Here is a 140863-nt window from a genome sequence, read left to right as displayed (position 1 = left end):
GCACAGAGCCTCTGGGAGGAGCAGGGTCTGGCCTCATGTCGGCATCGGGGGAGGAGGGCTGGGGAGCAGCTCAGGCAGCAGTGCCCAGGGAGGGGACCGATCTGAAAGCCACTGGCCAAGGTGTCCTTCATGCCTGCCGGTCAGAGCACTGAGCAAGCCCACCCGCTCAGCGCCCTAGCCTGCGAAAGTGACCAGTCAAGCCGGGCACACTGTTGATGAAATACCTTCTACCCACTCACCTTGGCATACAACCACCAGGCCAGGCTCAAAGGGAGTGTCCTAGATGCCCAGGGAAGCAGCCTGGCCAGCCCACCTGCTCCCTTCGCACCAACTCTTGAAAGCCCAGAAAGCAGGTGGGGACCATAGGCAGGGCACTTGCGGGTCCCAGGTTCTGCTTTCAAGGGGTGTGGGCTCTGGGTGGGCGTGTCCATCTTGGGGAGGGGCCCAGCTGGAGGAGGACTCTGGAACAGGGTCCTCTTGGGGCTCTGAGGGGGGCACTGGCCCCCATGTGGTGTGTGACAGAGAGATGCAGAGAACAAGGGGAAAGAGGACCTTGGGGAGGTGCTAGGCCAGGAGGAGGGTGGTGGCCCCTCCACCAAGATGGGGTCTTCAGAGAAATAGCTGGGGTCTGTATGCTTTTCATATTGGTTTGGGGTCTTTTGTAAGTATTTTTCAACGGTGGAATATTCCACGGTGTAGAAGATGTTTCAATACACCAACCGTTCCCTTGTCATTAGGAGTTTGGGAAGGAGAGGGATGCCGGGGCGGGCGTGCGCACGCTGGGTTCCAGGAGACCCTCTGCTTTTTGGTCGGGGTATTTGGGGTTGGTTTGTTTTTCAGATGGTGAGAGCCCGAGCAGATCTGTGGGCTCCCTGCAGGAGTCGGCGGACATGGGCAGAGCGGTCTTGCTCTTCTCTGTTTCGTATGGAAGCCGCACTCCTGGGGTCACAGCTGGGACGCTGGGGCTCTGTTTTCTTCCTGGCTGCCAAGTGTGGCACAGGCTGGGGGCCCCATGTCAGAGCCCCCCGTGCCCTGGGGAGGGAGGATGAGTGTTGGGGGCCCTGGGCTGGGGGCAGGCTCGGGCCCACAGTGCACCCTTGCCCGGGTCCATGGCTCTGAGGATGCAGGACCCCGAGGCCCTCTCTTGGAGAAGGCGTCAGTGACAGAGGGCAAAGGACAAGGCTCCGATGAAGTCCAGGCCCAGGTTCTCGGCAGACCCAGGAAGACCCTAGCTCAAAGACCCTGGACAAGGGGCCTTCCTCAGGGTATAACGACTCTGTGTTTTCTTCTGTCCCCGTGACCCCCCAAACGCTGTCTAGGCGGGCTCCTGCTTTGCGGGGTCAGATGCAAGGACGCGGAGCCCTGGCCAGAAGGAAGGCGGCGGGGCGCAGCCGTCCAGCCCACCGCCCACCCTCTGCCGTCATGTGCTCACCCGCCAGGCGGAGGCCCACAGTGCTTCTTTGTTTGGCAGCTGGCTCAGGGCACAGGCCGCGTGTTCGGGGCAGCCCTGGCCGGCCGGCGGTGCCAGCCCTGGAGGCCAGAGATGCCGGGCTGGGGAGGGAGGATGCGCCCTGCTCAGTCCTCCAGGCCCCGGGCCAGGTGCTGTCCGGAAAACACCTGGGCTGCTCTCGCTGCTTCCCAGGACCCCTGGGACCCTGGGCGGCTGTGTCTGGGGAGTGGGTAACCTCAGCAAAGACCTGGCTGTCCTTCCCCAAACTAGCAGGGCCTGCAGGGTGCCCTGGCACCACCAAGCCACCCCGCCAGGGGTGTATCTATTTTTTTAAATATTTTTTTTCAGATGTAAAAACATTCTTTTTCAATGAAATCATCATGGTAGGTAGAGGCTGTTTTTGTCATAACGCCTTTAACTGACAACATAAGAAGTTGGCAGGGAATTCCCTGGCCATCTAGTGGTTAGGACTCCGTGTTTTCACTGCCGAGGGGGTGGATTCAATTCCTGGTTGGGGAGCTAAGACCCCATAAGCCGCGCGGCCGAAAAAGAAAAACAAACAAGTCGGCAAGTCTATTTTCATCTCATTTAAAAAAAAAAAAAAATTTGGTTCATGGAGGCCGCCAATGCTAACTCCACAGCACTGGCCAGGCCTGGTTGGGGTCTCAGGAAAGGCCTGAGTCTCCAGAGCTGGCACTGGGGCAGAGGTGGAGGTCTCCTCGGGCCCTGGGTTTTCTCCCCTCTGGACCGGGGAGAGCGCTGACTGTTAGGGTTCCTCAATGACGACTGAAGTGCTGAGCAAGGCCGGGTGTGGGTGAAGTGTGTGCCCAGCGGGCACAGTGCCCGCTCGGCTCCCGTCCCACCCTGGTCGGTCTCCAACCTGTGTGGGGCAGGTCTGGGTGCCGGGTCAGAGCCAGGGCCTGGATGTCCAGCCAACCCGGCTCTCGGGAACACCCTGGGAGGGGAGACCCCTCCTCACTTCTTCCCTTAGAGGTCAAGGGCAGTGCTGGTGAGCTACCCACATTGTCCCCCTTCCCACTCGCCTGGCTGTCCTCTTTAAGTAGAGCATTCAAGGGGAGGGGAGATGCATCATACTTGAGAAACTTGTCCTGGATCTGAGAAAAAGAGCTGTCCCTGGTCCAGTGGGCACCGACTGTCCCCTGCCTGCCTGCTGGGGATGAATCTGCAGGGCCTTAATAGGACCAAACCCACTGCCTGAGACCTTATCAGGCCTGGAGTGGGTCCCCACCAGATCAGGCCTTCTGGAGGGAGGGTCCAGAGCGCAGGGCTCTCCATAAAAGACCTCGCAAGAAAATGGCTTTTCATTCACTGAAATGTTTAGGAAAGAAATGCAGGGGGACGTCTGTTTTGGTTCCACTTTTCGAATGACATAGTAACATGTCAAACTTAATTTAAGATGCAGCACCCTCAGAGGTTTATTGGATTGAATTTTCATCCGGCTTTTTAAAAAATGCAAAAGAACGCCTTTCTACCTGGGCCTGCCTCTCCCAAAGAGTTTAACTCATTTCAGTTCTGTGGATGACCAGATGGGACTGGTGGCTGAGACAGACTTTCCCAGACCAGTAGAGAAAGGCCCCAGCCCCGACGGTCCCTCCCTACACCCCCAACACCATAGCGACCCCCCTAATCAAGGTGAGGTAAGTGGACAGATGCTTCTGGGTTTGGGAAATCCATCCCCTGACCAGTCCAGACTTGTCTGTGGGCCTGGGGGAGGAGCAGGGATACTGTGGGACCGAGGGAGCAGGCACGCCTTCACTGGATGCCATGAGCCCTCCCTCTGCTGGGCCCGGCCCTGAAGAAGTCACAGCCTGGGAGGAAGGCCGGAGGGCAAATGAACGGAAGCAGCCCCTGTGTGCAGGTCGCTGGGAGAGGGTGTGGGCAGAGAAGACCTCAGAGCAGAAAAATATGCCCAGGTGTGCCATCTGTCCAGGCCAGGCTGGAGGGTCCCTCATCCCTCCCTGACCCAGCAAGGGTCCAGCTGCCAGGGATGAGCTTCTGCAGAGCGGGATTCCCTAGGTCCTCCCTGGAGTATGGCCATGGAGAAGCTGCGGGCCAGGGGAAGGGGGTGAGGCCAGCAGGTTGGAAGTGGGAACGGGGGGCCCAGGCCACCTCTCAGAGCCAGTGTTGTCATCTGTGCCGTGGAGACCCCTGGAAGGAGTCCCTGGGGCCTGTGCTGGGAGGGCAGGGGCCAGTAGCACAGGCCCCAGGGCGGTCCCTGCTTGGTCCCCGGCCCAGAGGTGAGATGAGCATGCTTGTTTCTGGACCTTGTTGCTGTAGGTTCCCCGGGCTTCCCCTGTTCACTCCCCACAGCCATTGTCTAGACAAAGCCAGAATGCCCTCAGGGCCTGGGGATGGAGCATCTCGTGTCCTCAGGGCCTGGGTGGAAGGTGAGGGTCTGAGCCCACCCCCTGGACTCTCAGGCAGGGCCACCGAGGCCCGGAGAGATCGAACACTCATCCCCAAAGCTGCAAAGTGCCCGTAGGCTGGCACTGCCATGTGGCATTTCAAATGAAAGGAACATAATCTTTAAACAGGTCCAACCTAAAATAGAGTCTTATCTCTAAATGACAGATGCTTCACTTCTCACAGTATTTCTGTCATTTGGCTGGGGCAGATACTCTTGGTTAGTTCAAGACTATGGGGGGATGGTTTTGTGTTTGTACAGCGTAAAGGGACCACACCCCAAACACGACTGTGGGCAGCCCTGACCCCAAGCCAAGCCCGCAGGAATCACCCCTAGCCCGGGAGCAGTTATGCCAACAGCCCAGAGCCCCGAGCCTCACCAGGGCCCACCTGGCTGGGAGAGGGGCATTGGGGTCTGACTCCACCTGGGGGAGAGGGAGGGGCAGAGGACCTCAGGCTCCCCCAGAGCCTTGCCATTCAAACCGCTCTCCCCCAAACACTCCCTCTGCAGAAGATAAAACTATTTCAGTACTGATGGGGATCACACACTAGCACAGATGTCTGTGAAAGACAAAGGAGCATCAGTTCACACTTTGGGGGAGGGGTGTCTCCAAACCCATCACCCCGCCAACTGAGAGTGAATAAGACCCAAGAGGGCATCCTGCAAATCCGACCGCACAAGATCTAATTTGACCTAGAACGTTGCGTGGATTTTCCCCGTTATTCATGATAAGTGTAGTAGCTGTTGCACACCAGCTGTGCCCCACCCTCCCTGCCCCCCCAGGACAGAGCTGGAGCTCTAAGCCCCTCCTCAATCCAGCGCCTGCTGCCTGTGTGAGTGGAACAGGGTGGGGATGGTGGGGACCCGGCAGGGTGGGGTATAAGGGTAGAGGCTCGGGGCTTCCCTGGTGGCGCAGTGGTTAAGAATCCGCCTGCCAACGCAGGGGACACGAGTTCAAGCCCTGGTCCAGGAAGATCGCACATGCCGCGCCACAGCTACTGAGCCTGCGCTCTAGAGCCCGATCTCTGCAACAAGAGAAGCCACCGCAATGAGAAACCCGCGCACTGCAACGAAGAGCAGCCCCCACTCGCCGCAACTAGAGAAAGCCCATGAGCGGCAACGAAGACCCGCCGCAGCCAAAAATAAATAAATAAAAATAATAAATAAAAATTTAAAAATTGTTAAAAAAAAAAAAAGGGTAGAGGCTCTTGATAGGGCTGATACACAGGTTGTGGGGTGTCAGTGAGACAGCCATGGAGAAGCAGGGACAGGGAGACTGATGCCTGGAGCCAGCCTGGTCTAACCAGGCAGGGGCAGAGGGGGACAGGGCACCCCCTGGAGAACCTGCAGGAGGAGGGAAGCAGACAGGATACCCCCAATATCCTTGCCTGCTCCTGCCCCTGTATCCATCTACATGGTATCTCCACAGTGGAAAGAGCCCTGTGTGTCCTGGTCCCATGTGGACAGAGGAGGGGCTGCCCACTGGACCAGGGTCGCCACATCCAGAGGTCAGAGATCCCCTGCAACCCTTCCCAGAAGGGTCAGGCCTGGGAGATGCTGAGCACCAGAATCAGACCCCCCACCCTCACCTCCCTCATAGCTGTTGATGTCCCAAGGGAGATTGACTTCAGGCCAAGGGGCAAGACCAGCAGTCAGGGTGGGGTGGTGCCTTCCTGGGGAGCCAGGGGTGGTAGGATGACTTTGCAAGCAGGTTCAAAGCTGGAACGGCTGGACTTGCCTGGTGGCACATTGTTTAAGAATCTGCCTGCTAATGCAGGGGACGTGGGTTCGAGCCCTGGTCTGGGAAGATCCCACAAGGCACAGAGCAACTAAGCCCGTGCACCGCAAGTACTGAAGCCCGTGCACCCTAGAGCCCGTGAGCCACAACTACTGAAGCCCGTGTGCCTGGAGCCCGTGCTCCGCAATAAGAGAAGCCACCGCAATGGGAAGCCCGCGTAGAGCAAAGAAGAGCAGCCCTGGCTCACTGCAACTAGAGAAAGCCCGTGCGCACCGCAAAAAAAATAAATAAATAAATAAACCGGGGGGGGGGGAGACTGGAAGGGCTGGGGTGGGGGCAAGGGGCTTGGAAAGCAGGCGGATGGACTGGCGGGGGGCAAGGGGCTTGGAAAGCAGGCGGACGGACTGGCGGGGACTCACACCTGGGTTCAGGCAGCAGCCTCTGTGGGTAGCGTGGCTGCATGCGCAAAGGAAACACAGTCTGCCTTCTTTCTTTCCTCTAGTCGTTATTTACTTATCTGGAAGATGCTCTGGTGACAGAAATTTAGGGCTGCACGCAGCCCTCTCTAATGAGAGCGACAGGGAACAGAAGAGGGGTGAGGCCGTCCCTCTGGGCCAGCTGTACGAGGCTAACGGCCTTTGCATCAGTGGAGCCCTGTGCCTGCTCTATCGCATGCTTCCAGCCTTTCCCTCCATCTCTCCTCCCAGGCCCCGAGGTGCAGAGGCCTCACGGCTCAGATCCTCATTTTACAGACGGGGAGTCACACTGCTGTGGCCACATGCACACCAAGGGTGACTGAGGCGTCTCCCAGAGGCAGTCCTGCTGGGGGCCTGTAGCCTCTTCCTGTGCTCGGGGCACTGCCCACCTTCTGAAAATTACAACTGCCTGTTGTTGCCATGGTGAGCGCTTACATCATCCCATCCCCACAGTGTTGCGTGCACCACCTTGCCCCAAGACAGTTCCTTTCTGCAGGAGAGAATCTCTCCCTCCAGGGGTGTGTGTCTCCACTACCCTGGCCCTGCATGCTACCCTTTCTGGCACACCCTCCCCCTCCCCGGGCCAGTGGCCCCCCGGGACCCTGTGATGCTGGGCCTCACTCCTTTCCTATGGCACTGACTTTGTTGTGCAGGGCCGTGTTTACCCCTTGCGGCTCCTGTGCGATCAGGTCCCCTGTACCAGTATACAAGGGCATCCTCATTCTTGTTTCAGCTGAAGAGGACTGTTAATGGGAATTCCCTGGCGGTCCAGTGGTTAGGACTGGGCGCTTTCACTGCCCGGGCCCAGGTTCGATCCCTGGTCTGGGAACTAAAATCCCTCAAGCCATGCCACACACACCCCTCCACCCCAGAAAAAGAGGACTGTTACATGAGTGGACAGGTCATAATCCACGTGACCAACCCCTGGAGATGGACAGTTGGGTCATTTCCGATCTCTGGCTGCTGCAAACAGATCTGTGAAGAATAACCTTGAATGTGGGTCATTTTGTACATGTGAGGACATTTATAGGATAAATTCCTAGAAGTAGCATTGTAGGGAAATGGGGGTGTGCATCTCTAAGTTTGATAAATATTTGCCAAATGTCCGTCCTTTGTTATCAGCCATTGCGTACCTGTTATGTGCTGGGCACTGAACTCAATATATTTTTTCTGGATTATCCTCGTCTTCCAGATGAGGAAACAAAGGCTCAGAGAAATTTGGAAATTTGCTAACTCGCCCTCCAGGCTAGTGTGTGGTGGGGCCGGAAGGGTGCCCGACTGTGTGGGGTTCAGGCCCTTCCCTTCAGAAGCCCAGGAGTCCAGGGATGAGCCTTCCTCCCACCAGCCAGTCTCCTGCAACTGGCCAACCACATCGGGGCCTTGGCACTTGCTGTACCTCTGCCTGCGAGGCTGTCCACCCCAGATGCTGTCCCCTGGCCTGGCCAGCGTGGCCTGAGTGCCATCTGCACATAGGAGCCTGGTCTCATCTTTCCCAGCTTGTTGCGCAATTCAAGGTGGTCCTCTGCCTCCACTTCTTTTCTCTGGTCCTGGCACCTCCTGCTGAACTGAGAGTGCCCGAGGGCGAGGTCCCAGCCAGTGCCGGGTAACAGTCATTAAGCCTGGCTGGGGAGGTGGGGACAGGCAGGAACGCCCTGCCAAGTGCCGGAGGCCTTGCTCCGTCTGCATCACAAAGTGGCTGGGAAGGGGCTGGCTGGGGGAGCAGGCTGGGCCCCTCCTGCCACATCTGCATCACAAAAGTGGAGCCCAAAGCCGCACTGCGCCCACGCCCAGTGGCTTGGCTTTGTTGACAGCTTGCAGCCGCGCTCTGGGGCGAGCCTGGGGAATTGTTCCCCAGCCCAGGTCACCCTGAGCTCCACAGCCACCCCGGCTGACAAAAGCCACATTGCGGGACCAGCGGCAGCTGCCATCATCTGTTCCCTGAGCTGCCACCCAGGGGCCTCCAGACTCCGCGGGGCGAACACGACCCTTGCAGGGGACATGGCCCGGGTCAGACCCAGAGGCCAGGGCCGGGGGAGGGGCTGACGTTGCCTGGTGAAGTGAGGTCTCCAGGTCACCAACAGTGACACTAGACTCGAAGGAGGGAAAAACACTGCCCGGGGACACGCACCTGCTATGTGGTGGGTGCCACACCCAGGCTGGAGCATTGCATTATTTGATGCCCCACCCACAAAGCAGCATTTTTAGCTGGGGAAGCAGGCTCAGAGAGGTTCACTAGCCAGCCCAGTGTCACACAGCAGAGCCAAGGACCCAGTTCCTCAACGTATGGTCCTCTCAGCTGCCCCAAGGCTCCGGGCCCCTCCTCCTCCTTTTCTTTCCTGAACATCTGAAGCTTCTCCCTTCCTCCCTTACCCATCCTTCCTTAGGGCATACAGCTGCCTCCGCCAACCTGTGCACTCCCCTCGGAGCCCCCCGTGGGCCCCTGCCTATGTCGGGGACTCCCCAACATATGACCCTCTGCCCTTGACAAGCTCCTAGGGCCCTGCCATCAGCAGGCGGCACTTGCTTCTCGGAGGGCTCTTCTCCAGCCGGTCAGACTTCCCGGCCCCTGAGCATGCCTCGTTGGTCCTGGGCTGCCTCTGCCATCACACCCCAACACCTTCTCTTCCTTGGTGGACCTGCAAACCCGGTAGCCCACCCACCCAGCCCCCTGCACAGCCTCACCTTCCCTGGAAGCTCCTCCCAGCAGCTCCCCAGAGCTCGGCTGCCTTCTCCTGACTCAGGGCCTCCTTTCCTGGCTGTGAGCATCTGCGATCTGGTGCCCTGGGTACTTAGCCCGGAAGCCACACCTCAATACCTACAATCAGCCAGCATTTGTGGAACTAGATCCACTTTACAACTGTATTCCAGTGGGGATCACTGCAGTTACCCCGGCTTTCAGGAGGAACATTTAACCCTGTATGTGTTTCCAGCTAACCTGGAGGGCCAAGGGTCGGGCTGGCCACAGATGCAAATGCGCCCACATGCCTGGAGGAGCACATGTGGCTTTGACAGGGATGCTAGCAAGTAGGGAAATCACAGGGACAGGGCATGCCCTCAGGGAAGTAAGAGCAGGTGAGGGGCCATTACCATCCAGGGTCCTCATGGGGCAGGCAGGCAGGCCTGAAAGCTGGGTCCTTGGCTCTGCTGTGTGACACTGGGCTGGCTAGTGAACCTCTCTGAGCCTGCTTTCCCAGCTAAAAATGCTGCTTTGTGGGTGGGACATCAAATAAAGCAATGCTCCAGGCAGGCCTGGAACCGGGAAACAGCTGAGTGGAAAGGGGTTCCTTCAAAGTCATGACCTGCTCCCAGGGGACATAGCTAATCTACACAGACCCCAGGGGAGGGCTCCTCCTCCTCCTCTCTCCCTGTGATTTCCTTTTGGGACTCCCCAAAGTCCAAAACCAACCAGAGGCCCAAGGAAGGTGGAGGGTGCCTGTGATCCCCGGTGGGGCAGGTGGGGGTCCTGCTGGAGGAGCCCAGGAGTGCAGCCCCCTGTGAAGGCCTGAGCCCAGCACAGCTAATAACAAAAAGATGCGGCCATGGGCAAGATAACTCTTATCAGCTGGGGAAGTCAGGGCTGTGCCCGGGGCCTCAGGAGGAGAAATGGGGGCCAGAGAGGAGCACAGGTGGAAAAGGAGGTGTGTTGCGCGGAGGCTGCAAGGAGAGGCTGCAGGTAGGCTGGGCCTGGAGGGGAGAGGGCTGACTGGCTGGCTGGGAGTATTGGGAGGGGCCTGGTCACCCCAAGCCTCAATGTCACAGTGCAAGGGGAGCATTTAGGGCAGCCTGGCTGCTGGACCAGGAACTGAGTCCTTGCCAGGGGCTCCCACTTTACAGTGATCCTGTGTAACATCATTTATCTTAGCAGGAGAAGGTAGAGCCATGACGCATAGCTGGAGGAAGAAGGACCTCCAGGGGATCCCCCGTCCCGCCTGCGAGGAGGCTCCGTGGGGTCACTGCCACCTTGACCAAGCCCATGGCGAACTTGAAAATTCCTCCAACAAACAGGCCATCAACCCTCACCATGAAAACCCTGGAACATTTCAGAGACGGGCCAGAGGTATGGAATTAGAAACACCCCATCTTCTGCCCCTTCCCACTAGGAAAACAAACACCACACACCAGAGCACGCTCATTTGCTAGGGATCCTATGAAACCTTACAGGGCACTGTGAATTTCAATGACTTCCTGGACAGTCCCGATGTGGCAGACACCCCGAGTCAGAAAGCAGGCTCTGTAACAGGTGCTGGGTGGGTTGGGGGGGGTGAGGCGACACAGGACGTGCTCCAGAGAATTGCTTCATCAGTCTACTCAGAGACTGGCATGGCCAGCTAAGATAAAGCAGAAGTCTTTGGGGAAAGCTTCTGCTTCTTACAGAGGGTATAGGTCATGTTCTTCTGTGTTTCCCCCCAGCCCCCAATGCAGCTTCTATCTCCAGTTGCAGACCTGGAGCTGTGGCCAGTGTTTCTAGAGCAAAACGCCAACATTTAAAGATGGTTGAAGGGGTAGGGAGAAGGTGCTAGGCCCCCATGGGCACCCTGATCACTTCTCCAGCCCTGTCATCTTCTGATGGGAGATCCCTGTTTATTTAAGTGACTGTTGACTGGGTTCTGTTACTTGCAACCCAAAGCATTTCCAGCTGATCAGCCGGGCTTGGAATCCAGACGGGGCTGCAACCTAGGCCCTGGGTGTGACTTGGTGTAGCCCCTACGCCTCTCAGAGAGGGCTTCCCCTGTGCAATGGGAAAGTTATCCCCTCCTCACAGACTGCCTCAGTCAGCTCTGGCTGCTGTAACAAAATCCTGTAGGCTGGGTGACTCAGACAACAGACATGTACTTCTCAAAGTTCTGGAGGCTGGGAATCCAAGATCAAGATGCCGACAGATTCAATATCTGGTGAGAACTCTCTTCCTGGCTTGCAGACAACCAGCGTCTTGCTGTGTCCTTACAGGGTGGAGAGAAGAAGCTCTGGTGTCTCTTCCACTCCTGATAAGAGCACTAATCCCATCATGGGGCCCCTACTCGGGACCTCCTCTAAACCTAATTACCTCCCATCTCTTAATACATTGGGGGTTGGAGCTCCAACAAATGGATTGGGGGGGACACAAATATTCAACCCATACCATGGGGCCATGGTGGGGACCAGATAATAGTGCTTGGTGTCATCCTGAGTGGACAAATGTAGACTACTGATTTCTTCCAGACATAATCCCCTTCCTTCTGGAAGGCAGTTTGAGGGAGGGGATGGGTGTTCTTCTCCGTCTTTATGAGAAGGAGTGAGACGGTGACCAGGTGGGGACAAGGCTACAGATGGCTGGGGGCCTGAGGGCAGCCCTGTGGCTTGAGAAAGCCCAGGTCTACAGTCTAAAGTCTTGGTCTAAAGACCAAGCTGCTTAAAGGCAGGAAAACCCATGGTGCCTTTGTCAGGGCTCAGCTCCATCCCTTCAGGACCAGACCAGGATAGCAGGGGGACGGTGAGATATCCTGGTCCCTGGTGACTCCCTCACCACCCACCACCCAGTGTCAAGGTGGGCAGGCTGCATAGAAATACCTAAGGTGGGACGTGTTTGAGTGAGAGTGTGGCTTTCTCAGTTTGATTGATAAAGGAGATATGTGTGGCCAAAAAAAGAGCTTAAAAGCCATTGCAAAAAATTTAAACATGGTTTGCGTATTATGTAATTGTCATAAAAGGACGATGAACTTCTTAGGTGTAATTATGGCTTTGTGGCTTCTCAAGGAGCAAGTCCTCATTTTTGGAAATATTTAGGAGTAAGGTGTCATGATGTTAACGACATACTTTCAAATGATTCAGGAAAAAATAGATACAGAAAGATATATGGAAAGAGAAATAAAGGGAAGCATGGCAAAAACTCAACAACTGGTGAATCTGCATAAGGGGTGTTCAATGCATTCCTCTTTCAGGGTGAAAACTTTCAAAGTAAAGTGTTGGGGAGAAAAGCAAGAGCTGTTTGGCCCTCTGCGGTGCCCCCGAGTTTGCGGGTGTCCGGGACAGTCCAGGTGTGGTTCCATCCACACCCTGCCCTCTTGCCCCTTCTGCTACCACTGGTGGCTGTCTCCCATGGGTGGGGCATCATCCGGAGCCCTTTCTAACACCGGGGTGTTTATCCTCTGATGGAGGAGGATGCCTCCGATTTTAGGAGGAGGACGCTTCTGATTTTAGGATGCAGACGCCAGGTGGTAGAGTTGGTCCAGCTGGGTCTCCACACCAGACCCCCCCCTCCCCCTCTGCTGGCTGCATCACCCCTCTAGGAAGCCCCCTGACTCCAGCTACACGCTTCTCCCCACGCTCCCCCTGCAGCAGGGCGGATCCGAGATACTCAGCGGGGCAGCTGCTCTGCTGCCCAGGGCCCTCGGGAGGCCTGCTGTGTGAACCACCCACCAGCAGGACTGTCCCTCCGTCCATCAGGCCTCCTCCTGGGGCTCTGTTCCCTGGAGACTCAGAGGGTCAGCAGAGGGTACTGAAGCTGAGCTGCATGGAGAGGGCTGTGAGAGGAAGCCCGGGGTGCAGGAGCCAGTGTGCACAGAAGGTGGAGAGAAGCAGCCTCAGTGCCCACAGAAGGAAGGACCCAGAGGACGGCCAGGCAGCTCAGCTGTCCACATGTCCCACTGTCGCGCTTCCCCAGGCCTTATCCCTCCAGGCCTTCCCACAGGAAGCCCCGGCACACACGGCGAGCAGAAGGTGGCAAGGGTCCACCTCTCCCTGTCCCGGGGTTTCTGGGATGCCATATCTCCGTGGGCCCCCTAGGATCCCATTGGTCCAAGTGGAGTCAGAGGCGTGCCCAGCTCCGAGGGAGGCTAGGAAGACCAGAGGTTAAATTTTCTCCTGTCTCTCCTGCAAAGGCCCTGGGAGACACATCCAGGGTGCAGCAGGGCTCTGTGGGGGGGCACTCTCAGCATGTCCCTCTGGGAAGTGGCCTTGGGTACCATGTCAGGAACTCATCCTTGGACTGCTGGAGCCTCTCTCCCGCTGGGCCCAGATTCCACAGTGACCACAGTCTGAAGTGGAGACATATCTCACCTTGACACATAAAATTATAGTTTTTCTTTAAAAGAAAAGGACACCTCTTTTTCTCCGAAAGAGCTTCGGTTTCCCGGGAGGAAGGAAGAGAGATAGGCCTGTGGCTTTTCAGGCCTTCCCAATGTCCTTATGAACTGCAGTAGAATTAGACACCATCCCATTTCAGCATGGAAAGGCCTCTGGCACCCTCAATCCCTATGGCAGGTTTAATTTCCTAAAGAATGCCACAGAAATACATCCCATCCCATACACTCTTCTAGAACCTTGCTACTCGCCCATCAAGAGGTGTTCTCCCTGAAGCAGGGAACCTTGTGACTTCCCCAGTCCAGAGAGTACTGTGGAAGTAAGTACTGCCATGTGACTTCTGGGTGCCAGGTTTTAAAAATGCTGTACCCTTCCATCTCCATCTCCTGGGACACTTGCTCTTGGAAGTCAGCCCACCAGGCTGTGAGGAAGCCCAAGCAGCTTGTGGAGAGGCCCACTTGGAGAGGGTCCATGGGCCCAGCCCCACGGCCCTGGCTGAGCGCCCGCCAGGACCGACTTGCCAGCCCTGTGAGAGAACCATGTTGAGGCAGATTCTCCAGCCCCCATTAGGCCTTTAGATCAGTGGTCCCCAAACTTTTTGGCACCAGGGACTGGTTTCGTGGAAGACAATTTTTTCATGGATGGTGGGCGGCGGGGATGGTTCAGGAGGTAATGCGAGTCATGGGGAGTCGTAGGCAGAGGCAGATGAAGCTTCGCTCACTCACCTGCCACTTACTTCCTATTGTGAAGCCCGGTTCCTAACAGGCCGTGGACCTATACTGGTCTGTGGCCCGGGGGTTGGGGACCCCTGCTTTAGATGACTGTAGTCCCAGCTGATGTCAGGACTATAATCTTGTGAGAAAGACCCCAAGCCAGAATCCCCCTAGCTTAGCCACTTCCAAATCCATAGAAACTGTGAGTGATAGTAGATGTTTATTGCTATCTTGAGCCACTGAGTTGTGGGGCACTTTGTTACGCAGCAGTAGCAGAGTAAGACAGGAAACAATTAACAATGATTGTCACAATGAGTAAATAGAGAAAACTGGTCTGTAGATGGAAAAGATGACAGAAAAGAACAAAGAAGGGATTCATTTCCTGGAGGGAATGGAGATTAATAGTAATTTTTTCTTTTTAAGCTTTTGAATATTTTTCAAATTAAATAATGTTACAGTAAGGATGCTATTGAAGGGACTTCCCTGGTGGCACAGTCAAGTTCCCAATGCAGGGGGCCTGGGTTCAATCCCTGGTCAGGGAACTAGATCCCACATGCAAGCCGCAACTAAGGAGCCTGCCGGTGGCAACTAAGACCTGGGACAACCAAGTAAATAAATAAATAAAATAAATATATTTTTTTAAAAAGGATGCTTTTGAAGTCTGGAGTTTTAGGGAGTGTGTCAGAGGGGCTAGGCCTGGGACAGCCATAGTCCCAATCACCTTCCTGAAGACGAGGCTGCTGCAAAGACTCCAAATGGGTCATGTGCCAGATAGAGATGTGCCATGGAGATGGGTCCACATGACGGTCTCCACCCAGCCTCTCAGAGGAGGGTCTGAGGGTCTCGCCACTTGGGGTCTCTCCCCGAGCCATGCGGGGAGTCTCAAGTCAGTCTCTAAGTCAAACAGAATAGGTCAAGTCCCTTGAAAATCCCTCAGCTCATATGTAGAGTCCAGATCTCAGACCCAAGCCCACCATCTTGGTCTTTCCCTCCCCAGGATCAAAAGACACCCTTTTTCTTTGATCCAGACTAGGTCAGTCATTTCTTGCTTTAACCCTAAATGTAATAGCCTAGAGCAACAGCCATTGTTCTGTGGATCAGGAATTTTGATGGGGCGCAGAAGGGGTGGTTTGTTTCTGTTCCACTGATGCTTGGGCCTCAGCTGGGAGATCTGGAGGAGGCAAGACCTGAGAAACAGCTGCAAGATGCCTCTTCACCCACAGACTGGCTTCCAGATCAGGGTGGTTGGAAGTCTTACGTGGAAGCTCAGGGCTCCAAGAGGGAGCCTGTGATGGGTGCACTGCAGGACAGCCTGGGGAGGCCGCTGCCTTTTAGGACCAGAGGTCACACCACTCCCCGTGGTGGGGGGGCTCTATGGGTTGAAGCAGTCTCCAGCTGCCCAGAGTCAATGGGAGCCTTATCAAAAGTTTTGCAGCTTTTTAAAAACTGCAACAATATTGCAACAATATTTTAAACTGCCTTGTGATATTGCAACAATTTCTGACTTGAAGAGTGAGCTCCCCTTCAGCTTGGCAGCCTCGGGGGATCCCCAGGTTCCTCCCATTTGCCACTGTGTCCCAGGCACGCTGAAACTGCTGTAGGTAGAATTGTGTGCTTCACTGGGATGGTTCAGATGAGCCTGGCTCCCTCCCTCTCCCCACCCAGGAGTCTGGGCTGCCGTCTCTGAGTCAGGCCCTCCCAGCCTGGGAGTTACGACACGTGGGTGGATAAAGGTCTTTAAGGGGAGACTTCAAGGACACAGCGGAATGTGTGGACCCATTCACTGAGGACCCATTTCCTGAGGGCCTGCACGTCCGGAGGCACTGAATGGCACGGAGCACTACCCAGAGCCAGGGGCATCCTTGCCCCCTTGCAGAGGAGCCTTTGGAAGGCTTGCCTCCTGGTGACCCACCAGAGCCAATGCAAACCACTCAAAGGGCCTCCGTCAGCCGTTTCCATTGGGAACTATTTCTGGACTTTCAGGAAATGACTTCTGGTTAGAGATGGCAGCCCCTTGGCTGCTCTCAAGTTACCTGAAGTGTGATTAAAACTAATTCATTTTCAACTTCTCCTTTCCTTTTCCTTGGGGGAAAACATTTCTTTTTTTTTTTTTTCTCCCTGGAACATCAACAGCCCTGGCTGTGCAGTTCTCTGCTTTACATACGAAAGAAGTTTCATACCGAAGAACAAATCCCAAGTCAGAAAGCTCCGGTTCAAAGAGCCTCGAGTAGAAAGAACCAACTCATACTACATTTGGAAATAATTTTAAATCAACTAGTTGAACTGTAAAATCAGGTCTAATAGCTACTGACTCTCTCAATGTACCATTCTACGTAGGAAGCCCAAGCCCAGAAAACCAAGTGAATGTACGAGGATGTGATCCTGAAGGTGACCACAGACCCCCGGTGCCCAAAGTGAAGTGCCCACCTGACTGGGCATGACCCAGCCCCACTTTCTAAATCCCTTCAGCACTAACAAAAAGAATACTGCTTCCCTTGTGTCCTGTCAATCATCCTTCAGTTCTTCACTAAGTCCTACATGCAAACAGCCAAGAATTAGAGTCTTTATCCTACATGGTTCATGGCAAATCCACCCATTCCCATTAACGGGAATACTTATTAGACAGGATTCTCGTGAGAGCCCAGAATGGACTAACCTGGCTCTTATTTAATGGATCTGATAAATCCCCACATTAATTAGCTAGCTTCCCAGAGGCTGGGGATGCAGGCACCATGGTGAGGCCAAAGAACCCGGGCTCTGCTTCTTGCTAGGTATGGCCTTGGGGAATTCTCTCTGCCTGACTGAGGCTCGGTTTTCTCACCTGTAGAGTGGGAAGGAGTGGCCCCTTTCTTGTGCCTTTTCCACATGCGTCAACGTGTCAGGGGAGCTATGAAGCATTACCTGAAGGCTGGGGCTTACTGACCTTGACTGGGGCTGGGAAAGAATCTCAGAGTCAACTCAAAAGGATAAAATGCAGCATCTGGCCCAGAGCATCCACCAGGGAGGGGATTACGAGTTATCAATGGCAGACTACTAGGGGTTTATTGCTGGGGCAGAGGGGGCGGTTCACAAAAGAACAGACAATTACCATTGAGACCAGAGACCCTCCCAGATCATTGTGAAGTAGGGGGGGATCCCAGGTCACTTGTGCTCAGGAGTGGGAGCCATCTGCTCCAGCAAGCCTGGAAGGGAATATCCATCATTTTAACATGCTTTCTTCATACATTTGCTGCCGACCCTGTAAATATCTCTTAAGTCTTTCGATGGCTGGGTCTCAGAAGCATTTCTGGTTTTAATCTTTCTCCATGTAAACGTGCACCAGATGTGAAGCTGGCTTTCATCATTTGGGCCCTGATGAATTATTCTGCACTCCAGGACCACTGGGAGACAGGACGTGGAAAAGGTTTTCTGCTCCACCCTCATGTCATACAACAGAGAATGGCTTGTTCTCCTATTAGCATGGCAAGCCATCAGTGACTCCCTGGGAAGGAGGAAGGATGATGCCCAGAGCTGGCACCCCTGGCTGGCACCAGGAAGCCAGCCCCAGAGAAGAACACTAGAGCACAAAGCACAGACCTCACTCCACATGCCACCAAGGCCTCTCCTCATATGCCTTCTTCTGTTGTTTTCCTTCCATCCCCTCCACCCCTCCCACCTTTGTATTAGTGAAGGTAGGCTAAGCTGCAGTAACAGGTAGGCCCTGGATTATTATGTCTTTAACACAGTGACCGTCTGCAAGCACCCTGGGCCAGATTTCTGGGTTCCAGCCTCCTCTATTTCGTGACTCCATCATCCCCTAGGGCTTTGTTTACACAAGCATCCGGCAGGCAGAAAGGAAATGAGAAGATGCAGGAGACAGATCCACTCTCTTAAAAGCCCCCAGCCCCTCTGCTCATAGTCCGGCCCTGGGGACCTAATTACCTGGTCACACCTAACTGCACAGGTGTGTGGGAAGTATGGTTGCTCACTGCTGTGGAAAGAGGGGATGGGTTTTGTTGATGTCTTAGTCCATTTGGGCTGCTGTAACAGAATACCATAGACTGGGCAGCTTATAAACAGCAAATATTTATTTCTCACAGTTCTGGAGGCTGGAAGTCCAAGATCAAGGTACCAAGCATGTTTGATGTCTGATGAGGACCTGGTTCATAGATGGCTGTCTTCTCACTATGTCCCCACATGCAGAAGGGGTGAGGGAGTTCTGTGGGGGTCCTTTATAGGGACACGAATCCCATTCATGAGGGTCCCACCCTTATGACCTAATCACCTCACAAAGGCCCACCTCCTAATAGCATCATTGGGGGTTAGGTTTCAACATATGAATTTCGGGGGGGACACAAACATTCCATTGAAAGTAGTTGGGAGACTGGTAGTCTCTGACATGATCTTTCAATTTTAGTTTTTCCTTACATCAAAGTTCTACATGCAGATAGCTTAAAGCTGCAAGGTTAGGAAACATAGCTGTCCCTAATTTCCCTTCCCTCCTTCTCCCTCCCCAGAGACAATCCTTCTTGCCTCTTTTACCTGATCGTTTCCACAACTCAAACAGTATATGCATTTGTTTCCTTTTGCTGCATAATAAATTGCCACAAGCTTAGCTGGAAACACACATTTATGACCTGCGGTTCTGTAGGTCAGAAGTCTGGGCATGGTGCAGCTGGGTTTTCTGTCTCAGGCCAAAACCAAGGTATCGCCAGAGCCATGTTCTCCTCTGGGGCCTGAGGCTCTGTTCCAAGCTCAGGTGGCTGTGGCAGGATTCTGTTCTTTGTGGTTGTAGGACTGAGGTCCTCTGTTCCTGACAGTCTGCTGTCAGCTGGAGGCCACTCCCAGCCCCCCATGTTCCTTGCCATGAGGCCCTTCTACCTTCAAAGCCAGCAACAGAGAATCTCCTGTGCCTCAAATCCCACTCCTGCTTCCAATCTCCCTGACCTCTCTGTCTCCGGCTCTAGACCCAGATGAAAGGGCTCATGTGATTGGGTCAGGCCCACTCAGATAAGCTTCCCCATCTTAAGGTCAACTGATGTGGCACTTAATTCACATCTGCAAAAGCCCTTCACAGAAACACCTGGGTTGGTGTTGGGCTGACTGGGAGGAGGTGTGGACACCAGGGGTGGGGAGGTGGGGGGCCACGGTGGAATTCTGCCATCACACACAATCACACTGCCGCCTCCAGAGGTTTTGGTCTGGGGTGATGTTGGTTGATCTCCGAGATGTAGGTGTGGACTTGGCCCCCTTTCCTCCCGCCACCTCTGCCCACGTGGGCATCTCTGGGGGTCCTGTTCCTCCATTAGACTGGTGTTCCTTGTTTACAATGATCATTACAGAAATACTGTCTGCAACTGAACCAAGTGGTCAGTGACAATGGACTTTCTTTTGTTCTCTCTGGAGCTCTTGATTATCTTCTGTTTGCTTAGTTTTCTATCTCCTTACCATTAATCCAACCCCAAACTCTTTGCCAGTTTTCTCAATAGCCTCTCAGGTCACATCAGGTTTTGTGGAAACCATTAAGGCTTTCGGGATAGCTCAGCTCCTTGCCTTCTGCAGACGTCGTGGGTCGGCCCCTGCCTCCCTGTGGGCAGGATGGTTCATGTGAGTAGCTAAGAGCACAAGTAATGTGCGTCATTTCTGGGCCAAGCATTTAATTGCCAGACATTCCTTCTTCCCTCTGCTGTGGTGACTGCCAGTGTTCCAGAGAGGGATTTCTCTGTCCATCTGGAAGCTGGGGTGAGAATGATCATGCCACAGAGCAGAGTGCTCAGCCAACCCTCCAGGTACTAAGAAGTAAACTTATGGTATTTGAAGCCACTGTGTTTTGGAACTATTTGTTACTGAAGCATAACTTAGCTGCTCCTGACTGAAAACGGTACAGAAAATGGTAACCAGGAGTGGGGCATGGCTGCAATAGAAAGAAAGGCATGTGACATTGGCATAAAGGCTGGTCCAGTGGGCAGTGAGGACCCTGATTGTGGAGGCTGGAAGGATGGCCATCACATAGCCAGTGGTAGAACGTTGGGTACATTGTCACCTGGGGTAACTTAGAAGTTTCAGAGACTAAAGAGACTTGAGGGTGTTCCTCTACCATCAAAGACCAAGAGGCTGAAAGAAGCTGCAATTCACTTGAGACAAATACATCTTGTGAGGCCCTTGAGAGTGGCCATTGACAATGAAGCAAGCTGGAATCGAACAGATTAGGTAAGACATTAACTAGAGTTTTGAGGAACTCGTAGGGCAAAAGAAACCATGTACAAGCACTAATACAGTTTGTGGCTGGAACTTAAGATGACCCTTCATCTCTAACCTTCTACAGGCTGAAAGCAGGCTGGGGAAACTGCTCAGCCTCCAAGGTGGGCATATTCCCATTACCCCTCTCCCGCAACATGCAGCCAAGGAGGATGATGGTGGAGGAGGAATCCCGCAAGGTGGAGCAGGGCCCGTGGAACAATTGGGTGGCTGGGACTCCCAGGGAGCTGGACTGGGACTATTCACCCAATCACTCCAGGGGGAGGGGCAAAATCTACCCATCAGGGTCTCAGAATTGCTAATGGACACTGTCTGCTGGGATCTCCCCCTCCTCCTCTTTCTGAATTGGGCTGTTTGTTGTGTCATTCTGTCCCTTTCCATCACTGAATGTTGAGATTGTGTATTGGAGCTGGGAGTGGGGTGGAGCCGCCTACAGAGGTCCTCCCTCGAGCAGGATGCTACCTCCCTTGACCTCGAATCCCTGTTTTCCTTCTCATCTCCGATTTCCCTGTCTCTGGCCCCTAGGTCAGGATTTAAAAGTTTTCCCACCTGGGGAGGGGGACCGTGTATCTTGTGTGAAAGAAGGCATGAGGGTCACCTCTGAGTCCCTCTACCATGGCGACCAGCATGTTCTAGACAGAGGCTGCTCCATCAACCTGGGCGTCCCCAGGCAACTCATGATGGATGTGTAGCACGGCCAGAAAAATACCTTTGAGATGTGCAGGTGGTTTGTACTTTGGGCCCAGCTTCTCCTGATGGATATGGGGATCCTGTCTATTTCACCTCCTGAAGAAGTGTCCGTGGAGCATTTGACCTGCTCCAGCCTGGCCTGGTGGCCCTCTGCACCCCTCCCCTCCCTTCTGCATTGAATGCGTCCTTCCTGGATCACATGCCTCCCTCTTTCTCGGTTGGCTTTTTTAATTTGGTGAAGAGTTATCTCTGGTAGCATCCTACCATGAGAAAGAACCCATGGGTAAAATTTTTGAGATCTCATTCATCTCAAAGTACTTGGTTTATATTTTCACTGGGTAAAGACTGGAGAATAATTTTCCTTTAGATTCTCAAGGCTTTGCCTCTCGCCATCTGCCTCCTGACCATCTCTATGTGACCTACTTCTAACGTCAGGACACTTTGGTCCCCATCATTCTGAACGTCAACAGTGATGTGCCTTGGGGTACAACTATTTTTTCCCGTTGAATTCCCTGTGGGCCCTTTCAGTGCATGCTCCTGAGTTTTAGAGATTTTTTTTAAAGGATGAATTAAATGATGATTCCCCCCACTTCCACCCCCTGCCACCCGTGTTTCTCTGATCACTCTTTTGGGGTTCCTATTATTTGATCGATGGACTTTCTGGATGGTCCCCCTTTATTTTTTCCTCTCCTATTTCCCTTTTTTGGGGTTCCTTTTGCTTTGCTTTCATAGAGATTCCCTCAACTTTATCTTCCAATCCCTCTCTGGAGGTTTCTTTGTTTTTCATTTCCGCTACTTTAAATTTCCAAGAACACTTTTTGTTTGTTCTCTGAATGTTTCTTTATATGTGGCCTCCCTTCGTGGGTTGCCATATTTTCTCTGATGACATTACTGATGACTACGTTGCCATGTACTTCTCTCTGCATAGTCTGTTTCCTCCAAGTTGCTTTTAAAAAATCTATTGGGGGTTTAGGTTTCATGACACAGGCTTTCCTGAGATGCTGGGTCAGCTTCGGCTGCCTGTGAAACCCCGATTAGAAGCTCTGCACACGTGGGGGGTTCATAACCTGTGCCCTTCCCTCTAGGGTGGTCTGGCTGCTCCCTTGGGCAACCACAGGTGTCAGAAAGTTTAGGTGTTCCCCTCAGCCTGGTCTAATGCCCCAGGAAAGACCCTTTCAGCCTCCTGGCTGCGGGTATTCTGAAAACCCAAAAGAGGGGATGGGGCATGGTCTCAGCATCTAACATCTATGGGTTCATTTAACCCCTCTGTTCCTATTATGGCATCTCTGCCCTTTATTGTGAATGGTATCTCTCAGCCCAAGATGTGCCCTTTTACCTTCTTTAGATGACAGACATCCGGTCTTTTATCAGGATGGGAAAGGCAGCACAGATCTGGTGAGAGGATCTGGGCATCTGGGTGTTTCTTAAGCAGACTTTATGCCAGTTATTATCTTAGCCCCCATTCACACCCACATCCAGAGGTGCCTAGTGCCATCCATTGGTGAACCTTCTGGGGACTCCAGAGCTTGCTCTTGGCTTTCCTTCCTGGCTACCATTTCAAGATTCCGTTGTCTCAGGCCTGCTAAGTATTTTAGCTTCAACAACCGTGCTGCAGTTACTTCTTCCCTTGCTTGCCCCATTCTTGCCAATTTCTGCCTTAGAGCAAGCAAACTTACTGCTGTGTCAGGAGGCTCCAAAAGTCAGAGTCAACACATACCATCAATCCACCACCTCCAGCAGAAACCTCAGCCTCCTTTCCAGTCCAGCCTCTTCACTCCAGACACATCCCCATCCACTTGCACTGGGCTGATCCTCCCTACCCTGCTTTTGTTTATCCAGTTCCTTCCATCTGACACTAGATCCTCACCCACCTCATACATACAGAAGCCACTTCTGTCAAAATCCTCTTAAACAAGGAAAACACGGGTTGGTGGCTATGGTGAGATTTTCCTCTGGGGAAGAGAACTGTATGTATCTGGAAGATACTCCCATGTGGGATTGGGGTAGTCTGCTGGGCCCTGGGGCCTCCTTCCATAAACAATCATTTATTTATTTATTTATTTAATCTTGTAAAACATTTATTCATTTATTTGGTTGCACCGGGTCTTAGTTGCAGCAGGCGGGCTCCTTAGTTGCGGCATGCATGTGGGATCTAGCTCCCTGACCAGATATCGAACCTGGGCCCCCTGCACTGGAAGCATGGAGTCTTAACCACTGGACCACCAGGGAAGTCCCCATGAACAATAATTAAAGGCCTGAGAAATAAATCAAGGGGCTGAGTTTTGCCTCCAGAATGCCACGGGGGCACAGCCAAAATCCTCAGGGAGGCTGCATCCATGCGGAGGCCTGTGGGCTGTTTCGGGCTGTGGATGGGGGTGGGGTATGTGTCAGTGCAGACGACCCTTGACCCAGGCCTGCCTCCCCTCACCCAGGGCAGGTGTCTTGTCCATGGTCAAAGCCCAATGCCTAGAAGGGTGCCTACTCCTAGGTGTGTGCAGGTTGGATGTCCCGAGGGATCATGGAGAAAGTGGGGAGATGTGGTACCTTGAAGACTGGGCAGAATCCTGCTGGCTGGAGAGGGATGGGGAGGGGATGAGTGGCTCGGTAAGTCAGTGTAGGGCCAGCTCCATCCTTAATGAAGTGACTGATTGTGACATGTGGTGAGACTGCAGGAACATTCTGAATCATTATTTGGTCAGAACACAAATCTCTTAAATGTCATCAACACAATCTGACTGGGAGAAGAATGACTACTTCCTGCCAATAGGAGACCATCTTAGAGGAACCTGACCCAGCTGGCTGGTACAGAGCCCCCCCCCCCCCCCCCCCGCCCTGAATAGCATGCTGTGTGGTCTTCCCCCGGGGCACGGACTCCAAAGGGAAAGGGAACTTTAGGGTTTTAGTCACAGATACCCAGGGCGCCCAAACGTCCACACCAGTTTACAGGTCACCATGACACGCAACGCAGAATGCCTGTCTCCGTTCCTCCTTAGTGACCTGGAAAGAGATTTTTCCACCCAGGCCCCAAATTAATTCTGTGAGAATGGCTGCTATTAATTTTGTGCGCAGAATGACTTTGTCCCACCCACCCCTCTTCTCCGGTCCGCAGGGATCCAGTGCCTGGACTGCCCTCCCTCTCCAGGCTCCCCGCGGGCAGCTGACATGTTTGAACGTCCATTAAGAGCTGCAGACGCCGGCCAGTCTCCCCGGGTCAGGGGCTTGCTGCGATCGGTTCCGGCCTCTACCCTCTATGGTGATGGCCTAGGCCTGTAGCAGAACGGCGGGCCGGGGGGGGCGCCTAGAGAGAGTGAGGTCGCCGGAGAGAGCCAAGGGCAAGTGGGCGGGTCGGGGCAGGGAGCATTTCCTCCGCAAGGCCCGACAGTGGGCGGGTGGGGCGCGGTGGGCGGGGCCCTCGCAGCCGGTGGCTTTTGAAGCCTCCCCGGCGGAGGTGGGAGAGGGGCAGCCGGGAGAGGGGCAGCCGGGAGAAGTTGGCAGTGGGCCTGGGGAGGGGAGGCGGAGGAAGGGGCCCTGCGTTCCCTAAGCGGCGGCGCTGACGCCCCGGCACGTAGTTCACTCCTGCGAACACAAGACGCAATGGACACATCACCCGCGCTGCCAGGCTAACCACCAGCTTTGGGCCAGTCGGGCTCCGGATGACCCGGGACTAAGGGCAGCGCGGCGCGGCTCGATCCTCGGCCGCCAGACGGTCGGGAAGCTCCGGGTCCCTCCGGCGGGAGCGGCCCCTCCCCACACGAGACCCCCCTCCCGGCCAGGCAGGGCCGAGCGCCGGACTCAGCAGGGGAGGAGCGTGCAGCGGGCGAGCGGTCTGTCTCGCGGCGAGGCCGCCCAAGAACCCGGCTTCGGCGGGGTGCGGCGGGGTTGTTCCGCGCCGGCTGGAGCGGACACGCCTCCTCGCCGGGCACCTCACTCCCGAGAGGAAAGGGAGAAGCGGAGGCGAGTCCCGCAGGGCGAGCTCTCCGCCGCGCCCAGCACAGGCGGGGCTGGAGGGACAAAGGGGCGCCCTTCAGAGCGCTCATCTCCGCGCCGGGGTTCAAGGCTGTCACGGTACAAAAGCTTCGACAGGAAAACACCCCGCGGGGTACCCGCCGCGGAAGGGAGGGGGCGCGGCCCCGCCCCAGCCCGCCGCCTTCGGACGTCGTGCGTCAGCGTGCCCGGCTCCGGGCTCCAATTTCCGCCCCTCCTCCCGCCGCCCAAGGGGGCACGCCCATTGGCACGCGCACGCCCCGAGGCCGGGTGGGCGCCTCTCTGTATGGATTGGCCCTGCCGCGAACCCACGGACCAATGGCGCCCGCCCTTGTCCTCGGCCACGCCTCCTCCCCAGGCGTGGGCGCGTGACCGCTCCATCCCGGCGATGCGCGCTCCGGGATCCCCGCCCCCTCCGCGTGCGCAGCTCCCCGCTGCCGCCGCCGCCGCCTGTAACCTGCGCCGCCAGGATGTGGCTGGGGGCTGACGTCGGGTCCAGATGTGGCCCGGGCCCCGCCCACCCCCGGGGCCGGGCCGCCCACACCGAGCCGCGGCGCGCGCGGTGGCTGTCCCGCCTGCCACAATGCGCGGCGAGGCTGCGGCCGCGACTTGGGGCGGTCGTCCCTAACGTCGCCACTCGGCATCCTTAGGACAGGCCTCCCCTGACGCCCCGCGGGGACCCCACTCGCCCGAGCCCCCCATGCGCTCACTCTTCGGTGCCCAGCCAGGCGGGCGCCTCGCAGACGCGGAGCCGCGCGGGTGACGGCAGAGGCGGCTGCGCGCCCAGCCCAGCCCGCGGAGAGGGCGCGCCGCGCCCCCGCCCCCCGCCAGCTCTCCGGAGGCCGTGGGTGCGGATGCGCCGCTGACGACTCGCAGCGACCAGCAGTGCCGCCCGCCCGCCTGAGCCCGCAGCATGGCAGCCGCCGCCTATGTGGACCACTTCGCCGCCGAGTGCCTCGTGTCCATGTCGAGCCGCGCGGTCGTGCACGGGCCGCGGGAGGGGCCGCAGCCCGGACCCGAGGGCGCGGCCGCTGTCGCCGCCACGCTGCCCCGCGTCGAAGAGCGCCGCGACGGCAAGGACAGCGCCTCGCTCTTCGTAGTGGCGCGGATCCTGGCGGACCTTAACCAACAAGCGCCGGCACCCGCCCCCGCGGAACGCAGAGAGGGCGCCGCGGCCCGGAAGGCGAGGACCCCCTGCCGCCTGCCGCCCGCGCCACCACCCGCCCCCGAGCCCGCCTCCCCCGGCGCCGGTGGCGCGGCGGCCGCGCCCCTCAGCCCGGCGTGGAGCGAGCCCGAGCCCGAGCCCGAGGCGGGGCTGGAGCCGGAGCGAGAGCCGGGGCCCGCGGGGAGCGGCGAGCCCGGCCTCAGACAAAGGGGCCGGCGGGGTCGAAGTCGCGCCGACCTCGAGTCCCCGCAGAGAAAGCACAAGTGCCACTACGCGGGCTGCGAGAAAGTTTACGGGAAATCCTCGCACCTCAAGGCGCACCTGAGAACTCACACAGGTCAGTGGGGCGGCCCGGGGCCAGTGCGAGTTGCCCGGCCACGCCCCCGGAGCCGCCGGCGGGTAGCGAGGGGAGGTCGGGCCGGGAACGGTCGGGGCCTCGCCCCTTTCCCAGCCGCTTGGGGCTGCGGGCGACACCCCGCGCATCGCGCGAGGCGGGTCCCGGTGCTAGGAGCCGGCGCCCGCCCGGCGACCGCGCCCCCGCCGGGCACGCCCCCTCTCCAGGCGCGCTCGGGCGGGGCCGCGGGGGCGATTGTCGTCATCAGGGCTAGGGCCGGGGGCGGGGACCCCGCCCAGGCCGGGGGGCGCAAGGGCAGGTGCCGGCTAGCTGGGTGGGGGCCGCGGTTGCCGCCCGGGGAGGTGGGCGGCCCGGGAGCCGCCGGGGAGGGGTGTCCTCTCCCGGCCCCTCCCCCTCCGGCCGGGCGCGCGCTCGGGTGGGGAGGGGCCGGCCCGGGCGCGCGGCGGGCGGAGTTCACGCGGGGACAGGGCTGCCTCCAGCCACTCGGCACATTCTTCGCTCTCCTCTTCCTGTAATTTTTCCAGCGCTCTAAGGTTTAATTTGTCGAAACCAGAGCCAGCGGCGGCCGACGCGGGGAGCGGTCCCGGGTTCTCTCCCGCGGTTCTTTGTGGGAGCCCCGCCCATCCGGCCGGCGGGGGCGCGCCGGACCCGAGGGGCTCCTGGGGCCCGCTGCGCTTTCTCCCGAAAGGAGCGCCTTGTCTCCTGCCCGTGGGTCTGTGCCGCCCTCCTCCCCGCCTTGCTCTCACCTGCCGGGCCGGATGCGGGCAGGCAGCACCTGCATGGGGGCGGGCGGCCGGAGCCAGCAGCCCGGGATCCGCGGACCGCCGCCCGCCCCCGCCCCCGCCCCCGCCCCCGCCCCCAGGGCAGCATTTCCCTTCGCGCGAGTCCGGGACTTTGTCGTTGATTCTTCTGTGGTTTTTTGTTTTTTAAACACAAAAGTGGAAACAACCTTTTAATGGTTAAACAACCTTTTTTTTCCTGATTGGCTTAAAGAATTGTGTATTTCATCTGAGCTCACGCGAACTCTTCTGGACACTTAGGTCTTCCATCTTTGGGACAGTGTTTAAGCCTTTATATTATTAACTTCGTGATCAAAGGTTTAGGCTTCTCATTTGTAAAACAGCTCCCAAACTGATTACGTGACTGATTTAAAAACCGCCGTAGTCTTCAAGAACCTAGAGCTGAAAGGCTTTTTCTCCCGGTACATTTGGAACTGAGTCGGCCCAAGGTCTGCGGGTGTCAGATACCGCAGATCTCACGACCGCTTCCCCCCGAGGCAGTCCCCGCATTTCTGGTCCCACGCTGTGGCCGCTCAAACCACGTGGCAGGTGGTAGGGTCGTGGGTGAAGGCGGGCCGTTTCTAGGCTGTGTGAGTCAGAGTTCGGGCTGTCTGGACTGATGAGGGGGGTGGGGACGTTACTGCAAGAGTGGGTGTGGTCGTGGGGGAGGGGCGAAGCTAGGTTTGGAGCCAGGTGGACCCCAAGTACCCGGGCGGGGCCAGCGTTTGTGATGCGTCTGGGGTTGAGTACCCCGTTGAGGCGAGGCCGGTAGGGAACTTGATTGGAAAACCTTTCTGCAGCCTTTTTTTTTACTGTGGCCTTACACCCGGCAGCACCCGGTAGCCAGCTTCGCGAATTGCGGAGGGACTGGCCCGGGGCGGGGCTCGTCCGGACCTCAGCTGGGGAATGCCTTCCGGGTTGCCTCAACCCCCCTGGTCCAGGGTCCGTGTGCCCTGCGCAGCACAGGGCAGGATGGCTACTTGAGTCAGGGGTGCTGGGAACCCGCGCCTTCTCAGTGGGGTGGAAGCCAGCCGCTCTGGGGTGCCTGGAAGCCCAAGGCAGCCAGAAGAGGATGGATCCATACTTTGCCTGCAAAGTGCTATGTCTGTTCTTAGAGCAGGAAGCCGGCCCCAATCTCCAGGTGTGCAGAAACTCGGAGCTCTACCTCCAGAGCAGTTGCAGACCTCCAAGTCAGGAGCGCACAGGGTTCCCTTGGGGCCCTCGGAAATGCAGATTTCCAGGTCCCAGATGTTGACTGCAGTTTAAGGGGTCCCCCAGGTGAATCTGTTTATGAACCAAGAATCTACTTCTGGTCCAGGGCACCTCCATGAAGCCCATTTCCAGGCTGAGCCCAGGTGTGCAGAGCATAAGTCACTGGTGTTGGGACAGAGGTAGCCCACAGAAGGGAGAGGAGAGGCAAGTTGGCTGCAGGAGGTGACCAAGAGGCGACCCTGGGAAGACCTGAGCAGCAGACCCTGGTTTGTGGGCTCCCAGAGTGTTCTGCGGTGGGAGGGGTGGTCTCTGCAGGCAGTGGCTCAGGTTATGCCAGGCCTTTCATTAGGGACCCCCCTACCCTTATAACGATTGTATGGTGGGGAGTGAATACCAAAATGATCTTTAGCCAAGGAGGCAGTTGGCACCTTGCTCTTCCTAGCTTTGTGACCAGGGACTGGTCCCCAGGTCTCCCTGCAGCTTGGTGATGTCTCCTTTGACCACCTGGAAGGTTTGCGGGAAACGAGGGTGTGTGTACGTGAAATTCCTTTGGGAGTTCCTAGGGTCTTTTGTTGTTGTTGTTGTTGATGTGGACCATTTTTAAAGTCTTTATTGAATTTGTTAGAATATTGCTTCTGTTCTATGTTTTGGTTTTTTGGCTGCAGAGCATGTGGAATCTTAGCTCCCCAACCAGGAATGGAACCCTTACCCCCTGCATTGGAAAGTGAAGTCTTAACCTCTGGGCTGCTAGGGAAGTCCCTTAGGGGCATCTTTGACTCTGGGGGAACCTGGGCTTCCTGGCTCTGCTCTGATCTCCCACCCCCACCCCTAACCGACTGCACACAAAGAGCTGCTGCTTGTCCTGTTTAGCTCTGTGGCCGTGTGGTCCCCCAATGGTCATCCTAGGAACTCATGACTCTCTGTCACATTTAGGTAACTGTTGATGTTATAGCAAGCTCATGATAAAACAAAACAGAGACACAAACTTCTCTGCAACTTGAGCCCCTTGTTAATTTGCTTGATCGTAACTTCCTAGCCCAGACCTGGGAGGTTTGCTAAGACTCACTTTGGGGACTGCCTAGACCAGGAACAGATTTTCTTGGAGGCTGAAGGGCTTTGATTTGAAAATTCAAGGACTTAAGAGAAGGGAAGCTCTGGATCCCTCTGAGGGCAGACTCCCCGCCCGCCCCCCCTGCAGCTGGCCAGGTCGCACATATTGGAGGAGGTTCCTGCCTGTTGTCCAGGATGGGGCAGGGGGTGCTTGGTGAGCACCTAGCACAGTGGCTCCAGTCTTTCTAGGCAGACATATCACAAATAATATTCCTACCTATTTGTTCCCACAAAGGATTGTTTTCAGAATGCCTCTGTGCCCTGTTTTCCCTCCAGCGCTAGTAGCCAAAACCTCTCCTTGCACCCTGGGCTGGGCCCATCTCAGCAGCTCTGGGGGCCTGGCCAGGAAGGTGGGCACTGTGCTGGACACAGCCCCCCCCTCCTGCAGCCCCAGAGACATGTTCCTAGCCACCTGGCCCTGTGTGGGGTGGGGTGGAAAGTAGAGTAAGACTTCACTGTCTTAGCCATTTCCTGTGATAATCTGGGGCAGGATTTGTTTGAAATTTACCCTGACCCACTGCAAGAGGGATTCGATCCCCAGTGAGATTACTGGGGCAAGAATTTAGGTCCCCTCCCCCAACCCGAGCTCTGGCTTTAGAACATGGATTCCAAGCACACTGCCCGCTGGGACCCCTGGCAGGTGCTCCCCTGGGAAGCTGCATTGGAAAGGCAGCCTGTCAGAGTGGAAGGTGGCTGGCCGGGATCCCCTTCGCCCAGAACAAACCAAGCTGGCAGAGGGCCAGCACTTTGTCTAGGACACGGCCAGGCCAGCAGCTCCCGCCCCTGCTCGCCCACAGTCCCAGGCTGCCAGTGGGCCTAGTTGTGAAACTCTTCAAACAGTGCAGAAGTGTGTAGACAGAATGTGCAACCCTCCCCTCCCCCAGCTAACCACTGTTGCCCTTTACTGGTGCGTCCCTTTCCAGACCCTTGTAATGGATTTTTGTGTACACACGCAAGCACATGCATCCATGGAGTAGGTGATTTAAAAACACACATGTAGGATCCACCAAACACATTCCACCGAGGCTTTTGTCCTGTGTGTTTGCTCAGTGAGGCAGCTTCGTTCTTTTTCCTGGCTGCATAGCACTCCAGGGTGAGGCTGTGTGACCGTACTGTCACTTACCCAATCTCTTACCTGCTGGAAGCACAGCTGCGCTGCTTGTTTGTTTGCTGTTAGAAGCCGTGCAGCAGTAGACTCTGTTGTGTGTCTCGGTGTCCACCTGGCATTCGTGTGGGATTGAGACCTGGTGGTGGTAGTGATGGGGGCATAGGCGGTGTTTAAATATGTGGTAGAGCTACTATGTTGACTTAAAGGACACATTGTTTTGAAAGGAAACAGGCTGACAGATCTTGGTCTCCCCAGTGCTAAGGTTCCTGCTGTGTCTCTGGCTGACTTTTTTTTTTTTTTTTTTAAACTTCTCTCAGTTCTCCTTTTGTACACGTGAAAGCATCATATTGAGAACATTTGAAACAAACTCAACAAAACGATTGTTACCCTCGCATCCCTCCTGACCGGCTGTCCTGCCATCCTGACTCAGCTTACCCGGTGGCCCGCAGCCCCTGCCGCAGTGAGGTATGCCCCCGGGGGCCTCCTGGCACGGCCTGCACTGGGCAGGGGTTGGGGGCACCGATGTGATGCCATTTGCTCCCCCTCCCCTGGCTGAAAGCAGATTTGAGACCCTCTCTCCTGTGTGAGCATCTGATAGGACCACGCTTCACTTAGCCAGAGGCCCTGTGTGTGTGACTTCAAGCCTCTGGAACCAACAGGGTTGGGGGCCCTGCCCCTTCAGAGAAGGTGCTGCTGAGTCCACTCGTGGCGGCCCACACACTCTGAGGGCCTGTCTGCTCTGACAGGCTGAACCCTGAATCCCGGTGGTTGTTTGATTCCTAGACGTGGCATATCAAAAGGGCAAGGGTGAGATATGTTGCTGGTGCCTAAAAGCAAGGGAGGAAGCAAACCAAAGGGTTATTCACATGCACGCATGTGTGTTTGAATATATAACTTGAGAAACCCCACAGCACTAGAGCAGACCCAGGGCATCTGCAGAGGCTGGGAGGTCCTCCCTGCCATCCCCGGGGCCTGCGCTCTGTGACACCTGACCTTCCCAACAGAGATCTGGAGCTCTCGGGGCACTGTTAAGGTGTGTCTGGTTTGTGCCCTAAGAAGGCAGTGAAAATAGTTTTTAAAATAAAAACTTGTAGAATGACGCACTCAGCGCTCACACGGTGTCCTGCACATCCATGCGGCTTGCCAGGGGCTGGGCCTTCCATTTGCAGTACTTTCCAGTATGCTGTTTCATCTTCACAAGGACCCTATGGAACAGGCACTGTAATTATTACTAGTTTTTAGATAAGGACACTCAGGCTCAGACGGGTTAAGAAATATGCTGGAGGTTGCACAGCAGATGAGGGTGGAGCCTCCCCGCTTCGGGGTGTGGGTATGCCCGTGTGCCCATCTCCACCGGGTTCCAGGGGACGGCGGATGAGCAGGGCCTCAGGGTGTTAGAATCCCAAGTGCCCCTCGCACACCATTTCCCCCACAAATTCTCATTGTTTCTGAAACGTTAAGGGATTGTACAATGAGCATTCAAATACTCTTCTCCTCGAGTCATTAGTTAATATTCTGTTACACTTTAAAAAAATCCTTTCTTCTTCTCTCTTTCCTACCTTCTTTTTCTAAATAGTATGTTTTCTCCTTCCCTTGCTTCTCATCTCTCTAAATATTACACATTTTCTAACATACAGTCCATATTCAGTTTCCCTAGTGACCCTCCCAGGTGGCCCATACAGGAGCCGGGATGCAGTTAATCACACATTGCATTTGGTTGTCCTGATTCTTTAGTGCCCCTCAATCTGACACTAAGGGACACTAGTGTGCCCGCCCCCCCAATCTTTTGGTCTTTGGTGCATTGGCATTTTAGGGATCCACAATCTGCATTGGTCTCGTTGTTTCCTCATGATTAGATCCACTTTAAACAGTCTTTGGTCAAAACTACAACGCAGGTGACGCTGGGCCCTCTGTGCACCACAGCGCTGGATCGCGGGTGAAGGGGTGTCTGCCAGGCTCCTCCGCTGTACAGAGTTGTGCTCTTCTTGACAATAAGTGACACTCTGAGACCGTGGCTTTCCAAGAGGGCCAGGGTGCTGCTGGTCCTTCGCGGAGCCAGGTACCGTGCTGGGGCGCCGTCTGCTCGCCTCTATTCAGCCCCTTCTGCCCAGTCCACCTGCCGGGCTTCTGTTCATCCTCCAATGTCCTTGACTGGACAGGTGCTGGGTTTTTCAGCTTTGTTGTTGGAAGTCTATTTAAAGTAAAAGGGCAGCTCAAGAGAGTCTTAGGAGCTCCTTCCCCCAAACAAACCAGATCCCCTGATTTTACGTTGAATCGGATGTTTCCAGATGGTATTTGGAGCAGCTCAGGAGGTGTTCGTGGGCATGTTCTTCTTGGTCAGCCCACCCACACCTCGGCTCTGTGCCTGCTGGTGACCTGTCTCCCAGGCCTGGGTGGGCGGGGCTTGCAGCCGGTGACACAGTTAATGTCCTGGTGGGTCTCAACATGCTTTCCAGAAAAATCCCAAATATGGATCTAAGTCCACACACCTGAGCCTGTTTTCCTTTCCTTCTACAGTCCCAAATGGGATTATTTTCTTGAGAAGTCAATGTCCCGTCAAGATGGGAACAAACTTCTGAGTGTTCGCCTAGCCTGGTGGGTCAGAAGCAGCTGCTGCAGTGTGACTGGGATGGGGCAGTGGAGACAGAGGCCCCCAGAGCCGAGCGCTGGTCTCAGAAGGCCTTGGCCACTGCCCTGGGCCAATACAGTGGAGGCTGGAACTCTAACTTTTTACCCTGCAGGCAGTGATTTGACATGAGTCACTTAACGTAGGACAGAAGGACTCCTCACCCAACCCCGAGTTCGCTGCCCCCCCACACACACACACACAGTACCCTGTCCGTTGTGGTTGACCTGAGCATCCAAGGGTGGAGCGTGTTTCTGTGGAATCCATGACTCGCAGTTCCACGGTCAGTTTTACACGTTGGGACCCACCCTCCCCCACAGTGTAGAGGCCCTGCCGTGATGAGGCTGTGTCCCCTCGCTTCTCTAGTGGCTGGGCTCTGCCATGTCCTCCACCTGCTCCCAGTCCCCTGCTGACCCGGGTGGGCTGGACCATCCTCCCCGTTTGCCATGGGCCTCGTGTGCGTGGTGCGGGCGGCCTGGCCCAGAGCGGCGTCTGCGCTGACATCATTCTGAACGCACAGCACAGGGCACGCTCCAGGTTTTTACTGTGATGTGTGTGTGGGGGGGTGGAGGTGGGGATCTGTTTATTGTTCTCCTTTTTTGAAGTTCATCACGCAAAAAACACTTGCTAACCAGGAACTTGGCCGCACTCCGTGGCCATTGGCCAGTCTGTCCCAAGGTGACCTGTTCGGAAAAGTGCTGAGACTTGATGCCTCAGTTTAAATGTCCCTGCGCTGCTGCCACAGGGGCGTGGCCTGCCTGCACGGATGGGCGACCTGTGTTCCCCGAGCACAGGGCCCATGCCTAGCTCCTGGAGCCAGAGCCCAGGGCGCATGGTGGGAGAGCTTTGCAAGTTGGCAGTCACTCACCAGAGAGCGCATGGCTCTGCCTGTGTCAGGCTCCTGCCTCGGAAGGGGCTTCAGGCGCGGGCCTTTGTCCTGCAGACGTGGCCAGTGGGAAGGAAGCTCAGGTGTGGCAGAGGGTGAAGCCGGCTCAGGAGCTCAGGGGGCTTCCTGCCCCCACCCGGGGCTGGGCCCCAGCAGGGTGCCAGCTGGGCAGCCAGGCAGGGACCTGGGGCCCGTGTGGGGCTCCTCATGCCCTTGGGTTAAGTTGACCCAAGGTCATTCTCCTCCAGTAGGAGCAGTACAGGAATTTCCTTCTGTAAATTCCTTCTCTGAGCTTTTCACTTGTTTTGAACTGTCTTTTATTGTATAAATGCTCACTAAAAAAAACAAAAAACAAAAAAACTTGGTTTGGGGGCCAGAGGAAGAAGCTAAAGTTAATGGCAGATCAAAAATAGAGGTTTTTGCAAGAAAGTGTTGGGAAAGAGAGGAACCAGAAAAGGCGCACACAAGCCTCAGCGCTCAGCCCACTAGGAGGGGAGGGGCGGAGCCGGGCCCAGGGGCCCAGGCGTGTCCTTGGTGGCGAGTGGTGTTTTGCCTGGGCCTTTGGCTGGCTGAGTTGCCCAAAACCAAGTCTGAGATCAGGGAGAGGGTTTGGGAGGTGTGGGGGGTTAGCACCGTGGGTGCTCCCTTATCAGCAACAAACCTCACGGGTTTTCACTGGAGGAGGGACAGTGAGTGTGAATGAGTCACGTAGGTGCCACTGATGCTATCACTGAGTGGTGGGCAGTCTGGCTACTTAGGAGCCCCACGTGCTTCCCTAACTTCTGCCCGTTGTCCTCCATCCCCCACCGGCCACTCTGGTTTGCCCACTGGTCGTGGGTGGTCCTCTCCCACTGGGCGTGCTGAGTAAGCACAGCTGGATGGCGGGGCTCAGGCAGTGTAGACGCCATCCACAGGTCCCCTCCACCCATCACTGAGGTCTCACCCGAGTCCCACTCTGGAAGGATTTCCCAGTGTTTGTTCATCAGTTGCCATTTTTGTCACTGAGCATAGGCATTGTGGTGTTAGGAGGCCCCCAGGGACTCCAGCTCCTGCAGCCCTGGGTGCCAAGGGTGGTTCCCCAGGTTTCCTTGTCTTTTCCAGAGTGCCCTCTCTGGGCGGCTTGCATGGCAAATCCTGTTTTCTAAAGTTGCCTTGGGAATTCCCTGGCAGTCCAGTGGTTAGGGCTCTGCACTTCCATTGCAGGGCTCATGGGTTCCATCCCTGGTTGGGGAACTTAGACCCCGCATGCTGTGCAGCACAGCCAAGAAATTTTCAAAAATAAAGTTGCCTTGTTGCTTGGCCTAAGGCACCGGGGGTATTCCCCCCGGGAGAGTCTGAGGGCCTTTGCAGGATGCCATCTTTTATGATGATGAAATGTCTTTTAGCATTTTCTCTGAGCCCTCTTCAAGGTGGGGCCCCGAGCGTTCACAGCATAGGGCTCGTGCTGTTGTGTTGGCGATCAGGGTGGTTGCCCTAAGTTACTGTCAGGCCTCTGGGGTTTGCACGAAATTCATCCTTGGCTTCTTACAGGTGCTGATTTGAACCTGTCCTTCCCTGATACTGGGCTGGGTGTTACGTGCTAGCATCCTGCTTTGGACAGGTTGCATCAGTCTTAAGTTCACTCACTTTAGCCTTTGGAAAACGTCACCCTTTCTCTCCCTTTCCCTGATCGTCTCCCTGACTTATGAACCAAGTGTTTTAACTCCTTCCCATATTCGGCTCCTCCCGTCACATGTTCAGCACTGCACGGGGCCTCGGGAGGCAGACACGTGTGTGCACGTGTGTGTGTGTGTGCACGCGAGCATGCGTACCAAAGCTCAGGACAGTTGTTTCTGTGGAAGGAAGCCCGCCGGGAGGCCTCTGGCCAGGTGGCTCTTGCTGCGGCAGGCCAGGGGGGTTGTCATGCCGAGGCTTGCCTTGCAGGAGCAGGAGGAAGGCACAGTGTGTGTCCAGCTGAGGCTATAGGGGCAGCGCTGGCCTTAGGGTGGAGCAGGCACCCTGGAGTCGAGCTGGAGGTTGTGAATTCCCGGGCCTCAGTGGGGTACTTGTTCTGGGACCATTCTGCCCTCCATCGGGGCCAGCAGCCTGGCATGGGGGTCTGGCTGTGGCTGGCTGGACGGACCTGAGCTGAGCTCTGTGGCTGCCCAGCGGAGGGTACAGCCGGGTCCTCACATTTCCTCCTCCCTGCCCCCTCCTCCCCCTCCCCTTTTCCCTCCACCCCCCTCCCTCCTCCTCTCCTCACACTTGGGGTCTAAGCACATTTTTAACCTGCCCTCAGGGGTTTCCAGTCCTTGGGACAAGGGAGGGTCTATGTGCTAGGGTGCAGGGTCCAGGAGGCTGGGGAGGCCTGGAGACACCTCTCCTTTGTTCTGTGGCCTGGCTCAGCCCCGGAGAGGTCTGGGGTGGGGCTGTGGCTTCCTCCTCTGTCCTCTGGGCCCCTGGGGACACCCTGGCGGCCCTTCCTGTGGGGTGTTAGAGGCAGTGGCCTAGCTGTTCCTGGTAGGTCAGCATCCTCCTACATAGCAGAGGGAGAGGTAAACACTGGGTCCCCTTGGCAACCGGCTGAGCCGGGGCTCAAAGTACTTGTGGCAAGAGAAGCTCTCGTTGTCTCATGTTTCTAGAATGGGCTTCTATTTTGATTTTTTTTTTTTCTTTAATTAGCTGGAGTGACTAAGATATCAAGATGCCTGACCTGGTTCCTAGAATTTCTTAATAAACATTTATATTCACTTTACAGGAGGCATGTTTCTTGCAGCGATTCATGAGCATTTTCTTTTAAACTGTGGGGAGGCCCTGGCATAGCAGGGCGGGGGTGGCACAAAGGGCCCCCACTGCTGACAGCTGGCACGGTCGCAGGCTGGGCGCTGGCAGGGGCCTGGCCCGGGAGCACTCGCATAAACACTGCCCCAGGATTGTGTGGACTTGGAGGTTGATGACACTCCATCGAGAGTTTTGGGGAGATGCCTCTCTCATCTCAGGATGTTCAGAGCCCCATAACAAGCATCCAGAAGTCTGTCTGAGCCCAAGCAACGCTCTCCCCGCCAGATGCCAGGTTCTGGGAGGCCAAGGTATGAACTAGTTTACACCTTGGTACAAGGTGACACTTTGGTGTTTGATGTTAAGCCCCAACTGCTCTCCTTGGTGGCTAGGCTGGATGTCCCATCTCAGTGGGAGTGCCTGAGAGGGTCCGGGCCAGGACAGGGGCACCTCTCTGTGGGTGAGACTCGGCGGCAGGCCTTGCCCTTTACCTGGGGCTGCCTTGGGCTGCCCTGCTCCATCCACCTGTGAATTAGCTCCTGCAGAGTCGCCTGCCCCCACCGAGGAGGTGCCTGCCCCCACCGAGGAGGTGCCAGGTGAGTCTGCAAGAAAGCTGACCTCACCGATTTTGCCATGAGTGGAGCCGACCCAGGAGGCCATCTGCAGAGGCACGGCAGGCGCCTTGGCTCCCTACCCTTGGCACAGACAGGGCTGCCCCCTGGGCCCCCACTCCGGCCTCCCTGTCGACCCCACGCGTATAGCTGCGTGGGAAGCAGCTCCCTGCGGAGGGGTCTGTTGGGGTCACAAGGGGCAGGGTGTCAGGGGTTCTGTCTGGTGGCTGGTGCCCTGTGCCCTTTGTAAGTCCTGACTGTCTGGACTTTGGACTTGGAGTCCCGTGCTGTTGCTGCGTCTCTTCCCGGGCTCACGGAAGCTTGACTCCACGTGTGCTGGGTCTTAGTAACCTTGATCAGGAGCCTCTCAGTGTTTTGTTTTTATCAGAGAAAGGCCTTTTTGTCTGATTGTGCATAGTCATTTAAACAGAGGCAAAGTACAGTATTGCTGAGGACGCCTGGCCTTGGAGGGAGAACAGATGGAGCCTGGCTCTAGGTTCTCAGCTGTGAAGCAGGTTGGGCATGCTGACCTCTGTCCTCTGAGAGTGTGTGTAAGGCACCCATTGGGAGGTGTGTGTTTGTGTGCGGTGTACGTGTGTATGTGTAGTGTGTGTTGTGTGCGTGTGTATATGAGTGTGTGTGGTGTGTGTGTCTGTGTTTAACCTGTGGGAGCAGAATTTCAGAATGGACAGACAGTTTTGCTGACTTTTCTTTTGGAAAGAAACAGATGATTCAGAAGTACTTTTTTGAAGCAGGTGCCAGCTCATGTCTCAGGGCCTCCTGGAGCTGCCCTGTGGCTCTGCATGTGGATGAGCTGTGTCCCAGCCTCAGCTCCCACCTGTCAAGTGCCCGTCTGTCCTGGGCCACAGAAAGGCAGTGCAGACAGCGTGGCTCCCAAGTCCTGTTGCTGTGGAAACCTGCTGCCCAGAGGCTGTGCTTAGGCTAGGGAGTGGTGCCTATGCAGATGAGCCTCATTTGTTACCAGGTACCAGCCGCTCAGCCCTGGCCATATTCTTTAAAGGCAGAAGCCGCTGAACTGGAACCATTTTTTTGTTTGTTTGTTTGTTTTTAATTAATTAATTATGTTTTGGCTGCGTTGGGTCTTTGTTGCTGCACGCGGGCTTTCCCTAGTTGCGGCAAGCAGGGGCTACTCTTCATTGTGGTGTGCGGGCTTCTCATTGCAGTGGCTTCTCTTGTTGCGGAGCATGGGCTCTAGGTGTGCGGGTCTCAGTAGTTGTGGTGCACAGCTTGTGGGGCTTAGTTACTCCGAGGCCTATGGGATCTTCCCAGACCAGGGCTCGAACCCGTGTCCCCTGTGTTGGCAGGAGGATTCTTAACCACTGCACCACCAGGGAACTCCCTGAACTGGAACCTTGAGGTGACAGCCCAGATCCCCATCCCCAGAGCAACTCTGGGTGTGCCCGTGGCCTGGGGTAGAAGTAGGGGTGGCGCCCTCCACCTCCTCTCTGCTGGGCGTCACTGGTCTCTACCATCTCATGGTGATGAGTGGCTATGCCATTCCTGCCAGATAACTCCACCGGCTGGATGGGGCGCTCTGGGTGGGGCTTCCAGAAGCCGGCCGTCATTGGGAGAGGTGCCCACCCCGGGGAGGCCCCGGCTCCCTGATGGCGTTCGTGACTGGCAGCCTCTTCAGTCGGAAGGCTAGAGATCTTGTTTGCAGTGGAGGCAGCCCCTTCAGGTAGAGGGCACCGTCCCCGCTGCCAGGGAGTCCCGCTCAGGACTGACAGTCGCTGTTTGACAGCTTCCTGGGCTGCTGGTCTCAGCATCATCCCGCCTCTTGTTTGCAGGGGTAGTTGCTCTCAGGAGCTTTGGGCCATCTGTGGATTTTTTTCTCCCTTTCTTCTCTCTTTTTTGGGCCACAGTTTTATGTTTTCAGATACGAGAATTGTTTCCTAGAGGGAAGCATGAAAGCACTCTTGAGGCTGGCTTTTCAGCTGTGGAACCACAGTTCGTGCCCCTTTCCTGCTAGGTTTTCACCCTCGCATAAGTGCGTTTGGCATTAAGATTCTTCCTTTGTGGGCTGAGGGGACGACATTGAAGGAGTATGAGAGCTGAGGGCCTGTATCCTGAGGTGACACCTGGGCACCAGCATGGCCGTCCTTCCTCTGTCCTGGCATCTCATTTCAGAGGACATTTGTGAGTGCCCCAGTGGGGCAGGAGCTGTTCCAGGGGTTTGCTAGGACGGTGGAGGGTGCTGAGGACCTGTGTTCCTCCCCTGCTCGTGTGGGCTGGAGTGACCAGGCCCTCGGTGTGGAGAGGCCCTTGAGTTCGGCGCACCCAGCCCTCCTGTAGCTTTATACCTGCAAGACCTCACCCTGCCCTGCCACGCCCAGCAACACCTGAGCCCCTCCCCACCCCTGCCCTCAGGATGCTCAACTGCTTGGGAAGGCAAGGAGGCGCGAGTGGGGTCCAGCCTTGTGTGGGCACCACAGCGGGAAGGCGCAAGGAGGCGCAAGTGGGGTCCAGCCTTGTGTGGGGACCACAGTGGGAAGGCGCTTCTGCCCTCTCATGTGCCCAGCTGTGCCGGCAGCATCCTGGGCCGCAGTGATGCCGACTGGGATTCATGTGTTAGGGTACGAGTTCCAAGCACAGGAAATGACCAGGGAGGGTTTTTTGCTCACACGTCCCAGAGCTGTTAGGAGCCGGCCAGCCAGGTCATGGGATGCTCTCTGGTTTGCAGGCTCCAACGGTGGTCCCTGCTAACCCCATGGAGGATGGAGTCTCGCTAAGTCTGGGGCGGATGGCCCGAGGGCGCCTTGGCTCCCAGGCCAGGACTGGCGTCTCTTGGTCCAGGTTCCTGGATAGCTTGGGGAGCAGTCTGCTTTTCCATCTTCCTTGGGGGCAGAGTTGGGCCCCTCCCTGCCCGCTGTGCCTGGTGCCTGCGTGGTCGGAGCCTGTTACTCCTGCCTCAGAGGCAGGCCTTGCACCCCTCCCTCCTGTGCACATGGGGAACCCGGTTTGTCCTGACATCTGGTCCACCCCCCCCAACTCCTGCCCCAGGGCTGGGGGTCAGCAGAGTGGTTTCCTGAGTGTCTTCATCACTGCCCTTGCCCCCGTTTTCAGGCTGGGGCCGTAGCACAGACGTGTCCTGTAAGTCCAGCTGGGGTGCTGGGAGCAGGCTGGGAACTGGCCGCAGCCAGGCGCTCGGTATTTGGGGTGACCTGCCCCTGCCCCACCCATGTGGGCCTGGCTCACGAGGGGTCACCCCCTGCTCGGGAACCTGGGCTGGGGGACCTGTTTCCACCAGTGAGAAGGGAGAGTTCCGGGAGGCCTGGGCTGTCCTTCAACACTCCCCCCTGAGGCCAAATGCCGGGGTCACAGGATCTGTCCTAAGAATGTGGAGAATGAGTCCTGATTCTGAGGCTTACAGATTTCTTTCCCTAAAAGCAGTAGAACCTTTCTGTCAGCACATCTCAGTGGATTCCAGGGCAGTAAGGAGCCGGAAGGATGGCCCGGCAGGGGTGGGGCGGGAGGGGCCGTGGCCAGGGCCCCTCTGCACTCCTGGAGGATGGTGCCGGCCGCCCCAAGGCTGGGGCTGGGTCCTGCCTCTACGAGGGCGAGGTCCAGCCCCCAGGCCGCAGGCAGGGTGCCCCGACGCTTGGGGCCAGGCCGGGGAGTTGGGGCCTGTGGTCTGGGGCAGGTGCTTCCTCTCGGGCCTTTCACAGGCTTGTGGTCGAGGAGGCAGTCATGGGACCCGGGCCACACTGAGGGGCAGAGTGGGCCGGCCAGGAGGCCCGCGAGGTCACACGCTCTTGGGCAGTGGGGTCCCGGCCCCCACTGCGGCCCGGCCCAGGAGCCCTGGGCTGTCGAGGGGAGAGAAGGGCTGAGGGTCAAGGTGACAGGGCTGGGGCTGGGGGCTGGCCTGGCCAGTGGCCCACATGGACACACGTGTGCAGCTGTGTTTGTGGGGTGCCTGGACACTGCCAGGGCTGGGGGGCGGTGGGGGGTTCTTCACAGTCCCCTGAGTGCCGCCGAGACCCTGCCTGTGGCTGGCATTTCTGTCCCTAGAGAACCTGGTGCTGCACGGCCAGCACCACGCGGCCCTGTCCCTGTGAGCTGCCCTGGGCCTGGGAGGCCTGCGCCCCTCCCACCGTGGGGCCCTGTGCACAGTGTGTGGTGAGGGCACCCTGGGGTGAAAGGAGGCACTGAGTGAGGGTGAGGAGTGGGTGGGGTCTCGAAAGGCGGAGACCTGAGCCTCTCCTGCTGCCCTGGCCCCTTCACCAGCGACAGTGGGGGGCCTGACGTTCCCGCTGGGCAGCACCCGCCTGGCCCGGGCGTGTCGCTGCGGGGAGGCCAAGCTGAGTCCCCGCAGCAGGTGCGGGTGGGCGCCTCCCAACACAGGACACCGCTGACCCAGGGTGCCCACTCAGCTGGCTGGTGGCAGGTCTCCGTGTTTTATCTGCACCTTCCCATGTATGACCGGGAGCCCTCCTGGGTGGGCCTCAGGCCCCACTGGCTCGTCGCCTCTCCTACCCCGTGGGTGAAGTCAGTGGTCCCCGACTGATCCCAGTTCTAGGGGAAGGGCGTCAGAGGACAGGCTTTCCTCGTGCCATCCTGAGCACCAGAGTGTGCCCACGAGCCCCAGTCCTGGCAAGGGTCTCCGCCACCCAGCACCCAGGTGAGCCTCCAGCCTGTCTGTCCCCACGGGAACCCGTCCTTCTACACAGGACACCAGGTCGATGACCTGGGCTCCACTGCTTCTGGGAAGATCACCCATCTGTGGTTGCAGAAAGTATCCTGCTCCTCTCTCTCTCTCTCTCTCCCTCTCTCCCTCTCTCCCTCTCTCCCTCTCTCCCTCTCCCTTCTCTCTCTCCCCCTTCTCTCCCTCTCCCTTCTCTCTCTCCCCCTTCTCTATCTCCCCCTTCTCTCTCTCCCTCCCTCTCTCTCAGCTCAGTATGCCTCCTTAGCACCAGCTGCCTTTCCTCCCGGGCTGGTCCCCATCACCTTGGTGAGAAGTAAGACGGACATGCTCAGGACTCCTCCCTGGGCCACCGTCCCCAGCTGCAGCCTGGCTCCACTCATCTCCCTGGGCCCTGTCCTGCTGGAGCCCTGCTGCCACCTCTTCCTTCTCCCTCTTCCTACCTGGACCTCGGCCTCGGGGGCTTCCAGGCCAGGGGCGGGCCCTGCCACCCTCACCCCAGCCTCTGCTCTAGGGAGGGGCTCCCACGAGGTGATGCCCACATTGTCACAGTGGCTCACTTCCATGCCTCCTCTTTCAAAGGCATCACCTTCAACTGAAGAAGAAATGAAGGCATCACCTGTTCTCCGAAACTTTCAGTTTCCAGACAAGGATGGCCAGGGCCCCCAGTCGTCGGCCCATGTGGTCAGTCCATGGGTGGGCTGGTGGCCCTGCGGCGCCATCTTCCCCACCCACCACGCCACAGCCCCTGCCACCGGGGAGGTGCCTACGGGAGCAGTGGGTTGGGTGGCCGGAAGGGGAGGGGCTCGGTGCAGAGGGGGGCACAGGGGCCCTGCCCGTTGGCCTTCAGCCAGGGCTGTGGTGGGCCAGGTCTGTGATGGGGCCACACGCAGGAGGTGGGAGTGCCCGGGGGCTAAGAAACCGCTCAGGGAGGCACGGAGCTGGGGCTCACCATCTCCCTGGCATCACAGGCATCCCCCCCCTCCTCTGGCAGCACCAAGGCTCCCAAGGAGAAGGCTCCTGCAGCCGAGCCTGGGGACCGCTTGGGAGACCAGGGTCACCACAGTGCTGGCTCCTGTGCCGAGGCCACGCAGGGCTGGCGGAGGTTTGGGAAGCGCCATTCTTGGTGCTTGTGGCTGGGGAGAGGGGAAGGGGGGGTCTTTCCAAAGCTATGAGCCAGGTTCCTGTAAGGGAGGGGGGCTTGGGGGTGGACTCTGGGGGGTGTGGGAGCAGAGAGGCACCGCCCAGCCACTGGGGGGGGTGGGGGGCAAAGGGCAAGTCAGGGGTCCCCCTCTGGAGGCATCTGGGCTAGAGGGGTGTTGCCTTGGTGATGAGAGCCAGACCCAGAGTGCAGGCATCCAGGGGTCGTGAGGGATGGTGGGAAGGGGAGTCCTGTGCGGGCTCCTTACCAGCAGGGTCTGGCTGGGGGCACCAAGGGAGGGGAGAGAAGGGGGGAGCGGAGCAGCATGACTCAGGAGGCCAGGAGAGGAAGAAAGGAGAAGTGGGTGTCACGGTGCCCTTCGTGTCCCCCGGCTTCTGGGCCTCAGGACTGCATGTGTGCCCCTCCCCTCCATGGGCATCTTTGGGGGAATGCACAGCCCCCGCCCAGGAGGAGGGAAGGTGTGTTTCTAGCAGCCCTTCTCATGCTCAAGTGCTTGCATCCTGGCTTTCTTGATGGCTCCCTGCGGTCAGCCTCAGCTCTGGTGACTTCCTCCTCCTCTTGCTGGGCACCCCTTGTCTACTTCTGAAGGCAAGACCCAAACCGTGGGTCTCTCTGCTGGTGAGGAAAGTGAAAAGCGCACAGGACTTGGCAGCATGTCAGGCTGCCCATGGGAGGGAAGAGAAGAGGATTCGGCGAAGCACACTGGAGTGGCTGGTGGCCCGTGCTACCCTCTCCGACTTGGTTTTGCGCTAAAGTGACAGCAGAACCCAAGGGTCTGGCTGTGTCAGCCCAGCCCTAGTGCTCTCTGGGAGGAGGAGGGCCATGCATGGCACACACGTTCTTACTGAAAATGATATGTTAACTGCAAACTATTTGGGAAGTTTTAGAAAATCTCAAAAAAGAGAGATTATGTGGCACAAGTTGTACCTCCCAGAGCAGTTGCTTGGCCCTGTCCTTACCCTTGGGGGACAGTTCACCGGACCGGTGTTCGGCCCCGGAAGCCCTCCCGGGCCTGGCCGCAAGGTCACAGCCGCACAGCCCCCTGCCCAGACATGACTGCTCGCCAGCCTCCATGTCTTGGGCTCTGCTTTGCAGCCGCGGTGGCCGCCGTGGGCTGTTGGTGGAGGCCCGTGTTCTGTGTGGAACTGAAGTGCAGTTGTGGGGAGGAATGGGGGCCTACTGCCCATGCTCGGGGGCTTTGGGGCATCACAGTGTGCGATTGTCGTTCCGCTGGGGGCATCCCGGGACCCATGGAAGTGCTGCTGCCCTGAGCTCTCCAGGGACCTGCCTGCGGTCCTGACCCGGGCACTCTGTTCCCAGAGCAGCTCCTGCCCGGCCCCTGTGGGAAGCGTGTGCCTGTGGGGCTGCGGTGGGAGGAGTAGCCCTCCAGTCAGTTGAGCGGCTGTCGTCCAGGGGGCCGGGGATTTCGGGCGTGTTTGCCTTGTGCTTGCCCAGCCCTGGACCCCGGTCTCTGGGCCTGGCCAGTGTCAGCCTATCAGCCCTGGTTGGCCACCTCCCCTCTGATGCTTGCCCTGGCCTCTTGCCACGTGAGCCTGCAGGGGTGCCCACCAGGTGGCCGAGGAGGAGATGGGGTCCCAGTGGGAGGATGGGAGTCAGAAGGGCGAGTGGCAGGAGGGGGCTTCAGTCCCTCCAGGCTGCTTCCCGACCCTCTCTTGGGCCTGTGGGGCTCCCTGGGCTCACAGCTTCTGGCGCCTCCAGCCAGCGTGAGGTTGGGTGTGAATTAACTAAAGCAGACAAGGTCGAGCGTCTCTAGAATTCCATAAAGCCGAACGGCAGAATCAGCAGTCGGCTGTGTGTCCTTGGCTGAACCAGGAGCACTAGGAGAGTTGCCGAAGCCACCAAGTCCTGGGAGAAGCCGTCACAGAAGTTGTGGCCATTCCTCTGGATGGTGTGGCTCTTCTCTACTGTGTGAGGCCTTTGGGAGGGTCCCAGAGTCCCCGAGCTTTCATAGTGGTCTGGCCTGTGGCCTCTGTTTTGAAGCCGGTATGCAGGTTGTAGGCCAGAGGGGAAGGGTCTGCCCGAGTCACAGTGGGGAGTGGGCATTGGGGACCCAGGGATCCTGGTGTGGGGGAGGGTCGTCCCATAGGCGGCCCAGGCTCCTCCACACATGGACAGCTGTCCTCAGTGGCCTGGGGATGTCTGTGAGCTTCATCCCATTACAGGTCTCGGGGACGTATGTGAGGTTTCAGGCAGGGTGCCCCCCTTAGGTCCTGTCTTCACCCACTCGTGTTTAGAGAAAGCAGTTGGGCATGTAAAGAAGCCTCCTGGCTGACTTCAAGGGGTCCACAGGGTGGCTTTGGTGTGGGGACAGCCTTCTAGGAGGGCCTCAGGGGTGGCCCGGGCCAGTGCAAGAGGCAAGGCCCACCAGGTTCTGAGATGCCCCGCAGCCGGGCCAGAAGCCAGGGTGCCGGTGGGGCTGCAGCAGTTTTGAACTTGTGAGGAGCCCAGCTTTGAGGAGCTTTCTGCAAGAACACGATAGTGACAGTAAGACTAAGGACACCAGGAGGGTGGACAGCCACGCGGAGAGCTCCATAGTGTCCCCGGCAATGACATGCCTTTTCAGATGACCCAAATCCACCATCCCTGGACCGGATGGCAGCTTCTGAGTTGGGTCCCATCAACAGTTGGAAAATGTGTGCTCCACCCATGTTATGACTCGCTCTTGGTGCTCTGGGGCCAGGTTAGATGTGAGAGTGCTCCTGTTTCTCGTAAGAAGTTGACTTTACTGGAAGACTGCACTTTACTGGAAGACTGCAGTTTCAGTGCGTTGCTTTTATTTTTATTTCTGATTTTAAACGTCAAGCATGAAAAAATAATAATAATAAATAAATAAAAGTCAACATGTTCGTGAAAGAGGATTTGGGAGACAGGAAAGTATTAAGAGAAAACAAGGAGGAAAAGCAATAACTTTAATCCCACGAGTTACTACATTAACAGGTCAGCCTGTGTCCATTTTAACATAAAACGTGGGATCGTCCCACATGGTCATTTTACATTTGGCCCTTTCCCACTCACTGTAACATTCTGTCATGGTCACATCTCCAAAGTGCCTACTGGCTCGTGGACCTGGCCTTTCACGGTTGCCCAGTGCATCCTCATCTGTTCGTCCCTGGTGTCCTAACCGGGCCCTGGGTTGAGGAGCTGTGACACCTCCTGTGACTTGCTCTTCTGTCACCCAGGTTGGGCTTGTCCTTGTGATTGTCCTGGGAGCCAGCAAGGGAATGTGCATTTAGGGGCAAATTGCCTTCTAGAAAGGAAGAATGTGAGAACACCCAGCTGGCACCCTGGCAGGAAGGGTGTTCTTAGGTGTCCAAGGTGATAAATGGAATATTTATAAATGGAATGGAATATTTATAAATGGAATATTTCCTGCCATATCAATAAACAAAGGATGTCACAGTCACCAATGATTGCAACCCTCCAAGGAGAGCCGGTGAGCCCTGAGAAAACAGGGCTGAAAAGAATATCTGCCTTCTCGCAGCCATCAGACTGCAGCCACTCCCTGCGGTGAGCCCTGAGGAAACTCAGGATGTGAAAATACAGGCCCGAGATAGCTGAGGTGCACATCAGAGGAATGATTTCAGTGAGCCCAGCATCTTCACACACATAGAAAAGCGCTAAATTCCTTAACTTGAGATATCTGGTTTTCTTTATTTAGCAAAATTTTTTTGACGTTCCCAGTTACCTGCTCTTTGTTGCAAAATTCCTATGTATCCTGGCTCCTCCCCTCCCCTCCCCTCCCCTCCTCGGAGCAGTTTCTGAAACGCTGTCTCCTGGGCTGCAGTCTTCATTTTGCCCCAAATACAACTTAACAACTCGGAGCTCTCACGTTGTGCGTATATATATTTTTAAAGTCGACAAAGGGCTTTGCAGGACTTGGCTGGCTGGGAAGGCCCCAGACCCACTCTTTACTCCAGGACGCTCAGACTGCCCTGTCGTACACCCCGCCTCCCGGCCCTCAGGGCTGGAGGGCGTGTAGTTTGGCCTCAGACGCCACTGTCTCCTGGCCCTGGGAAGGCGGCTGCTTTGCTCATCTCTGGGGCTCAGGCCACGCCCAGAGCTTTCCGTCTCTTCTCAGCGCTGGCGTCCGCCGGGGACACTCTGCCTGGACCCCGATTCCACCCCTCAAGCCCTCCTGGCTCCCTACTCAACACATGGCTCTGGTGGCCAGGGCGGTGGCCGGCCAGGCCCTGGTCAGCGCTTCGGGAGATGTAAATGCAGCCTTGGTCGCCCCCCCCCCCCCCGGGGGAGTGTGGGTCTGGGCCCTCCTGGCTAGGTATGGGCTGGCACACGCCCTGCGGCAGCTTCGGTGACTGAGATGAGTGCGCGTGTGATAATGGAGTCACATACAGTGGCTCCAGCTCCTGGCCCTGGGCTGGCCCCGTGGAAGGGCCTCCGGCAGCCGCTGTGCCTTGGGGACGAAGCCCCATCCTCGGGGCCAGGGCCTCCCCGTGGCCTCTGCGTTCCAGGCCCCTAAGGGCTTTAGCAAAGGCTGTGCATCTACGGGGCCAAGCCGAGTGCCCTTAGAAGTGAAGGGGGACGTTGCATCCAGGTCTCAGGACCGCTGGGTGCGACCTCTAGGGAAGTGCAGCTCCCTGACCGCCTAGTGCCGATGAGGCTGGCTGCCCTCCCCCTTGTCCATCTGCGGCCACCGTGCAGCCGGCCCCCATGGGGGCGGTCGGGAGTCAAAAGCGCCCGCCTCCTAGCCACGCCCTGTGTGCTCTGGGCCTCTGCCTCCCCCACCCCCACCGTGTGACCTGGCGTGTCGCAGACCCTCGTTGGGCCTGATTTCCGGGTCTGTCACTAGACAGTTTTACTGGGTCAGGTGAAAAGGCGAGTCCCCGTGGAACTAGGCAGAAGCTCCGAGGCCTGGCTTCACGGCACAACCACTGGGGGTTTACAACCGCTGAGGCCCGCCGCCCACGCCCGCCCCCACCCCCACCCCAGCCTCCTCGGGAGAAGAAGTCAGCCAGGCTAGTGCCAGGGAAGTCACCAAGGCCATGGTAGAGAAGGCCTGCTCGAAGCGCGGCAGCAGGAAGTCCCCGTGGGAGGGAGGAGGGGAGCCCCGGGAGGGGCCATGCTGGGCAGAGGCCCTGCCATCTGGCTGGCCCACCCCGAGCTGCCCCGTGTCTGGCCTGGTCCCGGCAGGGATTGGGCAGCTTCCAGATTTGTTTTCATTTTCAATTCCCTTTATTGCTCAAACCATCTCAGGGCCACAGAAAACAAATCGTTATCCTCAGCCGACCTCAGATTCCTGGCCTCAATTGTTTGCCGTTTGCTAATTTTAGCTTCTGATCATTTCCACCCTCGTCCTCCCCCCAAAGGGAGACACACACCAAGAATAGCGCCAGGAAGGGGGGCGGCGGTGTCTGTGGCCAGAGTTCCCACAGCCATCTGGCTGGGAGTGGGGGCGGCCCGGGGCCTGCCGCGGGGACCCCCCCCCAGGCCCTCTCAGCGGGGACCCTACACCCTTGGGGCACGGACGTGAGAAACAGAAGGAGGACCCTTCTGTTTTTCCTTTTAAACAGAAACCAGGCTGTTTCTGGGAACGCTCCCACTCCCCCATGGCCCTGCCTGGCTCTCGGACCTCTGGAGGCTGCAACTAACCAGCCTCCATGGCCAAGGAGACATGGAGAGTCTGGGGACCAACATGGCGCTTGGCTCAGCCAGGCCCGCTCCCTGCCCAGTGCCCAGGGCCCCAGCCCGGCCTGCAGGCCACCACCCTGGCCTCAAGAGGGCGGGCCCGGAGACACTGACCAAAGCCCAGCCTGGGGCGCGGCGAGTGGGCCTCAGGGACCCGGGGAAGGGTAAGGTCCAGTGAGCAGGGTGGCCTCCGGGCCCGGCCTGCTGGACAAGAGAGCAGAGCCTGCAAGCAGCACCCCCCAGCCCTGCCGCCCTCCGTTCTCTGCAGGGGATGCCAGACACCCCCTAACATGTCAGAATGCCCCCATTTGGAAACCAAAGTCTAACGTGTTTCAGGCTAGAGTAGCACCGAGTAACGTGGAATAAAGACAGTTGAAGCCCGAAGCACGCCCCCCCCCCCCCCACCGATGACCACGGAGCTGGGGAGTGGGGAGGGTCCCCCGCCTGCCCCTGTGCCCACCCACCGTCAGAGCCGCATCACGGGGAGCAGGCAGCTCCCGGGACATAGCCACCTGACTCCTGACGTCGGTACCTGATGTGCTCCTCTCTCCTTGGAACTGTGGGCACGGTCTCAGTCAGGGCTGCCTGGCCCAGGTTCCGGTCCTGAACGTGGCCTCGTTGTTGCCCGCCCTGGATAACGGCCCACCTCTGTGTCTTCGGGCTCTCTGGGCTCCTTTACCTGGATCCTTCCATTTTTTTACTTTTGCTCTCTTGTCATCCATTTATTTGTCTTTAGCTCTTTTTCTGTGAGACTTTCTCAGTGTTCTCTTTGCAACCCTGAGATTGAGATTTGAGTCTCTGCCATATCCCCCTGCTGTGTCCTTGCTTTCAGACTCAAGTTTCTGGGTCTCCTCTCTTCAAGGAGCATCCTGTTCTTGCTTCACAGACACCATATCTTACCTCTGAGCATGAGTGACAACTCTGCAAGTTTCATCTCTGCCCCTCTGCATCCCCTGGGCTGCCTTTTTCCGCTGGCCTGTTTGGTGCTCTGGCCCACCCGCCCACGTCAGAGGCTCTTCTCAGATGTCTGATGGTCGGTGGTGACTTGGAGCGCTGCCCAGAAGCTGGGAGCTGCCTGGGGGTGTACCTGCCACAGCGCTGGGAGGGAAAGCCCCTTCCCGTCGCAGGCGCCACTGCTGCCTCAGGCTGCGTTGTCCAGCCTGCCAGCCAGGGCCCTCCTTTTTTTTTGTCTAGAGATGTTATCCAGGAAGGACAGCCAGAGCCCTAGCCAGCAGTTTTCTCAGGGCAAACAAGAAGGCAGCTGTGTGGGGAGAGGAGAGGGCTGCCCCAGAGGGTGGTAATCGCATGACTCTGCTGGTCCTGCAACATTGGAACTCACTCCAGGCTGGGAGGACTCACCTAGGCAGCGGGGACTGGCTCCGGGTGGGGAGGACGTGCCGTGAGCAAGCATGAAAAGCAGAGTGGATATAGCCCCCTCTATCATGAAAATGCACCTAGTGGTTCATCCAGAACTCATTGGCCAGAATCGGTTTTCAAGGCCCATCATAGCTGCAAGGGAGTCGGGCAGGAAGCATTTTAACCTGGTGCATTGCTGCCGCAAAAGCTAAAGTCATGTTGTTTGGAAAGAGAAGACTCTAAAATACAAAAAAAAGAAAGAAGACCCGGACAGTGGGTGCTGGGCCAATGGGCACTTAGCTGTTTCTGCCACAGTCACCAGGCAGCTCCTACACGTTTGTCCTTGGAATGGGCAAGTGTTGAGCAGAGAAGTGTCTGGCTGGCAGAGGTGGCCACTGTGTGAGCCAGTGCTAACACTTCCGAGGAACCTCGGAAATTACTTACTTTAACCAGCATTTGCTTTTTTACCCAAGTGGCACTGTACTAGCCCTTTGCAGTATCTAAGAAGTACTGACTTATTGCTCAGAAATAAGCCACGTGGTTACTGCTGTCGTGATCACAAAATGTGAGTGCAATGGGTTTTCTGTAATTCACTATTTGAACTATAGCTGTCAGCTCTCTTTAGGCTTCTCTTGGCTGGGACAGGTTCCCAGACTTTCCTTGTTTCCCCTGACCTTGACAGTTGTGAGGGATGGTAGCCAGGGATTGTTTAGAATGTCCCTTAATTTGCATTTGTCTTGTTTTTGTCTTGGGGTGAGACTGGGTTTATGGCAGAGGTGAAGTGCTCTTCTCTTCATATCAGTAGGAGAGTGGTACCCACGTGACTTACTGCTGATATTTATTTTGTTGCTCAAACGTTCCAGGCTTGGGCTGGGACTGGGTCAGGTTAGCTCCTGTGTCCCTTGGACCTGCCTCCCTCATGCTGGCTTCTGTGTACTTCCTCACTTTCTGGCCTCACAAGCTGCTTCAGGCTCGTCTTGTGTGTTTCCCGCTCTAGTCCTAGAATGAGCCATTCCTCCACAGATCCCTGTTTCCTTTTACTGGAAAGTGGTATTTAGAAACCAAGATCTGGGTGCTGTGGTGCTCCTTGCTCCCAGGGTGTTGCTGCTTCTAGCCCTTCCTGGTGGACAGAGCCAGGAAACATGGATGAGTCCTAGCCTTTATACCGTTACTCATTTATCCCTCTGTGTGCACTTGGGTCTAAGCATGGGTTCACACTGTCTCATGAGTTCATGACGTCTCAGACACCAGGGCACCCCCCAGGAAGGGCTCACTGGCCTCCCCCTGGTTCAGCTATAACCACCCTCTCCAACAGTGAGACACAGGCTCCCACCACCTACCATGCATTCACCTGTTTGTTCAGCCCCAGCGTACGCGTGAAGCATTTCGGAGATTGTCTACCCTGGATTCTCTTGTGAAAAGCTAGAACTTTGTTCAAGTGCAGTTCCTCCTGTCGGCTCCTTGTCCCTGCCCAACCCCTCACCCACAGAGGCCATGCCATGTGTTTGTAATAGGGCCAGAGTCTGCTGTCCCAGTCTGCCTTCCATCCTGGGATCCCCAGCCACCTTTACAGACTAAACGTTTGCAAATATTCAAGCGCATTCATGGTGAAGTACAGTCTATGGGTTTTGACAAATGCAGAGAGTCTTGTATCCACCATCCCAGCACCAGGCACAACAGTTCCATCACCCTAAAAATGCCCCTGTGTGGTCAACCACTTCCCAATCCTTCAACCCCTAGAACCCCTGGTGCGTGTTCTGTCCTTAGTTTTACCTTTGGCGGAAGGTCATATGAATAGTCATACAAGGTATAGATTTTAGGGTCTAGCTTTTTCGACTTAGCAAGATGCATTTAAGACGCATCCATTTGTGTGTGCATGAATCAGTGGTTCCTTTCTTTTTATGGTTGAATTGTGCTCCATTGTGTGGATGCAGCTCGTGTTCATCCACTCACCTGCAGAAACTTTTGACTTCCAGTGTTGGCCAATTGTGAATAAAGGGTCTTTCCTGTGGCGAATGCCTAGGGTGGGATTGCTGCCTTGTCTAGTGAGTCTGTGTCTAACTTCATGAGAAACTGTCAAACCGTCTTATAAAACGACTGTCCCACATTGCATTGTCACCAGCAGCAAATGAGAGTTTCAGCTACTCCACCAGCGTTTAGCATGGTCAGTTTTTTGGATTTTAGCCACTCTCACTTGTGTGTAGTGCCATTTCATGGTTTTACTTGCATTTCCTTGATGGCAAATGATATTGAACACTTTTCACATGGTGTTTACCATCTGTACATCTTCAGTTGAGTTTGGGTCTTTTGTTCAGTGATACAATCAAACGTTCACTTATTGTTGAGATTTAAGAGTTCTTTATATATTTTGGATATGAGTTCCCTTTGCTTTTGATCAGCCTCACGGGAAGAACATTTTTATCAATTAAATAAACCTGGATCTTTAATTTTGGATTCCAAACTCATGTCCTTGCCTTTCTGGGGTGTTTGAGAAAATCTCTGATGAGATAGCCTGAAAGGCCTGAAATGTCCCACCAGGGCTAGTGTGCAGCAGATCACAGATTCCCAGGCAGGGGATGCTCCCCCCAAGATTGCAGTCAAGGGGACCGGGGCCTTGACTTGAGTTGCTCCCCTCAGCTCGGGGAAGATGCTCGCAACTTCTCTTTGGAGGCAGTTAGTGATGTGACCATCAAACAGAGAGGAAAGAAGTGGAAACATCTGTGTCTGTTCTTTGGGTTCAGCTCACGAGTCACTCAGGGCATTCAGTCACCTGGAGAAAGTCCCTTGTGTGTAGCAGTCCGGGATCTGGAAGCTTTTGGGGTGGGAGCCGATAGGCCTCTCCCTGCATGTCCCTTTAGGAGAAACATGGGGTTGTGAGTCAGTCGTGTGTGTATTTGTGTGTGTGTATGTGTGTGTTTGTGTGTGTGACACAGACACAGAGCCAGACTCAAGCCCTTTTCTGGAGTGGCTGCTGGCCACCTGCTGGCAGAAACCATTGGTATTTTATTATTGCTGTTTGAAAGGGGACCTTGGGAACGGAAATTTTCCAATGTGTTTTGTAACCCTTAGCAAGCACAGGGAAAACACCTTTCTGAAATTCCTGGCATGTGGTCCTTTTGACCTTTGCAGGCATGTGCGCCCGTGCGTGTAAATGAGCGCTGCTCCCTCAGCAGAGGCCAGGGGTGCTGGCTTCCATAGAAGCAGGCCCAGTCAGCTGAGCTGGAGTTTGGTGAGACTGTTATTCTGTAACCGAAGTCTGTAATATCTGCGTACGTATATAGATATGTATGGACACGTATGTATACGTCACTGGTGTATTCTTTCTGACTGCAAAAAGCAGTGCAGTTGAAAACTATAGGAATGCAGAAAGGATGTGTGTGAGTCCCGTCTTCCCTATATCACCCAAGATAACCGTGAGTCCTTACTGCAGTTACAGCTATGCAGCACATGCGTCTCCCTCGTGCACAGGACAGTGGGGCTCAGGCGCTCAATGGTCTGTGTTCCCGGTTGGCCCGTGGGAATGGAACTGCGTGTGTAAGTGGACCCCTGCCTGTGGTTTGTGAGAACATCCGAGAGACAGCCGGCCGGCTCCATGCTCACCCGCCCCACCCCGCATGTGAAGCCTGGTTCCGGTGACCTTGGGGGCAACTCCAAGGAGCACCATCTCGGGGTCCCAGGGGAAGGAGGAAGCTTTCACTGGCCCTCCCTAGGCATTAGTCCCCTGCGAACCTGTAGAGGAAGGGGTCGCTCCAGCCCTGACGTTTCTGGGGGCACTGCAGGGGTGGGGATTTCAGAATGGCTTCTGCTTTCCTTCCTGGCCCGTGTTCCCAGGGTCAGCTCCCTTGGACACCTGCTCCAGGCTGGGCCGGAGGAGGAGGGCATAGGGACAGGTGGAGGGCCAGGCAGGATGTGAGGAGAAGGGCAGGCCCTAGCCAGGCCTGTGGCAGGGGAGGGGCTGGCCTTTGTCCCCTGATCTGGAAGGCCCCCCGAGAGTGCTGTTCTCCCTCGTCAGAGTGGGCGGTGCAGATCTCTTCAGGTGGAGAGAGGGCGGGGCGGTGGGTGGCCCCCCCTGCACCGTGTGTGCAGCCCAGGATGCATGGAACAGCACCCAGGTTTGCTGCAGGACAAGGCCTCCGGCCTACTGCTCCAGCATCTGCTCTCCGCAAACAAAATTGGGTATAAACTGCCCCAAGTGGCTGAAGCTAGCCGGGCACTGGTGGGTCTGGTGACCTGGGCTGCTGAGGGTGGGGCCTGGGAGCTTTCCTGGGCTCCTTTCTGGGTGTCTGGGGTAGGTCCTCTGCGTCTTCAACTGTTGTAGCAAAAGTAGGTCAGTGACTGAGGGTTTTTTTTTTGCATCAGCTCCCTCAAAAACCAAAGGCATTTTAGGACTATAGTATAATGGCTTATTCATTTTTATTCTGATTTATTTGCTTTATGGAGTCAACTATGAAAAGTCCATTGTTTGGCTTTGTTTTGTTTGAGCCTCGTGACTCTTTTCCCTGAGGGAAACAGGGCCTGCTTCTTGCACCTGGAATAGGCCAGGTGTAGGTGCTGGGCTTGGAGGCGGGGTGCTGGGCTCTGGTTTTGAGGGTGCTGCCTCTGGGCACCCAGTCCTTGCAGACAGGCCAGCCTCTAAGGAGAGAGCCGCCCGGCGCTTCGCACATGTTGGGTGCAAGCAGGGACACCCCTGCCCAGGCTGGGGGGCTGCTGGCTCCTCCCTGGGGAGCCGAGGGGGGCCTTGTGGCATGAGTGGGGAGGGTGGTCTCAGCGGGGCAGGTGCCGGCCTCTGGGCCCCGTCTGGGTGATGGGCCAGTGGCCTCCAGGGTTCCTCTCCTGCTCTCACCTGGGACGTTGTGGCCGAGGTCAGCGTGGGCAGCTGGCCACAGCCGAGCCCGGTCCGCGGTGGGGAAGGAGGAAAGCTGGACACGGGCCAACCACGCCTTGTGTGAGCTGGGGGAGGTCACTCTGACTTTCGACCTCAGTCCCCCTCTCTGAGATGGTCCGTCCTGACCCCTGCCTGCATCTTGGGGTGGGTGGGGTCCCAAGCAGCACACCTCGAGAGTACACGCCTGTGCGCCGCGGGGTCCCTGCCAGCCAGGTCTACCCGGCAGGCATAGCAGGGAGGAACTGAGGGCTGGGGGAGGGGGCCCAGGAAGAGGAAGTGGGGCCAGAGTGGTTGCACAGGCTGTGTGGCGAAGCCGGTGAGAGCAGGGCGCTGCTGTGCCCATGGTGAGTGGCACAGGAAGGGGGTCACGTGGCCCACCGGACCAGGCCCTCTCCCAGGGGCCCCGGCTGACATTGAGGAGTTGGCTTCTTTGGGGTGGGGGTGGCCAGGTTGGCCAGGGGCTTGGCCTGCGGTCTGGCTCCGGTGTGAGTCTCCTCGCACCTCTCCGTGCGGCCGCTGGTGACTGTGCCACCCCCGATGTCCCAGTCCCCCAAGGCCCCAGAGGCTCTTCCGCGCTGTGCCCGCTCCCCCAGCCCCGCGCACGCCCTGCCCTCATCCTGGCTTTTTTTGGTCCGAGAGGAAACCCTTTCCCAGAAGCCTGAACAGGACCCCCAGTTCCTACCTCTTCACCGAGCCCTGGCAGAGGACACCGATTCTCCTGCCGGGAACTTGGGGTCTGCGTCCTGACAGTGGGGTGAATTCGCCTGGGCTGCAAGGAGAGGAAGGGTGGCAGCCGGCGCCTGCCCCGTCCACCTGGGCTGGTTCCAAAGTGTCAGTCAGTCTTGGGAGGGTGGACAGAGCGACTTTTATGACAGGAGCCTGGGGGACCTCCAGCGCATGATTACAGCCCTGGGTCTGCTGCTCTTAGAATGAGTCACCGCGGTCTCTTAAGTCAGGCCAGGTCTGTCAAACTCTTTATCAGGGAATGCCTTCCAACCCCATTTGCAGTGGGACCAGGGGCTCTGGAGCCCTGGGGTCCTGCCCTGGGAACTCCTTCTAGAAAAGCAGATTGGACTTAATTGCTGTTCCTGAGTTTCTCATGCTCTCAGGCCCACCCCCCTGCCAGGTTCTAAGGGGAGCCCTTGGACTGTTATCTGTGGCGGTGGGATTTGGGATGTGTTGTGGAAACACCCTGGCCAGGAATGCAAACTTTGTTCATTTAACACCCGCTTTTCAATTTGTGTTATTTGTGGCTCCCGTTTGCTACAAACGGGAGTTTGCTACAGATTTCTGTTTTTAATTTGTTGAATAGGTAAATACACGGTGTGTTTCAAAATCCGGGGGTTTAAGTCGTCTCCCAAGGAAAGTTCTCCAAGTCCTCCTTGCCCTCTGTGCGCTCAGCTCTCTGCCCCCACCATCCTCGGCTCCAGGTTCTCAAGACGCCCGCCCAGAGCACCTCTGCAGACACAGGCAGACGCGCATGGGTATGCACGCAGTACTCAGCCTCCTGACCGTGCTTTCTGCTCGGGACCTTGCTTTTCTCACTCAGCGCTGTCCCTCAGAGACCTTTCCGTCTCAGTTCAGAACGTGTTCCACTCCTTGTTCACAGGATTCTGTCTTACGAGTGTCTGTTAAATTTATGTAACGGGCCCTGGAAGGGCATGAATTGTTTTGAGGCTCTTGCTGCACCATGCAGTCGGGCACACATCCCATCTTGCAGGTGTGGTGTGTCTGTAGGATAGCTCCCCCAAGTTGTGAGTTCAGAGGATACACACGTCTGTCATTTGAGTAGTTATTGCCAAGTCCGCCTCCGTAGAGAGTGTGGCAGTTTGTACTTCCATCAGCAAAGTGTGGGAGTACCTGTTCCCACCGTCGCACCCTGATAGGTGAAAAGTCAGGTGTCTCTGGGGGTTCATTTATATTTGTCTACTGATGGGTGATGTTGAGCATCTTTTCAGATGTTCAGGAGTCATCGTACCTCCTGTTTATGAACTGTCAGCCACAGCCCTTGCCTATTTTTCTATTATTATGTTTTCCTTTTAATTTCTGTGAACTCTTCCTGTATTGGAGATTAGCCCTTTGTAACAAGAGCTGCAGATATATTTTTCTCAGTTTGTTATTTATTTTTTGCCTTTCCGTGTGACTTTCTCCGTGGAGACATTTTATACTTTGTTGTCAAATTTATCAATCTTTTCACTTATGGGTTTTAGACTTTGATTCATAGAAATAACTTCTATCTTAGCATTTTAAAGGACTGTTCTCAGGTTTTCCCCTAGAACATCTGTGGTTTCACTTTTCCCATTTAAATCTTGGACCCATTCAGAACTTCGCCTAGTTTAAGGTGTGAAGCATGGACAGGTTGTTACCTAGTTGTCCTAAGTCATTTTTGGACACTGCCCCTCCGCCTTGCCTTAGGTGTCACTGCTTTCTGCTACACAGTTCCTATGATCTTAGAATCTGGTCCAGGCATTTCCGCGGTGCTCCACTGCTGGTCAGCGGCTTGTGCAACGGCATGTTGCATCTGGTGGTCCAGTCCCCCCACCTCATTCTTCTTCTTCAGTATTTTTCTGGCTGTTTCTAATTGTTTATTTTTCTGAATGAATTTTAGGATCAAGTTATCCTATTCCAAAACAAAGCAAGGCAAAGCAACAACCAAAAACGTCTACTTTTTAAAATACACCTGGGCTTCCCTGGTGACGCAGTGGTTGAGAGTCCGCCTGCCGATGCAGGGGACACGGGTTCGTGCCCCGGTCTGAGGGCATCCCACGTGCCGCAGAGCGGCTGGGCCCGTGAGCCATGGTCGCTGAGCCTGCGCGTCGGTAGCCTGTGCTCCGCAACGGGAGAGCCCACAGCAGTGAGAGGCCCGCGCAAAAAAACCACAAAACATAAAAATACACCTGCATCCATTGTACAAACGTGGAGACACACGCATCTGCAGAAGGCGGATTTTCTTGTTTAACCCGTGCCCCCAGGCTGTGTGTAGCAGTCTCCAGCCAGGTGCTGCCTCCCTTCATGTCTTGCCAGCCCTGGCATGTGTGAGAGTACACAGGAGCGTGTGATGAGCCACACGCGTGCACCACAGCAGCGGTGGAGGAGAGCACCCAGGGCAGGGGCAAGGCCAGGGACAGGCTGTTTCAGCAGAGATGAGTACTGGCCGGGGACGCTCCCAGGAGCCCCACCAGTGATAACAGCATATCTCCTCTGAGCACCTGTGTGTTCTCCCACTTAACCCTCACAGTTACTGTGATGCGGCCATGACAAATGAGTAGGAGTGCAGGAGTCGGGGAGGGGCAGGCGCTGACTCCTGCAGGGGCTGCTTCCATGCAGAAATGCTGCCTGCTGAGTCCTAGGGTGAGGGGGACCCCACTGAGTGGCAGCTCACTTTCCTGGGCCTCACCTCCCTCACCTGTACAATGGTGGGTAAGAGCTTGCAGCCTGGACTTCCCAGGAGACGGGGCATCTGTGTGTCAGCTCCATTTGGGTCTGTAAACCACCGGAAGAGTAGCCGAATGGCCTCCTAAAGAAAGTAGGAAAGTCAGCCTCCCCTCTCAGAGGACAGGCCTTTCTGCTGACCCCAAGGCTGCCGGCTTGGCTTTCCTTAGAGGCTGGCGGTTGATCGGCCCCAGTGGTCGGCCATCTGCCGAGATGCCTCAGAGTGGGAGGGAGAGCGGGCCTCCCAGGAGTGAAGAACGTGGCCGTTTTGAGGTTGGGAGCTGGAAGCAGCTCTATGCTGGCGACCACAGATTGGAGCTATCTATTGATGAATGACAGGCCTCTTGCTAGCAGCGAGTAGCTGGGGCCTGGGAGCAGCTGTTTCTCTGTGGAGGCCTCTCCCCGTGCCACCCTCTGACTCTCTGGACCAGCCCTGCCTCTCACCATCACCCGCCCAGACACACACCTGCACTGAGTTCTGCTCTTGCAGGGCTGGGTACCCCTGCACCAGCTGCTTTTCTGTCCCGGGGCCCCTGGTCAGAGATGCCTCTCCTCCCTTCTCCCTTCCATGGAGGGAAGCTCAGCCAGGCTTCCCCGAGCCCGGGCCAGTAGAGCCCAGCACTCACTGCCCAGAAGGGGCCCTGTTGTGCAGATGTTGCTCTGGTCCTGGCTCAGGGCACACACACATCCCAACTCCCCGCCCCTGACTGCCCACCAGAGGCTCACAGACAGAAAAGAGCCACGATGGTCTTTTTTGTAGGTGCTGTTGGAGCCAGCACCTCCCTTCACCCTGTGGAGGCTGGCAGTTTGGCCGAGGCTGAATGGGGTGAGGGAGGTCATGGGGAACACGCCCTTGACGGAGGGCGAGCAGGAGGCGGTCTGAGCCGGAGCATGCGCACTAGTGAGCCCAGCTGCACCTGCGGGGGGCGGGCCTGGGGCGGGGCCAAGGGGGGTGGCTCTGCGAGGAGCCTCTTGTGGCTTCTCGGAGAGAACATACTGTTCCCGCCCAGGCCTGCGGCTTGGGCAAGAGTGTGGGACGCCCTGTTCCCTGATAAGATGAGGCAACTGCTCTAGGCCGCCTCGCAGGGTGCCAGGGAACATTTATGTAACCCCCGCCCTGCGTGCCCCCGGCCCGCCCCCAAGACCCGCTACCTGCGTGCGCCCGCCCGCAGCTATCCACCTCCCGCCACCGCATACCCCCAGGCCTGGCCCCCCAGCTCCTCCCCACACTGCGCCCCCAACGACCAGCACCAGCAGGTCCTCGACCTGCCCCCACCGTTACCCACACCCGTCAGTCCTGGCTCCTTGGGGCCTAGCACCCACTGGCGGGTACCCACCCTCCAGCTCCTGGGTCCCCAGCGCCCCCCCCACAGTGACCCTGGCCCTCCCTCCTCCCTGTGCATCCAGCCCCCTTCCTCCTTCCCTCACTAGGCCCTGTCGCCATCCTGTCCCACTGCGCCGTCCGCCCACACATCTGCCGCCCTCCTGGCTTCTGGGGGGGGGGCAGAGCGACCTGAAGTGCGCCCACCCCAGGCTTAGGCTCCAAGGAGGCTGCAGGAGGCCTGGGCTCCCTTCAGGGGTCTGGGGTCTGGGTCGGGTCTCCCAGAGGGCCAGGGTCCCTTGTGCTCTGGGCCTAGCGCCCTCCGGTGGCAGCCCCGCGGTACCGCTGCTGTCTCCCGGTCACATCCCAGGAGGAGGCAGGTGCAGAACTTGAGCCTGGCCAGGAAGAGGCTCGGCTTTGTTGGGTGCACGGGTGCACGCCCCGCCGGTCCCGGACCTGCTGGCCCCTGCCCCGCTCTGGGTGCAACCGCCCCTTCCCTGGTTCAGCTCAGCCACGTGCCACCTGGGGTCAGTCCCTGAGCGGCAGTGGCAGTTTTCAAAGTGAGGCCCAGAGACACCTGCAGGTACTCCAGACCCTTCCAGGGAGCGATAAGGTCAGAACTATTTTCATAATAATAGCATTATTTGTCCTTTATTTTCTCAAAAGAATACAGCGGAATGTTCCAGAGGCTGCATGATGTGTGATGACATCATCCCTCTGACAGCTACTGGAATGTGTGCTTGAGTTTAAACGTTTTTGTTTTAATTTCTGTGATAAATGTCAATGGATGTAACCCAGGTAAACAAAAGCTCTCCCCGGGTTCCTTACTAAAAGGGTGAGCAGTGCTGTTGTGGAGGTCTCTGGTCTCTGTCCCCCTGTACAGACTGCCTTTGCCCCATCCGTTCGCAGTTCTCTCACTGCTCCTGGTCAGCCTCCCGGGTGCCACTTGAATGTCACCACTCAGAGGCCAGCCAGGCGAAACCCGGTGCTGCTTCTTGCCAGCCTGAATCATAACTAATGAACGGTTTATCCGTCTGTCTGTGGACCAGCTTATTGGCCACCTGGGACAGGCTGACAGAAGAATAGAGGACGGACCAGGGAGAGCCCTGTATGTCGACATCACACCCAGTCCCAGGGCTGGGCATTGCTTTTGTGCTCCATAAAAGTGTCGTGCTGCTGATGCCCCAGTAGGCCAAGGGCTGTGTGCTGGCCGAGTAGCGATGCTGGGCTTTCCCCATCTTCTGCCACCAGGCTGCCTGGCACCAACATCCCATCCTGTTGGATGCTGCCTTTCGCTGCCGCCCAGGGGTCATGCATCCCATCTCTAATTATATACATCTAACATGCCTCCCGGGGTTGCAGCAGAAGGACCCTGAAAAGGACAAGCCACCCAGTGAGGACACGGGGTTTATTAGGAAGCAGGGCTGAGTGTGGCTTTGGGCTGGTTCTGTGCCCAGCACCCCCAACCCCTGCCCCTCCCGGCCGGCCCAAATCTGAGGAGACCTAGGTGACAAGAATAATAGATAGGAGCAAAAATAACATCTCGGGAGTAAGCACTGGGCCTGTACCAGGCACGGTGCCAAGGGCTGGTTGTGTGCAACCCTGTAGAATCCCCACGTGGACCCCACTGTGGGGATGGGGCACTGTGTTCATTTCCTGTGGCTTTTGTACCCAATTAACCACAAACTGGGTGGCTTAGAACAACAGAAGTATGCTCTCTCACTGTTTTGGAGCGCAGAAGTGTGAAGTCAAAGTTGGCAGCGCTAGTTCCCCCTCCTAGTGTCTGGTGGCTGCCCCAGACTCCAAGTCCCCTGGCTTATGGGTACATCACTCCCTGGAGTCCTTTCCTCTTTTCTTCTAAATGTTTGTGATCTCATCTCATGATCCCTACCTTAATTGTATCTGCAAAGACCTTTTTCCCAAATAAGGTCACATTGACAGGTTCCAGGGATCAGCACTTGGACCACTGGGGCCACTATTTACCCCCCCTTCAGGCAGTGAGGCCTTTGTCTGAGGCCACGCATCAGTACACCGTGGAGAGAGGAGCTGGGCCTCATCTGTTGGACCTGGTGCACCAAAGTCTCGAGTGCAGCGCCGGTCACGTGAAAGGACACCACTGTATTTCGTGCTGGACCTTTCCAAGCACTTAAGTGATAACTGTGCACTGTGAATCTCCTAGGGTGAGATTAGTGTGCAGCATTTCTCAAACTTTGTATTGATTCTTTCCCCCCACCCCAGAACCGATTAACAGTTTTAAAATTCTGACTTTTCTTTAAATATGGTTTGGTGTTGGGGCTTCCCTGGTGGCGCAGTGGTTGAGAATCCACCTGCCGATGCAGGAGACACGGGTTCGTGCCCCGGTCCGGGAGGATCCCACATGCCGCGGAGCGACTAAGCCCGTGAGCCATGGCCACTGGGCCTGAGCGTCCCAGCGGGAGAGGCCACAACAGTGAGAGGCCCGCATACCGCCAAAAAAAAATATGGTTTGGTGTTGGGGTAGATATTTAAAGAATTATTTTTCAGCATGCCTTTTTATTGTTATCAAAGACATAAATGCATATGATTTTTTAAAAAGACATAACACAAAATTTGCAGCAGCAAAAAAATCCTCTTCCCAATCCAGCCTTATTTTCTAGAGATCAATACTGCTCTGACTTTAGTTGTTTTGGTGGTTGCTGCCATAAATAAAACTGTATGATTTTATTACTGTTTCTCATTTTATCAACTTTAGATGCCATCCCTTATCTCCCTACCCTGAAATTTAAGGAATTACCTCATTCCTACCCCTCCCCCACCTCCTCCTGAATTCATGGTTATATGATTGTTTTTAATTCTTTTGTTGATTATCCTTATAGCTTTTAACCTCATTTAGAGATTTCCTTTGACTGCACCATGGGTGTATTCCTACCTTTCCCTTAAACCCACATTCTTTCCTGGGGCCACGAATCAGTGGTGTGGACTTTGTCTATAAGATCGATTCTAAACACTGACAAGTAGTGCTAGGGTTCACATGATCACGACTTTGTGAAGATTGCTTCCGTATGCCAGGGCCTGTGTTTGGAACTGCATTTCCTTCTGCCGCCTCATGGGGTTGTTGTAAAGGATAAATAATACACAAAAAGACCCTAAAACAGTGTTTGGCTCAGAGCTCTTCCTTCATTGCCCGTAATCATGTGGCATTTTACTTTGCTTCTAATTTAGACAGTTTTCCTACATGTCTTCTGTTTTTCCTGGAGTTACTAATTGCCTCTCTTTTTTCCCTTTAACCAAAGAATAGTATGTGCCTTGGCCATGTCCTGAAATGTATTCAGCCTCTTGATCATACTCTATGGTACATGGAACTCCCTTTCTTCTTGTGACCCACCAAGTGTCCCTCACTCTTGTCCTGGGATGACCCTTCATTGTTCACTGACTTCCCTGGCTTCTCAGTTTTTTCTTATTTTTGCTAGAGTGTGCAAGGTAAACTTGGGAGGCTGTGTTTCTCTTGTCATCTAGCTGCTAGTGTAACTTACGAGAAGTCTGGTGTGTGTCCCAACCTTGTTCCCTCCGGGACGACCTGCTTCTCCCCTTTCTCTCCAGTAAGTTTTGGGATCTCCTCTTCTTACCTAGTGTTCTGACACTGCAGATATTCTCACAGCAGGAGCCTTTACTCACTCCCTGGCCCGCCTCTGTGCTAATAACCCTTTCCATGTTAGTTTCCTGTCTCCTTCTACTCTGACAGATACTGTTCTATTGTTTCTTTGGTAATTTCCTCTTCTCCATTTTTTTGTTCTTTTCCTTAGTGTCTTCTGTTAGTTAGACATTGTACCCACAGGATTGATTCCCTGTGACGCTGAACTTCTAGCTCTTACTGTTAGTAACAGATGGGAAGTGATGGTTTGCTCTCTTGCTTGATTGTGAAACCACCCCGCCCCACCCCACCCTGCCCCCACCCCACCCCACCCTGCCCCCACCCCATAACAGAAAATCAATAAGGAGAGCAAACAGAGCCACACAGAGCTCTCAGCTTCAGCATTGCTAGGAGACAGAGAACACTGCAGCATTCACATATTTTCTAGAGCTGTTTTTTTGTTCTCTTTTTCTGGGATATTTCCTTGAGTATGTTTCCAGCTTTTCTATGGAATTTTTGTTTGGGCAGCAATACTCCCAACTTCTAAACACAATTTTTTGTTCTCTGAACTTCCTTTTTATCCTGTTTGCTTTATGCATAAAATTTTATCTGAAATTTCTTTGAGAATGTTAATTAGAATTTTTAGCTTACTTCTGTTTCCCGGCTTTACTCTTTTTTCCTCTGGAGTCAGTGGTTTTGTTGCTCTTGGCCTTTCCCTTTCATGCCACTGGTTTTCCTTGGATGTCTGGCCATCTTTGGGTGTCTGTTTATATTTAAGGTTGATGGGCTCATTTGGAGTGGGCGGTGTAGATTTCCTCTGCTGAGCACTGGTGGACCAGCTTCAAGGGCTGGCTCTCAGCTTAAGGGCCAGAGTCCGGAAGGGAGGGGGAGAAACGGGGCAGGCAAGTGTACTGTGTGGCCACCCCCAGTGCCAGAGGGCTGCATTCTGGGATGCTAGAACCCCCTGCTGGTTCTCCCTGTGCAACTGATGTATTTTGTGTGTGTGCGTGGTTCAGAGTCTGCCTGGGTAAAGGCTGGCCTGCCCCTTGCCCTGAGCAGGGGATGGGAGGGAGGGGCGAGGTCCTGACTGTAGCCAGCCTTCCTTACCTCCCTCTTCTAGGTGTCACCCCGCAGTCTCCTCCTCTGCTGCCTGTTGGCCATGTTGGAACATCTCTGAGAGGAGGAGCAGACTCTAGTTGGAGCCTGTTGCGGTAAACAGACATCTCGGTCGTAGACTCTCAGGCCCTAGAAATCGTCCATCCTGACCCATTCATGTTACAGATGAGGAGACTGTGGACCGTGGACCGTCTGAATGGTGGCTGGGCGCTGGCATGAGCAAATTGTCTGCAGACCCTGCAGGGCTTGGGGGCTCTAGAGTAGGGCTCCTGGTGGGGCCAGGAGCTTGCAAGCCTGCAAGCTCTCCCTGATCCCTCCACCCTCTCCTCCTAGTTCCCCTTCTTAGAGCCCAGGGACCGGCCTGTGCTCCCCGCCACCGCCTAGGGACAGCTGACCCTGCAGAGGGTGCTGCGTGGCACGCTGTGCCGGGTACTTGAGGGGGCCGCAGCACCTGGCATGCTGCCATTTCCTCCCGAGAGATGTCTGCTTACATCCACCCTGCGGACAAGAGGGCGCTGGCACCCACACCTGTACCCTGAAGGATTTGTCGCCGAGGCTGTCGGAGACAGGGCACCGAGGGAGGCGCGCAGGGAGGAAGGGGCAGGCTTGGGGTGTGAGCTGTGACTGACCCTCCCTCTGCCGTGTCGCCCACAGGGGAGCGCCCCTTCGCCTGCAGCTGGCAGGACTGCAACAAGAAGTTCGCGCGCTCTGACGAGCTGGCACGGCACTACCGCACGCACACGGGCGAGAAGAAGTTCAGCTGCCCCATCTGCGACAAGCGCTTCATGCGCAGCGACCACCTGACCAAGCACGCGCGCCGCCACGCCAACTTCCACCCGGGGATGCTGCAGCGGCGCGGCGGGGGCTCGCGGACCGGCTCGCTCAGCGACTACAGCCGCTCGGACGCCAGCAGCCCCACCATCAGCCCGGCCAGCTCGCCCTAAGCCCTGAGTGCAGGCGGTGGGGCGGGGCGGGGGCGGGGGCGGGCCCCGCGGCCTGCGGCAAGCCACGCCCCATCCTTACCACGCCCACCCCCAGGCCCCGCCCAGCCCCGCGGCCCCTCCTCCTTACCATAGCCATGAGCAGATGCTCTCACTTCCTCCGGTGATTCCGTGTCGTTTCCTTTTGTAATCAGAAGAGAACTTTATGAAGTCAATGACAACAAAAAAACGATTTTCTTCACCTCAGGTGTCAAATTTGTAAAAAAACGACGAAAAAATTCCAAAAAACACCATCCACGATTGCACAAGAGACATACCCACGAAGGTGATGCAGCGGTGTTGAACCCCCCCTTTCTCAGGGATGGACATGTTCCACGAGGTCAGTGAGGACACCCCCTTCCTGCCGCCTTACTCTGTACATAGATTTGCACTCTGGAATTTCCTTTTAGGTTTGGGCACACACTTGGGGCAAGGCAGTGCAGGTGGAGCTCAGCGCAGGCGGCGGATAGGCCGGTCGGTTCGTTTGGAGCCGTGGTCACCGACCTTGTGCTTCCAGCTTCATCCTCGCCCCAGCTGGCAGTGGGCTCAGAATGCAGGCGGCTCAGAGGGACGCCTTAAGGCGTGATGGGTAAAGGGGAGCACTCCCCAGGGAGACTGTAGGGGTCCTCGCCTCCGGGACCCTGCCCAGTTCCCCCTCGGAGCGCTGGAAGCAGAGATGCAAACCCGTGTTGGGCAGCCGGCTGCACCATCTGACGTCCGCATGGCCAGGGCCCCCGCCCACTGCTGTGTCCCTGCAGAAGGCCCCAGGACCTTCCACTATTACAGCACGTTCTCTGACTGGCCTCCTACAAGGGTGTCCGAAGGTGTCATTGGTGCGTCCAGTTCCCACGTTCTCCCCGACTGGCCCTGCTCTTGGGGTGCCTTTGTTTGACACGATGGGTAAAGCGGGGCCACCCGGACAGACGCTCTGTGTGTGTGGCTTGCTGTGGCCGCGCTCGGCACTTCACAGAGACTGTTCCGTAGCAAGAGACCGGAACATTGTGACTTGGAACGTTGGGGGGTGGCGAGGCGGATGTCATGGGAAATGCAGTCGGAGAACGTGCATTCTCTTTCCTCCCTGGGGAGCACCGGACGCAAGTTGTGGGAAACGCTTTTTTCAGACCCACCGTGTCCCCAGCTCAGAATTGGCGAACCCTCAGCTTCTCCATGAGCCCTGTGTCCCCTGGACTCCTCCCTTCCCCTCCTCCTTTTCCCCTCCTACCTAGGAGGCCCCGGCCTGTGGGGCACTAGGGTGCAGGGCCCCCACCGCCAGCCTTCCCGTGCTGACGGGGGCGGGCAGAGAGCCGGGGACGTCTCTCCCGGAGCTCTGACCTGGGCAGGTGGGTCAGGCTGGGCTCCAGTGCACTCCTCAGTGGAGAGCTGAAGCCACCACCTGCCCAGTCACCTCCCTTCCCTTCCTCCAGGGAGTCGGGGCCTGTAAATACAAGTCCCCAGGACAGTGTGTGTGAGTGTGTGTGTGTGTGTGTTGGGGCAGGGAGTGTGGGTTTGGGAAGGACTTGGGGTATCTTGCAGAGACCTCTGTTCATTTCGATGAGGAGGAATGATCCTTGGGACCTCAGAGGGCCGTAGAGGGGCTTCCCTGAGCCCAGAGTGCCTTGGTTGTGGTCATCCTGCTTCCACCCCCAGCCAGTCACGGCGAGGGATGCAGCACAGAGGAACCCCGGAGACCCAGGCCCAGCTGGTGCTCGTAGCCCCTGGGCGGCTCCAGAGCAGATGGGCACCCTCTGTCCCTAGCAGCCAGGGGCAGGCAGTCTGCTGTCTGCAGCACTCCAGGTGCCCATTTCTAACTCTGCTGTGTGTTAGCTGGGATCAGCCAGTGGTGTGGTGGTGGCTTCTGAGTAGCATGGTAGCTCCTGAGCTGGGCAGGAGCATTGCTCTTGGCTATGGGTGGGAACCAGGCGGGAATGGCGTGGGGTGAGGGGGTGGCCCCACCCTGGCTCTCTCTGGGCTGTGTGACAGCCATGCTCACATTTGGTCCAGGAGAGAGAACGGGACATGCTGGCCACCTGGATGGAGCCACGCCCTGAGCACCTGGGGTGAGAGCTCTTCACGCCCGGTTCCAAAGTGAGGCCCTCGGAGGTCCCTCCCAAAGTTGTTTCTGGGTGGGGCAGAGAAAGCCACACTCCGAATACACTTCATGTCTCAGGAACTCACATTCCAGGTTCAGGAATTTTATTCCAAAGTCCTTTGGTGTGCTTGCCACGCACCGGTCCCTGAAGGCAGGGAGAAGGAGCCACGTGCCCCGAGGGGCCAGGCTTCTTGTGACCTGCCCGCAGCGTCGCAGAGGAAGAAGGGTTTGCGACCCCCTTGCTCTCTGCGTATAGAAAGGGGGTAAAAGGACTCTAAACCCAGTCATCGTGGAATAAAAGAAGAGTGGTTTGTTTTAGAGGCGGGGTGGGGGGGTGGGGGAGGGAGAGCGGGCGTTTGCTGTTTCCAAAGAGAGCACTTAATTTAATGTTTCCTCTAAGTGACCCAGGGCTGTTCCGTCTGATAGATGGAAGGGTGACATTGCCTTAAAACAGAAATATGCAGGCGTTGGCTATTTTCGGCAGATGAGTGTGTCTTCGTTCCCAAAGTAGTTCTCGTCTAATGGCAGGGTGCGGTCCTTCTGAAGTGGGCCTGGCTGGGAGACAGACCACTGCTCTTCTGCCTCAGGGCACCTGGAGGGAACTCCTCCTGCCTGGCGGCCCCAAGCACTCGGCCTGGGGTTCCAGCCAGCAGGCAGCCTGATTCATCTGGGGCTAAAATTCATCTCACTTGAAGGGTGGGAAAAATCCATGTATCTCAGGCTAAGTTCGAATGGGCTCTTGCTAGCATCTCATCATCACGACACGTGGAGTGCGTGTGGAAGAGAAGAGTGCGTGTGGCAGGCCCCGGAAGGCCGTGCTCGCTCAGACCCCCTGCGGAAAGCAGTTACACGGTGGGCGACCCTGCTGAACAGCCTGCATTTTTTTCTAAGATGTAGAATGTCTTCCCGGCCTGGGTCTGTTTCAGGGTCTTTCATTTTTCTGGTTTATGGCCATGCTTGCTGGCTTCAGTGTGACTGAGGAAACCCCCCCAGGACTCCTAGAAACAGTAGTGAAAACTCACACCTTTCTTTTGTGGCCGACTCCAGTGCTTGCAAGGCCAAGGGGGCAGAGATCTGAAAACAAAGGTCGCCTGAGTGAAGGGAGAGTCCCCCTGCAAAAAGGCCTACAAGTGACCCTGGACTCGCCCAGGGGGCTGGTGTTCAGCCCGTGCCCCGAACAAGGAAGCCCTCTTTGCATCAGCCGTATTAGGGTTGTCAGCTCCCCACACACCTACCCTATTCTACAGCCCCTGGGGAAAACGCAGCCCCTGCCACAAAGGGCCCTGGGGTCCTCTCCTGTTGGGTGCTATGTAGGAATGGGCAGTGATGCCCGCGATGGGAATGTGGTCCTGGAGGTGCCCTACCTACATCCTGCTGCACCCCACCCACGGCACTCGGGGCGCACGATGCCCCCCCTTTACTCTGAGGCCATGCATCCGGACAGGTGCAGGATTCGCCAGGGTGCAGCCTCCAGGTGCAAACTGCAGCAGCACTGGGGTCCCCAGACCTCCCCATGCCCTGGGTCACAGCTCAGACCAGGGAAGGTGATTCAGAGGTGGGGACAGACAGCTGGGCCACCGGTGGCCCCCAGCCCTCTTCTGGGGACACGCAGACAGGGCTGGTGGCTTTCTGGGGTCCAAGTGAAGTGCGGCAGAAGCGGGGTCTCCAAGTCTCCTTCCCCCCAGCCCAGAGTCTCCAGAAGACTGGCCGCTTTTCTTGCCAGAAGCAGGTGCTAAGGTGGCTGCCAGCGTCAAAGCACGCCCCAGGGACTCGTCCCTAGAGCCCAGCAAACGAGAGGGCCACCGAACAGGGAAGCATGATCTGAGCAATAGTGTCCCCTCATTTCTCAACTCCTGGTTTCGGCTGTGTTTACAAGGCTACCTGATGTTTTTGACTTCTGACAGCTGTCACTTTTTTTTTTTTTTAAACCCTTTTTCCAAAGTCATGTAAAGACTGAGTGCTGGAAGGTTTGAAGGGCCTGACATATCCGTCACGTTGCAGCCGGTAAGAAATGCTTTGCAGGTCACCCACATCTTTCTGTCCAAAGATTCCACGTGCGATTCTGGTGACCATATTTTCCAAAGCTAAAATCAAGGGTGTGGGCTGACCCTTTTTGAATTCAGGATCACCCTGGGAAAAGCCAGGTCCTGTAACTGATTTTCCCGATTCTGAGGCTGAGTTTCACAAGTTTGTCCCAGACACATCCCAGAGAATTTTGTACCAGGATTCGGATGCACAATCCAGCTTACTACTGATTAATGCCTGAACACCTTTTAGGGAGAGGCCCTTCCCCCACCTGCTTACTCTGTCTCATCAGAAGAGTTGGACTTGGTGGGAGGCGTGAGCCCGGGGCCACACTTGGTTTCTACTGACCCCCGTCGAGGTATTGGACTTGCAGTGTTCCCCCGACCCCACCCAGCTTCTCCCCTTCTTATGCAGCTTTAAAACCTTATTCCTTTTATTTAAAGATGAACAGGATGGGAGAAAGTGGCTTCCCCTGCCCTGGGCATCATGCATTCCCTGTGGGGGACACAGGATGCGTGGGGGCCGGTGGGGCCGTGTAAGCAGCTTTCTCTCAGGGCTCGGGATGTCTTCCTAGTGACATGGCGACAGGCTGCTGCATGTGCTCGTTTGGAAACCAAGCTGAATGCCTGCCTGGCAACCACAGGTCTGGGTGAAGGCCGTCTCTCCCACTCAGCCCAGGGCCGCCTGTCCAGGGCCAGATGCCTCCCTCCCCAGCCTGCCTTCCACGGAGCAGGGGGCCACTCCCCAGTGTGGCTCAGACACCCAAGGGGAGGCATCCATTCCTGGGCCAGGGTGCCTGTCTGGGTGTGTGGGTGGGAGGCTTTGCTCCCTCGCCTCACCTTGGAGAGTCCCTTGTGCCAAGTGCAGAGGACCCTGAGGGCTGGAGGCGTCGCTCTCCCGAGCAGCTGTGGGTTGTCGGGCGCGGGCCGCTGTGGCTCCCACAGGGCCGGGAATTGCTGTGTGGGTGGGCTGGGTGCACGCCGGGTCTCCGCTGCCCCAGGACTCTGCACAAAGGGCCCCTCCTCCTCCCAAAGCCATTGATGGAACTTTTCTGGAATTGTTTGCCAAAATCCCAAGGTAGAATCCAAGGGTCCAAGACCATTTCCATCGAGCACACGTTTCCTTTTCCATAGGAACTTTTTTTGTTGTTTTTTTTAACCAGCACCACACCATACTTCTGAAGGCCATGTTTCGTCTTTCCTGGATCACTACAGTGAAGTATTACAGTTGTACAGTTCCCAATCTGGCCTTGGCTTGCTCGGATAAAACTTTGTATGTATTTTGTAAGGCATAGATTCTATATTGTAATGATGTCCTATGCAAAAAGAAAAAAAATTAACTAAATTGTAAATTTTATTGTTTTAACGTGTATGCATGTTTAGTGACGTTTACATTTTGAAATAAAATTTATGATTCATTATTTTATTTGTCAGAGCTGGTCCTTTGATGGGCATGGCTTGGAGAGGCTCTGGGAGGGGAGGCAACTGAAATGACCCAGCTCAAGCAGTTGGATGTAGTTGGCTGAGGGGCACACACCAGCCTGGAACTGGCAGGCCATAACACGGGGAGAGGGAGAAGGCTTTGCAGGGGGTGAGTGTTCTTCTGGCCCTCTACTACCCCGGGGCCCTTGGCTCATCACATTCCCCCTCCCACCCCACAGAAAGCTCAGCCTCCAGCCCCAGGAGTGCTGAAAAGAAAGGCAGCTTCCCCTGCAGGGCATAGCGTTTGTCCAGAAAATGCCCTGGATGCAGCCCACCTAGGTCCCCCAGGTCAGCCTTAGAGACCGACCCCGAACTGCTCTGCCACGGGGGCCAGCCTGGCACTGTGGAGACGGGGCCAGGGGTCCCCGGGATCTGGGGGGAGGGACAGCATCTGTTGATGCCAGAGGCCACTTAAATCTCCCTTGGTCATGAACTGCCCCAGCTGCTCTCCGAAGCAGGGCCTGTCCGAGACGGGCAGGGCAGGGAGAGGGCCTGGACCACGGCTGTACTTCCGCCCCACGGTCGCAGCTGTACTTCCGCCCCACGGTCGCAGCTCTACCAGGCACAGTCCCAGGACTGTGAGTCTTATCAGCTCTTCTTCACACATAGGCTACGTGAAAACCATGACGAAACGTAAAATAGCAACAACGGAAGGCCTTGCAGTGGACGAAAGATGCTTTTTCCTAAAGCTCCATCCACACCGGCAGGCGTTTCCTGATGAGAGCTTGTTTGCGTTACAGACGAGGAGGAGGGGTGGGAAGGGAATGGCCCAAGGCACACACTGAACTGTCAGGGAAACAAGCACACGTTTTCAAACAAAAGTCTTTCTGGTGCCGAGACGTGTGGAGGCAGCCCGTTCTCGGTGGGAGCGTGTTCCCAGGACTGCCGTGATTGTGCCTTCTTGGAGACGGTTCCTGGTTGCTCAGAACTCCCTGGACAGCAGCACGCGAGATGGAGCCGCTTCCATAAATAATTGTGTGCTGAGAGCCCAAAAGCTTCAAAAACATTGACGGGAAGAAGCAGCCATCAGTCCTGATGTCACAGCCAAGGTTTGAAAGAGGTCGAGGGCTCTGCTGGGGTTCCCTTCCAAAAGATGGGGGTGGTGCCTGGCGTTCAGGAAGCCTCCATTTCAGGAACCTGGGATCCCTAGAGACCCAGAGAGGCCCCCAGTGATGTAGAAGGAAGAAAATAAACAATAGGTTTTCCCGGTGCTTGAAAAGCAGATTTACTCCTGCGTGTCCACAAACAGAGCACGTAAGCAGTGTGGGGGAGGGTCTGTGGGGACAGGACCTCAGCCCTGGGCAGTGACCAGGTGTCAGATTAAAAGGTCAAACTGAAGGCAGTTAGGTGCAGCACTGAGGGCGTGGGGGGAGTTTGCACAGAGGCATGGGGTGCACTAGGCGATGTATTGGTTAACAGAATTCAAAACAGCCAGCAGGCCAGCAGGATGACAGCAAGTCCCTGACCAGAGCCGACAGTGGGCATGTGCTGCTTCCGGCTGGGACAGACCCATCCCACCGAATAAGGGGGAGACCCCAACGGTCCAGCCTGGCCTGCTTCAGGTCTCCCGTGGTGGGGATGACCAGAGAGCTGCCTTTGAACAGGTAGTGGGGTGGCATCTGGTGCAGGGCGTGTCCTCCCGGAGGGCAGAGGCTGGCTGAGCATTTCCCATCGCCTGGCACTGGCCTGCAGGCCGTGAGCACCCCGCTGCGGGGGACGGGGAGGGGGGGCGGCAGGGATCTGCATTCTGCAGGGGAGCCTGATCAGGAGGCAAAGGGAGGGCTGCAGTATTTTTCAGGGGGAAATCCGAAACTATCTCCCTATGGGCTTGGCAGTCCTGTTGGGGTGTGGGCTGGCCTTCGGTGAGCTGGGCTTGCAGCAGAGGCCCTTGAGTAACAGGTTAGACTGTGTAACTTATTCTAGGGACGTGGGTGGCTCAGTGCCCCCAGTCAAGCCCTCTCTATCTATGATAAGCTTGCAGCCATTAGCACCACTCCAAAGGCTTTCCAAGTGGAAAGCATCTTGAGCCAGTGACAGCACCTGGCTGCAGCCTCGTGGAACAGACAACATGAAGCAGCTGCCCCAGGACCGGCAGCTGTTGATGGAGACAGTGCTGGAAGCACAGAGCCCTTGTTAGTTTCACGTCGTGGTCACCCTCATTCACGGGAGAGAGAGGCCCAGAGAAGCGGTGCTCTGGGCTTAGCCTGTAGCCCCTGCCCCCATCACAGTGTCTTCCATTCGCAGCATCAACAGTGAGGCAACAAGTTATTTATGAATTCCACAGGAGTCCTGGGTGAGTACCAACAATAAACACCAACATTATTTGCATAATCAACAGGCTTCCCCTTGGACCCCCTAGGAAGAGTTGTCAACAAACGCACAAGACACACAAGGGCTACTGCTCAGCGATCCATTACTCCTTCGGGAAAATAGGTACTGATCTCAGGCCCTGATGAGCAAGCGGAAGCTACTCCCCTCACTTGTCCTGCTCTTTCTAACCATAAGCACATTCCAGAGTGTTAACTGTGTGGACCCAGCCTGGAGGGTGGCTCATCCAGGGCTCCGCAGCTCTCTCCCAGCCTCAGTCTGGGGAATTTCTTATGTGAACCTTCCACTCTGGGAACAAAGCTGCTAGTGTGTGGCCTTTGACTGCAGTGGAAGTGCACCCCCCAAATTCTCGGCGTTGGGGTACACAGGCTGGGGAGGCACACACAGCAGGCGTCGGCCATGATGAGCCCTCACTGGGCTGGGGGGTCGAAACTCACACTTCCATTACATATATTCTTATGAATGCAGCAAATATTAAATAATAATAAATAACAATAATAATTAAATAAAAATGAATAATACTAAATAATAAAAAAGTTAAAGTTATCTGTTAAAATTACCAAAATGTTTAAAATAGTATCAATAGGAATAGGGGGTTAGTTAAATGAGCTATGTGATGTCCAATATTCACTATATTATTAAGTGAAAAGGCAGGTTATATAACAACATGCAAAATATAATGACTTTTTTTTTTTTGGCTGCATCATTCGGCTTGTGGAATCTTAGTTCCCCGACCATGGATTGAACCGGGGTCCTCGGCAGTGAAAGCGCAGAGTCCTAACCACTGGACTGCCAGGAAATTCCACACATTTTATTTTTTTTTAATGTTCTCTAAGGCTTCCCTGTGGCGCAGTGGTTAAGAATCCACCTGCCTATGCAGGGGACATGGGTTCGAGCCCTGGTCCAGTAAAATCCCACATGCTGTGGAGCAACTAAGCCCGTGCGCCACAACTACTGAGCCTGCGCTCTAGAGCCCAGGAGCCACAACTCCTGAAGCCCAGGCGCCTAGAGCCCGCGCTTTGCAACAAGAGAAGCCACCACAATAAGAAGCCCACGCACCGCAACGAGCCCCCGCTTGCCACAACTAGAGAAAGCCCACGTACAGCAACAAAGACCCAATGCAGCCAAAAATAAGTAAATAAATAAATTTTTTTTAAAAACAACCTTTAAAAAAAGTGTTCTCGGGCTTCCCTGGTGGCGCAGTGGTTGAGAGTCCGCCTGCCGATGCAGGGGACACGGGTTCATGCCCCAGTCCGGGAAGATCCCACATGCTGCGGAGCGGCTGGGCCCGTGAGCCATGGCCGCTGAGCCTGCGCGTCCGGAGCCTGTGCTCCGCAACAGGAGGGGCCACAGCAGTGAGAGGCCCGCGTACCGCAAAAAAAAAAAACAAAAAAAACAACTATATAATTGTGATTACATATTTATATGCACAGAAAAAATACTGGTAAAAGACATAAAAGTCAAGCAGTTGTTATCTTTAAGTAGTGAAAAATAGCTTATTTTTGCTTACTTATTTTGGTTAATTCTCTGAATTTTCAAAACTCAGGTATAATGTTTGGAATTAAAGTCACAATAGCACTTGTGTGAGGCTAAAAGCTTGCCCAAGCTAAGCTGGGGAGCAACCCATCCCCACGCCCAGGAGACGTCCACCAGCATTCATGGCAGTGCCTTCGGGGAGAGCAAAACCCGGACACACCCAAAGGCCCCCACGTGCGCCCACGTGAGAAGGGACATGCCCAGTGGCTGCCTGCACATCCGTGCAATGGTGCCATGAAGAACTGAGGGCATTAACCTTACGATATCCAAAAACAGTGCTGCACAAAGAAAGCAAGCTGCAAGCAGGAAGGCTTCCATAGCATCATGCTTGTGAGAGCTGGGAGACACGTGGAGCAATGACCCTGTTCCTCGAGCATCGGTACCCACTGGCCAGGAGTACAGAAGATGCAGGGAGGACAGGGTGGGGTGGCTCAGAAAGGCCCAAGAGGCTTTCACCAGTACCTTCAACATAGCATTTACTTAGGATTAGAACTAGGTAGTGGGACCTCTGGGGTTGTCTCTTTCTCCATATTTGCTTCAGGTGTGAAACGTTGGACAATTTTACATCGTCCAAGGATGGGGCCGGCGTGAATCATCTGGGCTCCTCCACAGGCTGTCCCTGCACTGGGCAGATCTCTGCTCCCGAATTAGGGCCGCTGCCAAGAAGCCTGACACCCAGAGCACAGTCACCGGCTGGGACATAAGCCATATGCAATGGCCAGAAATAAAAATAGAACTGCTCTGGCCAGAGGGGAGGAGGGGGCCGAGCTCTTTGCTGGGAAGCCTCTGAAACAAGAGAAAGATTCCTTGATCTGAGACTAGAGAGGGATGCGGCCCTGAGTGCAGGGAGGGGTCCCAGTTACCTGCTCTGGTACCTGGAAGTATCCACTTGGGGGGTAGGGGTGGGGAACTGCTATAGTTATTGTTATTCTTCAGCCACCAACCCACCCTGCCCCCGCTGGCACTGTGCCCTTAGGTAAATATTTGAAACTGGTTTTTTTTCCGCCTTCTTGTATACAATAGGGTAAAGGATGCATGCTCTGTATACATGGGTTGTAAAACTAATTGAGAAAGTGCCAATGAAAATACAAAGTAAAACAGCAAACTGTGTTTACTATATGGATTGTCCAGTCATGAACTTTGTGGACTTTGGAAGTAATATGATCACTGGTTTCATGTTTAACATTTACGAATTTTAATCGAAGTAATACGTATGAACAAGGTTAAACAACCAAATAATTCCCCCCAAAACGCAGTGATAAATTGTCTCTTTCCTCCCCCTCCCACCCCTGACCTTCCCCCCACAAAGTTCCACCACTCCAGGGCTAGTCCTTTTTTTTTTTTTATCATTTCTGTTTTTAAATATCTTGGTTATTCCCCAAAGCCTCAGTGGAATGCTTATCCGTCCTTGGGTTTTGTGATTAATGGGCTTCCTGATATGAAGGCTAAGTCTTCTCTGTGAACCTACAGTCACCCTCACTTCGGACCACTCCAGGAAGATATTTTTAGCATCCAGGGCTGACTGGGTGAATACACTCCCTCAGTAGCTTAAAATCCTATCTCATTTTAGTTTGCCTTATATTTGAAACTTCATTTGTAGTATACATGTTTTCCCCTGTAGCTTTTAAATACCTTTCTTCCTTTTTGTTAGTAAACTAATCAGATGCCTCTCCCAGAGCCTCAATTTCTTTGTTCCCAAAGCTTCTCCCCAGCCCTCTCCCTGCTCCTGCCTGCAGAGCTGTCAACCCTGGGAGTCCCTTTACCGCCCCCAGGAGGGTCATTCTGGAGTCCAAATAACATGTTTTTCTCTTAGTTTTCTTTCTCATTTTGCTGAAAAACATCTTCAAGTAACTGTCCAAGAAAGGATGCATGGGAGGTGTGTGTTTTCTTGAATCCTTGAAGGTGTGAAAATATCTTCATTCTGTCCCGTACGTGACTGATAATTTGGCCAAGTACAGGCAGACCTCGCTTTATTGCACCTCGAAGATATTTTGTCTTTTACAAGTTGAAGGTCTGTGTCAACACTGTGTTGCCAGAAGACAGCATTTTTTAGCAATAAAGTATTTTTAACTAAGACAATGCTATCGCACACTTAATAGACTACAGTATAAACTAAGTTTTATATACATTGGGAAGCCCCAAAATTTGTGTGACTTGCTTTATTGCAGTATTTGCTTTACTGCGGTGGTCTAGTCTGAACCCTCAGTCTCTCAGAGGTCTGCCTGTATGGAACACTACGTTCAAAATTACTGTCTTCATAACACCCATTGCTACCCACAGGAAGTCTGGTGCCAGTGTGATTCTCCCTCCTTTGCAGCGAACATTTTACTTTTACCCTCTTTGGAATCTTTCAACCTTTTCTTACACTGTTGTTCCGGACTTTCATGCAGATATTTCTAAGGGCAGGTCATTTTTCCTTCATCCTGCATTCCGTAGACCATTCCGTCTGAAGACTCTGTGTCTCTTTAGGACTGGAAATGTTTTCTTCTTTAATTTTATTGCTAATTTTTCTCCCTCCATGTTCTCTCCTTTTTTGTTTCATACTAGTTGAAGGTAGACTTACTGAAGCAACCTTCTGTACCCCTGACGTCTTACACTTTTTCTGTCCTTCTGCATTGTCCTTGGATTTATCTTCCCTTTCCTCCTGATCTGCTCCCTGAGCTGGAACAGCCTTCTTTACTCAAATCTCATGCCTCCTCTGAGACCCCGGCCACACTGGGTGGTCTTCCAGCCTCTCCTGACATCCCTGTCCCCAGGCAATGCACACGGCCCCGCAGCCAGAAGCACCTGCCCTGACCCTTACCGGGCTGCTGAAACAGGCACGATGAGCCTTCTCTACCAGGTGGGGGCTTTGGGGGTTGCGGCGGCTGTGAAGGGGGCGGAGGGGCTCTGGGGCTGGGAGATGGGACTATGGGGTGGGGCTCTGGAGGAACTCTATGGGGGGCTGTGCGGAGTGGGGCCGTGGGTCACTGCCCTGTCCAGGCAGGCAGGGGCTCTTAGAGGCAGGGACGGAGTGAGAAAAGGGCTGGGAGGGAGGGGCGGGGGCCTCTCTCGCTTCCCAAGGCTTCAGGAAGTTCCTGGAATTCACGATCTGCTCCCAGAAGGGTTTCTGGAGAAACCAGGAAGGCTCGGGATTCCCGCGTGGGCGGGCGGGTGTGGAACAGTCGGCACCGGTGACAGCTGGGCGCTCCCTGCGAGCCGGACCGCCAGTCTCCCCGCCAAGCTCCGGAGACTCTGCCCTCGCATCTCCGCGGGGCTCCCGGGGAGACACTCACCGCGCTGCGTCTCCACCGCCCACCACATCCCCGCCCGCGCCTGGTGTCCCCTCCCACCCGGAGCGCCCCGCCCCCGGCCTCCCGCGCCCCGCCCACTTCCTGGACCGGGCAGGCGGCCTGGCCCCCCGCCCCCAACCCCTCCGGACTACCCGCGGCTGCTCTTGAAGCTTGTATTTCTAACCCCCCCAAATGTCTCTCAGCCTTCTGGCTCTGAGGATAGGTTGAAACCACTCTAGCACACACACTAATTATATGATAGAAAAACGATGCCATAGTCTTGGGTAGTAATGACGGTAACCCTCTCTTGCATTGTTCTTTGCACTTTGTAATTTCAAGGTGCTTTTACTCACAGGAGCTCATCTAATGCTGACGAGGATCCCCGAGAGAGGGAAGGAGACCCCATCCTCGCTTTCGGGGGTGGTTCTGAGGCTCAGCAGGCCACGTGACTGGCTGTCCGTCCATCCTGACCGAGGCCCCAGCCCTCTCCCCCGACCCCACCAGCTCTTTGTAACCAGAATCGCCCAGGCTTCCCTGGTCCTGGCTTCCCTGGACCACAGTCCCCTGGGCTCCACCTGCTCAAGTGGTTCCCAGCTCCCCATGGAGGCCTGCAGGGTGTTCCAGACGCACTATCTCTTCCACCCCCTCATGCCTGTCCTTTGGGGCCCTTGACGCTCTGCTTCATCCCGTGAGGGGCTTTTCTCCATTCTGGAGCCCCCTGGGGCCATAGTGTCCAGAGGACCCCCAGGGATATCTTGGGGAGGACCCATACATGGGCCACAAAGCAGAGTGGCTTGGGCAGGTGATGTTTTGGAAATTCAAAGAAGAGTCTGATCATTTCAACAGTATGGGCTCTGCACAGGCCCCAGACATGGGTCAGGTGGGGCCTGGGCCAAGAGTCACTGACAGGCCACATACAGACCGGGGGGTCTCGCACATCCAGAGACAGAGGGACAGGTCCTTTTCCAATGAGAACCCGCAGGTGGCCCCCTTCCCACTGAGTGGCTCTGGACCCCACCTGACCTGGCACCTGCCTCACTCCCAGGGCTCTGCTTGGGTACCCCCTGCAGATTCTGGCGACACAGCAAGTGGGCCTACCTGGGCCTTCACACCTTCTGACCTCACGCCTCCACTCAATGCTCAAGAGACGGGCCTTCCCTGAACCTGTCTAAAGAGAAGGCCCAGGGGACTTCCCTGGTGGCACAGGGGTTAAGAATCCGCCTGCCAACGCAGGGGACACGGGTTCGAGCCCTGGCCCGGGAAGATCCCATATGCCGTGGAGAAACAAAGCCCGTGCGGCACAACTACTGAGCCTATGCTCTAGAGCCCGCGGGCCACAACTACTGAAGCCTGCGCACCTAGAGCCCGTGCCCTGCAACAAGAGAAGCCACCGCAATAAGAAACCTGCACACCGCAACAAAGAGTAGCCCCGGCTCTCTGCAACTAGAGAAAGCCCATATGCAGCAACGAAGACTCAACGCAGCCAAAAATAAATAAATAAATTTATTTTTTTTTTAAAGAGAGAGCGCCCACCCCTTCACTCTCGGCCCCTCCCCGCATCCCCCCTGGTATAGGATGCACTGACCTCCTAGGCCCTAGGCCGTTGGGGCAACTCTCCTTCCCAGCACTCTCAGCTCCTCCCTCTGAGGGCCCCACCTGCCCCTCCCCTCACCAGCCTCCCCCCCTTTACTGGGCTCCACCCACTGTGCTCTGGGGTGAAGCTGCAGCTGCCTCTGCCCTCAAAGAGCAAAGAGAAGGCCGTGTGCCCAGCGGCAGGCAGAGCCTTCCAGCCGGCTGGTTTGGCCTTGAAGGCGAGGGTCACGCTAATGAGTGTTCCTGCTTAAATCATGTTCATTATGTCCCAGACACTGTTCAACATCCCTGACCTGTGCTGATGAGCTTGATTCCCACAACAACCAGTTTACAGATGAGAAGATGGAGGTGTCTGTGGACAGTCAGTCACCAGCTGCCGCTGGGGAGAGAGCACCCTCAGATCCCAGAACCTCCCCCAGGGAATCAAGCAGCAGGCAGTCACGGGTGTTCACCCCCACCAGGGAGTATTGTGCACCCATTAAAAAGCAGGACAGGGCTTCCCTGGTGGCGCGGTGGTTGAGAGTCCGCCTGCTGATGCAGGGGACGCGGGTTCGTGCCCCGGTCTGGGGGGATCCCGCGTGACGCGGAGCGGCTGGGCCCGTGAGCCATGGCCGCTGGGCCTGCGCGTCCGGAGCCTGTGCTCTGCAACGGGAGAGGCCACGACGGTGAAAAGCTCGCGTACCGCAAAAAAATTAAAAAAAAATAAAAAATAAAATAAAAAGCAGGACAGAGATGGAAACAGCCAGCATTAGGGGGCACTAAGTTAAAAAAAAAAAAAAGGTAAAGTGCCAAATAGTACCTATAAGAAACTACCACTTGTGTAAAGCAGAAGACATTAAAAAAATTATATATATCATTATTTTTGCAAAAAGAAGGCTTTGGGATATTGGCAGAGGGGACAGGAGTGGAAGCAAGATTTCTCTGGGTGTACTTTTTTCCTATAACAACTTTATTGAGATATAATCCATATACCATACAATTCACCCATTTGATGTACACAATTCACTGGATTTTAGTATATTCCCAGACATGTGCAACCATCACTCCAAGGTTAGAACATTTTCATCACCTCAAAAACACACCCTTTAGCTCTCACCTTGCTGTTCCCCCAAGGTCCCCCACCCTAAGCAACCACTAATCTACTTTCTGTGTCTGTAGATTTGCCTGTTCTGAATATTTCATCTAAATGGAACCTTACAATACATGGCCCTTTGTGGGGCTTCCCTGATAGCACAGTGGTTAAGAATCTGCCTGCCAATGCAGAGGACACAGGTTCGAGCCCTGGTCCAGGAAAATCCCACATGTCGTGGAGCAAATAAGCCCATGCACCACAACTACTGAGCCCCCCCTCTAGAGCCCACGAGGCACAACTACTGAAGCCCACATGCCTCAACTACTGAAGGCCGCGCACCTAAAGCCTGTGCTCTGCAACAAGAGAAGCCACCGCAATGAGAAGCCCGCACACCACAATGAAGAGTAGCCCCTGCTCGCCGCAACTAGAGAAAGCCCGTGCACAGCAACGAAGACCCAATGCAGCCAAAAATTAATTAATTAATTAATTTAAAAATATATATATATATGGCCTTCTGTGTTTAGCTTCTTTCACTTAACAAAATGTATTCAAGGTTCATCCATGTTCTAACATGTATCAGTTCTTCATTCCTTTTTATGGCTGAACAATAATTATTGTATGTATATACCACTTTTAAAAAATCCATTTATCAATTGACAGACATTTGGGTTGTTTCTACCTATGGGCTATGGTGAATGATGCTTCTATGAGCATCTGTGTACAAGTTTTTGTGTGGACACGTGTCCATTTCTTTTGGGACTATACCTAGGAGTGGAATTGCTGGGTCATAGCTAAATCCATGTTTAGCCATTTGAGGAACTGCCATACTGTTGCCATCTGCACCATTTTCCACTTCCACCAGCAGTGTATGAGAATTCCAATTATGCCACATCCTTGCCAACACTTGTTATTGTTTGTCTTTGAATGCACTGGGCCGGTGGGTGAGGTTGTTGCCTGGAGGCTGGCTCTGGGCGGGTGTCCATGGCTGGTGGGTGGGACTTGCTTCCCACATACCTGGGTACTCGGGACACCTGGGGGTGCTGGGGCATGACTGTCGTCCTGTCCATGCTACTGGGCATCTGGCTGGGGTGGGCTGAGGCTAGTGGGCAGCACAGCCTGCTTGAGGCCCGTACACTCTGGTTAGGGGAAGATGGCTGCGGCACAGTGCCCCACGTGACCAAGCAGCCACAGTCCTGTGTCACTGGGTTGGGAGAGAGTGAGCCAGATGCATTTTCGACACCTGCTGGCTCTGCTGACAGAGAGGAAGACCTGAAAGGGAATCCAGAACTGAGTGAAGGGGTACCCGGACCAGTTAAGGGTGGAGCCCCCAAGGTGGAGACTGCAAACTTCTGTGAATAGAGGCAAGAATTAGGTGATGGGTCACCCGTGTCTAGGGACTTAACTGGGAGGACTCACACTCTCCAGGATGGGAAAAGAGAATGGCAGAGCAAACTCACAGTGGACACAGCCTGCGGGCAGATGGGCACCGGGCAGGGCCTCTCCAGACATTAAACTTTCTGGCAGCCAAGAACGCAACCCAACATTCCTTGCAAAGGTAACTCTGATATTGTTTTGGATGACAAAACTGTAGAATTGTCCATCCAAATGTCTACAAGAAGCTAACCCACAGTTTTAACATTGTTAAGCAGATGCATTTGGTCTTTTTGCAGCTTTCATATTTAAGATGATCTGGTCTGGCCAGGCTTGGAATTAGAATTTAAGGACATAATTGAGTAATTTAGTCTTGACATTTTTAACTTGAAATCTAAGTTCTTATGCAATATTGAAACACTCAGAAAATGTGAGTCACTGCACTTAACGTATTAGATTTATAAAATAGTACTTGAGGGCTTCCCTGGTGGCGCAGTGGCTGAGAGTCCGCCTGCTGATGCAGGGGACACGGGTTCGTGCCCCGGTCCGGGAAGATCCCACATGCCACGGAGCAGCTAGGCCCGTGAGCCATGGCCGCTGAGCCTACACGTCCGGAGCCTGTGCTCCGCAACGGGAGAGGCCACAACAGTGAGAGGCCCGTGTACCGCAAAAAAAAAAAAAATAGTACTTGAGCAGTTGAGAGGGGTTTTTGTTATTGAGGCTATTGAAATACTAAAAAATCAAATTAAAAATTAAATGTACAGACGTAATGCAATGTGTTTAAAGGGGTTTAATTAACAAAATATGTGGATGGGCAAACACAAATCAAAGCCCCTCCCCCACAAAGTGATGGTTCAAATTTGCCAAGCTTATGTGTAAAATAAGAACATAAATTGAATTTAAAAGCTCAAGGAAGAACTAGGCCTTTATACTTGTGACTCTGTTCAACCGAATATTTAAAAATTTTTAAATAAACTCTCCATTTTGTTCATAACATGTTCCCTTTGAGGATAGAAAAAAAATCTCCCATAGAATTGGAATGGAGTGAAGAGAATTCCACTCACTGCTCTGGCACATGGGGGCTGAGGAGGGTCCTGAAACTGAGCAGGACCCTGTGGGGCTCCTGGGCACAGAAACCTTTCTGTGTTCCCTGCTTCTTGTTTGTAGAGAATAGACTCCAGCCTCCATGACCTTCCTGAGTTCCAAAGGACAGATTCGAACAGTTGCTAATCAGGGAAGAGAGGGGATACAGAGACAAGGGAGGAGACCACCTGAGGCCAGATTAAAGGAGTGTAGGCCCTGCACACACCCTGCTCCTTATCAGCACCCCCACCCTTGAACCACTGCTGTAAAACTCCTCACCAAATCCCTCTGGGTGGGGACACACAGTTTTTGAGGCACCAGCCCACTCTGTCCCCCTTTGCCTAGCCAAACAATAAAGCTATTCTTTTCTACTTCACCCTAAACTCTGTCTTTGAGATTCAATTCGACACCGGTGCACAGAGGCTGAGTTTTCAGCATCGGGCCCAGCCTGATCTGGGCTGCCCCACGACCCACCATCTGTCCACTGTGGCTTTGTCCCAAGTCTATCCCCACTGCAGCCAGAGGCGCTATTCAAAAATGTCACTCCTGGGCTTCCCTGGTGGCGCAGTGGTTGAGAATCCGCCTGCCGATGAGGGGGACGCGGGTTCGTGCCCCGGTCCGGGAAGATCCCACATGCTGCGGAGCGGCTGGGCCCGTGAGCCATGGCCGCTGAGCCTGCGCGTCCGGAGCCTGTGCTCCGCAACGGGAGAGGCCACAACAGTGAGAGGCCCGTGTACCAAAAAAAAAAAAAAAAAAAAAAATGTCACTCCTGCTTAATCCCACCAATGCTTTTCCATCACACTCAGGATAAACCCCAGCTCTGCACTCTGGCCCTGCCGGCCTCTCTGGCTGTCTGCTCTTCCTGCTTGCCCCCTGCCCCTGCCACCATGGCCATCCAGCCTCTCTGGCCTCCGGTCTGTTCCTCAAGCCACGGAGGGCTCCCGCCCAGAGTCTATGCCGCTGGAGGTCTCGCCAACCTTGGGCCCACCAGCTCCTTCTCATCTTTCCTGTCCTCCGCAGAGCCTCCTGACCCCCAAGTCTGAAGGACCCTGCATCCTCTTTTCCTCCTCTCCTCACTGCCATTTCTTTTCTCTTTTTTTGTTTGATGTTCCTTGTCTCCTCCATCAGACTGTTGAGTGTCCAAGAGATGCCTCCTTGGTGCCTGGGACAGTGTCTGATACAAGAGTAAGTGCAGAATACATATTCACTGAGTGCACATGTGAATAAGGAACGTGTTGGAAGCATCACTTGACGGATGAGAAAACAGGTTTCTGGGCTCACTTGGCCAGTGTCACCCTTCCCCCACCCCCCAGCACCACCAGGTTTGGTGGGGGGGCACCCACTGGGCCTCCTCCTTCCTCCAGTCCATGTTTTTCCTTTGACACTGCTGCAGGGACAGCCCTGGGTTCATTTCCCACGGGGATTGAAATTGACAAATTGCCCAGGGTCCCTTAGGGTGTTGAGGGAAGCCAGGGCCATGAGGTCAGGTGGGGCAGGGGTGTGCTTGGCGGGCAGGTAGGCCACCCGGCACTGGGCCCAGGCCACGCCCAGTATAGTTACCAGACAGGAGCCAAGCTGAGCCGCGACCACGCCCATGGGCCTGCCTGGCTTAATGAGCAGGGGCCCCGGCGTGGCACCTCCCCTCCCTTGGGGTCGCCTCTGTGGCTGCCGGCTGAGAGCCCCGCCCTTCAGGGAGGGGCGCTGGGGCCGCCCAGAGGGCCACATCCCACATCCCACACGCTTGTCTGTTTTGGGATATTCCTGGGCCTGGTTCCCCTTTAGGGCAGGGGCTACTTCTGGGTTCCTGGCTCTGACGGCAGTCACTTGACATCCTGGGGCCTCGGTTTCTCCATCTGTGAAAAAAGGATGGGTTTGTTGCCAGGATTAAATGAGCTAATCTATGTACAGCTTGAAGCCAATTTGATTAGCAGCTTTATTATGAACCAAACCCAGTGGCCAGCAGTTCCTGGCACATCATACATGTAGAGGGATGAACTTTACAGATGAGGAAGGGGGGGCAGAGTTTGGGGGCCAGTGTGGGGTCTGCAGACTCCCCACCCCCTCTTCCGTCTGTCTCCCGCTTTTGGCAAGACGCCTCCCAAGGAAAACACCACCTTGAATCTGCCTTCTCGGCTAGCATCGAGATTATCTTAGTTTTGTGCAGTTTCGGGCCGCGGAGTCCTAATTAACCTAATAAGGAGCCTGCCGCACACACGTCAGTGCTTGGGCTCCGCTCCGATGGCTACCCGGTAGTTTGCCAAAATAAGGCCTTTGCCCGGACAGGTCCCACCACGAAGCACACTGTGCTCCAGCGGGGTGGTAACAATGTAGTTTTCCATGCCTCCCGCCCCTACGTGTGGGAGCCCAATCCGAGAGGCACGGCCATCTCCCCGAGGGAACAAGCCTCGGGGCGTGGGGCTGCATGGGCAAGAATGACCAAACATGGGCTCGTGGACATGTGACACGGGGAGGGGGAGAAACACCCAACACAAAGCCAGCTAGCTGCTGCCATTCGTGTGTGCAGGTCGGGAGGTGGCATAGACAGCAGGGAGCTGCCCGGCTGCAGGGCCAGCCCGCACCCTGGCTTCCCATCCAGCGCCTGTTCTGGGGACATGCTGGGTGCTGCTTCCCCCGTTCCCACAAAGGTGCCAGGAATACCTCTGGAGCAAGGTCATACCTGCTCCACATCCCCTGGGCCCAGCCCAAGCCCCTCTGAGCCCCTCTTTGCCCAGGGGCCGCAGTGCCAGTTCAGTAGCCCGAGGTCCCCAGGTCCTGGAGAGACCAGGCAGGAAGCCAAGGCTTAGGAAGCTGCGAAGCAGGAGGAGGGGACCTCGCCACGGCACCCATGTCCCCTCCTGCCCAGGGCAGCAACAGGTTCGCCGTGGGAGGATGGGCCCTGAAGCCAGGCCCGGGAAGCACTGGGCCAGCCCCAGTGCTTACAAAATGCTTGCTCACTTGGCTCTTTGATCCACCTCGCTGGGCAGGGCTGCACCTTCAGGGAGGTTTCTCCAGAGACAGTGCTGGGGGAGGCTCAGCCCCACCCTGGCCCGAGCATCCTATGTGTCCCTTCCTGTGTGCAGGCTGCCTTGGAGGAGGTGGCAGCAAGCCCCCTTCGGCCGCTGTGCTTACCCAATGCTCCTCTGCGGGGGCAGGGCTCCCTCTGGAAATGGAAGGGGGCCCTCAGCCCAGCAGCTCCTGAGGAGCTGGGCCTGGGGAGGAAAACTCACCTGGTGGGGTACCTGCATCCCTGCATTTTCTGGAGTCCACACTGTGCCAAACCACCAGAGAATCGGGCCCACGCAGGTGCTGGGCTAGACCCAGGGGATCCTGGACACCCACTGCTCTGGCTCCAGGCCCAGGCCTACTCCCTTTATTCCCAGACCGGGTCCAAGGTGCTGAAAACTGCACTAACAGCCAAGCGTGGACTGGGTGCCTGACAACGGGTGGGCTCTGAGTCACAGCTGGCTGGCCTGGGTCGGAGGGCTGGGGTGGGCTTGCCGCACAGCCGAGAGGCACCGGCCACTGTGAGGCAGGGTCCTGCGGCCCAGGAGCTCTTCAGGCCTCAGGCCTGGCCTGGCCAGCCCGCCAGGCAGGGAGGAGCTGAGAGCCTGGCTCTGGGCCTCACACCTCTGTCTCGTCCTCTCCAAGGCCCCTTTCCTGGCTGACCTTCGCAGCTTTAGTGACTCCTTTCATTCCAATCTGCTGCCCCTGGGGAGGGTTACCCGGACCCCCAGGCTTGCATCAGTGTGGCCTGGACCCACAGAGGCCGCAGTGAGTGGTTCGCAGTAAGCTGCCAGGGCTGGTCGAACTCTCGCAGGCCATCCTCACCCTCCCCTCCGTCCGCCTGGCGTTCCTCCATGGGAAAGGGGCATCCTCACATTCATTTTCTCCCAGGCATAGCTGGAGTGAGGGCCCCCTTCACTTTCAGGCTGGTATTTTAATTGGGGGAGGGGCAGTAAACACCTAAGCACTTGTGTCAGGTGGTGACCTGGATGAATAGAAAACAATGATGGAAGGAAGGGATCCCCGAGTGGAGCGGCTCTGCGGCTGTCAAAGGGCTGATCAGGAAGGCCTCCTTCAACAGGTGACCTTTAAACATGGACCTGAACAAGGTGAGCTAGGGAGCCTGGCAGATATCCGGGCAAAGAGTTTCCAGGCAGAGAAGGGCAAAGGCCAGCTCAGGAGGTGGAGGAGCCTGGCGTGTGGGTGGGAGGAGGGCCGAGGGGGACGGGCCCTGTGGGATAAGAAGTGATGTATCTGGTCTTGTCTCTAATTCCTAGAGCAGAGCTCCTAAACCCTTGGAATTTCCCAAGTGATAAGAGCGTCTTCTGTTCTTTCTAAGGATCCCCCCCTGAGCCCAAGTTTACGCTAATGAGGTAACTAAGGGTGGGGCCCTAGATCCCCTCATGATGGGGCCGGTCACCAGCAAGATCAAAGGATTAGAAGGTTGGAAGTTTCAGCCCCATCCGCTGACCCCCCAGAAGGGAGCTGGGGCTGCAGATTAAGTTCCATAAAAACTCATGAACGAGCAGATGGGATGAGCTTAGGGGTTGGTGAGCATGTCCACATACCAGGTTGTGATGCACCCCGGTTCCATGGGGACAGAAGCTTCTGCACTTAGACCCTTGCCCGATGTACCTCTTCCTCTGTATCCTTTATACATCAGTTATATTAAACTGGTGCTTGTAGGTAAATGGTCCCTCTGAGTTCTGTGAGCTGCTCTAGCACATTAATTGAACCTGAAGAGTGGGTCTTGGGAACCTCCAATTTATAGCCAGGTGTGGTCAGAAGCACAGATGACAACCTGGACTTGGGACTGGAGTCTGCAGTGGGGGCTGTCTTGTGGGAGTGAGCCCCTAACCTGTGGGATCTTGTGCTTTCTCCTGGTAGATGAGGTCAGAATGGAAGTAAATTTGTTGCGGGAAGACCCCTTCCAGGGCCTGAGAGTGGACTCTTGTCGAACACTCGGAAATGAATTGCCCAAGGAGACACACGTGCTGACAAAGCAGGAGACTTTATTGGGAAGGGGCGCCTGGGCGGAGAGCAGGAAGGTAAGGGAACCCAGGAGGACTGCTATCCACGTGGGTCGCAGTCTCGGGTTTCATGGTGATGGGGTTAGTTCCGGGTTGTCTCTGGCCAATCATCTTGCTTGGCCCATATTTGGTGATTCAGGGTCCTTCCTGGTGGTGGCGCATCTCTGAGCCAAGATGGTTCCAGCACAAAGGACTCTGGGAGGTTGGTTGTCTCCTCCCTCTTTTGGCCCCTCCCGAATTCTTCCCGGTGGCAGCATCGTGCTCATGACCTGTTGTGAGACAAGTCAGGCGAGCGAGCGGGCCTGGCCATGGCCGGTGGTTTCGGTCAACAGTTCCCTAACAAATTTGCAGGACATCCACTCATCCGCTGAGAATTGAAGAACGGCTTGATGTTGGGAAACATGCCAGGAGCCCCAGCGTGGGTTTAAACTGGCTCACTCTGCTGTGTGCAGGGTGAAGGGGGGTTGGGAGGAGTCAGGAGGACCAGGCAGGAGGCGCGTCCTGGAGCAGGGTAAGTGGTGTGTGTGTGTGTGTGTGTGTGTGTGTGTGTGTGTGTGTGACTGACAGTGGTTGGATGCCGGCCACACTGTGGAGGGACCAATGGCTGGGTTTGGTGGACGTGGCCTGTGAGAGAAAGAGGGAAGATGAGATCTGGGCCTGAGCGCCTGACAGCGTGCAGCTGCCATCATCTTACTGACCTCCCCTCCACTGCAGGGAAGAAGAGCTATTTGAGAGCTCTGCTCACCCGCGCCAGGCGGCCCATCCGGGCTGACTGAGTGAAGCAGGGCACAGGCTCCAGGAGGTGAAGGACTGATGGGCCGCCTGCTCTGAGGGCAGCTGGCTGGGGCCCACACCTCTCCCTCGGGAGCGGGGACCAGGACTGGCTGGGTGCCACCCAGTGCCGCTGGCCTGGGCGAGGCCTTCCCAGGGGAATTTAATCCTCCTAATACCCTGGGAGGGAAAGGCTATGTACTCTGGACTGAGTGTTTGTGTCCTCTCTAAATTCATATGTTGAAATCCTAACCCTCAATATGAAGGTATGAGGAGGTGGGGCCCCTGGGAGGTGATGAGGTCATGAAGGTGGAGCCCTCACCCCTTTCACCAGTGAAGACACCTGTGAACCAAAAAGGGGGCTTTCATCACACACTGAATCTGCCGGGGTCTCGATCTTGGACTTCCAGTCTCCAGAACTGTGAGAAATAAATGTTTATAAGTCACCCTATGCATAACATGGTATTGTATAACACCCTGTGTACACTGGGGTGTTCTGTTATAGACTGACACACTGACATTATCATGCCCATTTTACAAATGAGGAAACTGAGGCTTGGAGGTGGAGGACTTGCCCTTGGCCACACTGCTGGAGGGCACCGCAGGAACCTGACCTCAGCTGTCAGGCTCCCAGGTCCCCACCCTTCCTCTGGTTGCTTAGGCCACTCTGCTCCCTGAACCCAGAGGGCCCTGTGCCTCAGGCCACTGCCTCTAGGGGCCGGCCTGGAGCTGGGGGGAGCCGAGCTTTCCCTGGGGTCTGGCCAGTAGCATGTTCTGCTGGCGGTGGAAAAGTGGAAATGGGCAAGCTCTGAGTTGAGAGTGGCTTCCCTGAGTCTGATGTGAGAGCTGTGAGATGGGACAGGTGGGGGACAGGACACTGGACACTGCTGTCCTCATGCAGGTGTTCAGTCCGTAAGCAACGAGCTCCTCTGAGCCAGGCACAGTGTTCAGAACACGGTGTGTATCGGTCAGGACGTGATATGGCATAGTAACAAATGACCCCCAAATCTCAGCAATTGAAAATAAAAGGCTTGGGTTTTGTTCCTGTTGTATGTTCAATGTGACCCACAGAGATGGCACTGTCACTCGTGCCTTCAGAAGAGGGACAGAGTCAAGGCCAGCAATTAAATGCGGTCACACATTATTTCCACTCAGGCTGATTGTCCAAAGCTACTCACACGGCCACATGTGATTCCGGGGTGAGGGGCATGGTGGGTGGGCAGGACGATGCAACCAGAGAGCAAGAGATGTTACGTTTCTGTAAGAGGAAGATGCCGTTTCTGTCACTGCTGCTGGTGATAACTAGTTACCCCCAAACACAGCAGCTTAGATCATTTTATTGTGCTCCTGGATGTTGAAGGTCAGGATTTGGAAAAGAACATTTAACATAGCAGGACCCTGTGGGGTCCCTGGGCATGGAAGCCTTTCTGAGTCCCCCGTTTCTTGTTTGTAGGGAATAGGCTTCAGCCTCCACGACCTTCCCTGAGCTCCAAAGGGCAGATTCAAACAGTTGCTAATCAGGGAAGGGAGGGGACGAAGAGACAAGAGAGGAATAGCCAAGAAACAATAGCCTAGCCTTGGGAAAGGGTCCTGGTTCCCCTCGGGGGATACACATAACAATATCTTTGAGCTCTTCTGCAGACTTAAACCCCAACAAATGGAAGATGTTAACTACCTGATGAAGCATTCTTCATTCCAGAGAGAAGGTCACAGTTTGATAAACTCAAGAACCACAGAAACACATCAGGAGACCACCTGAGGCCAGGTTAAAGGAGTGCAGGCCCTGCACACACCCTGTTCTTTATCAGCAACCCCTCCCCTGAACCATTGCTATAAAACTCATCAAATCCCCCTAGGCTTGGGACACACAGAAGGCATGAGCCCGCCGTGTCCCCCCCCCTTTGCCCGGCAAGGCTGTAAAGCTATTCTTTTCTACTTCACCTGAACTCTGTTTTGGCACTGGTGCACAGAAGCTGAGTTTCCACATCAAACCCAGCAAGGAGGGTGACGTCAGCGGCCTTGGTGGGAGGGGACACCAGGCTCAGGGCTGGAGTCATCTGAAGAGTCACCACCTCACGTGCCTCTGGGACGGTCACAAGGAGGCTCCAGATGGCCTCAGTGCAGCTTTGGCTTCCTCACAGCAGGGAGGCTGCCTTTCAAAGGAGATGGTCCCAAGAGAGAAAGGTAGAGACCGTCTCATTCTTTGTGACCTGGCCTCACTTACCTCGGGGTGGCACCCTGCCCGTATCAGGAGCAGAGAACACAGCCCCACCTCTGTGCAGGAAGAGGGGCAAGGCTGGGTGCAAGAAGAGCCTGCTCTGTAGGAGATCTGCTGATTGGAAAATGCGATTTGCCCCAGAGGAGGGACGGGAGGCAGGAGAGCGGCTCTGGTGTCTGCTATAGCAGGGAGGATGCCGTACATCCAGGTTGCAACCTGGAGTTCTCTGCGTGGGCAGTTTCCAGGAGGCACCCTCAGGACCATCTTGCTTGAAGCCGGCAGGCAGGGCAGAGAAGGACCAGGATGTGGGTTCCCCTCCTGGCTCTGCCTATCTCCAAACTCTGGACCCTGGGCAGGCACTTGGCCTCTCCACGGAAGAGACCCCAGAGCAGGGAGGCGGGCCTCTGCCATCCTCCGAGAGGAAGAGGTTGAGGTGAGGCAGGGAGCCAGGCCAGGACCTGCCCCACAGAGGTGCTGCTTAAAAGTGTGCGGGCGGTGGGGGAATCACTGGCCGTGGAGGTGATGCTGGGCCGAGACTTTGGGCCCAGGTCCCCCAGGTGGCCCCAGAGGACAAAGGCCCTGGAAAGGCAGCTCCAGTCAGGGGAGGTGTGAAGGTTCAATGCAGGAGGAGAGGGGGCTGAATCTAGCCCCCAGCCCCCCACCAGGCAGGACCCAGTGCCCCCCTCCCCCCGCCAGCGAGCACATGTTCCCGACTGCCACCGTGGATGGGGAGCTGTCCCCCGACGGCAGGAAGCTCAGGGTAGAGCTGGGGAGTCAGGCACCGGGCAGCTTGTTGTCTGGAATATTCTCTATGGGGCAGGCCTCCCCAGGAGGAGGAAGCTGCTCTGGCCCAGCCCACGCCGGTGTCTGAGGCCTCATCCAAACACGGGACACGAAATGTGGGGAAGCTACTACGGAAAAAGTTTGCACTGGGGGTTCAGGCTGGGGGGTTGGGCCAGGATCCCCGTGAACTGTCCCTTCTTTCTCAGGGCCCTGCAACCCCAGCTGCTTCCAGCAGAACCGAGGCGCAGCGCACAGGACCCAAGGACGGGAGGAAGGGCGGCTGCAGGCTGTTTTCCGTTTGCTTTCTCTGCACAGCGCTGTTGCCAACTCCAACAGTCATGTCCCCCATGACGTCTGGGGACACAGAAGTCCCCGATTCTTTTAGTGCTTCTTCTGCCAGTAACCACCCTGCGGAAGTTCCTTCACTCCGGGCTTGGTAAGGCTGGGTGACGTATTCAAAGCCAAGGCAACAATGAAACTGGGTGCCCGGCAAGTAATGGAACGAACACTCTGGGCCCAGAATTCTTGTCTCTAGACAGAGAATGGGGGCCCCCAAAAAGCGTGTCATCATGCATTCCGGCTGCTGTAACAAAGTACCACAGACTGGGTGGCTTATGAACAGAAATATATTTCTCATATGTATAGCTGATTCACTTTGTTATAAAGTGGAAACTAACATTGTAAAGCAATTATACTCCAATAACGATGTTAAAAACAAAAAAAGAAAGAAATGTATTTCTCACTGTCTGGTGGCTGGAAGTATCAGATCAGGGTATCTGTAGGGTTGGGTGAGGGCCCTCTTCTGGGTGGCTGACTTCTCACTGTGTCCTCAGGAGGCGGAATGGAGAGGCTAAGGAGCTCCGGGTCTCTTATAATCTCGAATGAATAATGTCTAAGGAAGGCTCCACCTTCATGACCTAAGCACCCACCACACCATCGCACTGGGTGTACAGATCCCAACACTGGGGGGACCCAATGCTCAGACCATAGCAAAGGAGGTGAGCAGTGACCAGACCACCTGAGCCATGGATAGTGGACTAGCTCTATTCCCGAGTACCCAGGACACGCAGACCACTGGGGAGGTACGTGGTGCCTGCTGGGGCTCCCTCAGTGGGCCGCACCATATCTTCTCCCTCCTTAATAGTGGTACCCTTGGTTTTGAGCATGGCACACTGCTAGCTGGACCAGTTCTGGCCAATGGAGTGTGAGTGGCAGCACCATGAATAACTTCTATTCCAGGAACTAGTTTTTAAATTTTATTTCTTTTTATTTTATTTTCCAGGAAGTAGTTTTAAAAAGAGTGGGCAAGCCCTTCATCCCCCTTTCTCCTTCTGCTGGAAGGAATGTACACATGATGGCTGGAGCTGGAGCAGTCACCATGGACCATGAGGTAATCTTGGGAATGGAAGCCGCACACAGCCGAGCCTGCGAGTGGTGGAACCTGAGCCTCAGCATGCTGCACCCTCCCTAGCAGACCTTCCTCCTCCCACGTGGAGTAACTTCTGTCTTGTTTAAGTCACTGTTGTTTTAGGGTATCTTTCACCCACAGCTAAAGACAGTCCTAACTGCTACACCCCTCTCAGAGCATTTGGAGTCAATTACATTTCTCGCACAACAAGTCAGCCAACGGTTATACGGGATCTCACTGAACTGAAGCACCGTAGCTAAGCTCAGGCTGTTTATTGTGGGATGACTCTGGTCTTGTCAGGGATGAGGCCTCCTACACACAGCCCTGTTATCATGGCTATGGTGACGACGGCATGTGTCTGGGACTTACAGACACACGAGAGGACTGAGTCAGCTCAGGTGTCCAGGGGCAGACTGAGCACCCTTTTACTTCCCTCCCTTCTCCAACCCCCCTGGAAATGGCAACTTAGCACAATCCCAAGCAGACACGAGAAGAGGGTGGGAGGACTCCCAACTGATGTGCTTCCAGAAAATAAAAAACAGGCATGATCATATTGATTTATAAACCAAGGAGGAGGAGACTGCAGCTCAGTACGTGTGCAGGAGGCAGCTTGGGTAGAGGTGCTACCCTCCCCAGCACCTGGAGAGGCTGTGAGCTCAGAGTCTGCAGTTTGTGAACAGGATGGGCCAGGGCTTTGCTGGGCGGGGGAGGGGAGCGTTGGTGGAGGGAATTGTCCACAGAACAGTGGGGTGAGTACTCTGCTTACCTTGAACCCAGGCTCCACCGCATGGCTAACAGTGCTGAGTTTGCCCTTGGAAGTGACCTAGGAAGCAGGCTTAGTACCACCCTCATTCATCAGGTCTCTGTGGGGTGAGGAGGTCCAGCACCCTCCACTGAAGGCTGCCGGTTATGAGTCACTCTGTGGACAGAACTGGAGCCAGCCTTCCCAGGAAGGGGCGAGGCCGGCTGAGGAAATAGACCCAGACAGCAGAGGAGAGCTTTGCCCGCTGTCCACACGCCTCAGTCTGTCTCTCCTCTGTACATGCAAACCGGCAACCAAGAAAAACATTCGCCGTGAGAGAAGGACCTGGATGAACCAAGTAACAGCTGTCCTGGGAAGATAGAGATAATAAAGGCAATGAGCAGAACTTAAAAATCATAATTAACATCTCAGAGATATTTGAGGAGGTATTACATTCACAGAACAAGAACAGGAAGCTAGAGAAAGGAAAAATCAGGGAACAAGAAAAAGTTCAGAGAGATTAAAAATATGATTGTCAAAACAAAACAAAAAATCAGGAGAAGGGCTGGAAAATAGTCAAAGAAACTTCCCAGACGAGGGCAAAAAGACTAAAAGATGAAAAACATGAGAGAAAGTTAAGAGTTGTGTGGCATCATCCAGGATGTCCAAAATGTGTCTAATAGGAGTTCAGAAACTATGAGGATTCAGTTTAAGCAGTGCTTAGAGGAAAACTGATAGCTTTAAATGCCTATATTAAGAAAGAAGAGGGCTTCCCTGGTGGCGCAGTGGTTGAGAGTCCACCTGCCAATGCAGGGGACACGGGTTCATGCCCCAGTCCGGGAAGATCCCACATGCCGCAGAGCGGCTGGGCCCGTGAGCCATGGCCGCTGAGCCTGCGTGTCCAGAGCCTGTGCTCCGCAACCGGAGAGGCCACAACAGTAAGAGGCCCACGTACCACAAAAAAAAAAAAAAAAAAAAAAAGAAAGAAAAAGAAAGAAGAAAGACCTCCAAATCAATAATCTAAACTTCCATCTAAAAACACTGAAAAAAGAAGAGCAAAATAAACCTGGAGTGGTCAGAAGGAAGACAATAAATAAAGACCAGAACAGAAATTAATGAAACAGAGAATACAAACACAATAGACAAATTCAGTGAAACCAAAAGCTGGTTCTTTGAAAAGATCAACAAAATTGACAAACCTTTAGCTAGATTGATTAAGAACACAAAGGAGAGAAGATTCAAATTACTACAATCAGAAATGAAAGCGGGGACAGTACTACCAACTTTATGGAAATAAAAAGGATTATAAAGGAATACTATGAACAACTGTATGTCAACAAATTAGGTAAATTAGATGAAATCGACAAATTCCTAGAAAGACACCAATTACCAAAACTGACTCAAAAAGAAATAGATCATGTGAATATACCTATGAGAAAGAGAATAAATTAATAATAACAATAATAATAATATAAACTACCCATGAAGAAAATCCCATGCCCAGATTGCTTCAGTGCTGAATTCTTCAGCCCTAGACTGTTCAGGCTACCATAACAAAATACCACAGACTGGGTGGTTTATAAACAACAGGAATTTATTTATCATAGTTGAAGGCTGGAAGTCTGAGACTGGGGTGCCAGCATGGTTGGGTGAGGGCCCTCTTCCAGGTTGCAGACTTCTTATTGTATCTTCACATGGTGGGAGGGGTGAGGATGCTTTGTGGGGCCTCTTGTATAAGGTTTCCCACTGATGAGGGCCCCACCCTCATGACCTGTGCACCCCTCAAAGTCCCCACCTTCTAACATCATTACATTGGGAGTAAGGATTCCAACATGTGAATTTGGGTGGGGGGGACACAAACATTCAGACCCTAGAAACTTCCAAACATTTAAAGGAGAATTAATACCAATTCTTCACACACTTTAAAAAATAGAAGAGGAGGGAACACTTTCCAATTTATTATGAGTTCAGTATTATCCTTGTACCAAAACCAGACAGGAAATCACAAGAAAAGAAACTGATAGACTAATATCTTTTATGAATATGGATGCAAAAATCCTCCAGAAAATAAGAGCAAACCAAATCCATCCACAAATAAAAAGAACTATATATCATGACCAAGAAATTATCCAGAGATGCAAGGCTGATTTAACATCTGAAAATTTATATAATACAATAGGTCAGTTGAATAAAAAACAAAAATCACATGAACACCTCAAAAATCATTTGCCAAAATCCAACACCCCTTCATGATAAAAATACTCAAAACTAAGAGCAGAAGGGAACTTCCTCCACCCAATAAAGGCATCTATGAAACAGCCACAGCTAGCATCATACTTAGTGAAAGACTGGATGCTTCCCCCTCAGATAAGGAACAAGACTACTTCTGTCACATTTATTCAACATTGTACTGGAGGTTCTAGCTAGGGAAACTGGGCAAGAAAAAGAAATAAAAGGCATCCAGATTGGAAAGGAAGAAGTCAAATTATCTTTATTTGCAGATGACATGATCTTATATGTAGGAAACGCTAAAGATACTACACACACACACACACACGCACACACACACCCAACCCTGTTAGACCTAATAAAATAAATGAATACAGCAAAGTGGCAGGATACAAAACCAACACACACAGATCAGTTGCGTTTCTATACACTAACAGTGAGCAACCTTGAAAGGAAATTAAGAAAACAATACTATTTACAATGCATCAAAAATAATAAAATACTTAGGAATAAACTTAACCAAGAAGATGAAAGACTGTACACTGAAAACTACAAAAGACTGCTGAAAAAAATTAAAGGCATAAATAAATGGAAAGACATCCTGTGTTCATGAATTTGAAGACTTAATATTGCTAATATGTCCCTATTACTCAAAGCAATCTACAGATTCAATGCACTCACTATCAAAATGTTAATGGCATTTTTTTCAGAAATAAAAAAAAAACATACTAAGATTCCTTTGGAATCTCTAAGGGCCCTGAATAGCCAAAACATTATTGAGAAAGAAAAACAAAGCTGGAGACCTCACACTTCCTGGTTTCAAAACATATTATAGGGCTTCCCTGGTGACACAGTGGTTGAGAATCCGCCTGCCGATGCAGGGCACACGGGTTCGTGCCCCGGTCCGGGAAGATCCCACATGCTGCGAAGCGGCTAGGCCCGTGAGCCATGGCTGCAGAGCCTGAGTGTCCGGAGCCTGTGCTCTGCAATGGGAGAGGCCACAACAGTGAGAGGCCCGCATACCGCAAAAAGAAAAAAATATATATTATAAAGTCACAATAATCAAAACAGCATGGTACTGACATAAAGACAGACATATAGACCAATGGAACAGAATAGAGAGCCCAGAAACAATCAACAGAGTGAAAAGGCAACCTATATAATAGGAGAAAATATTTGCAAACCATATATCTGATTGGGGGGGTAATATCCAGAATATATAAATAACTCCTACAACTCAACAACAAAAACAATGAATAACCTGATTAAAAGTGGGCAAAATTCTCCACAGAAGATATAGAAATGGCCAATAAACATATGAAAAGATGCTCAACATCACTAATCATCAGGAAAACACAAATCAAATCCACAATGAGATATCACCTCACACCTGTTAGGATGGCCACTATCAAACATAACAAAACAGAAAATAGCAAGTGTTCAACGAGGATGTGGAGAAATTGGTACCCTGTGTGCTGTTGATGGGAATGTAAGTCGGTGCAGACCCTACGGAAAACCATACAGCGGTTCCTCATAAAATTAAAGATAGAATTACCATATAATCCAACAATCTCACTTCTGGATATACTTCCAAAAGAATTGAAAACAGAATCTCAAAGAGATATTTGTGCATCTATGTTCACTGCAATATTATTCACAATATCCAAGGGTTAGAAGCAACATAAAAGTCCATCGACAGATGAATGGATAAAGAAAATCTGGTCTATACACATAATAGAATATTATTCAGCCTTAAAAAGGAAGGAAATTCTGACACATGCTAAAACCTTGAGGACATTATGCTAAATGAAATAAGCCAGCCACAGGAAGACAAATACTGTATTGTTCCACCTATATAAGGCACCTAAAATAATCAAACTCTTAGAAGCAGAAGGTAGAATGCTGATTTCCAGGGCTTAATTGGGAGAGGGAAGTAAGGAGCTGTATAGAATGGCAAGATGAAAAAGCCCTAGAGATCCTTGTGCAATAATGTGGGCAGTTAACAATACTATACTGTACATTTAAAAATGGTTAAGATAGTAAATTTTATGTTATGTATTGTTACCACAATTTAAGAAAGTCAACTTCCTTGGATATTCATACAACATGCATAGGGATGAAAAGTGTAAAAATCTTTTTTAGATGTTAAGAGATCTAAATATTTGGAGGAATTAACCATGTTTTTGGATTGGAAGTCTCAGTATTTTAAACTACAGTGGTTAAGAATCTGCCTGCCAATGCAGGGGACACAGGTTCAAGCCCTGATCTGGAAAGATCCCACATGCCACAGAGCAACTAAGCCCATGCACCACAACTACTGAGCCTGCGCTCTAGAGCCCACGAGCCTCAACTACTGAAGCCCGTGCACCGCAACAAAGAGTAGCTCCCGCTCGCCGCAACTAGAGAAAGCCCGCATGCAGCAACAAAGACCCAACGCAGCCTAAATAAATAAATAATTTTTTTAATTAAAAAAAAAAAAAAAAAGAATTCCAACACAGCAGGAGGAGAATATGAAATCAAGTGTAGGGCTCTTCTGAGCATGGGGCCCTGAGCAGCTGCATTCGTGGCAAGCCCATGAATTTGGCCTGATTATTGGCTCCAAAATATAAAATAAACCAATGGCTCAAAATAGAGAGCCCAGAAACAGGCCCAGGCACATAACCTCATTTGACTTATGACAAAGGTAGCCCTGCAGGAACAGTGGGGAAAGGACAGCCTCTTCAGTATACGCTGAGGAGAGAAAAATCCAAGTGCAAAAAAGTATAGACTTGAAAAAAAAAGTATAGACTTGAAAAGATGAAAAAGTCCTTAAAAAAGGAAGGAAATTCCAACACGTGCTATAACCTGAATGAAACTTGAGACCATGATGCTACATGAAATAAGCCAGGCACAAAAGTACAAATACAGTATGATTGCACTTACATGAGGTACTTAGAGGAGTCAAACGCATAGAGACAGGAAGGAGAATGGCTTCTACCAGGGGCTGGGAGAAGGGGGGTGGGGTGGGGGATTATTATGTTATGGGTACAAAGTTTCAGTGTGGGAATATGAAAAATTCTGGAAATGAATGGTGCTGATGGTTGCAGAATAATGTGGATGAACTTAATGCCACTGAGCTGCATGCTTAAAATGATGAATATGGTAAATACTATGTTATCTATATTTTAACAATGAAAAAGAGAGAGGAAAGGTAAATAACATAGCCGTAGAAGAATATATAGAAGAATAACTTCATGATCTTGGCCTAGAGAAAGGTCTCTTATGCAAGATTTTAAAAGTCCTAATGATTAAAAAAAAAAAATGTCTGATCACTTTGATTCATTTGAATTAAGAAACTTTTCTTTATCAATGATACTATTAAAAGAAACATTAAGTCACAGAGTGGAAAAAGATATTTGCAATACATGTGACTGGCAAGGGGCTCATATCCAGAATATATAAAGTGCATCTAAAAATCAATAAGAAAAATACGGAATGGTGAGTAAAATGGAAAAATGGGCAAAATGTTTGAACAGACATTTCCAAAGAGAGGATATTCAAATGGACAATAAACATACATGTGTTTTAACCATGCAAATTAAAATCACAGTGAACTAGCTCTGCACAACAAGGGGTTGGTAAGTGTGTGAACTTACTAGGAAATCTTAACACTGCTGGTGCGCTGTAATCACTTTGGAGAATTGTGTGGCAGTGTCTTCTAAAGCTGAAGATTTGCACACCCATGAGCCTGCAATTCCTCTAGAAGCTACTTACCTACTAGCATGTGTGTGTGTGTTGCAGCCAAATACATATGCAAGTACGTTCTTAGCAATATCTTGATCATAGCCTCAGCTCTGGACTGAATGCTTGTGTCCCCCAAATCCATTCGTTGAAACTCAATCCCCAATGTGATGGTATTTGGAAGTGGGGCCTTTGGGAGGTCATTAGGTCATGAGGGTTGGGCCCTCATGTGGGATTAATGACCTTATACAAGAGACGAGAGAGTTTCTCTCTCTGTCTCTTTCTCTGCCATGTGAGGACACAGGGGAAGACAGCCATCTATAAATCAGGAAGATTTCCAGATGGCCTTCACCAGAACCCGACCCCTGACCACGCAGTCACACTCATCTTGGACTTCCCACCTCCAGAACTGTGCAAAATAAACGTTAGTTGTTTTAGCCACCCAGTCTACGGTATTTTTGTTACAGCAGCCTGAACTAAGATAGCCCCCAAATGGAAACAATGGAAATGCCCATCCATAGTGTAATGGACTAAAAAAAAAAAGCATATTCATATAGTGAATTCTATACAGCAGGAATAGAATGAACTACAGATGCATCCAGTAACAGGGTTAAATCTTAAAAGCACATGATATTGAGAGAAAGAAGGTAGATATAAACTGTGCATACACTGCTTGATTCCATTGATAGACATTACACAGACATGCAACTCTCACCATCATCCTTGGATGCAAGGACGCCTGGTCAACTATAAAACCATTTCAGGAAGAGCTTCCTGGCGGCTTTCTGCCAGGTGGCAGAAATCCAGGCAGGGGCCAGGGAGGGAGGAGGTATCACTGGGATGCATCTTACTGGTGGTGACACAGGGGCTTTCTTGACCATAATTTGCTAAGTTAAGGGACTTTCCTGGAGGTCCAGTGGTTAAGACTCCGTGCTTCCAATTCAGGGGGCGTGGGTTCAATCCCTGGTCAGGGAACTAAGATCTTACATGCCGTGAAGTGTGGACAAAAAAAAAAAAAAAAAAAAATTGCTAAGTTGAACACTTATATTTAAATTTTTTTCCTGGATGTATATTATATTCACAACAAAGAGGAAAAATAGAGAGAAAGGAGGAGAGAAATAGAGCAAGTATGAAAACGCTTTCACGTAGTATTACTGGAGGGGGATGTGGAGTTGAGACTTTTTCCAGGTTCTTTTGTGTATTTGATGACCTCTTCCCCATGCCGCCCCCTCACCATCCTCCAGCATTTAGAGGAGCTCCTGTGCTAGGAGAGGGGACCTGCCTGATCAGAGTTAACCCCCGAGCCCTCTCCCAATACTCAGTGAATCTGAGGTTCCGGTCTGGCTGGTGGAGCCCCATGTGGGCACCGGGCGCTAGTCTCTCCCCACTTACGGCGCTCTTCACAGACGCGTGTGAGTGCCCCCAGGGAACCCTCTGCAGATCACCAGGGCTCTCTCCTGGCAGCAGTCTCCTTATGGGTCCTCTGTCCTGAAGACCCTAACTGCCTTTATCTCCCTGGATGTCCAGCTCCCTCTCTTGAACTTGGGGAGCCTTCTCTGCTTGTCCAGGAACCCCCAGGTCTGCTCTGCAGCCCATAAACCTCTCAGGCAGGGAGCAGGCCATCACAGGACTCACCCATCTCTTTCCCGTCTCCCAGGGACCGCCGTCCTTCCTCACCCGATGTCCTGTTGTTCACAAGCTTGTCTGGTTGTGTTGGTAGTTTCAGGAGGGAGGGTAAATCTGGTAAATCTGCGACTCCATCCTGGGTGTACCCATGGAGGGTGCGGTGTACCCACGGAGGGTGCGCTGTACCCCAGATGGGCCAGGAGAGAAGGTTCTGAGCACAGGGCAGGCAGGCAGAGGTCTCAGAATTTCTCTCTGCTGCCTCTTTTCTCAGGCAGGAGCTGGGGAGGGAGGAGGCCAGAGGAGAGAGGAGATTACAGGGGACAGAGGAGAGCTAGTGGATCAGGGGACCCTGCGTGACATCCAACAGCACTGGGGCTGAGAAGCCACTCGATGGGAGGGCCGGGCGAGCTCTAGCACGACTCTGGATTTCAGGCCCTGGGCTGTGACTCGTGCCCAGTGGGGTGACTAGGTCCTCACCTTTGATCACCATGGAAACATGATCCCCTGGGTCCACCCCACTGAGATTCCCCTCCATAATCCTTCTTTCAAAGGCACTCCTCTTCTCGGGCCCTGGTGCTGGGCCAAAAGGTCCAAGGCCAGCCTTGCTGGTCTGCTCAGGTCCTGGCACCCTCTCGGCCTTGGTCCTTCGGGCCTCTCTATTTCACAGGCCTGAAAACAGCCCATTTATTTGGGAAAAGCCAGAAAGCCTCAACAATTCTCTGTCCTGAAATTCTCAAGAACAAAGTGTTTGTTTTAACTTGAGGAGCAGAGCCTCCACCTGGAAAATCTAAGTGACCTCAGCAACCGTGCCCTCAACACCATCACCCTCTGCCTGAGCCCACTGCCGGGCCCTGGAATGCCAGCCTTTCATATTCCTTCCTTCGCTGGTCTCTGGAGGAGGAAAAGGAGCATCCAGCCTCTGACCCTGCAGGCACCTGGTCAGCTCTGGCCTCTGTGGGCGAGTGTGCTTGGTTTCTTCCTGCTGAAGGTCAGGGGTGGGGAATGCCCATCCAGCCTTGGGGCTTGGGTTCTAGAAACTTCAAGGGCCCCAGGGAACGTCAACTCAAAGGCACACCCACACCGGGTGCTCAACCTGCGAGGTCTTCCCGAGCCCTGGGTATGGACGCAGAGTGGCCCCTGCCTGGCTGGAGGAGGGCCAGCGCTGACCAATGTCTCGGGTGCCAGGTAGTGGACATTGGCCCCCAGCAGCCGAGGTGTGGCCACCCCAGCTGCTCCTGCCCCATCCACAAGGGGTGCTGTTTGCCACCCTCCGGCTCTTAGCTGCCTCCCGCCCTGCAGGGTCTCCAGGACCCAGACAGCTAGGAGACACTGCCCCTCACCTTTCTTTTTTGAGCACCTGATGTATGCAGGGACGATTCTATAGGCGTTAAGGGAAAACGGAGGGATGGCCAATGAGTCCTACTGCAGAGAGATTACGCCTGTCGGAGGATGGAAGGCCAGTTATCCTCATGACTGCTGGTACTGACACTGATGGAGCCCTGGGGTACCACTCACAGGCTCAGTGCCTTGCTGCCATGATCTCGCCCCAGCTGGCAACTTGATTATCCCCGTCCTACAAACGGGGAAGGAGGCTCGTTAGTTCATCAACCTCCTCAGGCTCACACAGCTGGACGTACAGCCTCCGAGATGGTAAAATGCCAGATCAGTCCCAGCAAGGGGGAGTCAGGGAGGGTGCGCAGAGGAAGTGGCCTGGAGCTAGGCTCCGGGGATGGGAATGGGCTCTCGGATGGAAGGCAGAGAGGAAGGGCAGAGAACAAACAGCATAGACAAATCAGGGTGCTGGTCACCCACTGAGCCCGGACCTGGGTGGACGGTGGAAGAGGCAGGACAGGCTCTGAGCCGGGTCCTGCAGGGGTGCCCTCCTGGGTTGCAGGGGTGTCGAAGGGATTCTGCTAGGGAGTGACACCCTCCAGGGGGCTGGACCTGTCGGGGCCTGAAGCTGGTTTTGATGCGAAATCAAAAACAGGTTTGTGGGTGAGTCAGTCGCAGGGAGCACACGGAGAAACCAGCTTCTTGGAGGTCTTTCCTCTCAGCCCTTAAGACTGGGCAGCCGCCCACGCCTGCCTGCCCGAGGACCAGTGGGAACAGGTTTGCTGGGCCCGCTGGGTGCCTTCCTGTGTGGATCTGGCCTCACTGTTGTGTCTAGACTGCCAGTAGGGGGTCCGGGAGGGGGCACTGGACAAGGCTACGTCTGAACCCTTGTTCCCAACCACAGATGGGGCAGGCTGGTTGGAAAATATTCCTTTCCTGAGACATCGCAGCTCAGCCTCTTTGAATCCCCCGGCCACTTCCTTCCTGTGTGTATCTTACGCTTGCTGGCTGAGGGACTGGGCGGGTTCCGTGTGTGTTGTTGTTGCTTATTTTAAGTTTCTGTCTTGTTCCTTTGTGAGTTGCACGCAAGGGGGGTGTGGTTGGTTCTAAGAGGCCTTTGTCACTGTAATGCATGTCGGGGATGACTTGGGTTTTCTCTGCAAGTTAAAAACCTCTGCTTGTGAGAATGAGAAGGAAGGAGGGTCTCCTTAGGGCCACAGGTAAGGACCTTCACATGTGATATCATGCTTAGGCTCAAATCGGCATCAAGACATAGGTAAGGCAGGTAAGAAACATGGAGGATCCAGGAAGCTGGAGTATTGGCCGTGGTCTTGGAGCCAAGGTTTCCTGCCTCCTAGGTCCAAGTGCTTTCCTGGATGTCCACGGGCAATGCCAACATGCCTTCCAGTGCCTGTGGCGGCTGGGGACACAGTCTTCCCCCCTTAACCTTCAGAGCCTGCACTGAAAGCATGTGCTGCCTGTTTCCTGAGAAGTCAAGGGAACTTTGACTTGTTTTTCTTTCTCTTTAAGTAAACAGAATACAAGAGAGTTTCTCCAACTTCCTTGGCTGTGGCTCACCGGAGACGATGCAATTCACATGGCAACCCCATACACACACGAGGGTACACGTGTATGTACGCATGTGTGTATGATGTGTGTACGTATGTATACAAAATACAAACATTTGTCTCTAATGGAGACAATTTTCAGAAAAAAAACACTCACCCCACATTCACTCCACCTGTGATACATGCACATTTTCTGTATAAATGCACGCACACAAACATATATGTGTATCTGTAACTGATGCAAATTTTAGGAAACAACGTCCACTCACCCTAAGTGTGACGCTCTCAGTGTGTGATCTGCTCCGTCTTCTGCTGGCCGCCTTGCACTGAGCTGTGTCCATCACATCAGTGGGTCACAGTTGATGCATGGCAGGCACTGAAAAAGAAGAAGTTGTGCTTGTGGGGCCCCAGAGTCCCGCACCCAGTCCCCGGGCACCTGCACTCCACGCAGTCAGGTGCGCGCACGCTTTGGGCCTGAGGGCAGGAAGGTTTGCCCCTGCCCACGTGGCGAGCCTGGGAGCGCTACCCCGGACTTGGGGTTTCCTAGGGGGCCAAGTGTTTGAGGAGGGGCGTCCAGGTAGGAGGAACTCGAGGACATGTCCCCAAAGACAGGTGTCCAGGTGGCAACATACAGCACTTGCCACCCCTCCAAGCGAGCCCCCATTTCCTCTAAATATGGGTGATGGTGATAATGATCAAAGCACAGCCAGCTCTGTTCACAGCTCGGAGGAGCGTGTTTAACACACCTCGCAGAGCAGAGGTGCTTGTTGTTACCCACAAATGCCCACGAGGACCAGAGGCCCGGCGGCCCCACCCACTGCAGTGGGTGTGAGGAGTTAAAGGTGGGCGAGCTGTCAGTTCACCCAGGTGCGGCCCCGTGTGTGCGCAGGCGCAGGGGTAGGGACCCAAGAGGCTGGTTCAGAGAAGCGTGGCCCAGGGTTGCTGCGCCCTCCACGTGGCTGTGACGCCCTTTATTCCACACCAGGTGACAGTGATGCCCGTCTGGGAAAGTGCTCGTGGAGCCCTTTCTGATGGGCACATTCTTGCAGGGCTCTGCAGGCAGTGATGGAACTAGATATCCAGCCGCCATCCTCCCAGAGCTCAGGTCCCACCGACTCAAGCCTGCTGCGGTGGATTATGCAACCATGAAGAGGCGCGGCGGTATGGGGGCCGCAGAGTGCAGGCTGCCCTGCCCAGCTCAGCCAGACGTGTGGTTACCAGCCCTGGTTCCCAGCCATCCGTGAGGTGCTGGTTTCCCCCTGGGTACTGACATGGACTGTCGACAAGGGCAAGATTCCCGGAGTCAGGACCTGATGGAAGTGGGGTGCCCGCAGGACTGCTAGAGAGCCCCATCTCCACGGAAAGACAGTCACTGGGCCAGGTTAGAGATACACTCAAGCCGTTTAATACCCCTAGGGCTTCTGTGAGGTTTCACACGGTCATGGCCCAGGGCGGTCGCCGGCATGGGAGAGTATCTGCCGGTCAGAGGGGCCTGGCAGGTGACCGGGGCGGGGGAAGTCAGTGGGGCAGCTGTCTTACTGGGTTTTGCTGGGGTTTGCTCTGGGTGCCCCTGCAGCTATCTCCAGCTCCCCGTGTAAGAGAGGGTGATGCTGGCCTAAGGGCTGCTTCAGAGCCCGAGTATCTATCTGTGGGGTGGGGGCAGGCCGGGGTGCAGCCCGGGGAAACGGAGCTGGCAGGAGGCAAGCCTGGGATCCTTTTCTACCTCAGCACCGCTCCCTGCCGGGCCTTCCTCCCACTACTGTGGCCACGCTTAGCAAATAAAAATATAGGCCGTCCAGTTATGCTTGATTTTCAAATAAACAACAAATACATTTTACTATCAGCATGGCCCCAGTGTTGCAAAAGTGTCCTGTATCTGGCCACTCTACCTCCTAGACCTTGGGCTCCATGACTGCATCTTGGAACCTGGTCTTCTGCAGGGGCTGGGGGCTAAGGCTGCAGGTCTGAGGCAGCCAGGACAGGCCTCCAGACATCAGAGCCTTATGCAAAGGGCAGATGTGGAAAGAATGGGTCAGAGGAGTGGGATCCTGTAGGCCTAGAACGAAGCCTGAGACAGAAGCTGTGCAAGCTCCAAGCCCACGAGCCCGCATGTGGGTGGCTGTGACCTCCCATGACCTTCTGGGACCCCCTCCACCCAATCACTGGAGAGGGTCTCTGCTCCCCAAACCCTCTCCCTCGCCAGCCACCGACCTTGTACTGGGGTACTGGTCCCCAGGTGCTTCCCCTGGGGGAGCAGAGGAGACTCGCTCAGCTGGCCCTTGAGCCCCCTATATCCGAAGAGCTGGGGCTCTCTAGTTGTCCTGGGGGCACCCCACTTCCATCAGGTCCTGACCCCTGGAACCACAGTACATGAGACTGAAGAGAAAGAGAAAGATTGGGCATGAGAGGGACGTCCCCAGGATAAACACAGCCCCAGTAGGAGGGCCTGGGCCTTTCCTGCTCCCACACCCAGGCCACATAACTTGCTTTTTTCACTAACAGATTGGTCTTAGGGAAAAGGAGGGCCCTAGAACCCTAGCTTCAGCAGAAGAAGGGATCCTAGCAGTACAGCCCAGCTAAGAAGATTCTGTGTTAGGGTTTGGGGCCAAAGGCCATTGAGTAATTGTATAAGGATTTTTTTTTTTCATTTGTAATTGCTTGAAGATACAGTTCAAACTTGCTTAAACAAAAAGAGGAATTTAATTGGCTGTGTAACTGGATTACTAGCTTCAGGCATAGTTGGATCGAGGAGCTCACATTGCAGCCATAGTCACTATGTCAACCTCTCCCTCTCTGTCTCCCTCTCCCTCCCCCTCCCCCTCCCCCTCCCTCTCTCTCTCTCTCTCTCTCTCTCTCTCTCTCTGTAATTCTATTTTTCCCCCACCCTTTTGGATTCTTCCTGGGGCCAGCTCCTCCACATGGTCAGAGTGGCAAGCTGACCATCAATAGCTCTATTCAGACAAGCCAGAGCCTCACAGAAAAGAATTCAAGCCCTTGAGGCCACTCTGATTGGTCCCCTTGCTTGTATTCCCAGCCCAGACGTACCACTGTGCCAGGGAGGCAGAGCTTGGCCAGTCCGGGGTCATATGCCCACTCCCGTGAGGGCAGGAGGGAAGAGGAAATTGGGCAGACAGCCATGAACTTCTGCAGTATACGCCCCTGCTAAATTCGTTGCTCACCATCCTAGAGCTTGTGTTTCCAGCAGGGACCTCACCCGGAGAGGAGAGGGGTGGTCTGTCTGAGGGTGGATTCAGCTAATCCTAGGGACTTTACACAAAACTTTGTTATTGTGACATCTAACAAGCCATTCAGAAGGTTGCGTACTTATGCCGCTGACAGATGACTCAGGCAGGGCCTCGGGAGTGAGACAGCCTCCTGCCAAAGCAGAGTGTAGGCAGAGTTGGTCCTTGGGGCTCTCAGGCCCTTTGGGTGGAGACTTCTGGTGCTGAACCCTCCTGGTTTCCCTCTGCTTCCAGTTCCTTGGGAGGTGACACTATTAAGTCCCTCACGGTCAGGGGTCACGTGACTGGTTGTGGCCATGCACTGTAAGTGGAATGCTGTCTGTGACATCCAGGGGGAGGCATGATTCTCCAAGACTCTCCCTCTTCTGTACACGATGACCAGATAGGAGGTCTCGAGGGGAGACAGAGCCACAGCATGGGTGCAGCTTGGAGGGCCACCTGCCACTCGGTTAATCGTGTCCCCGAGAGTTGCCCAGATCTGAAGTGTACTGTGTGTGAGAAATAAACTTTTTGCTGTGCTCGGACTCTAAGATTTGGGGCTGTTTGTTGCTGTGGCATAGGGCTCCTGACAAATACACCTTAACAGGCTCTTGGCCAATATGAGACCCTGCTTTGCTCTGAGATGGCCCCAGTCTGCTCATCCTTTCAGTCTCTCGGGATTTGCACCCCTGCCTTCCTTCTTCTCTATCAGATACTCCTGGCTGGCTGATGAGGTGCTAATATGAGCTAAGGTCTTAATGGTCGATGCCGGTTAATCTTGCCCACCCAACGTTCTCTCACCCTTAAACTCTAACCAAACCGAGCATCCTCCAGAATCCTCTCCCCTGGATCTTTGCTGTCCCTGGCCTTTCTGTCCTGTTCCTGCCGTGGGGCCTCGCTGCCCTCTTGGATGGGTGAGGTCATACCAATCCCTTCACACTTTCGGATTGCGGCTCCTGGAAGACATTTCCCAGCGTGCGGACCCCAGCCTGGACTCTCCGGCAGCCTGCGCTTGTAGCTTCATCTGGGAACCACGTCTGTGCTCGCCTGCCTCCAGACAGACCGGGGGCTCCCGGAGGGCAGGCGGGGTCCAGCCTGGCCCCTGGCGCCCAGGGAGTTTCACCTGCGCACCGACCCCACTTTAGCAGAACTGTCGATGCCTTACGCCACTGGGCGAGTCAAAGGCACTCAGACACCTCCTCCCGCCCCGCTCCCAGCTTTGTGGGCGAGGGCTGGGGTGCAGAACGCCTGGGGATACTCTGAACCTCGCCGCTCGCTCAGTCGCCCCTTCTGTGGCACACGCGGCCGCCCGCAGGCAGAGGCAGCGAGGGGCCCGCGCTGACCTCGCCGACCTCTCCGGTCCCGGAAACGCCCCGCAGAGCAAGCGAAAAGCGCGAGTCAGAGCGAGCGCTGCGCCGAGGTCACGGTGAAGGGCCAGGGAGGCGGCGCCTGCGGGCCGACTGGGAGACGCCCCTGGCCGCTGCCCGCGCGCTCCCGCCCCCAGCGCCCCCAGGCCCTCTGGCGCCCCCGCAAACCCCCTGCGTCCCGCGCACCCTCGCCCCCGCGCCCCCCGTGTCCCCGTACCCCCCCGGCCCTCCGCGCCCCCCCTCCCCCGGCAGCTCTGGCCCCACCGAGCAGCTCCCTTCCCCTAGCACGCCCTCCTCCCCCCACTAGCCCGCGCACCCGGCCTCAGCTTCACCCAGAACCTGTTTTTAAACCTGGAAGCTGGCTGGAGACCAGTTTGCAAAGACCCACCTTTAATAGCACCTGCTGAATACTTCCCTGCACTGGGAAAGGCGCAGCTAATGATGGTGATGGCCGCTCCAGTTTACTGCTTGAGCATCGGCTGTGTGCCAGGCTCTTCCCCAGCCACTGTAAGTACATCGTATCAGGGGTATAAACTGTTATCCCAACAGCAGAGTTTTTTTAATTGAAGCATAAATGCGTCAGTCCAAGGCACTTACATCTTCGCACAGCAGGAGATTCAGCCTTTACTCATATTCGATGTCCACATCAGTGCACTTTCCCAGGCACTGTGGTGGTGTAGCAAACCATCCCCCAGCTTAATGGCTTCACAAGGACATTTATTTTGCTCTTGAATCTTCGAAACACATTCCCCTGGGACTCAGCAGGGGGCGGTGTTTTGAAGACGCCCCCCGCCCCACCACCAGCCCCCACCTGCCCCCAGGAGGCATTCTGCAAGGGCAGAAACACTTCTTTGGCCAGAGCCACCTAGGCTTGACTGGGGGTGGGCAGGGGGGGAGGGTGGGGGATGGAGGAGGGGGTGTCACAGGCTGTCAGGACCTGTGGATCCACTCTGTTCCCTCATTCTGTGCCCTTACACTGGAGGGAACAGTGTTCAGGAGGTGAGCTCTGCAAAGAGCAAATGACCCAGTCTGGTTATCCAGAGTTACTAGGCAGTTAAATCAGACAGGACGAATTTAATTAATTAGGCTGACTTAGTAAGCGGGACAAACTGGTATCTGGGACTTCTGTCCCACGGGGGGCCCAGTCCAGGGTGTTCTGATTTACACTCAACCTCAAAGGACCCCAGCTGACCCGGGAGCAGTGGGAGAAAGGGATGGGGCTTTGAGAGCCCCAGCTGGAGGCCCACAGCTGGGAGGAGGATGCTAGTCCCTACCCCCTGGTCTGCAGGATGAGTCTCTTCTTAGAATAGGCCTTCATATTATTTATCAAGACTCAATTTTTTTTCCTCTTCTAACTCATTTACTTTTGTTTTTATCCTTGTGCATGCCTTTCAAAATACAGTCCTCACATCATATTTCTCTTTTCTATTCATTCCTTCTCACTTGGTGATGAGAGCAAGCGGTGGCCACATCCTGGGAGTTTGGCTGGGCAGTTTTCTCATCATTCCTGTCTATGTTAGTTGTAGTTTCCATTTCTTCTGTGACCCAACATTTATTTAGGAGAGGGTTTTAATTTTCAGTTTCAAGTGGGTAGATTTTTAAGGTTGAGGTATGATTTGTACACAGTGCATTTTATAAATTAAACTGTAGTTATTAACTTGAACATTTATTGCACTGAGGTTTTAGGACTTCCGTACACTTTCTGCCCTTTGGTATTTATTGAGGTTTTCTTGATGACCCAATATATAAACTTTTTTATAAATGTTTCTTGAATTCTGGGAAGGAAAGTGGTCTTTTTAAAAATAAAATTTGAGGGACTTCCCTGGCGGTCCAGTGGTTAAGACTCCACGCTTCCACCACAGGGGGCACAGGTTTGATCCCTGGTTGGGGAACTAAGTTCCCACATGCTGCATGGCACGGCCAAAAAAAAAATTAAAATAAAAAAAAAATTAAAATTAAAATTTGATGTAGATATGGCTCATGGGTCACCAGCCTATGACCACGAAATAATAGGCAAGTCCTTCTTATACCTAAATTATACCCAAATTATGAAGACACAGTGCGCACACGTGCACACACACCCCGCTCCGTTGCCAAGGACATAGAGAGAGCTCTGCAGAAAATGGCCTGTCTTCCCATAGCAGTGGAAAGACTGATGGGGTCCATCAGTTCTAAGTCACACTTTGCCACCTGGACCAAGCAGAACTCCTCTTGGGTCCCAGTCTGACCTCCAAGACTTTGTCCTCAAAGGTTTGGTGACCTCTGGCTATAACCCCATGGCTCAGACATTTTTCTAGATTGCTCCAGAAACTTCTATTCCTCAGCTCCTCCCCTCACTCTCAACGCTAAGAGCTCAAACCCAGTCCAGGGCACCCGGGAAGCGGCATCTGTCTTGGCGTTCCCTCTACTCCACCCACTCACCCATCCCCCCAAAAGCCTCTTGGTCCCTAAATAAACTATTCCATTAAAAAAGAGAAAAGTTCACATGACAATGGATGTTTCTGAACAAAGCTTTATGATGTTGTAAGGAGAAGTCGGAGTTGATTCGGAATCACTTCTGCTGATTTTGCAGCCTGTATCAGTACTTTATTCTTATTGCCAAATAATGTTCTGTTGTATGGATATACCAGATTTTATTTATCCATTCTTCAATTGATGGACATTTAGTTTGCTTGCCTACTATGAATAAGGCTGTTATGAACATCAGTGTACAAGTATTTGTGTCAGCTTATGTTTTCACTTTTCTTGGGAATAGACCTAGGAGTGGAATTGTTGAGCCATTTAAAAATATCCTTAACCATTTTAAAAACTGCCAGACTATTTTACAAAGTGGTGGCATCGTTTTACATTTATGCCAGCAGTGTATGAGGGTTCTGATTTCTCCACATCCTTGCCAACACTTGTTGTGATCTGACTTTCATGCTAGTCAGATCTAGTCTGGTAAGTGTGAGGTGATATCTAATTGTGGATTTGATTTGTATTTCCCTAATGGTTAATGATGTTGAGCATTTTTTAAATGTCTTCTTTGTTGAAATATCTATTCAGATCCTTTGCCCATTTTTAACTGGGTCATTTGAATTTTATTGTTGAGATGTCATAATTCTTTATGTATTTTAAATGCAAGTCCCTTATCAGATATACTATTTGCAGTTTTTTCCCCTCCCATACTGTGGGTTGTCTTCTTACTTTTTCATATCCTTTGAAGCACAAAATTATTTAATTTTGATAAAGTCCAATTTATTTTTTTCTTTTGTTGTCTCTGCTTTTGGTGTCATATGTAGCCTAACCCAAGGTAATGAAGATTTATTTCTATTTTCTTCTAAGAGTTTTATAGTCTTAGGTGTTTCATTTAGTTCTATGATTCATTGTGAGTTAATTTTTGTATATGGTGTGACATCTCAACAACAAAAGGGCCTTCAACTGATTGGATGAGGCCCACCCATTTTATGGAGGGTAATCTGCTGTACTCAAAGTCTAGTGATTTAAATATTAATCACATCTAAAAAATATATTCACACACACACACACATATATATAGGGAGAGATTTGTTGTAAAGTATTGACTCGTGCAATTACAAAGGCCGAGAAGTTCCATGATCTCCCATCTACAAGTTAGAGAGCCAGGAAAGTTGGTGATGTAGTTTAAAGGTCCAAGAGCTGAGAGCTGTAGTCCAAGGCTGAAGGTCTCGGGACCAGCAGCACGGAAGGCAGGAAGAGATCAACACCCTAGCTCATGCAGTCAGATGGAGAGCCAATCCAATCTTCCTCTGCCTCTTTGTTCTATGATGCCCACCCAAACTGGGGAGGACCATCTGCTTTGCTCAGTGTCCCAATTCAAATGCTATTAATCTCTTCCCAAAACACCCTAGCAGATACATTCAGAAGTAACATTTAGCCAGAGATAGGAGCATCCTGTGGCCCAGTCAGGGTGATGCCTAAAATTAACCATCACAATTTTCATTCATTTCCATGTATTTTAAAATGTCATGTGAGACTTCCTCTTTGATGCATGGATTATTTAGAAGTGTGTTGTGTAATTTTCAGTGCTTATAGATTTTCCTGTTGTGTTTTCGGCATTGATGCCTAGTCTGATTCCATCTTGGTCAGAGGACATCCTCTGTACGAATGTTTGCAAGTTCTAAAGGAGCAGATTGTTCATCCATCCAACCCCTCGCTCTTCAAATGTGACCAGAGACTCCTGTTGTGCAGGAGGAGGTTTCAGGTCCACAGGGTGGGAAGCAGCAGCATCTTCGTGAGGTCCAAGAGCTGTCATCGTGTCCTCTCTAAGCGGCCTCCAGACAGTGCCAGGTGAAGACAGAACCCCGGGTGGAGGGACCCAGATGAAGGGTCTGATTATCCACGTGGGGCCTGAACCCACCAGTATCGGAATGGGGCTGCTGTACCACACAGTATGTCAGACCCAGGCATCGTCTGTGGCACCAGCCCACACTCAGCAGTGAATTCAGGAGTGGAGGGAGCTTGGCCTGAGTCATTGGGAGACAGGATGGGACCTGGGACCTGGCACCCTTTGTTGCAATACTTGTGACAAATGTCTCCTCAAGCAACAAAATGCAAAGAAACTACAAGGGACTAAAAATAACTGCATGCATGTGCAGTCGGGGCAAATTATGGACAACAAGATACAAAGAGACCAAAAAACCCAAACGCCACTTCTGAAGAGCAAAAGCAGAGCACTGAGCATGCCCCCTGCACACCACACCACCTAAGGGGTGGGCAAATCTCCTAAGCCCCGCCTCCAGCCTGACCCCTGGACGCACCCCTACCCTCACCCCATGTAAGGAACCAGCTCTTCCACCGCCACCCCTGAGCAAGCAAGCAAGGGCACCTATTACTTGTTCCCGCTCCCCACTGCTGCAGCACCAGTCCCAACAAAGCCTTGCCTGAATTCCTTGTCTGGCCTCTTATCTATCAATTTCTATTGATTAAGGAGGCCAAGAACCCTGGTGGGTAACTATTCGGGAGGAGCCCACCCACAGGCCCCGAGACAGCAGAGGGCACTCTGGGTCCTGGCTGGAGGCTTCCGCTACCTTCTAGCTCTGCAGGTGGGTCTCAGACCCCAATGGCCTAGGAATCCCATTCGTGGCCACACCCCGGTCCTGGGTGGCTTGGCCTAGGCAGGGGTATAGAATGTGAGACACAGAAGACAGGGTCAGTCATGGGGCCAACTTTGGGAAGGAGGAACCAGAGCTCAAGGGGAAAAAGACCGAGGCTGAGGCATCACGCTTGAACTGGGCTCCCCGTTGACTCTGCTCAGCTTCTAAGTGCAGGAGAATCCCTCTCTTCCCACCCTAGTCCCAGAGCAGCTTGCCCTCTCCAGCTCCCTCCTGTTCCTCGGGCCGGCAGGTCAGTAGGGAGATGGGAGCCGTGCCCCCTTCGGTCCTCTCAGCCTGGTCCTGGGTGAGGAGAGAGCAGTGGTCGTCAGCACAGCCTCATGCAGATGCTGAGCGTGTCTCCAGCAACCATCCCCCCAGGTGGTGTGGGTGCCGGTGGCACTTGTCACCTCTCCTGGCACTCTGGCCCTGATCCTCTGGTCCCTGCTGGGGTACGCGGCTGAGGTTGGTGGCTGCGTGGCTGGTGCCCGGCCACTCTTGGCTCTGCCCACCTCCACGCCCCGTGGCACCAGCAGCATCACTCACCATGTGTTTGCACACACCTGACGCAGTGCTTCTGTCCCGAGGATTCTATCCCACAAAGGTACTCAAAATCGAGGGAAGACAAATGACAAAGTTGTGCTTGTAACCAAAGAAACAACTACCGCTCACTAAACAGCGCAGGTTTCAGTCTAGGGTCGTCCACTCACACAATGGCCCGTGTCTGCCGCCGGAAAGCAGGATTCCGCTTTCGATGTTGCCTTTGATATGGGCACAGTCAGCTCCCATGGGTGTCGAAGCGCTCGCCTGGGCATCCTTGTCCAGGCTCACGCGGCCCCGACACCCGACAACACATGCTCTCTGCAGGCTGGCGGCTGCTGCCTCGGGGTATGGGTGTCCAGACCCCATCACCCAGCATCACTGTTTTCTTAACCTAAATCAGGATTGCATCCCTTTTAAGTCTGCTTTCCACGTCCTTCTATCATATGTGTTTAAAATCCATTCACAACTTTCTCAAAACATCTCTTTGGGGAAAAGTGAGCCCGGGAAGAAAGTGTGAATGATGAGTCCTGTTTTTCCGAAAGACTCTCCATCTTCACCCTACAGGATGCAAAGTCATTTTCATGAGCTGCTTGGGAATTTCCTGTTTATTTACCCGGGCTTCCAGACAAACCCAGACTCCTGCCCCGCAAGGCAAGGCCAGCAGCCAATTTGGCCCGAGGAGCCGTCTGGACCGGAGCTAAGAGTGACTCACCTCAAACCTTCCCACCCCAGTGACCCCTGCCCATGGTGGACCCCAGGCTGCTGCAGATGGAGGCACCAGGCACCCCTGGACCAGAGGGAAACCCCTGCAGGATGCCTTCCAGCAAGAGACGGGTGGCACCAGGATCTCAGCCCGCAACAGAGCAGGCCTGTTTCCCCCTCCTTAGGTTCCCGTGGGCAAAATTGTGGGGACAGCTCGGGAGGAAGAAATGTTCCCCCGCCGCGGACACGACGTGTGCACAGGAGACCCACAGACAGACCCACAGACACTTCCCCGATGCAGGCACACTGCCAGGCACGGATAGGCACACACGCACAGGCACTCGCAGTGCTCAGACAAGGCCTCCTGTACACTCATTCCCTCTTCCTTCTGTGGAGGCTGCATCAGAGCCCGGCTTGTGGCCGCCCTGCCAGGCCTGACACTGGAGCATTTTCTCTCGGGGGCCAGCAAGACTGTCAAGATGTGCCAGCCTCACATCCACATCCATGCTGTTCCCCACCTGCTGCTGCTCTCATTGCAGAGGTCTCGGAGCCCTTTCTCAGACCCTGCTGCTCTGTTCTGACCATTGGCCTATTTCTCAGACTTGAGTAGGCGAATTCCCACAGCTGGAAGGGAGTAGCCTCCGTGTTCCAGGGCTGCAGAGGCCAGGGACGTCTGAGCAGTTGATGGTCCTTCTGAGCAGGGAGACGTGGGGCCCCTCAGCCAGCGCATCCTGGGCCCCCCAAACCTCCCGAGCCCCCAGCCCCGTCAAGCTTACTCCGCCAGCAGGCCTGTCACCAGCCAAGCCCTCTGGTGATGGGTGACCAGGAGTGGTGGGTTCTCTGCCATCCTTTCCTTTCTCCCGGATTTGCTCCCCACTCAAGAGAAGGCCCCCGACACAGGGCTCTCAGGCACTAGGTCATGAATTCTGGGTATGGAGTTTTCATGATGATTTAATGTCAGCATAAGTGGGGAGAGCCCTTCTCCCACCTCTGTGCCCGGATAGTTGAAGGGGACACCTGTCCCTCAGGTTGCTAGGCTAGGGTTGCCAGAGAAACTCCTAGATGCCCACACGTCGTCGGCTGTGGACTCTACGTGTGGCAACCCTGCCCCTCCTCCCACCCCTCAATTCTTTTGTTAAATCCTAATCTCCAAGGTGATGGTATGAGGAGGTGGGGCCTCTGGGAGGTGATTAGGTCCCGAGGGTGGAGTCTTCATGAATGGGATTAGTGTCCTTTTAAGAGACTCCAGAGAGCTAGGTGGCCCCTTCTGCCAGGTGACGACCCAGGGAGAATTTGGCTGTCTCTGAATCAGGAAGTGGGCTCTCACCACACACGAATCTGCCAGCCCCTTGATGGTGGGATTTCCCAGCCTCCAGAACTGTGAGAAATAAACGCCTGTTCTTTATAAGCCACCCAGGCTATGGTATTTTGTTCTAGTACCCTGAATGGACTCCTACACCAGTTGAATTTGAATGGAAAGTCAATGGAAAATTGTTTTTAGTGTAAGTAGTTTGCAAATATTGCACAGGGCATACTTATACTAAAAATTGTATTCATTGTTTATCAGAAATTCAAATTTAACTGGGCATCCTATATTTTATTTTTTCTTTCTAAATCTGCCCACCCTACTCAGACCTTTCTGTCTGAGGCTCACCTTTCCTCCACGAAGCAGCTGACTGGGAGGTGTCGTGCGCCTCTTCCTGCAGGACCTCTGCCCTGCTGGGGGGTGGCTCCCGGTGGCTCCTCTCCCAGCATCAGTCCTCTCAGCCCTACCGGTCTTCATTCTTCCCAGCTTGCCTTGCCACCCGCTCCCACCCTCGGCTTCCTGGGCCTTGGCTCCAGTGCTCCTGAAAGGTGCCCACCCCAGGTCTTCCATCTGCCCTTGGCCGGGCTTCTGGTTCCTTTACCCTCTCTGTGCTTCTCCCCCAGCAGAGGTTCACTGAGCGCTTTCTCAGCTCCAGGCCAAGCCAAGGGGGAGACGGGGGAAGGGAGTGGGGGGAGCAGGACCATAGACTTTGCTCTCAGGACCCCGAGCGCCCGGGTTGAGTCTGGGCACCGGGAGGCCTTCCACGGCTGTGTCCCTGGTGATAAGCTGCCAGCAGATCTGGTTCCTGTTAAAGACCCGCTTCCGGGTTTGCAGACAGCCATCTCCTTGCTGTGCCCCACATGGCAGAGCGGCGGGGTGTGTGTGTGTGGGGGGGGGAGAAGCAGCTCTCTGGCCTCTCCTTATAAGGACACTAATCACATCACAAGCCTCCCCCCTCATGACCTAATCACCCCCGAAGGTGCCGCCTCCAAACACCATCATATTGGGGCATAGAATTTCAACATAGGAATTTTGAGGGGGATGCAAACATTCCGTCTATAACAGAAGGCAAAGACAAAGGATCCTTGCAACTATTAACCTGACCGCTTTTGAGGGACGGGGATCACCAACAAGCATTCCTCCCAGCCACGTCTGCCCAGGGACCCTCTGCCCTCTCCTTACTCACTGTCTTCACTGTCCACCATTCAGCATCCAGGGGTTCAGCACACCCGCAGCAGTGGGTGTCCGAGGGGTTTCATCCATGGTCACAAAGCACCCGCCATATGGCTACCAGAATCACAAACCCTGCAGCAGGAAATAATCACAAGCATTAACCAAGTGGGAAAGGGCCCTAGCTTTTTTGGGGGGTTCTTGGTGAAGGACAGGTGCCTTCAAAAAAATATCGAAAGGGACTCTGATCCTGAGACTATTAAAACCACTTTTAAAGCACTTTTCCTCTGGAGGCAGTGTTTTCTGGTTATATCTATTTCATCTCTCTTTGAGGCATCCAGAAAGGGATTTTTTTTTCAACTCATGGTATCAAAAAAATCTGACTGAAGGAGTTGATTATTTTTAAATAAAAAGTTGTTTTTGAAGTGGATGTGTTTGGTATCATTATTCATTTCCATTTCTCAGCAGGGAAATGAATGGATCAGGCATTTCCCTAACTGCTGTCGGTGGCAAAGAGACTGGGCTTTATTTCATCATAAACAAAATGTTGTGTTGAGTCCAAACTTCTGATTTAGTTACTGTTGGGTGCACCATAGTCGGTTACATATTTCAGATCACGGATCACAAACTGTAGCAAAATCTAGACCTACAGAATCAATGGGTCAAGGCATTAGATTTGAAAGGAGAATTGGTTGGTTTGCTAAAATCAATTTGCGGAGTATTTTGTCGTGCCCCCCCCCACCCCCCCCCGCCCCACAGTGTAAATGAAACAACACGATGAAAACCCTGTTGAGTATCTTCTCCTGGAGCTCCTGACATGTCAGGAGAGCCGACTCTGCCTGGGGCACCATCCTTCACAGCCTCCCGAGCCTCCGGCCCCGCGTGGCGGCCCCGGCCACCAGGGGGCAGCGCTGGGCTGGCTGTGGCTCCAATGCACCCTGGCCTGGTCTGTCCCCGGAGAGGCAGGCCGGTTACCTTCCCTCTGACGTAGAAGCAAACACAAAAATCACACGTAGTCTCCAGCTGGGCTAAGTATGAAGGGCGGGATTAATATGTTTACCACTGTAGAAGTTTAAAATGATTATTCAACAGATTAAGAGTTAGTCCCAGATCCAAAGGGCATGTTAGCCCCCCCGTTTGGGTCAGTGTAATTTACATTTCCCAGGACCTTTAGCTTTCTTCTTTTACAGGCTTCAAATCTATCTACAGAAAACAAAAAGCAGTTAAAAGCCCTCCAAGACTGAGTCGAAGGAAAAAAAATAACTCTCTGCATTTTCTTATCGTAATATAGGTCTCTGTTTACAACTTAAAAGCAGCTTCGCATACCCTAACTAAGGACAAAGCCAAAAGTCCTGCAAACGCAGCAAAGCCTTCTTTTATAAGCACAGGAGCCACCAACCATCATCCAAACACATCTCCAGACGCAGTTTCCTTGACATTAGTATTTGTTGTCACCAGAACATGTGGCATCCTCTGGCTGTGACATCCCGTTAGTAACACTGCTGTTGGCCCACCTCACAGGGTGGACACAGTGACTGGACATGTGTCATGGTCATCACAGGACAGCAGACCTCTGATTGCATTGCACTTTATTGCATTTTTTGTTGCGCTAGTCTATACGCACTGTTTTCCCAACAGCATTTGCTAGCTTTGTGTCTCTGTCACATTTCGGTAATTCTGGCACTCTTTCAAACTTTTTCATTATTTTTTTTAAATTTTTTTTACTTTTTTTGCGGTACGCAGGCCTCTCACTGCTGTGGCCTCTCCCGTTGCGGAGCGCAGGCTCCGGACGCGCAGGCTCAGCGGCCATGGCTCACGGGCCCAGCCGCTCTGCGGCATGTGGGATCTTCCCGGACCGGGGCACGAACCCGTGTCCCCTGCATTGGCAGGTGGACTCTCAACCACTGTGCCACCAGGGAAGCCCATCATTATTATATTATTATGATGACTTGTGATCAGGGATCTTTGATGTTTCTATTGCTGAGGGCTCAGATTATGGTTAGCATTTTTTAGCAATAAAGTATTTTTAAAATTAAGGTATGTACATTGTTTTTTAAAGACATATGCTATTGCACACTTAGTAGACTACAGTATATTGGGAACTTAATTTTTATTTTTTAATGATTTTTTTTTTTTTTTTTTGGCGGTATGCGGGCCTCTCACTCTTGTGGCCTCTCCCGTTGCGGAGCACAGGCTCCAGACGCACAGGCTCAGCAGCCATGGCTCACGGGCCCAGCCGCTCCGCGGCACGTGGGATCTTCCCGGACCGGGGCACGAACCCGCGTCGCCCGCATCGGCAGGTGGACTCTCAGCCACTGCGCCACCAGGGAAGCCCTTTAATGATTTTTTTAATTGAAATATGGTTAATTACAACATTGTGTTAGTTTCAGGTGTACAACAAAGTGATTCAGTGTTTTATATATATACATATATATTTATATTCTCTCATATATTCATATATATGAATATATATTCATCTCTATATCATATCTCATATATATTCATATATATATTCTCTCTCAGATTCTTTTCCATTATAGGTTATTACAAGATATTGAGTATAGTTCCCTGTGTTATACAGTAGGTCCTTGTTGTTTATCTATTTTACATATAGTATGTATATGTTAACCCCAAACTCCTAATTTATCTCTCCCCACTTTCCCCTTTGGTAATATTTCATTGTGTATATATATACCACTTCTTCTTTACCCATTCATCTGTCAATGGACATTTAGGTTGCTTCTTTGACCTGGCTATTGTAAATAGTGCTGCTGTGAACATAAGGGTGCGTGAATCTTTTCGAATTTTGGTTTTCTCTGGATATATGCCCAGGAGTGGAATTGCTGGATCATATGGCAACTCTATTTTTAATTTTCTAAGGAACCTCCGTACTGTATGGAGAACCCCATACTGTTCTCCATAATGGCTGTATCAGTTTACCTTCCCACCAACAGTGTAGGAGAGTTCCCTTCTCTCCACACCCTCTCCAACATGGGAACATAACTTTTATATGCACTGGGAAACCAAAAAAATGGTGTGACTGTCTTTATTGCGATATTCACTTTATTGTGATGGTCGGGAACTGACCCCGCAATATCTCCGAGGTCTGCCTTAGACAGCAGCTTCCAGGTGGAGAAGGGAGAAACAGCAGGGAGACTCCAGGGCCAGCCATGGGTAACAGCAGCTGAGTGCTGCCCCTCAGGGTGGCAGCCCCCTCACCCACTTTCACTTGTCCACACAACATCCTCTTGGGTCCAGCAACAAGATATCTCCTTCCTCACAAATCCAAAAACCTCTGGAGCCTGCGGTGTAGACGAGCTGGTCCGCCGACCGGTGCCTGCTGTGTGCCCACCCCGGGAGGGTCCAGCGCCCACTCCAGCATTACAGGCAGCAGCCTCTCTGCTCTTCCTACTGTGTGTTGAGGTCCAGCCATCCCCCAGGGGACCCTGTCTGCTCCAAAATTGGACTTAGCTGTCAGCTTTTGCGTTCACCTCCCCTGGCTGTGATTCGGCCTGCACCATCCTGCCTGGGGATCTTTCCTTCTGTGGTGGGCATAAAGTGGCTTTCCCTCTTGTGTCACCGATTGTGGCCAGCTATTTTCCAAAAGAACAGGAGCCCCGATGGAAGCTAATCCTTGGACTGACAGGCAGGAAGCAGTTTGGCCCCTTGTTTGTTCACACCCATGCCATCCTCTGAGTCGCTTGCTTGTCCTTGGGGCTCACTGTCCTCTCCTCCCCGTCCCCCTCTTCAGGCTGCCGGGCTTTCCAGAGGCAGAAGGCACGAGGCATGGCCACTCCCGACCCAGTTCCCATTGTGAGCCCTCATCCCAGCAACTGCGCTGCTTTAACTGAGATCTGGAAGTTCAAACATTCAGACCACACATTTGGACCTGATGGATGTCGGGGCTCTGCCATGGTAGAGAGGGCCCCGGGAGGGCAGGACTGTCCCCATGCCTCTGCCAGAGTGCCTTGGCCATGAATGACCCCAGGGCTCGTTCTAAGGCACCTGTCCTGCCAGAATGGGTCCGGGTGCCGGCCCTTGGTCGAAAGTGCAGACAGCACTGTACAAGTCATGTGTGTTCTGCTCGGACAGGAAGGGGACAGAGGGCAGGGACAGCTGAATGTAGTGCAGGGAGGGACATGCTGTCTTCCTGGGGGGCAGCCTGGGCTGGGGTGGGGACTTGCTTTGGGGGCTCACGTGCGGGGTGTGTGATTGACAAGTGGAGGTGAAGAGGCCAGAGAGGATGGTCTTCTTGGCCCCCTACCTCTAGGACTGGCCAGCGCCACCAGCTGTTGGACACAGGCCTCCCTGAAACCCCCAGCTTCCCCTCTGTGGGCACGTCCGGGACAAGCACAGACCTTGGGGCCAATGGCGCTGTCTGCAGCCCCTGAGAGGTCCTTCTTACCCAGAGATCCCGGCTTGGAGCCGAGCTGAGCCCAAATGCCGCGCTCCCAGCCGCTCCCTGGGAAATGCAGAGCGCACAGTCACTCCCATTCCCTGGGAGGCTGCTTGCTGGGCTCACCTGGGCATACAGAGGGAGGCTCCTCTTCCATAAGGAGGGAAAAAGTACCAGTCACACCCATGGGCTGGGCGCCCTGGGCATTGATGCAAATCAGACAAAAGTCCTGATATCCAGGAACCAAACACCCAAGCAAGGAGATGCACGTGCGTGAGTTTGACCAGGGCAGAGAGCAGACGGAGCTCAGCCTCCAAGAGAAAGGGGGCAGGAGGTGGGGTCGGGAAGCAGGAGAGACAGATGGCTCAGGTCTGTACAAACACAGCACGGGGCCTGCCCAGCCCCGTGCTTCCGCGCACGTGTGCAACGCAGGCACGTAAAACCCTGTGTGTGCCGGGAGTCCACATCCACCCGGGCTGCTCCAGGGAGGGGTGTTGTTGGGAGGCCATGGGGGCTACTGCACGGGCTCCAGAAAAGAAGGACAGGGAATGCTGGTGTCTCAGGTAACCAAAACCATTTGCTGGTGGGACTGGAAAACCATACAGCCTATTTGGAACACTGTTTGGAAATTTCTAATAAAGTGAAATATACACTCATTCTGTGAGCTGGCAATTTTGCTTCTTTTGTATTTATCCAGAAGAAGTGAAACCTTATGTCCACAAACTGTTCACAAAGGCCCAAATTGGCTTTATTCATAATAGCCCCAAACTGGAAGTAACCAGTCCATTAACAGGAAAATGGATACACAAATTGTGGTAGGGTCATACTGCCTTGCAATAAAAAGGTTACCAATGACTGATGCCCACACCATTATGGGTGAATTCCCGAAACCTGTGGAACAAATGAGAACTGACACCAAACAGTACAGATTTTGATTCCTTTTGTATGTTTGTAAGGACAGAGCAAGTCTAGAGCGGTCTGGATAAGAGCTGCTTTAGGGGGTGGGGTGCACTAGGTCGTGGGTGGGGTTTGTGTCTTTACTGTGCCGGGGGTGAGACATTTGTCAAAACACACCCAACTGTATGTTTGATATTTGTGCCTTTGGCTGTACATAAAATATGTCTCAATAAAATTAATGTTATTAAAAATCACTTCTGGTTTGAAGGCAAAATTCTTTGCTTAAGTAGCCACACTGTAGAGTCACAACTGTCGATGGACTTGGCAGGTCTGAGCCACTTCACACAGTTCTGGAGCCCCTTGGCTTGCCCGAGAAAGCGCTGCCATAGCACCAAGCTGACACTGCACATCCCCTGCAGACCTTCTCCAAGGGGCCTGAGACCTTTCCCAAGGGCCACTGTGGCCGGGGACAGACAGACAGACATGTTCTGACAAATGACTCTTCCCCTTTAATCATGGGGGATGGGGGATGGGGACACTTTGACAATTCAGGGTACTCAGCACTGGCTCTGGGTTATCACTCTTTTCTGGTGACTTAAAAACAGCCCCGTGGACCCGCGGTCAAAGTGGGGGCTTGTGGCGGTCAGGGGATAAAAAGAGTTTTGCGCCAAGTGTGGGTGTCCAGGGCACTGGCGGGTCTGTGGTCATCTCCCCAGTTCCCAATGCGCGGTTGGAGGGGGTATACTCAGCTGCTGACTGAGCCTCCACGTTGGCCCTCCCGCCTTGGTGTGGATGCTACTTTGGTAGACGTGGGACAAAAGTCAAAGTCCTGGCATTTCCCCTCCCTACCAGGGGAATAAATCAAAGGTGATTAATTTTCATCCTGGGGGAATCGCAGCGATTCGTGGGGCTATCAATGACTTGAGTGCGTTCCTAAGGCATCCCCTTATTGTTCCACAGTGTGGGCGCTGATGGGCACCTTTGGTTCTCCCTGTCCATCTGCAAGGACCACCAGAAACAGTTCGTTCATACCTGGGGGCGCCTGGGGCTCGTGCCATCTTCCTGCTCTCTGCCACAGCACAGCTGGCAGAGGCCCCACAGAACACCACGCTGGAGCCACCGTTGACATCCTCGTGCAGATCACACCTGCCTTCCTGAGACACAAAAGAGGGGGAAAACCCCCCACAAACATTCAGGGGCCCATCACCTTGACAAAGCTTCGGGGAGACCATGGAGTGTTTCAGGAGAGCCCAACAAAGTGAAAGAGATGTCGTTATACCTAAAAAAGGCGGGATGACGTTTGCAGAAATTTTTTGGATTTCGAAGGCAACCTATTGGCCATTTGGCTGTGTCCTCCCAAAGCCTTTACCAATGAACCTGTAAGGCCACCAGGTATGAGTGGGGCTCCCAGACCTCATCTCCTAATAGACCCAGTGGCACTCAGTGTTCGTGACCAACAGCAATGCTGCAGAGAGCCCAGGGGGCAGACCACCGAGCAGAGTGCCAGGGTTCTGGACAAAGCCAGGCCCTCCTCTGCATGTGACTATTCTCATCTCCAAGAAACAGCTCCTGGCTACCACTGGGTCCCGGTGGGGACTGAATGGCTGACGGGGACATCAGTGGACTGCAGTCCTGAGCTCAGTGCATTATGGACGGGGTGTGATCTGCCCCCCTCCACAAGAAGTCGGGTCTACTCGGCTGCAAACTGTCATCTCATGGAGATGGTGTGTGAGAGCCTGAGACAACCCAGAAGACGCACATCAGTTGCATGAACAGATGGCTCAGACCCTGTGACATGTCCTCTTGCTTGTGGCCTCCTCTCTCCCTCAGTCGACACCTTCTGGGAAGTTCCCAGTGACCAGATGGCCAAGGAGGCGTGCTTTCAGATGGTTCTCCATGATGCACTGGCTCCAGCTAAGAACAGGCTATGAGGGCATGACAGCCCCAATGTCAAGTGTCCCTGGAAGACAGAGGGGAAGGGAAATCATCCCAGCAGACAGAGCTTGAGTAGAACAAATGGTTATCGCTTTTCTGGGCTGAAAGACAGCCGGAAGAATTAACCTACATCAGTGACTCTTCCCCTCCCCCCACCGCCTTGGGGATATTTGGCGATGTCTGGAGACGTCTTTTTTTTTTTTTTTTTTGCGGTACGCGGGCCTCTCACTGTTGTGGCCTCTCCCGTTGCGGAGCACAGGCTCCGGACGCGCAGGCTCGGCGGCCATGGCTCACGGGCCCAGCCGCTCCGCCGCATGTGGGATCTTCCCAGACCGGGGCACGAACCCGCGTCCCCTGCATCGGCAGGCGGACTCTCAACCACTGCGCCACCAGGGAAGCCCTGGAGACGTCTTGATTGTCACATCTAGGGGGAGGGAGCTACTGGCATCCAGTGGGTAGAGGTCAGCCAAGGACATTGCTGCACATCTTATAATACACACAGGACGATCCCCTACAAAAAAGGATGATCTGGCCCTAAACTTCATTAGTGCCACAGTCAAGGAATCCCAATCCACAGTTTTCCTTTATCCATGGTAACAAGTAAACCGGGAAAACAAAGTAATGTATCTCATCCCCAAATCGGTCAACTGAACCAGTAAAAGAAAAAAAAAAAAAAAAAAAAAGGGAAAGAAACAGAGGAACTACATTCACTTGCCAATACATGTTGGAAGGAACCAAGCAAATACACATCAACATCCATCAGTTAAATGAGACCCACCACTCAAAGCTGAGGGTGAGCAGGGTTCAGGCTCTGAGCGCAGACTCAGGGAAGTCCCCTGCAGCTCTGCGGGCTCCGTGGGTGGTGGAGGGTCAGGGGGCTTCCTCGGGGTGTTGAATGGTGACCGGCTCTGCCACGGCCCATCTCCAACCCTGCTCACAGTGACTTTACTAGTTCTGATCATAAGTTAATGGAGACATACTGCCTGTTCCCACCTACCTGCCAAATCATCACTCCAAGGCAGGTGTTTGGATTCCACTCCAGGCAAGTGGAAAGCACTGGACAGGCTGCAGGGCTCCTGCCTTGCAGAAAGGTATGCGAGGGCAAAGGGGATAGCCCTGGAAAGCTCGTCCTCTCCCCCGCTGTCTGTCAGGGCAGCAATGAAAGGGACCTTGTTTATTTGGCAGTTCAAGCAGAGGGACACACACGTGTGGGCCCACTCACTGTCTGCTGGGCAGCTGCCAAGGGGGTGCTGCGAGGGAGCTCATATCCCCCTCCCCAAATTTCTCTGGCATCCAGAGAAATGATATCAAAACCACGGAAGGGGATGAAGAGAAGGACAAAGGCTTTTAACCAGGCCACAGTAGGACAAGGGTCCTATAAGAAGCACGTAACAGTATTTTGCCAACAACTCTTAGAGGAAAACACATTTTGCCAAATGATCTAGAAGTAAACAGCAAGGTTAGGTAGTTGGGAAAATCATCCCACAAGGGCAGGAAGTCCAGAGGAGGAAGCGGCCCTCCCCCTTTGGTGGGCTGGAGGGTCTCCAGGTGCCCGGGGCTGAGGACGCCGTGTTGTTTGGCTCTGTGACGTCCAGGCTCTGCCCCAGCAGCACACACCCACTCATGACTGAGGGGGTGACCGGGGGCCTCCAACTTTGTCAATGCAGTCCCCTCTCACCTGTGTGACCAGCTCCCCTTCCCTGAAGGCCTGCTTTTGGTGACACAAGAACGGGTCCTGCTAGTGGTGACTCCCTTTTCCGGACTGGGTCATCTGCGGCCACCCAGTTTGCTCTAGGAAGGCAGGTCTGTCTCCCTGGAGCCACTGCAAAGGCACAGCATCCTAAGGACCCATTATAAGGGACCTCATGGAGGGGGCGTGATCACAAGGGCTGCCCTGGAGGAAACTGTCCCCACCTCAGCCTTTCCCAGAGGGCCCTCTGTAGACAGTGGAGTCCCTGTGACACCACTGTGAGGGAGGGCCCCGGGGCGGGCACTTACTGGGGATACCTGCCACCATCAAGTCTGGTGCTCACTGCCACATCTGACTGCTGTGAACCACAGGCTGGGGAAGTAGCCAGGCTGCTGTATTAGCTAAAATTCTCCCCATTTAGGGCTAAGAGTAGAATCTCGATTTGATAAAGGCTGAAACTGATATTTTTAGGCCTCTTAATCGCTATCAAATTATTGATTTCATTCTTTTTTCAACAAGTATTTATCCACCACCTAATGTGTGTCAGGCACTGTTGTAGGCACCAGGAGTACAGCAAAACATACAAAAATTCCTGCCTGAGTGGAGCTTACATTCTGTGGGGGCTGGAGGGAGGCATACAACGAATGAATAATTCACATGCAGTGCTCCGATGGCGATCAATGCACAAGAGGAACGTGCACAGGGAGGCTGTGGGGAGGGTGGGATGTGTTGGCTTATTAAATAAAGAAGTCAGGGAGGGTCTCCTTGAGAGGTGACACTGGAACAGGTAGTGACTGGCTGGTAGTGACGGGTGAACCACGTGGCTGAGGGTGGGTGGGTGTGTGGGGGGGAGGACATTCCAGGCCAAAGGGTGTGTGCAAAGGCCCTGAGGCAGGCCTGTGTGCCTGGGGCAGAGGTTGGAGAAGTACAGGGGTGGGAGTGCTCTTTGTAAGGAGCTGGCTCCACTAATTTAGCCTCTTTAAAATAAAGGGTTGCTTTGGTCTTGAGCATATTCAGCCTATATTTAAAAAACCAGTGGTACTCCTCATCTTACAAAGAACTCTGTGTGTGTGTGTGTGTGTGTGTGTGTGTGTGTGTGTGTGTGTATGTGTTCTTGAGATGCTCTCTTGGAGGAATAAAAAAGGATCAGCAATGGACATCATTTTTTATATACATAATTAGGGTTGATGGGACTCCTTTTTTTTTGCAAGCATCAAAGAGCAAAAATGAAAATTTCAGCAAAATATTTTGCAAAATAAATGGAAATAGTAATATTGCTCACCTTGTTTGGAGATTCTGGCTTCCACGCTATCCCTGCAGTGACATCTGTGTTAAGTCAGCAGTGGGGGAGAGGGGAAGCACGGCATCTTGACACTGCACAGACTACACACGCAATTATTCCTGAGAGGTCCATGCAGGGTAGCCCCCTCTCTCTCCTCTGCTGGGGGTGGAGTGCAGAGGAAGGACTGGTTTGGGGAAACAAAGCTACCCGCATCACTGCAAAACAGACCATTTCACACACTGCTGGGAGCAATCATGAAACTCTTCCCAAGCAGGGTGCCTAGGAGCTCTCCCTACAGCCTCCGGGCCTCCTAGTGGGGAGTATGGGGGCCCCTGGTTGTCATGAGTGCCATGTGGGTCTCCCTGGGATGAAGCACCCTGGGCCCACCCCCGTGTCAGCAGACCCACTGGACCCTCGCTGGAGAGTGGACGTGGGGACGTGGGGACGTGGCTGAAACAAGAATGAAGCTGGGCACCCCTCACCGCCCTGGAGCCCCACACTAAAGCGGGCCAGTTCCAGCAGCAAAGAGTTTACAGTATAGTTAGGACCGAAGAGCGAGATGGGACCCGGAGGTTTCCAGAGAGCCACCGCTTTAAGGCTTTTTGGAAGGGGGTGCCTGCTCCCTGGTGCCAGGGGTGCCAGCCACCACAGGGCCCTTTCCCGGATGTGTGTGCGCTCAGGTGACAGCAGAACCAGACTCTGGACAGAGGCAACGTCCCACCAGCCGAGGTCTGACAAGGCAGGGCCTGCTCAGCCACAACACACGTTTTCTCCTTATTTATTAGAAGCATCGGAAGAAAAAAAGAAAGAGGCACTCGAGGAACTTAATCTGTAAAGTCCACACCACAATGAGGAAAACAGAATCGTGTCCTAAAGAAAGAAACCCTCCCAAACACGCTTTACTCTACTTCTCTTAGTAAACATAAAAAACACAGAGAATGGAACACATGGGTTTGGCAAAGCCTTTTTTGTTCTTTCACAAATTTCCCACCACTGATGGATACAGCCATTTTTTCTTAACTAATGTGAAATATATTTTCATCAGTTAAGTTTATTTCTGCAAAGTAGAGTAAATTGCAAAATAAGCTTGTGGTCGCTAAGGGAGGGGGTGAGAGCCACGTAGCCACAACCCCACACCCCCGGAGAGAGTGGGCGATGCCCAGAGGATTTCACACCTCGAGGTGTGCCCCCTGCTATCTTGAGGCACTAAATTCCTGACGGTAAATTACCAGGATTAATAAATCAAATCGGTTTGGAAAACACGAAGTTTGTAAAGTAACAGATCCCAAATTTTCGGAACGCCACTGGAGCCACTGGGTGGTGATAAGAAAGAAAAAGTCCACAGTAACTTAGTGAATAGAAAGTATTCATTTAAGAGGAAAAATGGAGTACCAAAATCCAGGAACAGAAAACAAATCGAGCTTTCCACGGAAAAAGAAGATACATTAACACTGTTCCACTTTCAGAGGGGACCTGAACAAACAGCACAAAGCTCTTCACCCCCGCAGGCCAGCGGAGCCCCACTCCATCTAAAGGTAGCCCTCCAAGGAGACAACCCGGTGACAATATAAGGGTGCAAAATATTGCTCTGTGGCATATTCTGAAAATAATATAAAAATAATTTCTATAGTACAGTTTAAACTTGGCTTGTAAAATATCAACATAACATAGCATAAAATCTACAAACAGAATAACTTTAAAAACGCCTTCCTGGGCTTCCCTGGTGGCGCAGTGGTTAAGAGTCCGCCTGCCGATGCAGGGAACACGGGTTCGTGCCCCGGTCCGGGAGGATCCCACGTGCCGTGGAGCGGCTGGGCCCGTGAGCCATGGCCGCTGAGCCTGCGCGTCCGGAGCCTGTGCTCCGCAACGGGAGGGGCCACAGCCGTGAGAGGCCCGCGTACCGCAAAAAAAAAAAAAAAAAAAAAAAAGGAATCATATACCCAGGTAACGCAGATGCAGGAAGTGTGAAGCAAATGACTGAAATAAACTCCACTGGAGTTTATAAGTATCTGGGATTCTTCTGGAAACTTGCTGTCACTTAGAGACATTCGACCTTCCCAGAAAGGGAAGTTTGGCCAGACCAGATTGGATGGGAAGGTCGCTCACAGGCAGGGCAGCTGCGCAGCCCACGTCCAGGACCTGCACCCTGGTGGGGCTCACGGCCTTTCTAGAATCGGGACTGGCTATCTTCCTTTTCCCCAGTGCCCCCAGTCCACTTCCTTTACCCCGCTCCACAAAGGGCCCCCAAGCCATAGAAGGACATTAGGGGACCTCTTGACCCACATGTGAAAAACACAGCAGTTTCTAATAGTTCTTGTGCAGCCTGATGAACTCATTTGGTCTGAGATGTCTGGCCAGGGACCAGGGCTCTTGTCAACAAGGGGGTCTGGACCAGCATGTTTAACAGAACAGAGGGCTCGCTCAGTTTTTCACACTGTTTAGAGGAAGGGTGGATCCAGACCTCTCGCAAGAGGAAACGGCTATTTGTAAACTACGTGGACGGGAGGACATCCTGTCTGATGGGAGCGACACCCACAGGCGCCCGCAGATGAAGCAGCCAGTGACCAGGTAGAAAAACTGGGGCCCTTTCAGGAGGCCAGGGGAGGAGCCTGGTGAGGGCGGGGCCTGGATCTCAGGCTTTTATTTATGGCACATATGTCAGATGGGGGTGGGGCGGAGGTGACAAATTCAAGGAGCTAGAACAGGGCACTGTTGTTTTGTTTTGACTTTATTTTTTGACTTTTTTTTTTTTTTGGCCGAGTGCTTATGGGATTTTAGTTCCCTGACCAGGGATTAAACCCCTGCCCCTCAGCAGTGAGAGTAAGGAGTCCTAACCACTGGACCACCAGGGAAATCCCAGGTCACTGTTTTTTGATAATACCTAGGAGTTACACTGCCTGGTTTTGAAAGTTTTCCTTTTTCCTCTGGTACTACAAATGGACCATTTTTATTCTGTTTGCCTGCCTCCCTCCTTTCCTTCCTTCCTTCCTTCCTCCCTCCCTCCGTTCCTTTCTTTTTTAACCTGGCAGAGAGCATTAGAAAGATAAATTTTGGAAATTTCTGGTCAGCTGCTTTCATGTTAAAAAATTTAAAAACAAACACGAGATTACTTTCTGCCTCCTTGACTTCTTGTGTGTATGTGTTTGGCTTCTGAATGCACAGGGAAGCATTTTCCAGACTGGCCATTGCACCTTCTGTGAGAGGCAGGGCAGGAGCTGGAGTCTACACATAAAGCAGTATTTATTTCCTGTGACCTCACAGCTTTGGATGGCAAAGCAGTCGGTCAGCACGACGTGAAGAATCAGTCCAAAAAGTTGCCACAAACTGTCTTGATGAGATATTTTTTTAAAAACTACTTTTTTGAAACAAAAGAAACTCCAGTGATAATGACAGACGTGAACGTTAGTAATTTCCACACATTGAAAGTATTATTTAGCATGAAAAGTAAAACTTTTGAAAAAATTTAAGATCCTATGTAATTAATAATTTTAAGGAACCACTTATGTAAAGCTTGAATAAATTACTGAAAACTCCACGTTCTGTGGATATTTAAAAACAAAAAGGAATTACTCACAGGAGATACTCAAATTAGTTTATTGTAATTCTTCAAACAAGTAAAACAAAAAATCTCCCCCCCAATTTTTGTTTTTGCTGTTGTTGTGTGTGTGTGTGTGTGTGTGTGTGTGTGTGTGTGTGTGTGTGTGTTTGCTGCTCTTTATGTCAGGGGGAAAGCATTCTGGAGAAGAAGCTAGCTCCAATGAAGAGATAGCCTACCTCCTGTGTTTTCTGAAGATACAGCCACAGCGAAGCTGGGCGCCTTCTCTCTTTCTTGGGATTATTAGAGGCAATTCTAAGGCTCTCACAGGTTTTAAAGGATTCTTTTGCTAATGAGGATTTTACCCATCGTATCTGTATTTCTTGGAAACAAGATCTTCCCGTAGTGAGGCAGGTTTAGCGCCTCGGTGCCCTTGGCCAAGAACGGTGTTCTCCAGAGGTAATCTTGGAAGGAAGACGCTGCATACTTACTGCTGCTCAGAACAGAGTAACTAAGGACACTTTTTTTTTTTTTTCCCTTAAGAAATGTAAGGAGGCACCAAAATAGGGACGTGCTGGGGCTGCTCCTAATGTGTTCTGCAGCCACAGTCAGGGTTACCCCCACCCTGTGGAGGGGACCCCGATGGGAGCGGCGCCCCTCCACCTGGCTGATCCCAGACAGATGCGGGTGGGGGGCGGGCTAGGGGTGGGCTTCCTTCCCGGCGGCCCTCAGCCCCTTCCCTCTGGAAAGAGGCGCAGGCCCGGTTTCAGGGTGGCCTAGTGGGGGCTTACACAGTGACCGCAGGGTCAAGTTCTCGCCCCTCTCCTGGGGCTTCGATGGTCGCCTCCCACGGCGCCCTCCGGCCACGGTTCACTGCGGAAGTGTCTTTGAAGGGGAAATGTGAGCAGGGTGTCATCTCTTCTCATATATGGGCAACTCCAAATAGTGAGTTGGGAACCTTGCCTTTGGGGGTCCAAGGTGTCTTTGGAAAGCTCCTGTCACCTGAGCTGCCCGGCACCGGGAACGATCGCTACATCTCACCGCGCCCTGCGAGGTGGGTTGTCCGGTGCCCATCCTACAGACGCCCGCGGCTTTGAGAGCAGTGTGAATGTCGCTCGAGCCGGGGGCTGTGGGAGGGGGTTTTGCTTATGAGATGGAGCCGCGTATTCCTAAAGGGCTACAGAGACCACCAGGGCGCCAGCGGGCGGCCAAGCGTCCTGTCCTCCAGGGGCCCGGGAGGGGCACAGGTGGGAGGGAGCCCGAGGCAGAGCCGCCACCGCGGTCCCGGGGCCGCGCGTTTGCTTTGAAACCCTGGTGGCACCGATCGCACGCAGGTGACCGCTACATGTAAGAGGTCAGTCGCCGTGTTAGAGAAAAAAGCCCCCGCCCACCCCCCTGAAAAGAGGCATGTAAAACACTCCCTTCTAAAAACAAAGGGGTGCAAATTTCTTTACTTCTCTTATCGAGGAACAAAAATACTCTTGCAATGGCTATTCAATTTCCATAGGTACGAGGCAGGTACTAGCTAGCACACCCACTTCCAACAGTATGGCTGTTTCCTATCTGTCTACTACCTGAGTGGCGTCAGTGTCGGTTCAGGCACCATTAGGAACGTTTGACCAAACACGTACACAGCACGTACAGAGGATCGCCGGCCTCCCGGTGGACCAGGACGCGGAGGAGACACCTACAGCACGGAGAGGACAGCCCGGCCGGCGGGGCCGCGACGCGCGCTCAGGGCCGGGCCGCGGGCGCCTCGCGCCGCCGCCGCCGCCGCTCCTCGCGTCAGCAGTACGAGCAGTAGTGCTCGGTCTCGGTGCGCCCGTAGAACGCGCACTTCTCTCGCTGGCGGGGCCGTCCGGGCCGCCCGCACCGTTCGAGGCCGTCGCGCGCCGAGCCGAAGCCGTTGGCGTAGGTCTGCGACATGCGCTCGGCCGCTCCCTCCGCCCCCGCCGCTCCGGGCAAGGCCCCTGGGAGGCGGGCGCCATCAACTCGATCGTGTTGACCGTGCGCAGGGCGGCGGCGCGCGCCGGGCTGTAGCTCAGCGACGACAGCTCGCTCCTCTGCCGCGGGTACAAGGCGCACGGCCGCAGCATGCCCACGGCCGGGGCGCACGCCTTGTCCCGCGCGCCCCACCGCCTCCACCTGGATAACGCTCTGGCGCCCCGGAGCCGGGGAGCTGCCCACGGGGACCGGTCCGCCGCCGCCGGGGCCCGTTGAGGCCGCGCCGCGCGGCGCCGCCCGTGCCCCCTCCACCGACCGGGGTTCGGGCGCTCCTTGAGCTTGAGCACCAGCTGCGTGGGGGCCCGGCGAGGCGCGCTCGGGGCTCCTCCCGCTCTCGGCCTCAGGCCTGCGCGGCGGCCCCTTGTCCGTGGAGGCGGTGGTGGCGTCGCGGCGCTGCTGCTCGGCGCTGAAGCGCTCCTGCGCGCTGGTCAGGTAGTAGCCGATCATCTCCTCGTGGAACTAGTGCCGGTGGCTGGTGAACAGCAGGCCGGCGAAGATGAACTTGCGCTCGCCCTGCATGGCGGAGCGCAGCATGTGGAGGCTCAGCCTCACGTCCGTGCTGCACTTCCAGGCGTCGCCACGGGGCCCGCCGCCCTTGTCGGCTGGCGACGCGCCTGCTGCCTTGCCCGTGGGCGACGGCGTGGCCTTCTCCGAAGGCGACGTGCTGGCCGAGGCTCCCGATTCCTCCTTGCTGCCCTTGCGCGCTCCTCGTCCTTCTTCTCCTTGCCGCGCTCGGGCGCGTTCCCGTGATTGCCGTTGGCTGACTTGGAGCGGCTCATCGGGCCGTGCACCAGGCCGCCCATGTTCTTCTTTAGCTGGATGCCCACGGAGTCCGCGCGGGTCTTGTCCTTGCGCTGCTTCTCCTTCTCCTTGCCCTTGCCGTTCTTGCTGTTGGAGTTGCTGCACAGCGAGTCACGGTCCGAGTCCAGCGAGTCGGGCAGGGACTGCACGTCCTCCTCCGCCGAGGCCGTCGGGGACTCCGGCTGCGCCAGAGGGGCCTGCGAGGGAGAGGGAGGGCAGGGAAAGGAGGATGTTAGAGCTGTCCCCACGCGGCAGACTCCGCCCCAGCGGTGTGGCCTCCGGCCTCACTGTCCCCAACCCGAGCTGTGGCCCAGCCTGAGAGTCTCCTGATTCTCGAGCTAGAGCTGCTGCCTTCAGAGCCCTCGTGGAGGCTAGAAAAGAACACCCACAGCCAAGTCATGACATACTCCATGCAGCTGGGCTCTGGAGCCAGACTGCCACCGACTGTCACTCGTGCCATCAGTAACATAGGGTATCGGGACCTGCCTCAGGGAGCCCTGTGAAGATTAAATACACGTAAAGGCTGAAGTACGAAAGCACCCTGAGCAGTGCCAGCTTGTCCTGGGTACTGACTGTGTGCCGGGCACTGCCCTCCTTGCTTTCCTCGTGTCACTTAAAAAAATATCCGTTACGAGCCCCAGTTTACGGTTAAATAAACTGACGTCTGGGGAGGACCAATTATTTGTAAGTTGTTTTTTATTTTTTAACATCTCTTTTCCTGGGACTTTACCACTGAGATCACACAAAAAAATCAGTCCAATACTTAGAGCGAATCCCTCTTAGCATCTGGAGGCAGGGCCAGCATGGGTCCTCTCCGGGGGAGGGGGCACCAGCCCCTTCTCACAGCCCTCCCCTCCTGGAGGGGAGAGAAAGAGAAGAGAAGGAGGGGGTGCCGAGGAATCACGCCTTGGGCTCCCTGCGTTTTCCAAGGACCCACACACACTTTTATAATTAATTCCGCTCCGTGGCAGCACATCGTGTTCCGATCTCGGCAGAGAGAGTTTTGTGTTGTGACTTGCCTACGGTTTGTTTTCTGAGTGGGCGGGTTTATTCCTCTCCTTCCGGAGAAAATAAGGGAAGAAAAACTCCCCTAGCCGGAGCGTGCGCCTACGTCCAGACTCGCAGGCACACGCGCACACAGGCCCGCGTTCCAGCCGGAGCCGGGGCGACGGGGACCGCGGGCGGCGAGGACTGCGGGCGGGGCTGCGACCCGGCGCGGGGCGGCCCCCCGTGGGGGAGGATGCACCCCGCCTGCCCGCCCCGAGCCGAGTGTGCCTGCCGGTCCGTCCTGGCGCGCTCCAGGCTCACCCCGAGTCTCGGAGAGGATCCGGATCCACGTCACATTCATGTAGCCGTGCAGAAGGTTCAGCTTGGCTTCTAGCGACAGGATCAGGCTAGAGAGAGAGGAACACAGAGTGAGACGCGCCCCAGCTCGCCCGCGCGCACCCCGCCCACCGGCGGCCGTCCTTGAGGAGCAGGGGCGCACGTGCCCAGCCCCTTCCCTGGAAGCCCGGGGACAGCCCGCCCCATAGGGCGCTGGGGGAGGGGGCACAGGGTAGGGTCTTATTGGGCCAGCCGGGCCCAATAAGTTATCGTTGTCGACTTTCCCCCACTCCCAGTCCTTCCCTGGCGTCCACCGCAAAATGCAGAGGCAGCCCCTTGTGCTCCGAATCCTTCAGGGGAATCACGGCTGGGACGCAAAAGAGCTCTAGAGACCGGTGCCAGGTGGCCCAAGGCGCGATGGGAGGCTCAAAGACCCCGCGACCCCTAGGGAGGACAGGAAAGGGCCCCCGAGACCAGGTGTCTCCGTGATTAAGGAAACCGAATGGGGTTGTACAGAGGACCGCTATGCCAGTAGGAGCGTTAAGGCCAGAGGTTTCAAAACCATCACTAATAGTTTTTAAAAATTCCTCTTTATTGTGGACCCTGAAGAGCAGTTGGAGACATGACCTGGCTTCGACATGGGTCAAAAGGCAGGTGCCCTCCTTGGGCATCACACAAAACAAAGCTATTACTACTTCTGCCATTTCTGAGGAAGGATCCAGGCCAGACAGCACAGGGAGCAAGGTCACCTGGGAGGGGGCTTGGGGCCAGACCCACCCATCTCCTCCCAGAGGAGGGGAGCGAGGGCTGCCGGCCCATCTGCTCTTTCGGGAGTTCATGCAGCAAGTCTGTGTCGGTGTGGGACCCAGGGACCCCGTCACCCTTGCCACAGAGAGAGCTCACATCCCGGACCGGGGACAGGATAAACAGGTGACATACAGCTCATGCTGTCAGGCGGTAATAGCGCCCTGAGGGTGAACAGCGGGAGTTTGGCAAACCTTTCTGGGGTGGCCCAGTGAGCCTTCCGAGGAGGGAACATGCAGGTAGACAAGGCAGTGAGGAGAGATGGGCCCCTCATTGCACAGAGGGGTTGATTCATCAAAGTACCGCCCCTGCCCCGGGGAACCCGGGACCACCTCAGAAAGGCTGAGGCAGAGGCGGGTGTTTACAGGTTTGTCTGGGATCTGCTGGCAGCTTCAGGGCCCGGTGGGATCAGCTCCCTGGTGACGTTGTTGATGTCAGGGGCAGAGAATGGGGAGACGGCTACGCCCCCATTTCAGCCCTCGGAGCAGCAGCTGCATGGGGGCTGCACTAAGCTCCCCTGCAGGCCCCACCTGAGGGTCAGGCCCCAGCAGAGCAGCACAGCCTGGGGCTTGGACAGGCCAGCAGCTTGGTTGCTGGAGCCTGGCTTCCTGCCTCCGTGCCAGTGGCTGGTGCAGGGAGAATTGGGTGCTTCTATGAGTGCTGCTGGGGATCATACGTGTAGGTGCAGGGCCTGGTGAGCCTTCACTCAGACCCTTCTGGGGCCTCCAGCAGGGGCTCTCACCTCTGCCCACCGGCTTAGGAGGGAGGTGTGGCCAGGCCCCCTTCTAGATAGGGAAGTAGGTTAGGAGCTGACAGCTCCTGGGTGGGCACTTCCCTGTTTCAGGCCTATCCTTGACCCTGAAGTGCCTCTCTACTGTCCTGATTGAGCACATGAGGCCTCCCACACGCTGTTTTCCTTTAGCACCAAGAGCCCCATCTTTGGGAACAGTGAGCTCCCAGGCACCACTCCAGGATGCAGGGGGCCTTGCTCCTGCCCAAGGTTTACCTGACCTCCTTCTCCTTACTCCTCCCCCGCCCCCACCTCCCAGGTGCTGGCCGTGAGTCTGGCGTCACTTCCCTGTATTCATGGCAGGGGTGCCATGGCAAAAACAGAAAGGCAAATCAATAAATAATAAATACATAAAATCTAAGGTTCGGGGCTTCCCTGGTGGCGCAGTGGTTAAGAATCTGCCTGCCAATGCAGGGGACACGGGTTCGAGCCCTGGTCTGGGAAGATCCCACATGCCGCGGAGCAACTAAGCCCGTGAGCCACAACTCCTGAGCCTGCGCGTCTGGAGCCTGTGCTCCACAACGGGAGAAGCCGTGACGGTGAGAGGCCCGCACACCGCGATGAAGAGTGGCCCCTGCTCGCCGCAACTGGAGGAAGCCCTCTCACAGAAACGAAGACCCAACACAGCCAAAAATAAATAAATAAATAAATAAATAAATAAAACCTAAGGTTGAATACCATTAATAGTTGATTTTCTAATAAGAAATCGGAAACATTGACTCAGTGCTGCCCTCCAGTGTTGCTAAAGAGACACAAATAATCCTCTTCCTCCACACCCCCCTTCCCCAACCCCCCATACAAGGGAAATACAGCTTTGCTCCGGATTTTCCCTTTCATCTGGATGGGCCTGGGCAGCACTGCGCTCTGGTCTGAGAGGTCAGGGGCAGCTTGGTCTGCCTTGGCTTGCTCAGTCCTGCCTTTGTGAGGCCGTGACACACAGGCCACCCCACCCAGGGCGGAGCTGCAGGGTAGTCAAGCCCAGGGAGGGCTGCAGGATAGCTCAGGACCAGCCTCCCCTGGGCCATACCCAGGAGCTAGTCCCATAGTTCCAAGAGCCACCACGACAACAGAGAGGGGTTGGCCCGGTTTCCCACCCATGGGTGGGGGTAGTGGGTAGAGGCTCCCTCTGTAGACAGGGCAGCCCGGCTCCCTGGAGGGCTTGGTAAAGGCTCTCACCCCAGGACCCCAGGCGCATGGCCAAACCAGAGTATCCAGGAAACGGACCCAAGGACTCTATTTTAAATAAGCATCCTCCGTGGGTCTTAAAATCAAGCAAATCTGGGAAACATTGTTCTAGAATAATAATCTGTTAGGGACAGTTTCTGTGGGTGTAGTGTGGGTGATTTGGGGTCTGGCTGTCCACCTTCCCAGGGGACAGATGCCTTGGGGGCGTCTGCCCAGGCCGGCTACATTTCCCAGTCCCCACCCTAGCGTTAGGAAAGAACACGTGCTGACTTGTGCCCGTGGGGCATAAGCAGAAGCCCTGGGCGACGTGGTTAGGCGTGGGTGGCCTTTCTCCCCTACACCCCTTCCCACCGTGTTGCCTTCTGATGACAGTGGCCCTGGAAGGCATCAGGAGTGGGCTCCCGACTCCCCACTTGGAGGGGACCTGCCTGTTTTAGGAACACCCGTTTTAGACTTTATTTGCAGGAGAACCAAACTTCTATCACATGAAGCCACTATGATTTTGGTTTATTTGTTTCAGATAAACCAGCTAAAGTAGTACAGCTGTACAGCCCCCCCTCAGCCTCCCTACCAAAGGGCTGCTGGGAATTCCTACACTCAGTAGCTGGGCTGGAACGGACTCCCTAGGCTCCCCACCCTGACCCCCCACCCCAGTACACAAAGCCGAAGGCTGGAATCACCTGAAGGTGCTAGAGCCTGACCACCCAGCAGGCTCCTGGCAGCCTCTCAGCCTGGATGTCGGAAGGCATCTTGCATGCAGAGGGCACAGCTGTGGCCCGCTGGTCAGGGCTGAGGCTGCAGGGCCCAGGAGCCCCACCTGTAGCTGTACAGCCTAGGGCCGCCTCGAGAACAGGCCCTCTGTGAGCCTCAGGTACTTCCCATGCTTCTGCCTGGCGCTTTACACACTGACTTTTCCCTGTTGGAAACCTGGCCTCACCCAGTGAGAGGGGGAGTGATGGGGCGACTCGCCCTCTGGTGGCAAATGTCAGGAACAGCAAATGCTTTTCAAAATAAGCCTGCAAACATTTTCCCCCCCTTTGAAAAAACTCTCTCCTATCTTTTAACCTGGAAACATATAGGCAGCATTTCAAACTAGACTGGACAAGGGGTAACTGAAGCAGCATCCAATTTTCAGTACTTATTTTCCAAAATGAATGGGGACCTCTGGTTTCTGATTGGGATGTAAAAAACTGAAGGAACAATGTCCCACCGGTATAACAACAATAATCTAGACAAACTGCAGATTCACGACTCTCTTTTTTATTTAAATAAATTTATTTATTTATTTTGGCTGCGTCGGGTTTTTGTTGCTGTGTGAGGGCTTTTCTCTAGTTGCGGTGCGCGGGCTCTAGGCACGAGGTCTTCAGTAGTTGTGGCATGTGGGTATCAATAGTTGTAGTGTGGGCTCTAGAGCACAGGCTCAGTAGTTGTGGCGCACGGGCTTAGTTGCTCTGCAGCATGTGGGATCTTCCTGGACCAGGTCTCGAACCCGTGTCCCCTGAATTGGCAGGCGGATTCTTAACCACTGCGCCACCAGAGAAGTTCTGACAACTTTCCCTTAACCCATCCGAGAGCTGAAGTCACAGGCAACTGACCAGCCCCTAAATCGAAGGAAAAACGGGTGCCTTTGAGGAGGGATGGACATGAGCTTAATAGGGGCAGACTCAGTTGGACCCCCTTAAGAAGAATTCAGCTAAAACTGGTAAAGGAAGCCTAGTGAAAGAATACAGGACCCTGGGGGCCACAGAAATAAGCAAAATTCACAAGCACATACAGGCCCATCTCCATGGGACCTGACCTGTGCTCACAAAAAGACTGGCCAGAATTCTGAGGAAGTGTCCTTCACGGACCTTTCCCATCTGTACTGTGGAAGAGACTGCAGAGGACAGGGCAACACACACCGTTGGCCTTAGGGCACTGGGCCTTTCCCCAGTAAAGCTTGGGGTGGGAGCAG

General features: G+C 54.3%; 2 protein-coding genes and 2 long non-coding RNA genes across 5 annotated transcripts; 2 read left to right on the top strand and 2 right to left on the bottom strand.

The window, feature by feature from the left end:
* Nucleotides 1–23487: 23487 nt before the first annotated feature.
* Nucleotides 23488–71106, top strand: KLF13 (KLF transcription factor 13). Of its 2 annotated transcripts, XM_067030081.1 has the most exons (3): nt 23488–26274; nt 64592–64682; nt 65242–65383. In XM_067030081.1, exons 1-3 carry the CDS (start codon nt 25686–25688, stop codon nt 65297–65299), a joined length of 738 nt encoding a protein of 245 aa, XP_066886182.1. In that variant the 5' UTR covers nt 23488–25685; the 3' UTR covers nt 65300–65383. The 2 variants fall into 2 exon arrangements, with proteins under 2 accessions (XP_066886182.1, XP_058913033.1); XM_059057050.2 differs by lacking the exon at nt 64592–64682 and having other exon boundaries at nt 65242–71106.
* Nucleotides 71107–88431: 17325 nt separating this feature from the next.
* LOC131752578 (uncharacterized) lies at nt 88432–110133 on the bottom strand. Its single transcript, XR_010839865.1, has 5 exons — nt 110033–110133; nt 109824–109940; nt 105117–105223; nt 89544–89640; nt 88432–89074 (listed from the first exon to the last, which is right to left on the bottom strand). It is a non-coding gene; the product is annotated as an uncharacterized lncRNA (long non-coding RNA).
* On the top strand, nt 88687–94181 carry LOC131752584 (uncharacterized). The gene is made up of 2 exons (XR_010839864.1): nt 88687–88961; nt 93505–94181. It is a non-coding gene; the product is annotated as an uncharacterized lncRNA (long non-coding RNA).
* A 23603-nt stretch (nt 110134–133736) lies between the features above and the next one.
* Nucleotides 133737–135802, bottom strand: OTUD7A (OTU deubiquitinase 7A). The gene is given in 7 exon segments (XM_067030732.1): nt 133737–133978; nt 133981–134134; nt 134136–134260; nt 134263–134306; nt 134308–134711; nt 134714–135004; nt 135751–135802. Coding segments are annotated over 7 exon segments (1293 nt in total). The 5' UTR covers nt 135784–135802.
* Between the last annotated feature and the right edge of the window lie 5061 nt (nt 135803–140863).

This window comes from Kogia breviceps, chromosome 3, assembly GCF_026419965.1.
Source record: "Kogia breviceps isolate mKogBre1 chromosome 3, mKogBre1 haplotype 1, whole genome shotgun sequence".
Lineage (NCBI taxonomy): Eukaryota > Metazoa > Chordata > Mammalia > Artiodactyla > Physeteridae > Kogia > Kogia breviceps.
The sequence above is the reverse complement of the archived record's forward strand: the minus strand, read 5'-3'. Positions and strand labels throughout refer to the sequence as shown.

Coding starts and splice junctions, on each gene's coding strand:
- KLF13 (XM_059057050.2), top strand. CDS start 25,686: ATGGCAGCCGCCGCCTATGTGGACCACTTCGCCGCCGAGTGCCTCGTG. Junction 26,275..65,241: donor GCACCTGAGAACTCACACAG/GTCAGTGGGGCG, acceptor TGTCGCCCACAG/GGGAGCGCCCCTTCGCCTGC.